Below are 100,967 nucleotides of genomic sequence, written 5' to 3'. Positions count from 1 at the left end.
TACTTTATTTTTACTAAAATAATTAAATGGCTTTATTTAATTAATGCCTTATTATATTTAATTGGATTCACCTATATTATACTAACATCAAAATTAAAAACAGTTATTCCAATAACTTACTATTTGAAATACATAACATCAAATTAAAAACCAAATAACAAAATTACAACAAATAAATTAGTTCTTATGCTAATACCTCTTTTTATAAATGTATTTCTATCTAATACCTCATTCAACTTAATTTTTGATTTCTCAACATTTATGGTTGCTTGTTTTCATATTTCAAACAAAATAGGGTATCATTTTCTTCTAAATTTGATTGCATATTATTTACAAATCTATCAGAATAATAAATCAAATTAAATAACTATAATATATATAATATTAAATATTAATAATTATTTCAGCACCGGCTAATTTGAATTTCTGGTTCCGCCCCTGCTTAGCAATATGAATGGTTCGATGGTATCAACATTCTTTCTGCAGCAAGAAGCAAAAATGAATAACAAAGATAAATTAAAAGCTTCATCTGTCGAATGAGAGTACTATAACATTTAGATTAAGTGAAACTGACCTAGAGTGCAATCTTTGATCTTCTAATGTACAGTAAAACCTTCAGCTGTCAAATGAGAGGTGGAGTGTATAACTAAACATTTAAGATTAGGAGTGTGATATGTGATTTTCTGATGTGCAGCTTTCCTACTGATGTAGATTTTGTTAGTTTCCTCATTCTTTTACTTCCAACTCAATATCCACAATGAGTTTTATTGTGCATATTTAGTCTTTTTTATCAAAACAACAAATCTACGTGACTAAATTTTGTAAAACAAAAAATTAATTTATTTGAAAAAAATAGGCTTATTTATGGATTTAATTAAAGTATATGAATGCATATATAGTACATAGAAAGTGTATAATATTGTGGTCATATATTTATGATTTGTGTATAATTTTTTTTATTTTTTTGGAATCATAAATGTAATTAGTGCATATTTTTTTTCAAATTTTAAAAAAATAGGAAGGAAATTCAAATATAAAAATAAAAAAATATGGTTAAAGACTAATAAGTCTTTTTAACTTGTCCACTTACTATATTTATTATTTTAATATATAATTAATACATCAAATTTTTAATATAGCCTTATTTTAGTTGTACAAAATTTAATTGTTTATCATCACTCTTTTAAAAAAGTGGAACCACCTTATATATAAAATGAAAACCAAAATTCAGTTGACATTGACAGTTCACTACGAAAAAAATAAATATGTTTATTATACCGAAAACTAACATGTAAAAAGACAATTCAAGTATGCTTAGCGTATGTAATGACTAATGACAACACCAAAATAATAAATAAAACCGTGCCTTCTTAAAGAATATAGTGATTGTACAGTGGACTAAGTCACTGACCGTTTCTCCACAAATACATCCGTAAACATAAAATACATAAATACTGTATATTATTACTCTAGTATTTGAAATATGTGATCCACCGCGAAATCCATAAATGGCCACAATAGAAAACTAATTTCCCTGAAAAACAGTAGAAAACAAATACTACTACTCCAGTACTATTAAACAGAAAATAGTACCATGTCCTATTTTGGGTGAAAAGTAAAATAAAAAAAAGGATATGTATTTAAAATGCGGTAAAAGTACTAAATTTTTTGTAAAATTTAAGCTTCATAACACATTTTTGACTTTGTTTCTTTTCCCATTGCAGCCCAGTGCCCACGGTGTTTACAACTTTAGTTTTTGCTAAAGCACTTTTATTTCATCTTTAAAATATACTTTTATAAGCAAAGAAAAGGAAATCAGGGGTTATAAATACGGATATCGTTTTAATCATAAATTAGCACAATGATCTGAATATCATAAATTTCCACCTAAAATGAAACTCGATTAGTCTTTGGTTACGCAAAAGGATAGACTGTAATGCGATGCTCATTCTCACATAACAAAGACTTCCCATTCAACTGATTATATCCACTTTTTATAATTATATAGTGGTAGTACTTATATAGTTATGTTCTTCATTTTCTTTTAGGAAGTTTAATTCTGGTTACCATTAATATATGTCATCGTCAGCTCATGTGGCTTTAATCCACCATTTTCCCAGATCTAGATTGGGTTTGGTCATCTTGAAATTGGATAGCTTGTGTTTTGAGATGCTATTTTTTCTTACTTCGTCCCTTTGTTCCTCATTATGTGTCATGGCGTATTTTTTTAGAGATTGTCTCAGTTTATTTTTACTAATTTCACTCACACTTTATTAATACTCCATGAAAGTTCATATAAAAATGGAATTTATATTTTTATTATTTCACCACCTATTACAGTCTTTAAAAATTCACGTCGAATGAAATTATGAAATGATTAAGGAAATATACGTGAAAACGAAGCAATTTCAAGTTGAAAGTTGAAACAGTCAATGAAAACTTAAAGAGTAAACATGTGCCAGGTCAAATGAGACATATAATAAGACTATTGACATTTTTGAAAGAAATTAAATTCAATTTTTGTACTATTGATTTTACTTTTTAAGTGAATGGAGTATTATAGAATATAGAGGAATGATCTCATTTGCAATAATTTGGTGAGGAAATAGGGATTAAATTTTACTTACTGTAGTGTGTAGTTGTTGCAGGACTCAGCGGTCCATCTCCAATCCATCCACACCAATTAGTCATACAGTAAAAGACTGAGCCCTGGTCTCTGTTTGGCATCATCCTTTTTCCATTCGCTGTTTCGCGATTCTCCTGTCTTATTTGACGCTCTCTCCATACATGACGCTATTCCTCCTCTATATTAATCACTTCCCCTCTCAACCGTTCGCCAATCCTATCCCATTCCACTTCATATTTCCAAATCACTCTCTGCAACACGCATATTTTCTTCCTATTTCTCACTCTCAAACTCTCCAATTCCAATGGAAGCGCTAAATCTTCTCAAGTTCTGGACCCGAGCTGACGTCACAGACGGCGAGGACTCCCTATTCGACTTAGATTTCAAGTCGCCGGACGGCGGTTCAGATTCGAGGAAGGATATTCAGTTCATTGAATCTCCGACCGATGTTCATCTTCCGCAAAGCAAAAACAATCCTTTCTCTAAATCGAAGCCGTTGTCACCTGTGACTATCCTCCGATCAGCTCCTAAGTTTCAGGTCTTCATGTTAGGTTTCAGGAAATCGTCGAGAAGCGATACCAAGGCGAAATCGTCGAAGCTCGACCGGAGCAACAGTTTGAGAAGCAAAATGATGAGACAAAACTTCGATTACGAGGAGAAGTCCGTACCTAAGTATCTCAAGTTGATTAGGCCGTTCTACGTGAAGATCTCAAATAAGGTGAAATCGACCGATTCCGCAACTCCGTCGTCTTCTCCGGTTAACTTGATCGGAAGCTTTAAGATTGTGACGCGGAATTTAGGAAAGAGTCGATCGGCTTCGGTTGGAGTTGCGCCGCCGTCGATCCGCCGGAGAGACGATTCCTTGCTGGAACAGAACGACGGAATCCAAGGCGCCATTCTCCATTAAAAAATTCTTCAATTCTTCATCCCAAGGTACCTTCTTTTTTCATTTCACTTCAATTTCCTCTTTTTCAAAAATAATCGGGTCGAATTCAAATTCTAATCATTATTCGATTAATTTTTTTAATTATTAGTTAAGACTACGAGCGATCCATCCCCCGAGACACTAAGAGCAGCGTCGAGAAATTCATTGAGGAGCAAAACGGTGCAGCATTTGAATCCGTTCAGTAGCGGAAAACAGAAGCAGGGGGAAAATAGTTTTTGAAAAGTGAAAAAGAAAAAAAATTTAAATCGGGGGGTCAATTAGTATAGCAATGCATAGTTGTTGTTCTGTAACAACTAGTAGTAAAACTAAAAAATAACTGATGGCCAAATATTAGAGATGCTTAGTGTGGGTAAACTTTTAAAAAAATTTTAAATGTCATGTCCTGCAATGTAATTTTATGGACTTTTCTACTTATAATGATCCGATGCTTCATCGTTTGTGTTTTTGGTTTCGTTTCAAAATGTCACTTTATTTTAGCGCATAAACTTCAACTTTTGGCGCTAGTTTTAACTCGTTTTTTGGGTGAATTCATAAAACGAAACCCATGGATTGAAAAACCGTTGTTAATGTCAAAAAGTAAAGGGGATTCATGGCTATCACTAGCAATGGACCGGGAATGGCGAAAAAAAATTTCCCAAACCCAAAATTGGAGAGAGTAGTGCCCGGGTTTTGTGGTCACACTGCTAAGGGGCAATTTAATCGTTTTACTTTCAATTGACATTGGATTAGGTTAGTTATTTTCAAGGCATCCCAAAACTTTTTTTGTGATTTTAGAATTTTATGAGAATGTTAAAATTAAATTATTAGTATCAATGAAGTACAAAATTTTAAATTTTTAAAGTTATGTGAATATTAAATATTGATAAAACGGGGATGTTGGTTCATGGATACCATAAGCAGTGTACAATTTTAATTTGTTGGTGCTCTATAAATTTAACAACTAGTCAACGACCCACATTAGTCCATTACTAAAAACAAGCAATTGATTTAAAAAATGTAGTAGCGTAGACTGAGGGTCGTTGAAAATGGGTTATCTTAGAGTCAAACAAAATGTATTAAAGGTCATATTAAATTATCACGTTCCTCGATGACTCTTTGTTATACAATATTTTTTTATTCATTTATTCAAATTTATAATAGGAGTATCAGCTAGTAGTACTATATTTCCCAACTAATCAGATTGTGTTAGTGGGCTTCTCAGATTGAAATTATTTGAGGGTTTCTTTTAGTTAATGAGGCCCAACAAACTATTTTGAACTATGTTACCACTTACCATCAATGTCTGTAATAACCAAATTGGTTAATCATCATCTCACCGAATTAGCGAAAGAATGAATATAAGAAAGCCTTCTCGACCCATGGCAATTAGCTCTGATGCATTGATGCTTAACTCGTAAAAAAACAAAGAAATCATGGGACTTAATTTAATACCTAAAAATAAAATTATTCATGAAATATGCTGAAATTTTCTACGAGGAATAATGAATTTTAAAAAGTACAATTTCTATCACCTAGGGTGTTGTTTCGAATTTCAAAATTAAATTTGTAGTATGTTTGGTTCATGAGATTACCGCTCAATCTAGATGAATAATTATGAGATTCAATCCCCGACTAAAAAAATATCATCTGATCTTGGTGTATCTTGATTATCTTGGTATTTTTTTATCTTAAAACCAAAGCTAGGAAAAGAATTAAACTGAAATGATGTCCAGTAACGGCCCAAAAACCATGCCATGCAACAGGCCCACTTGGGAGGGCCCACTACAGTCTGATAAGGCATGTGGTCGCCACCACTCACCTGCTTCCACGTCGTAAGCACGTTCAGTTCAAAGTTTGAACTGCGACGTGACGCCGTATCATATCAGCACTCAAGATTCCTATATACTCACCGCCCATATCTTATTACACAATATTTTAATCACTAAATTGGATTTTTCAGCCTAAACAAATCTAAAATTTTGGGGTTTTTTTTCCAGTCAAAAGTCTATATTGATTTAATTTTGGTTGATTTGTAAAAAAAAAAAAAATTATAAAATTTGGTCGAATTGATTAATTCTACTCTTACGTTCATAAGCAGATTTAATTGTGGAACACATATTCTAATGAGAAATGATATGGTAAGAGAGAACGATAAAGGGAAAGTACTAAAATAGGGGAGAGAGGAAAAAAAGTGGATAAAATATGAGAGATTTTTTTTTTTGCATTTTTAGACCCGGGTCTGTGAACATCTCGAATAGCAAAATGAGAGTATTTTTCAGTAGAAGGTGAGTATAATTTTAGAAAATTGTCGATTACTATATCATAACTTCAACATTTTTTTCAATTATCACATAATCTCATATTTTAAAGAAAAAATGAAATTATGAGAAATACACAGTAAAAAATACTACGTGCACAAAACGTTGTAATTGCGAGTCTTTATTTTTACACATATATATGTTAAGTCAATAGGTTTAGACACATTTAATATGCCGAACTTTTTGCCATTAGACTATTAGAAATATGATAAATTTATAATATGGAGTAAAGATATTATTTTAAAGTTATCAAATCGATGAGAATTTGACTGAACGTGAGTATTTTTTTTTTTTTACAATTTACTTTCTTTTTTTCATATATAACATTTTGTAGAGTAATTTATCAATGCAATGTTTGTGTGTATAATAACTTAATAATGGTCTTGAAATGTACTCCATATGATTAAAATTGTTTCAATATGATTAAATTAACGTGATTTAGAGCAATCACATAACACAATCTTATATATCCATCAAATCTTCTGTACATGTAAATATCTTGTCTATATTTTAAATGAGAGGAACGAAGTTTGTTCAAATATTCAATTCATGTCAATGTCAAATTAATGTATTTGCGGTTTGTATTTAACTAGAACTAGAATTCGCTACATTCTACGGATATACATGCCTTTTTCACTTTTCATTCTATTTAGTTGAAATTTCATTAATCTATTTTTACTTTAAAAAAAAAGGTAAATCGGTCGTGATCTACTATGAGGAAAAAACAATTGACTACAGCTGCATAAGAAAAAGAGGTTCGGAATGTAACGTCCGTTAAAGTCGTCGCAGATTTGGAATTTCTGTTCTCGATTTCCGTTACTCCGAAGCAAGCGGCTCGGATTAGCCTCAGCAATCCCAAATCCAATACCTTTCTTAAAACCCTTGCATTTCTCATTCTCCTCCTCTCTCACATTTGAAGTGAAAATAGTGGGAGCGCAGTGTATCTAGCGACTGAAGCCCTACTTTTCCGCGGCGGGGATTTGAGATCGAAGTTTGGAATCAATGGCCGATCACGACGCTGAGCACGAGAAGCACGTATCTGCTGCTGAATCACTGATCGACAAGATCACGGACAAATTTCACGGCAGCGGCTCGTCGTCATCTGACTCCGACGATGACGGTGACCTCAAATCCAAGGCATCTGCCATGAAGGCTAAGATCTACCGTTTGTTCGGCCGCGAGAAGCCAGTGCACAAGGTTTTGGGCGGCGGAAAGCGTATGTTGTTGCCTTTCCTTTTGTTATTTTTCATTGTCAAATGTTTCTATTGGTTGATGGATGCGCAATCTCGGTGTGTTCAGATTTGATGGCTCTGCTAATGTTGTTAAGTATGAGATTTGTGAATGTAATATATGTGCTTATATGAACCTGAAATTCAATTAGGGATGATGAAGATTTGCTTTGAACTTGTTATGAGTGGAATTTAGTTTATATTGATTTGTTAGATTGTGATCTCTTAGGTTATTTGATGATTTGGATTGTATTTTCGGTTAATCTGTTATATTGTGTTATGATCTTCAGAAAATGATCATGGATATCTGTCTGATCTGCTATAACATTTGTTTAAAAATTCAGGCGTTTGAGAATGTAGAAAATAAAGCATTGCTTGCATACTACAATTACTGATCTATTATTGATGCACCTATTTTTACTGGTGGCAGCTGCTGACATTTTCCTATGGAGGGACAAGAAAGTTACTGGTGGTGTGTTAGGTCTTGCTACTGCAATTTGGGTGCTTTTTGAATTGCTTGAGTATCACCTGCTCACGCTAGTTTGCCACATCCTGATTCTTGGTTTGGCAGTCGTTTTCTTGTGGTCAAATGCATCAACCTTCATCAACAAGTATGGTTATTTATGATCCCTGGTTAAAAGTTCTATTCATTTTAAGTGTTCTTATGTCTTACTTCCTATGTAACTTCTCAGGTCCCCGCCAAAGATCCCTGAAGTTGTTCTTCCTCAGGATGTTGTCCTCGGTGTAGCATCAGCCCTTAGGACAGAAATCAACTCACTTTTTGCCTTGCTTCGAGTTGTAGCATCTGGGAGAGATTTGAAGAAATTCCTTGCTGTATGTATCTGAACGCTCTTGCTATAGAGCATAAGTTTTCTGTTTTGGTTAATCACCTGTGTATTGGCCAGCTGTGACCAGAATATACCTCATGGCTTCTTAGTTTGTTATGATTGTGTTACTGGAGTAGTTTTAAGGCTAATTCTGTTTCTTTGTTTTGGTTTTTCTTCTAAAGTTCACAATTTTTACCATCAATCTCTTGCTGATTAGTGTATTGCATTCTGTCATAATAGGTGATTGCTGGCCTTTGGACTGTGTCAATTCTTGGATCCTGCTTCAACTCCCTTACCCTGTTCTACATATGTAAGTACCTGGCTGTCGTTTATCTCAGTTACTGATACTTTCCAAGTATAGTGATCCAGCCAACATCTGCACTACCTCATTTTGTTTTCTTCTCATACAGGTTTCGTTTTGCTGCACACGGTTCCAGTTCTTTATGAAAAGTACGAAGATCAGGTTGATGCTTTTGCTGAGAAGGCTGAGGCCGAGTTCAAAAAACAATATGCTGTGTTTGATGCCAAGGTTTTGAGTAAAATTCCAAAAGGCCCTCTTAAAGATAAAAGTTCGCTTAGAAGATTCCTTTGTGTGAGGTGGTGCTACTAGGTCTGTCTTGAAAGGCTTTGTATTTCCATTTCCTTTCTTGTTGTTGTGGCTAAGTTGTCTGATGCCTGATGGAACCCGTGTTTGGTCGTTTGCTTTTTTTTTTTTACATCCGGGTTCATAGTTTAAAATTTGATTTAGGCGGTTTTGAGCTTGTCTTGCTCCAGTGTTTGGAATTATATTACTTACAATTATGGATAGTCCAAATTTAATTGCCATGATGATTGATGAGTAGCAGAACTGTCTTTACTTAGAAAACCAAGAAATACTTTTACATCGCCTCTTTGCTAAATACAGTAGTACTACTATTTTGGTTACCAATATATAACTGTGTTGAATTCTCCAAGAAACTGAATTGGTTTTGTTCTAATATCATACTCGTGACTCGTGAGGAAAGGGCGTCGGTGTGCATTTTCCCCAAACACAAATTTCATATATATAATCAACAACATACGGAGCTTATGATAAAAGTATAAATGTATTCATTTAACAATGATAAATTAGTTTATTGAATTCGTCTGTGACTGTCAACTAACTACTTGTCTTCTACTATATTAACATAGCTGAGAGCTTAAGAGGAGACAATGGATGGCAGAAGCCTACTCTTTCACAACATAAAATCTCCTGTGATAAATTAACCCTTAACCCAGACAATGCGAAAAATACCATTGAATGAGATGCTGGCCTCTCCAAAAACCTAAAAACACAATTTACAACATTTCATAACATGGTGTTTATCAGCTAATATTGTCTAGGATAGGCCCATAGCCTCAAAGGCAAACTCATCATCGGTATCATGTCACTATCTGAGGAAGACTCAGATGACACAAAGCCATTTAAAATGAAGTCATCAATCTGAGATTCCCATAAAAACATTTAGTTAGATTTGGTTTTGTGACAAAAGTTGAAGTTAGAAGATGAAAGAGTGAAGCATGTGAAGAAACAAAATAGCTCAACTGAAGTTAGAATTTGGAATAGAGAGTGTTTTTGAGTCACCTTTTCTATAGATATAGGCATGATTTGGTGCTCTACTTCATTTCTTCTACCGGTCTGATTGGAACATCTGTTGCGATTAAGCCACACGATTGAATGGCAACTTGAACAGTATCCTGTACAACATCCCAGTTTTTCATCTGAAATAAATAAAAAAAAGTTCAGTATTAGAATGCGATATAAATGGATAAGACATCGTTACATTGAAATAGGACCACGAACAATCCATATAAACACACAGAGGCATGTGTGGGTTGGTGCACATACCAAACAACAAGACTGAAATTCCCATGAGGACAATTTCCACATGTACGAAAGGAAAAGAAAAACTTCTATTGATAGATACCGGTCATGTTCACGATTGAATCTCATGGAAATATATTCAATTCTTACAGTACTTGGAGTCGAATATTTAGTAGTAAAAGCATTTGAATTGGATCGACAATGTTCGTTTTCTGTCTAATTCATTGTTTTTTGTTAGATTAATCTTCTCAAGGACCTCTGGATATTTTTAAAATCTTCATCTAATCGGATACTTTTATCAGTAGAGTCAGTCACTATCGTTGGTTGCCACCCTTTGTAATTAATATTATGAACTTGCTTCCCATGCAACTATTGTCAAAAGGACCAAAACAGACCAAGGAATCACATACCTTTATAGGCCGCTTCAAATGCAAATCTATAGTTAACACCAAATGATGTAATGCTTTCAATCTGACGCATCTCATTTTTACTGTTCCAACTGTTTCAAGTCCCTTGTTCTTCACAATATTCTCACAATTGCTAAAGTAAGTGTCATACAACAATTTCCATAGACAGTTGTCACCAGCAGCACCATTCCATGACCTGTAAATTGACCCTCATATGAGAAGCCACTTCCAACATGCATGACCATCGTGATGAGGGTAAAAAGAGAACATAAAAAACACCTTGAGTGATGAGTAAAGGAAGTACCGGCAGACTGCAGAAGCAGAAAGTAGAGATTTCACATCTAAAAGCCAAATATGTGTACAAGAACATCCTGAGGAAGCTGATCTATAACTGGAACACAAGGAGACAACTCAAATACAATCTGGAAAACGGAAAACCATACAAACAAAGGACTGATAGTTGATGCCCATTATACCGTAACGCTACAATCAAGAATGTTGCACAGTAGCTACATTAAAGGTTAACTCTTCTCTTGGCCAAATACGTGAAACAAATCACAGGTTAATATTTTACGAGAAGGCCAAAACTAAGCTAGTGCATCAAGTGAGGAGGCCTTAGGATCAAATAAATGAATTTATGCCTTTCAGCTCGAAGTGCACACGATTACTGCATTCTAATGCCTAGAGAGGGATCAATGGATCAAACTCAACAGTGTATCTACACATACATCGATCAGTTCAACCTAAAGATTGAAGTAATTAATTCACAACCCTAGATCATTCTTTTAAAATCATTAACCAAAAAAAATTAATTTCCACACCAAAAACAAGATCACAATTTACAATACAGTGCAAACAGCAACAAAGCATTTATCCCAAATAAGTCGAAGTAAAGTGAAAAAGCACCTTCTTCTTTATTTGTCTTGGATTTTCTCTTACTTGCAACAACTGCATGCTTGTGTTCCGTGACAGCCAATGCTCTCTTTTGCCTCGGCAAAGCAAATTCCGCACTTTGCAGAAGAGAATTAGCAGCTGAAATTGCTGACTGCGTCTGCATCCTGGATTTTCAATCAATAAATAATCCAAATAAAACAAAAAAATGCACAATTCATAAACCTAAATATCACAAAATCTATTCCCCCCATATTTAAAGGGTTACTCGGGAGAAGGCGGAAAGCGAAAATTGTATCCTGAAAAATGAGCGATTGAAGATTTTTGGGAACTTAGAGTAGGCATTTTTAAGAAGGAAGCTCAATTGTTTAGATGCGAAGAAATATTGGGAGGGTTTGGAGAGGCATTCTTTGATTGATAAAGATTGGTATCGATCAATTGGGTTGTTGAATCTCCCAGCTGCACAAGCATTGATTTTTCGATTCCGGATAACCATCTCAAAACTGCAGATCTCCAGATTGGGAGAAATTGACAAAAACAAATAATTCACAGCCGTTTACTGAGGAATGGACGATTTAAATGGGCTTAATTTAGAAGATATATTATTTCTTCTTCATTTTCTCATACTCTGCTATTCATGGAAAATAAACCGATTTTTGAGTTTTTTTTATCATTTTTTAAAATATTGTTTCAAAATTTCTGCTATTTATGGAAAATAAACCGATTTTGAATTTTGCTTGGACTTGAACACATAATATCAACTCCTTTTCCACTTCACTCCTATTATTATTTTAAAATATTGTAAAGTTAATTATTATTATATTTAAATAAATTTTTTTTCCACCAAACTAATAATTCATTTTAAATTTATATTTCTTATATTTTAATTATACTTTTACAATCACTTTACAATATAGGAGTTTATAATTATGATTTTTTAATATTTTTTAATATTGACTGATAACTAATCATTTATAAATTTAATTTTATTTATCAAAAATTTTATTATTTATGAAATTCTAATATTTTTACTTACAACTAATTATATATAAGGTTAACGTTTTTTTAAAATACAAATTTGTCATATGTAAATTTAATATATTTTTATTTAAAATAGTAAACAAAATTTATTAACCGGGTTTGGGATTGAACCGTGAACAAAGGGCCCCCTTGTTCACCAATCCCATTTTTAAAACATTGGTTGGGTATTAATAATGTCTACTATTAATATTTTTTTATGTATGCTACAAATCGACGAAAGTTGAAACTAATACAGAGATGACATTTACTTGCAACTTTTCCTTAAAAGGAAAATATACAATTCTTCTAAAATTTCTCCATGACTCGAACTTTGATGCGAAAAAATGTTGTATGATCTAATTAGCTTTCGGTAGAAGAAACTTTATAATTAAATTATACTTTAAATTTGGGTTTAAAAAAGTGTAATTTTTGTTTGGTAATAAACATCAAAAATGGATTATTCACGTTTTTAAATTTGAAAATAGGATTTTCACATTGCAAAAGCAGAAAATATTATTCACATTCACATTGCTAAATAGCAGATAATATCATTCACATTCAGTTTACATCATGTTAATTGGGGTTCGATTCAAAAACTTTTATATAAATGTGATCTTGGGGCGGTTGGGGCTAAGTGTTGAGGGTTTTTGGGGTGACTGGGGAAAACGCTGAGCCATCGTTTTATAGCTGAAGTGTAAGGATTGTTTTCCCCTTAGATCCTTTAAGTAAGATGGATTAGATCTCGGCGTTCATTGTTTTTCCCTTTCGCTAAAGGTGATCTTTTGAACAAGGGTTTTCATTCCCAATTTTTTATTGTCTCGTATTCTCAATAAAACAAGATTCCTCTTCCTTCCATTTTAGATTTTGTTCTTGATTTCCTTGTTGCTCAATCGATTCCAAACGTTTCCCCAACAATAAATGTACTACTCCAAATTATTTAAGGAAGAAAGGGCTGAAAGATTTGGTAAGTACATGTTGTAAGCTACGCATGGAAGAAAAGGGGTGAAAGATGGAATTGCATGGCTTTGGATTTACACGTGCTTTACTAGGTGTATGTGAATTAGCCCTTTTACTAAGCAGGGCTACACCTTGTCTTATGATTTTCACACTAATAGTATTTTTTTTGTGTGTGTTGCAGAAAAATGATTTTGGTGACTAATAACGTAACTTCAGTAGATTACTCTGTTTTTACTCCAATTAGTAGTAGCACTCATACTTCATCTCATTAATTCCATGTGGCTATTAAAGACAATAAGAAAAAGAAAAAACTAAACACAACATTAATAAAAATAACTCTATTAAAAGTTAACAATTTTGATACAACAAATAAAAACAACTTAAATCAAAGAGTAAAATCAACGTAAATCAACAAAAGTAATGAAACCCTATACAATAATACATCTCAACGCGAATTCAAATTTATCAAAGGCGACCCAAGAATCTCTTAAATTTCTCAAACCAAGGCAAGAACTGTGGTTGCTCTAGTCCCGAAGTTGGAATGCGAAGAAGAGACATTGCACAATTATGCAAATTAATCAAGAATAGGACACTAAATAATTATGGAAATAAAAATCCTAAACAATTTTGCGAAATTTCTGGATCAGGAATACTTCCTCCGTCGCCATGCGAGTCCCGTTTTTCATTTTGGTCCATCCGCGAATAAGAGTCTCGGTTCATAATTACCATAAATGGTAAAGAGACCTACATTCCACCAACTCATTCTACTCACATATCATTTAAAACTAATATAAATAAGTGAGATCCATATTCCACTAACTTTTTCCACCCACTTTTTTCAACATTTATTAAAACTCGTCCCGGTTCCATAAATGGTAAAGCGAATGGGACGCTATTCATGACGGAGGAGTAACACGCTAATCCATTTTGGGCTTTTAGTATGTTGGGCTTCGAATGTAATAAAAATAGTAACATATAATTTGGGCTTTATTATGTGCAGTATATATTATTACCTTATCACACTCATACACATAATAATGTTTTTTTTAGTTAAAACATATGAAGGCCTGCTTTATTTTTATTATTTTTTTACATAATAGATAGTATATTTAATTGTCAAAATGAAATTTAGGCAAATTTTGGAATTGTATATATTGCGTAAAAAATCTATGGAAATATACAAGAGTAGTATAAAATGCTGATGTGTTTTTATTGCATCAAATGTGGAGTATCATTTTCAAAATAATAATTAGGAATAAATAATACTATAAATAATGCAATTAGGGTGTTTCCTTTTTTTGACAACGTTTAATTCAGGAGTGCTTTTGTAAATATCCCATAAAGATATGCACTTTCTAATTTTAGAAAGTATATAAGAGATGAGAATCATTCTCCACTAATAATATTTTAATTACTTTTTCTCTCTATCTCTCTTTTACTTTATCAATTTTGCATTAAAATCCGTGTCAAATCCAAAGTGCATATTTTTTGGGGACGGAAGGAGTATTACACAAATTGTTTGGATTGGATATAAACAAGCAATCAATTAACATAAGTATGTGTTTGAATTGAAGTTTACCTTTCATTTAGATAAGAACACAATCATTATGTAGAAATGCTTTTCTTATTTTTTGATTTCTACTTGTGGCGTTTGAATTAATGGTATGTTATATACGGTCCTTAATATCATATGTTTAGTTTGTTATTTAAAGTCACACTATAATAGAAAATTCCAAAACTATTCTCTGACTTTTCTATATTTCTAAGACTGAAGGCTGTATTAGTAAATTTCACATAAATTTAAGATTGATATAGTGTTGCTCATATTATTATCACTCAATTTTTCATGATAATAAAACACCCTTTTTCAGCGGAAGGGATCACCTCATACTTTGTATGCTACATTTCTTAATACACTGCTAATAACTTGACAAATGGATCTTATTTTATAGAAAGAAAAATGATTTCCAAGACATTACACATATTTCCTTCACGGTACTCCATCTCTATCTCTCTTCTATATTTAATTGAAATAATTGTCTTAACATTTGTTAACAAAAAAATATAAATTGAAATAATTATCTTTAACGTTTGTTAATAAAAAATGTAGTAATAGGTTAAATTTTACTTATTTCAAAAGATTATATAAAAGAGTTAAATTCTTTCAATATTTTTTTACTTTATTAAAATAACTTAGGAAAAATTAATATTTAAAAATAGACTAATCTTTATGATATAACTCTCTATTATCTTTCTCCTCTACTTTCTCTGATATTTTAAATCTAACTACTTATATTATCTTTTCTCAATAAAATAAAAATATAATAGAGTCAACTAATTATTTCAATTTTTTAACTAATTAAAGTTTTACAATACTTTTATGGAAATTTTATAAATATTTATAGTACTGTTTATTGAGATAATAGTTATTTAAATCTAAGAAGTTTTGTCAAATTCTAATTAATTGCAATCAAAGTTTTTTTAGTGATATTACAAACCAAATTATTTCAATAAAATAAAAAAAGAAAAAAGAAAAAATCATCTTTTTATAACTTTTTGAAATACGTAAAGATTTGACTCTTTTTATAATTTTTTTGAAATAAGTAAAATTTGACTATTTATATTTTTTGTTTACAAGAGTTAACATAATTAAATATAGTAGGGAGATAGTGCAGGAAATAAATTCTGAAAATAATTTTTCTTTCTATAAAATAAGATCCATTTGTCAAGTTATTAGCAGTGTATTAAGAAATGTAGCATACAAAGTATGAGGTGATCCCTTCCGCTTTTTCAGCCTTAGTTCAACGGACCCTTGCCCATTGAGCGGGCCTCACAGAAAATTTAACCAACATAGGGATGTCAATGTAGCCCGCAACCCGTGGGCCAGCCCGAATAACCCGCCAAATTTACAGGGTTAGGGCTGAAAATTTTTAGCCCGATAAAATTACAGCCCGATTAGCCCGCACCCGATTAACCCGCAACCCGTTAGGGCCAGACCCGAAAACCCGACGGGCTGGCCCGAAAACCCGATAAAATTTCTATCGTTCTATTTGTTTGAGTCTAATTCGAAATTCATTGGCTATTTTATAATATAAATTATTAAAAAAATAACTTTCAGTTTTATATATTAAATATATAAATTAAATATTAAATTTTTATTAACATATTAATAGATATATAAATTAGAAACTTTAAATTCACTGAAAAATATATTTAAATTTCTAAAACATGCTTTAAAATTTTTTGATGTTTACGTTTTATTTTGTATAAATCTCAAAATATTAGTATTTGATCATGTTTATTTTTGAATTTAAGTATATATCTCAAATTTATCATAATTAAATATTTTACATTTTATAAATATAACTAATTTTCACAATTGTTTATTGGATTGAACGCGTGCTAATTTGTCGGTAGCAACCCGATTAGCCCGTTGGGCTAGCCCGAAACCCGAGCTTTTAGGGTTAGGGTTCAACTTTTATAACCCGAAAAATCACAGCCCGATTAGCTCGCACCCGATTGATCCGCAACCCGAATAGGGCTGGCCCGAAACCCGGTGGGCTGGCCCGATTGACATCCCTAAACCAACATATCAAACACTAGATTGGACCATTATATGCACCTTAAATGTACCTCAATATGATTTATTGATTTATGTTTGGAGTTAAATTCTTTGAAAAATAATACTCTTTCCGTCCCACAATAATTGTCACTTTTATTGTGGGCACGAGTTTTAAGAAATGTAAAAAATTGATTAGAAAAGTTAAGTGGAACGTAATAATGTTTTTTATTTAATTTAGTGATTATATGAAATTAATAATGTGAACAACTTTTAATCGCGAGGACTAACAATAGTTGGGTGACAAATGAATCTTCACTAAAAACTGAGTCTTTTTTCAGGACGATTTAGAGTATCAAACATATTTACCAAATCTTTACCTACATTAATTGTCTTGACCAAATATTTAATCACGTTGTAATCGCGGTCACTATTTCTATTTGTGTCCATGTTTGAGGTCATGCATTGCTTATAATCCCAATCGCGACCATGTTTGGCAATTACTAAATGGACCATTAATATGGTCAACCCCATTAACTAAGAATGAATTCACACCTCATTTATCTATATCTCAAAATCTCTTTATGTTGTGTGTTTGTGTGTAGTTTATTCTTTAGCAGAAATTTATTTTGTTAATTCTATTGAGCGAGAAAGTCTATGGGGTCGCCTAATCTGGATAACAGATCGAGAAACCGTCTTTACATTGGATGGTTTGGTGTTTTGATGATCCCTACCTTATTGACCTAACTTTTGTATTTATTATTGCCTTCATTGCTGCTCCTCCGGTAGATATTTTTACAATAACAATTTTATCCATACGGAGTATAGATTTATTTTATGATCTGAACCGTTAGAAAATGTCCAACGAGATAACAAAATATATATAGAAAATGTCAACACAACATCAACCTTTGACATTTTTTGTTCTATTATTTTATCATCATTTTCTAATGATCCAAATCATAGATTGGAGTTTATATAAAAGTTTGCATATTTTATATATTCTATTATAATAAATAAATTTAATCTATTTTTTAATGAAATGTATAATTATTCTTATCAACCAGACATATAATCTAAGCAAACAAAGATCTGATTTTAATTGTATTACTATTATAAACACATTAATATTATTTGCATTGACAAAAATGCTAGTACACAAATAGAGTAGATAATCAAAACCGATAAATGCATGCGCCTATAAATTAGCGTCGACTTGTGAAAGACACACTCCCTCTATCTCTGATTCTCTGCAATAAAAGGGAAAACCAAATCCTTTTGTTAATGGAGCAAGAGCAAGTGATTATCGTAGGCGCCGGGCCGTCGGCCTCTCCGCCGCCGCGTGCCTCCACCAAAGCGGCATCCGCGTTCTCCTCCTGGAGCGCAGGGACTGCATCGCATCTCTGTGGCAGCAGCGCAGCTACGATCGTCTCAAGCTCCATCTTCCCCGCCAGTTCTGCCAGCTCCCATTCCTCAATTTCCCTAATCATTTCCCTAAATACCCTTCCAAACATCAATTCGTCTCCTACCTGGAGGACTACGCCCGCCATTTCTCAATCCACCCCAATTCAATCAGACCGTTCTCTCGGCCCGCTTTGATCCAGCGGTCGCCCTTTGGACCCTCCAAACAATGGGTTCAACCTACGTGTCGCGCTGGCTCATCGTGGCAACTGGGGAGAATGCGAGCCCGTGATTCCTGAGATCCACGGGCTGCACACGTTTCAAGGGCCCATCATACACTCGAGCGCGTATAGGTCGGGCTCTGAGTTTGCCAACCAGAAGGTGCTCGTTGTCGGCTGTGGAATTCCGGCATGGAAGTCAGCTTGGATCTCTGCCGCCACCACGCTCTCCCTCCATGGCCGTCAGAGATTCTGTCAGTAATTATTCCTACCAACTTATCATTACCTTTTATGGAGTATATTCACATTTTCTTTTATTTTTATTACTACTTGTTTAGGTTCACATTTTGCCGAGGGAAGTGTTGGGAGTTTCGACGTTTACAATGGCGATGGTGTTGCTGAAATGGCTGCCGTTGAAGCTTGTTGACAAGTTTCTCGTCCTCGTTGCAAATTTCACCATGGGAAGCACGCTAGTTGGGCCTCCGCCGTCCCAAAACCGGCCCTCTTGAGCTCAAGAACGCCACCAGAAAATCACCCGTGCTCGACGTTGGCGCCTTCTCTTTTATCAAATCCGGACATATTGAGGTATATACATATATATAGTCGAGTCGAGTGTCTAGAAATATCATTTACCTTCTATATCTCTCATAACTTTTTAATAGATAGTGGAAGGAGTGAAGGAGATTACAAAAAATGGTGCAAGATTTAACGAAGGCCAAGAACGTGAATTCAATTCTATCATTCTTGCAACGGGGTATAAGAGCAATGTGCCCACTTGGCTAAAGGTTGTTCTATTTATTTATTTCAAAACGTTTCGGCAAAATAGTTTTTTTGTCATGTCTTACTGTCACTACTAAATATACACATTTTTATTTTAATTTTAATTTTTATCCATATTCAATATGGAATTTTTTTGCGTATTTAAGAAACAATAATTGTTGCTACTTAATTTAATTGTTTTGGTGATAGGGTGAGGATTTCTTCACAAAGATGGAATGCCCAAGACACCATTCCCATATAGTTGGAAGGAGAGAACGGATTATATGCAGTCGGGTTCACGGGAAGGGGCTTTTCGGAATATCATCAGATGCCATTAAAGTTGCTAAAGATATAGCTGATACATATGATACCAAGAAATATTCAGCCAAAGAAATTAAGTTTGGATATGGAGTATTTTGATAAAATCTCTAGTGTGGAGAATTTTCTTTTATTCTTTTGTTTAGGTTTCGTATTTTGCCGACGGAAATGTTGGGAGTTTCGGCGTTTACAATGGCGATGGCGTTTCTAAATTTTAAATTCAATCAAAATAAATTATAAATCAATTTTATTTTATTAATTAAATTGTCGCAGAATGATATATTAGTATGCAATGTATTTTAAATTAACTATAAGTAGAATATTAATATGAAATATCGATAAAATTTAATCATGTATGTAGGAGTACACAGTTTCTAAACGTTTAACAATCTATAGATAATTGGTTTGCAAGGCGAAGGACAAGATGATATCCATATTTTGAATCTTAGGTCAGGTTGGTTGCAAAACAAAATAATATTGAGATTGAATATGATAGGTCAAGATTGAATATTAGATAAAAAAAGATGTTTGGTTGGCCCGACAATCTTTCTATGATTAAAAATATATTTAATTTATAATATTCTTAAGTATATACTAATAATACACTCTTAATATTTAATAAATCTTATTATACCCTCCGTCCGATTTTATCTTTTTTTCCAAAAAATTGTCCTTTTTGGAGAAATTTAGAATTTACCATATTTACACATAAAATTTTACCCATTATTATAAAATTACCCCAAACCCTTATCTTTTTAAAAAAAATAAAAAAAAAAAAAAAAAACCAAAAAAGTAAAAAGGGACCCCCCTTAAAAACTATTCATTTATTCACAATACCACCATTTATTACAATTCCATTCCCCTTTTTTCTCATTTCATTTTTAAAATCTACCTCTCACTTCTTAACACCCCCCCCCCAAATTTAAAACCCCAAACTAAATTTACTAAAAATTTGGGGACGGAGGGAGTATTATTTAATTTAATTTAAGATATTGACAAAGTGAGGGGTTAGGTGTAATTTAGATAAAATATAGAGGTATGATTAAAAAGTAAAAAAATTTAGGGGGTGAAAATTTTTTTTGGGGTTTTTTTGGAAAGGTTGGAGCATTCAATATTTAGTGGAGATTTAATAAAATATTTTTGAGTTTAGTGGAATGGTTGAGATTGATATTAAGTATATGGTAGATCTAGATAGAAAGTTGAGGGATATCGAACGGAAAAGTTTGAACGTCAATAACTAAAGTCATATACTATTTAAACCGGATTTTCATTGGATTATTTAAACTGGAAAAATAAATAAAAAGTAAAAGCCTAAAACAAATATAATAAAAAAAAATTAAGGAATCAATTTTGGGAACCACAATCAAAAGCTAATATCCAAAGGATTCCAATTCGGCCCTGAGATAAGCTATCACGTATGTAAAACTATATTTTCTTTAATCAAATTTTTAATTTTCCAGAAAAAAGTGTCCTTCCAGAATAAGGGAACAACTCCTAAAATCCCAAGATAAATTTGCTTCATTAAAGGCTCAAATCTCTTAAGGCAAAGACATCAATTTCTCCCAAATTAGACTCTCCTTCCATTTTTTTTAAAATCCATCATTCTAAGATCCCCTCCAAATGTTAAAACAAAGAGAAAAGAAATAACTACAAAATAAAAGGAAAAAAAATTGAATAAATAACTTATAATCATAGATGTTACCAAAAAAATTTACAAAATATGTTTAAACTCTGCAAGAAAAAAACAAAAAAATGCATGAAGTCTCGCCGAAGCTTTCCCCGGTTCCCTTTAAAGGAAGAATAATATGTGGAATAGGGATGGAAGAAGATAGGGATGGAGGGATTGGGCCGAGATAATATTAGAATTAGGTTATGTGGTATATATTTAAAAGGATTTATAATTGGTAAAAGTATCCTCCCAAATAATAGAAAAAAATAGTAATTTCAATCCTACAAAGGGGAGATTTGATATCACAAGGCAACAATTTCTTTCCTTTCCAATTTTCCTAATTTTGACCGCACGAAACGTTCGTAAAAAGGCCATAACTTTCTCCACGAACCGATTTAGATGTTCAAGGTACCCCCGAAATTTTGAAGATGAAGAGAAACCCCTCCGTCCCAGAGAAGATGTCACACTTGGGAAATAAAATGGGATTTTAGGAGATATTATTTTGTGTGTTAAGTGGTGAGAGAAAATATAATTTTATAATTGATGTGAGAAGGAACTTTTTCCAAAAGAGGAAATGTGACATCTTTTGTGGGACAAACTAAAAAGGAAAGTGTGACATCTTTTGTGGGACGGAGGGAGTATGTATTAAGAACTGATTGGACTTCAAACTCGTTGCGATGGGCTCGAAGAGGTCGCCGAACCTTGACACCTTTTTTTGCACATTTTTCTATCTTTTTCTATCATTTATCAACAAACACATCAAAATACCAAAATATATAATATGTGCAATTTAAGAACATAATTTGCAAGATTAACATTTAAAATGACTCAAATCTAGGCCTTAAAAACATGCAAATCCCATGTTTATTAGAGATGGTCTTAGGCCCTCTCGTAACAAATTTTCAGTGTTTGGTTTTCCTTTGTGGGGCTTATGTCGGCCTCAGACAAAACAAATTCAAACATCGCGGTACATTATTAATTAGTGTCTTGGTATTAATCTAAAGAACTCAATAAATCTTTCAATCAATTGCGAGACACACATTTATGATTAATTTAGTCAACTTCATAATATTTTTAGTCAAATTCTCCTATACATTAGATGCATATTTATTTCAAATAAATCGTTTATATGATCTATTTATGATTAAAACTATTAAATATTGATTAAATCTAAGGTGTCGTCGTCTTATTGATTAAATATTAGACACTATCAAATATTGATTAAAACTATTAAGTTGTTATTTAATAGTAATTTTAATAATAAAAAAATATTGATATTTAAAAATTAAATTTTAAAATTTAATTTTATAAATTAAATCTAATATTGAAATAAAGAAACAAAGTGAAGGATGACAAAAGGGAAGAAGAATGATAATTTTGAAATAATATCAAATTTAGTACATTACTGAAATAATATCGATTTAAAATGTAAAAAGACCAAACCCTCCAAACCCTCCAAAACCCCCTAAAAGAGTATTTTCATCACGAAACAATGAAAAAAGACCATTTTCGAGATAAACGCTTAATCCAGAAAGTTGTCGGGGATATTTTAAAAGTCCAAGGTTTATTGGCAAGATAAACGCATAGTCGAGACTATTTTTGTAGTTCACTCTAAAATTCCTAGCCAGAACCATTTAAAAAGATCTTTTAGAAAAAAGTGTCATCAGGTCAGCTGATTTCTTTTTTCCCTTGCATTTCAAGATAAAAAAATTCCAAGTTTCTATTAAGCTTCACGTGATTGAATACCTTGGGGAATTGTAGGCAAGAAATACATGGCACCGACAAAAATTGTTTGGAATACTAGTGGAGTACTATTTTTCATAATCAACTAGAACTGTCTTTTATGTGTCTATACCTTGTCTCTTTTATTCGGTGGGTGATTGGTTCGCCACCATAACATCACTCATTATTTTCCAAAAATGTAGTAATATATAAAGATCCGATTGGGAGTGCGGAGAGAGCGTGTCATGCATATTCCAGAATCCTGTGATTGCGATTACTAAAAAGCGTTGTGTACCTTTTAATGTGGGTCACCTATATATCTTGATATTATATATTTTTAAAATGTTATACCTAAAGCTAGTCATTTTTATTTCTGTCAATCTTTTTTCTTTATTATTTAAAGTTACTGTAATTTTTAACTATTTAATTTTCTTTATATATTTAAAACTTATAATTTTATAGTAGAAACTTTTATTAAGTTAATAGAATTCGAACTCTGATGCATCCGTCAAAAATATTCATGATTCTAATTGGAAACAATTTTCATTCTTATTTTTAAGGAGTTCTGATAATAGCAGTTCAAGATGATCATGAACAAAGTGGAAAAAGGTGGGAATCGAAGCATGTGTTGGCTCTAGAGAGTTCAAGTCCATAGTGTAGTGATGGTTTGGAGTGGTTAGGGGTCAATCAACAATTAAATGCTAATCGAGTTTAGTTATATATATAACACTTGGTGGCCCATTCGTTCCCACAAGCTCAAACCATGCTACCCTACTAATCACTTATCACGGTGCTCAACATCCCACTTCAATCACACTATTTATATAATGGGAATTGGACATCCAAAGTTGATGCATTGCTCATCGACACAATGTTGTGCCTAAAGAGTGAAACGCTGTCGCACTACGACGACTTTCCTACGTATTTCATATCATGCGCATCAAGGGAGATACATGATAGGTGAGGCTTGACATTCACCGAGTCGGCGATCTCCATTGCTGCGTCTCATAAATATCGACGACAAACCTTCAACGAGATCATTACGTCAAAGGGGACATATTGGGATAGGGTAGACAACTTTGTGCACGCCACCTACTCGGTATGGGCATCGATCATGAAGGTGAGAATACATCCATAAACCCTATGTTTGAGACTCGTGTTTCTTCGTTATTAGAATAATACTATTGATACTAAACAATGGTTGTCGTTGACATGCAGAACAACCCGTAGAATACATAGAGAGTTAACCCTCCTCTAATAGAGCCAGAAGGTAGCCAAGTCGAGCGGGTGCCGACATTCCCATGAAAACCTCAAGCTTCTGTGGTTTATCTCTCAATATGTTGCACAGCCGGTACCTCTGGGCTATGGTGATTCCCTCTACATCACCAAGCTTCTCAAACACAGCTTGTCGGGCCTGACCAAGATAAACTCGTACCCGATTCTTCAGGAAATAACTTCCAACCTTGAGTTAGTCTCTGCATGCAAATTGGCCAAAAAGTCCATAAGTTATTCGTCTCAATGGGCTGCCTTGCGCTTTTCTCCGATGGATTTGGCATTCGCAGTTTGATTGCCGCTATTCCCAGAGCTAATCTGATCTGCAGTAGGTTCCTCCTCCGGCTGTTCAGAATCATTAGTTGGGACTGCACCGAATGGGCTGGGAGTCACTCTCATCACAATGACTGTCTCCACCACCCGCATCGCGTAGTCTAGCAGCAGCTACGGATATATTCTCAGCTCCGGCGCCAGTTGCGCGGTCTTTGCCGAATATGAGTTTCCAAGTCTCCCATTGTGTGTATATAAATATGTAATGTTATTTGGAAGTTATTGATTAATGAATGTACTGTTTTATCCCCATCTATTTTGAGCAATCGAGCCATTCTACTTTCTTGAATATGAGTTCTTGTGTTTCTTTTCACTCGACACCAGCCTCCTTGAACGTCTTCCTGTGCTTCAATGCTTGGTATTTTAGTATAGTACTTCCTCCGTTTCATAGTAGATGTTACTTTGGAATTATGAGATTTTAGGAGCATATTGTTTTGTATGTTAAGTGGAAAGAGAAAATAATATATTTATATTAATGAGAGAAAACTTTTTCCAAAAAAGAAAATGTGACATTTTTTGCTATGGCCCGAAAAGGAAAGTGTGCATCATTATGGGACATAGGGAATAGTTTATTAGTAGGAATTTGATCATGTAGTAGTGGAAGTCGGTTACTTTTATAACGAAGAACATAGAGAGTCAAAAGATTTATAATGAAAAGTTTATACAAGTATTTTGGTGCATGTGATAATAAATAGGAGAGATAGCAAGGTTTGTGTTAAAATGACAACCCCTCTTAAAAAATGCAATGACTCATTAAAATATTATAAGCTACACAACAATATTATAAACACTACCAACAATTTATAGATTGTTGTATGGTGTGTCGATTTTTTTGTTGAAAAAAATGTTGTTTAAAGACCGGCACATTCTCCTTGATCTTTCAGTTTTTTGCTGTGACTTATTATTGCCCACTGTATAAATGATTGACTAGAAATTGTGGTATGGTGTTATTTTAAGGGATGGTGGCCACTAACATGCCGTGATACAATGACAATTAAGTCGTAATTAAGTTTTATATTTGAAGTTGAAACTACCGGATGGAAAATTTCCCTTTTATATAATTACATATAGATTATTATTATTGGATCAAGAAAAATTGAATTGACACTACATGTATATAAAATTATTTTATATTTAGATGGAAATGGTGTAATCAAGCACCAAAGTTTACGAGACTCTTAAACTGCACCAAAGTTTATTTTATATATATAGGATTGTGATCGATTGAAATATTTTTATCTTTAAATTTAGAAATGAGATGCAATTTTTCTCCCTTTTTATTAAATGAGTGGTCGGTTTTCCATGGAAATATCTTTAGATTAATTAATTATGAAAGGATAGAATGGTAATATCATGATACATTTTATTCAATAAATATATTTTTTAATTTTTAATTTATTTTATTAATTTTTTTTTTAAATTTTTAAAAAAAAATTTTTATTTTTTAATTTTTTTTTTTTTTCAACTCATATCAATTCATTTCAACTATGTTCAATCATGTCAAAATTTAAAGCATATAATGTCACTACTATACAATTATGTCAACTACACTATAATGTCAACTATGTGTACAATCCATGTAAACCCACACCGATTCATGTCAACTACACTATAATGTAATATGTTGCAATTATGTCAACTACAATAATTCATGTCAACTACACAATATAATGTCAATCATGTACAATTAAGTTCAAAAAGTATTTATTGAATAAAGTTGTTGACATTTGATGTGTAGTTGGCTAATTATATATGTAGTTGGCATGGTTGTACATGTAGTTGACAAAAAAAAATGGAATTTATTTTAAAAATAAAAATAAAATAAAATAAATTTTAAAAAAATTTTAAAAAAATTAAAATAAATTAAAATAAAAAATTATTTATTGAATAAAGTTGTTGACATTTGATGTGCAGGCTATTCGATAATATCTAGTTGCATAAACTAAATCTTATTGACTTTATAAATATTGAATGATGGGGGAAAAATGCATCCGATTTCGATTAGGTTCAAAAATCTCAACCTAATAAGACCCATATATATATATATATAGGGTCTATTTTTCTTAATCTCATCCATTAAATTAGAGTAGTAATGCATCCGTTTTGCATTATTAGAACTATTTTGTGCATTATAAGGCATAATAGTAATCATATAATGGGTGACGTTTTAAAATGGAAGGTCCAAAAATTAAGCGGGATTTTCTTAGTCCTTCCATCTTCTCACCCCTCTCTCACTCCTCCCATCAAACCACGATCAAACAATCTCTCCCCCATTCAAACGCTTAAAACCCTAGCCGCCTCCCAAAAGCGATAGAAACCACCGCGACAAGAATTAATCTCCGTCGAAAGAGGCTCGGTTCGGCAATTCGGAGTCAATCATCTCTCTTGCCTAAAATGGCAAGAATATTATGTCTCGTCGCTTAAAAGACATGAGCCGTCGTTAGATAGCGTGTATGATGTGATGTGATTTCGTCGATCGTCTTGTTTTGATTTAACATGCTTCTTATCCTTTCGTGTAGGTATCGGTGTCCAAAAGTGACTATGGAGCAAGATCCGGAGGGCATGGAGAGTATATTTTTTAGTTTTACTCTAATGTTGAACTTGATGTAGAACGTGTACGAACTTTTATTTGAAGCTCGGTCTTCACAAACGGACTTTTATTGGGGAAACTACGTCTATTTTAATAATACTATTTTCATTCACTTAATCAAAATTTATTTCGCTATGATTAACTCATAACAAAAGTAAAAGAAATTAGGCGCCAAATCTATATATGTATGCCCTCCGTCCAAGGAAGATGACCCATTCCTTAGGCAATATGAGATTTTATGCAATTTTATTTTTTGTGTTAAGTGGAGAGAGTAAAGTAAGAAAGAGAATAAAGTAGAGATAAAGGGATTTCCATTTTAAGTAATGAGTCACTTGATTGGAAACAAAAAGAAAAGTGGGTCATTTTCAATGAGACGGAGGGAGTATATAATAATAGGTTGATTTCTTAAAGTCTTAAAATAAAAGGGCGGAGTGTTACAATTATATTGACGTATGATTGCCAGTGTTAAATGTCGAGAAAGTAATAAAATTATGATGGATTCATTGAATTGTAATTGTACCATGATTGATGGACTAATGATAGACACTATTGAATTAAAAATCTCATTTCTTCATTTTTATTATCTAGGTATATTAGATACTCACTGTTCCCATTGTTGAACTTCTGCATACATTATTATTTTTCTAAATTTAAATTATAAATATTCTTGATCATTATTTTGCGTTTTTTAAAAATCTAACCTTATGTTTTTTAGATAATCAAGGGTGGACTTATAGGAGCATATTAGTAATTTAACATATCTATTAGTTAAAAAAATATTTTAAAAATATATTATACAGTTTATAAACATTTAAATATTGCTCCAACCAAAGTGAAGAATGTATGAATAGACAACGAAACATTGGAGATGAGTGTGCGAATTTGTGGAGAAAAAGATGAATATTTATGGAGTTTTTGAACTTGGGGGTCAAAAGTGAGGAAAAACGGAGCTCAAATTGCGTCTTTCGGCATTTTCAGCAGACCGCTAACTCCATTGGTGTGGAGTAATGGGGATCCTTGGAACCTCAACTATTTTCCATTTTATGTATACTAAATACTAATATTATTTGTTGATTATCATTAGCTGACCAGTAATTTATTAGTTAATTTATTTATGAATAGTTAGTTTATACTATATTTTCACTTTACTAATTTTTATTTACTTCTCCGTCTATACAATATATAAAAGGGGAGTTTTGGGGTATCTAGGGAAATAAGAAGAGTTTTGGGGTATTTAGAGAAATGCCCTTTTGATATAGATATTACTATTATTTAAATATAACTGGCTTTTTTGTTGACGTATTAAATCGGAGAGTGGAGTGGTGGGAGGCTATTCCTGATGTTAATGTTGAACATCTTTAAGTGAGAATGAGGATGGATTCGTATTGGGAGGTGGTTAATAGGAGGATGGTGGAAAGTCTGGTGTTTGCACTTGCTGTTTAGTGTACAGAGGATCGTGGACAAGGAGATCATCGATGAGGTGATGGGGCCGCAAGGGAATAGGCTCGAGAGGAGGCGCCATCGCTGTCAGAGAAGAGGAGCAAGTTAGTTGCATAGCAGCATTGCCTTGCTCAAGCAGTCAAAGGATATCGTTGCTACGATGATGGATAACATTTCTGCCTAACTTCACTACCTCTGCTTATTTAGCCTCATTTCAGCTCTAAGTTTGTTTTGAATCATGCATCTAATATGTTACATACGTCTTTTTATTTAGCAGTCACTTTCTTTTCTCTCTTTTGTAATTGTGGCTTTATATATGGAGTTTGTTTTCTAGATATTTAAATCATTCAAATTATTAAATTCATGGTTTTAGCTAGAGTAAATAGTGCAATACAAATAAAAGTGAAAACAATCAGCACAAGCACAATACATAAAAAGAAGTACCTGTATATACTTTCATGGGTCTCATCTTATCTTTTCTATAGATTTGTGCATTGCAAATCTATTTTATTTCTTATTTTATTGTATTTTTAGGTAAGACGGATGTCTTTAAAGATGACAAATTAGCTTCCTACTCCATGATTTAATGTTCAAATATTATATTATGTGATTTGTTTCAAATTTATTACACTAATTGCTCATGTTTAAATTTACGCTGTCAAATTTATTAATCTGATATTAAGCTGTGCATAGCACATGCGTGATACTAGTTTGTATAAATATTAAGTAACGATGTTCATAATTTAAAATAAAAATAATAGTAATATTTTAGCTCAATTAAGTAAGGAACAGAAATGATGAATTGAGTGCTATTTTCATTAAATATTTAATTTACAACATCATAATTCATAGGCAATTAAACAAACACAGCGTTTGATTGCTACAGATTGGAGTGGAAAACACTTGTATATCCATCCGGTTCTAACAGAACGTCCAATTCCCCTGCTTAAATAATGCATGTACAAAATGCATCCATCTTGAACTACTTACAGGCTAACATTCAAGCTTTTAAAAAATTGAAATGGATGATGAATTTGATACGAGAAGAAGATGGACGAGCTTTCCATCGCGTCCCAAGATTCCGCCCAACTATCTTTCTTGTCTCAAGAAATCTAATGGTGCGTGTCTAAAGGAAGTAAGATAACTGCTTCTTCTTCCTTGAGCCCCCTTCTCCGTATAGCTCGTTCCATTGCTTTAGCTCGCCCATTATGGCTCCCTCCGAGGCAAAACTTGCAGCAACCTACATTGCCCACCAAAATATGTTCTGTAAGAATAAGTGGTACAGTGCAGCTACAATCGAACTTAAACATCTTTCGTCGATGTATGACCTACTGACCTACATTCAAGAGTTACGAAGGATGTTAGAAAAGGAATACCTGATTCTTTGCTTGCCTCAAGTCTTCCATGTTTAAGGCCCTTAAAGAAATTACTTTTTCTTCTTTACTTTCATCTGATGTTGAAGATGCATCTTCAGAGCTTTCACCTTCTTTCTCTGTCTGTTTCTTTGCCTGAAATAGGAAAAGTGATCAACACCGCAAGTTATATCTTGTGAAAGAATGTAAAAGATAGTAACCAAAATCCAAGTTTTAGTATTACCATATCCTTCTCTCTCTCTTGTTGTATGAGTTCTCTCACGGGCGGTAAGCTGCTGTCACACACAGATTCTGCTTGCCATAGTGATTACACAAGTCAGAGTCAGATTAATCATAATCAAAGTTGACCGACGTTGTAAATAAACCATTCAAACCTTGAGATCACTTCCACTATATCCTTCTGTCATTGTTGCAAGTTCTTTAAAGTCTAGAGCTTCCGCCTTTTCTTTTGACAGCAGTGTTTTCAAGATCTTTTCTCTGTTCTCGGTAGAAGGCAGATCAACCATGATTCTGTTTGAAATAAACCAAAAACAAGCATTATGTGTGGAGATCTTTCAAACAAACAGTAGACTTCTGCGAGTGCCTATTACCACGGAACTAGAATGATAAATATTATGTACCTGCGCTCAAAACGCCTAATGATGGCTTCATCTAGGTCGAAGGTCTGTTTGTTGCTGCAAGAACAAGAATCCGCTCTCCAGGTTTTGTTAATAGCCCGTCCCAGTGTGTCATGAACTCATTTTTAATTTTTCGCATTGCCTCATGCTCGCCTACTCTTGTCCGCTGCCCAAGCATACTATCGACCTCATCTACAAAAATGATTGTGGGAGAAACCTTTGCTGCAAGTGTGAAAAGAGCTCGGACATTCTTCTCATCTTCTCCGAACCATTTTGAAGTGATGGTTGACATTGATACATTTATGAAGCTAGCCCCGGCCTCATTGGCAATGGCCTTGGCAAGCATTGTTTTTCCAGTACCAGGAGGACCAAAGAGTAATATGCCTCGGCAAGGCTTCAGAAGCCCACCGTTAAAGAGGTCTGGCCTTCTGAGAGGAAGCATAACCAGCTCCTGAAGTGATTCTTTAGTCTCGTCTAGAGCCCCAATATCTGCAAATGTCACTCCAATCTCACTCGCGGGGATGACTTCTGGCCTGATGCGTTTCTCAAATTCATTGTCCGGAGGAATTTCCTGGATTATATAGAGAGAGTCAATCAAGACTGAAAGAAAAGTGTGTAGCTATATCATCGGAACAGAAGGTAGCACAAGAAAGGGCCTTTTCGACCATTTTATATGAAGAATCCAGGCATCAACGTTTCAATCCAAGTATAGTTCTGGATTGGATTGGTAAATGCAGGACTTACTGGCTTTGATGTTGATGCATTATCGCCATCTGCCTTTGTTGAAGTCGGCTTTTCTGTCTCGTTCTTGTTCCCGGATTTTGTTTCAAACTTTGACCCAGGTTTTGATACACCACTCTCTTTTGCTTTGGGATCCTAGTATTGATTCAAACAAGAAAATTAAGTAGAACAGCGGTGGTGTGCCAGGAAAGGAAAGAAAAAATTAAAGCTAGATTGTTGGAACTTGAAACAAACCTTGCAACCTTCAGCATTAGTCTCCATCTTAAGGGTATCTTTGCTACCACTTTTACCCTCTTGGAATATGCTTAATCCGTGGCACAAACTTCACCAAAATACATTCAAGTTTAGAGATTAACAGTTGCACCGTGAGTGCGATATATGAAAATAAGAAGAAACAATATTAAACGAAAGAAAGAATGACTTGGTATGTACCTCTTAGATGATATGACAAGCTTCCCGTTACGATACTCTGGATCCTTATTATTCATCAAATGATATGATAGAGCAGAAACGACAATTTCCTCGATGAAGTGACTCAGGATCATTGTGTCAGCATGGCATATTGCTGCGAGATCATCACACTCGATATCATTTGCTGCAAGTACCTCAGCAATGTGATTCTTGTTGTCCTGAAACTGCATCTTTCTCATATCCTCTTCCAGTTGACTATTCCAGCTGACAAGAGTATTTTCATCTTCCGGTGGACTGATGTCAATGTTGTAAGGAAATAAAATACTTAGTTTCTCATCTACTTCACCCGAAGTGTCATCAAGACCCAACATCCGAGAACCAAGAACTAAAATGGATCCTGTTAATTTCTTCAACATCCTGTCGAATAATTTGTATAGTCTTGGGGATTGTAAAAAGTCTCTCAACATCCCGGATGTAAAGAATGATGCTATTTGTTTGAGAAACCGAAACCAACACCTGAAAGCCACAATTTACTTTATTAATATCATAGAGAATCTACAAGGCCTGACCATCAGCACAATTAAGGACACTATAGTAAGAAAATCAAAATAAATCTGCACTTATGTGATGAACATTCATATGAATCGTCATAATGATGCCATTACCTTATACAGCGACTGCAGGAGAACTTTCTCATCAAAAGGCCAGCTGCTAACGCGCTTGGAACGAGCTGAAAAAGTGAAAAAATTCAATAGATGCATATTATTTCTTTCTCCAAGGATATACACGGTGCAAACTTTGTCCCAAAACAAAAGCACGTTTACAGTAGGTCACACTGGGTAGTGGAAACCTTGACTATCAGGATATGGAGCATTAACTTTATCTCATTCATGATTAAAAGTAGGAAGGCAATCAGATACAATTGAAGAAAACATATGCAAAACCTGGATTTGAAGAGGATGAGAGGGTGCTTATGCTACTCATATCTGAAGAGACCGAAGAACTTCTGCAAGGCCTTAGGGAGTTGCTGACTCCTTCAGAATTCCTAAATGAAGCAGTCTTAACACATAAAGCCTTTCAATGCATATTGGCACTTTAAACTTATGAAAAGAAACTAGCTAAGCATACTTTAATGTAAATTATGAGAAATGTCAATTCAACATTGAGAACAAGTTTGATTTCCAGCTTATCAAAAAACGATGTGAAATGTGTTTCTCTCTCTATGAAAATTTCTGGCTTGTTGATTGATAAGGGGAGCCAGTGTTTCAAATGCCCAAATGGCTATGAAACTTATTTTTTCAACTCTTGTGTATAAAAACAACTATTAAGTGAAATGGATAGAGAACATGCTATCTCCATACCTTGTTGTGGCATCCAGCACACTTCTTTGCCCAGATGATGTGCCTTCATTAAAATTTTATAAAAGCCTCATTAAAAATTGGCTTAAATAGATTGAGAGAAATTGAACATATACTATACCCATATAATTTTATAATAACACTCTCTGGATTGACAGCCAAGCATAAAGTGAGAGAGAAAGCTCAAACATTCTTTTCTGATATCAGGCAGGTTTAAATTATGTCGTTTCTTTAAATTCTAAAAGGTAGAGTATCCTACTACATGTTGTCAAAACATAATCGAGAGTTCCAACAAAGGATGGCCAGTTATTTGGTTACAAGAATATCCCATTCAGTTCGAACTTTCTCCCTTTGCACTCACTTTAGATCTCTTGGAAAAAAAGCATGCTGGGAGATGCATTTTGAGTGGGGTTGGCCAATGAGTGGTCGATTAAAATGGAATTACACTTAGATGAGGTGTCAGAAAACACAAATGTGATGCCCCTTTGTTATAACAACACATTTTGTTATACTACCATTTTTGAACTGTAGATGTCTTTTTCATATAGAAAGTGCCTAGTTAGTGATGTCCAATCAAGTTTCTTTTGCTGTACAATTTCTAAACTTCAAAAAGCTATTCAAGCATAGCCTATAATATCAAACTTTGAGCTTGTAAACAGTTAAATTCACCTCCATAGGTGCACAATTCTGGCTTAAGAGATGCCGGGGAGGAAAGGAGGTTTGTTAGACTAAATTTTCAAATCCCTAATATATTCAGTAGATAACACAAGTTAAGCATCAAATTTATGTAAGGTGGCATACACAGAAGTGGAGAAATATGATGCGGTTTATGTAACTATACCTCTGTCTTTCGGGGAAGAGCAGAGAAGGAACCTAGAAAACTGGACATTCTTTCCAAAGTCGTTTCTGAGATAGACCTTGGTAGAGACTACAGCATAAAGAAAAGGAAAATTAATGTACTCTTCATTGTATGCAAGTTGGTTTATTTTAAGTCGCAAAAAACGATATCATGATTCATGAAGTGAAAATAGCGCTTACAGAGTCTTTCTTTATGATGTTATACTTGCCCTGCATCTGTAACCATGAACACCATGTAAATGAAACAAATAAGCACGGAACTACATAGTTTTATAAAAAGAGATGATGACAACAAAGGCACCAACCTTCAATGAAAACTCATGTAAATCCAGTAATAGCAACTTTGCCTCAAAATGCTGCGCCAGAGCCCTGGCAAGTGCTTGCTGGTATGACTCTAACAGAATGGAACAAATATGATAAGAGTAATCAGAAAGAAATTGTAAATGAACAATTAGCTATGTGTTCGGTTATGTAATGAAAAATACCTGCTGGCCCAGAAAGCAATATAGCCCTGCTGACTGGCGAAAGAGTACGAGCGTGCTTAGATACATCTAAGTGTTTTAGATGAACATACGCTGCACTTGTCAACGCTATACGTGTCGGCTCACTGGGAAAGCAATAAAAAAGTAGAGAAAGTATGTTAATCCTTAGATAAATCTCATTCAACTTAGTATCTAAGTGTTGAATCTGTCTATGAGAACAGTAGTTTTACACATTGAGGCATTTTGCATGGAATCAATGGAATAAGCTGTAAAGATACTAAACCTTACACATCAATTTACTAAACACAAACAATTATCACAATTCCCAGCAAAAACAACAATAAGGCACAATATGAATCTCACATTTTTCGCTCAAAAACAAAATAATCAGATCAATATGGTTGCAATTAATCATTGGTAGCCATTAACAAAAAAATCACACAAAAAGAAGAAGACGAAATCCGCTTACTCCCCCTTTCTGCCTCAAATAATCACCTGACATAATACGGAAATTCCTCAAAGGAAACCCCGCTCTCCTTGCCATCAACAACTACTCTAAGAAGCTCCGTCTCAATCTGCTGAGCGGAGACGCCGTCCGCCGCGGCGCAGGTGGCATTCGCCGTCCATCTCCCGACGGTCGAGCCGGACACCAATCCCAGCCCCACACCTACCCCAACCCCCACTCCCAATGCCGACAGAATCACGTGCTTCTGCTCCATCACCTCATCACCGCGCGACGCACAACGAAAAATCCTCCCCGCGAAGATCTGCTGGTGAAAATAGGGGCGGATTCTCGTTGATATTTGCAATTGATGATTTATCGAGATGGTGAAATGTGAATTCGTTGATTCTGTTTGGTTTTGTTTTTAGTTAAGAGGAAATGATGAGCAGGAGAGAGCTGGTGGGGGCTGTATATATTGGCGTGCAAAGCCTCACTGTGAGAAAATGGAGTAGTGAAGGAGAGAGAGAGAGGACTGGCTTGACTTGTATTTTACCTACAATTTTGGAAAGAGGTTTAATCACACTTCTAAAATTGAGTCTACATATCTAATTAATATCAAATCCACATCTGTACATAATGTGAAAGTACATTATTGATTTCAGTGAAAAATCTGTTGAATTACATCAAAATCATCTTCTTTCTTCATAAAGAAGATTTTTATGTACAATTCTAGACTGTGATTAATGAGATATGTGAAAAAGTAGGGATGATAACCATTTAAATCATGGATTTTAGTCAAATTATGGTAATTTTAAAATTGAATTATTAAATCATGATGTTTCAAGTTTTTTCTATTATCTCATCCATATACAAATTTGACATCTTTTTTTTGGTTAAAAATGATAATATTTTAATAAAATAAGTAGAAAATGAGGAAATAAAGGAATATAAAAGAAAAAAATATTTATTTTAATGAAACACGCAGTTTTTTAATATCATTAAAAGACGACATTTTGTGCATGGATATGGATGAATATTGAATTTTTTTTTTAAACTTAATGATTTAATATTCCAATTTTTAAGTTAATAGGACGTACTCAAAATTTGATCAAACCTCATGATTTAAATGGCTATTAACTCCAAAATATAAAAAATATATATATAATAAAATAATATTTCTTTTATAATATTATGGTAAAATGTTTTTTAACCCAAAAAACATTTATATTCTGATTCCTACACTAAAAAAAGGATTAAATAATCTATTTGTTGTTGAAAATGCATACACAATCAAGTGAATTACCTCCGTTTTTGTCAGTTGCCCAACAATCTGAATTCATTGGCTGGCATCTTCTTTATATTATTATTTTATTGCTTTTGTCGTTATTACTTTTTCATTTCCATTTTTTCTCTATAATGTTGCTTTGTGTTCAAGTATTTTGGGACTTCGGTTAAGATTGAAATAACTTTATTTTTTTGTTGTAAGTTAGAAAAGTCTCTTGAAAGAGATCTTTAGATATCGTTATATAACTATATAGGCCGTGTTTGAGACTTCATTGTTTCTATTTCTATTCATACGATTAATATTTACTATAAAAAAATGTTTCTACTATGGTATTGACTCATTGATTGAAACTTTGAAATAAATATCAAATTATTAGAAACTGAACAAAACTGGCATGTTCACCAATCAATAATTTACACAATCTCATGAATGAGTAGTTGTAAAGGTGCTATTAAAATAATTGCAACTTGCTGGACTGTCGACAAAAACATTTTATAATGCAATTCGTCTTTATATGCCATTAAATATGGAATTTAATAAAATATTATTTATTTTGTAAAGTTAAAAAATTAATTAAACTCTACATGTTGCTGCCCACTTCTATTGCAGTACAAGAAATCCAAAGGCGGCTGTAGTAAAAACATTACTTGTACAAAATTATTATTTTCTCACCTTTTTCCTTTTTTAAAAAAAGTTAATGCAATATTTTTGCAATCATCATTGCAAATTTAGATCAAATATTCAATTTCATCGTTTCCTGGATTGTGTTAAACCTTATATGGTAGAATATGATTGCAACATGAAATTGTAAATGCAACAATTAATTAAACATTTGATCCTTTTATCCTTTTATTTATTTTTATCTCTACTGATGAACCTGACCTAACATATGCATGTGAAAACATTCTTTTTATATTTATATGATCACATGCAATGAAATAGTAATGTGTAGTATATAAACATATATTATACTCCATAACTAAGCAACTTGGAAGTTAAGAAAGAAGAGAACCAATGAAACAGACATTCATTCTCACTTATGCTAAAGTTGAATAATCAAAAAATTTAGAGCAGCCAAAGCAAAATAAAGTCCCTTTCTATGTAATTAATTAGGTCCACCAACTTGGGTATATTGTGTGTGTATGTGCATGCACAAATTGTTTGTTGTTTTCACTCAAACTTTCCCCATAACCAAAAGCACAAAATTTAAAAAATGAAAGAAAATAATGATGGGGTTTTTTAATTTATTGAAAAGACCACAAGACTGTATGTGCCTGGGGTAGCAAATTAAAGGACGGTTGTTATTTCATACAACCCCTCACATTTTTAACTTTTAGTAACTTTATAAAAACAAAGACCTTCTTCACAATTTTAATCATTTTATCTATTACTCCATTTATATCAAGAATGAATACCCTCATTTAATTTGAGCTTTTTAAGTCAAATACTTAGGAAAATGAGTCTCACTTACTAAAAATAGTAAAAATAAAATATAACGGGGACCAAAGCGCCCAAAGTCATATAAGTCTACGATGAGCCAAATGTCCAACAGTAAAAAATACTGAACTAGATGATGCTGGAAAGCGCACGCAGAGAGAAAACAACAAAGAAACGACAAGAGGAAGCACTCTGCTGCGCCTAGAAAGAATTTGTGTGTATCCATTTCAAAGTGTATCGAATTAACAGAAGCTTAGGAACGGTACATGTTTCAACTTATTGGGAGAATTGTAACATCCAATTACTTGGATTGATTTCAACGCCATAACTCATTGCCATTTTGAGACAGAATTTCATTGGAGGGGTGAATAATGTGTTTGGGAGAATGCATAGTATTTTGTCATTTGTGGGAATATATATTCCATTGAATCTTGGTTGTGATGGGTGAGTGGGGGTCTATGCGTTGCCTCTGTGTTCGTTAGCATGTGGATATCTCTTTGAGAAAAGGAAATTTCACTACACTTTAGACTTTTATGCCTTTTGGTCTTTCCTTAATTGATCACCTTTGGAAATTATGTAAAAAGCTTTTCAACAATCAACTTTTATGTCCTCTCCACTCCACCATTTCCACCTAAGGGTCAAAATGCAAAAATAACTTTTCTATTCTACCAAAATGATAGCTTCAAAATTCCCATGCATATTAATAGAATTGATCTAGATCTAGTGATGAAGTGTGTATTCTTGACTCCAAATGTCCCGGTTAGGATTCCATGATCGTTCTTCTAGCTTGGTCGGGCATATAGCACCCTTGGTTTTGCAAGTACAGTTTTTCTCGTCAGATATGATTCGTATGCTATTGCACATAAGTCGATCGATTGCAAAAAATTTCATAATTTAAAATGCTAAATGGTTGATACCTAGTAATTTGTTAAGACATTCATGTATGAGTACATGTGCAATGGGCTTAGTTTAAGGGACAAAGTTGAGAAAAAATTCTAAGTAGTTGGTTTAATGTCTTGGTTCAATTCCACTAGGATGCAGGTGAATTGTTTTTTTGTTTTTTTTTGTTTTTTTTAATATGATACTTTATAGAGTACTAGTTTGGTCATTGATTTGGATACGAATTTATAGAAATTTGATTAATTTTTGTGGTATAGTATATCAGAAAAAGAAATATTCTATTTGTATTTTTATGGGGTTGGCATGTAGGCGTGCCCATGGAAGGGACGCATGGACATTTATTTGGATGTTGAAAAGACTAAATATATATCTCTATCAAATAGTTCATTAATTTCTCCACTTGACCTAATTCCAAATTCTCTGAGTGTGGACTGTGGAGTGAATAGTAATAATAGTTGATGGCCTCGATTAATGAGAAAGCTATGTAAAACCAATATAAAAGGGTTGAGGAATTAGTATGGAATAATAGAGCATATACTTGTTATTAAGTAGCCTAGCTAGTTTGGACAATTAATAGAATGTGACAAAAGTCATTTAAAAATATCTTTCAAGGTTGTGATCCATATTTCATTCAGTTTAAACATACCATATTGTAATGTCTCTTAATTACAATATGGTTTATCTTATGTACTAACTTTGATATTATTTCAAATTTATCATCCTTTTTCCCTTTTGTCATCTTTCACTTTGTTTCTTTATTTCAATATTAGATTTAATTTTACAAAATTTTAAATTTTAATTTTTAAATATCAATAAAAAAATTTAATTATAAAAATTATTAAATAGCAAAAATTAATAGTTATAATCAATATTTGATAGTGTATAGTACTATGTAATCAATAAGGTATGACAACGTCTTAGTTTTAATCAATATTTAATAGTAGCTTTAATCATAAATAGATTATATAACACAATTTATTCAAATAAATATGCATCTAATGTAAGACTAATATAATTTTCGTTTATTAATTTGAAAACAATCAAAATTTACTAGAAAATTTCAACAAAAATACTCCTATATAAAATTTTAAGTAGGATCAAATTTTTATTCAACTTCATAATATTTAATCACAAGAAATTATAACAACCGAACGAAGGCTAAATAGAATAACTCTTATTTTTCCATCACGATTAATATTATTTTTCGTACTCTTCAATTCAATTGAATATTATATTAAATAACAAAAATTAATAGTTTTAATCAATATTTATAGTGTCCATGAATTAATAGTTTTCATTAAAAAATTTTATTGATATTTAAAAATCTAAATATTAAATTTAATTTTATAAAATTAAATCTAATATTGAAATTAAAAAAAACAAATTCAGTGAAGGATAACAAAATGGAAGAAGAATGATAATTTTGAAATAATATCAAAGTTAGTACATAACTAAAATAATATCAGATTTAAAATGTTAAAAGTGTAAAAAGACCAAATTGCCAAACCCCCCAAAATAATATCAAAGGGTATTTTCAATCAAAAAATCAAAAGGACCAATTTCGAGATAAACCCTTACCGCGACTACTCGATATTTTAAAGTCCGGACTACGCTAAATAAACCCATACCGGACCATTTTTAGCTTCACTTCTTTAAAATAAGAAAACAAACGGCTTAGTAAAGGGGAAAAGAAAGAAACAAACTTATGCAAATTGTTAAAGAAAAAAGAAGGTAATGACACATGAATTGAATTTTTCCACATCAGATGTTCACTATGATTTGTGGGATTACACGCAAAACACCACTTTCCTTTTGCCGACTTCTTACACGTGTCATTCTTCCAACTAACCCAAACGGCCAAACGTGACTAAAATAAAAGTTCCAAAATATAGTACTCCACATAAACTTTACTGCCTACACCAGAATTTTATAAAATAAGAATACTTTGGGTGGTCATTTATTTGTTAATGTTAGATTATTATTATTATTATTATTATTATTATTATTATTATTATTATTATTATTATTATTAAATACAAGGGTAATAATGATCACAATAAAGGGATTTTTAAAAATATTTTTTAAAAATAAAATGATTACCATCTATTTTTTAGATGTTCCAACTTACTAATTGGATGTTAAGGGATATATTTACACGCATGATAAAAGTGAAATATTTTGTAGAGGCAAAAACCTCGTTTCTCTTTCATTCCTTTTAGGACTAGTGACACTAGATTTATTTTTACAATGGAGGATTAAATTAATAAAATGTGTGGATCTCCAAGGATATGACATGAACAGAGTTTTTCCACTACATCTCCATTTAATTACTGCTCTAGATTTGGGAAATCCAAGCTTCCACTACGTTTTTGAAGACCGATAAAGCATCACTGCTTGAAAATAAAAATAATGTCAAGTTAGTGTGTTGGCGTTAACGTCTGATATCAAAGATCTTGGATTCGAGATCACCGTAACGCGCCTTTTAATTTTCTGTTCATTTATTGATAAGAAAATGTCTAATTATCTTTTTGGCATGGTTTCAAAATTATTTATCTATAGTATATAAATCTCCATGTGCAATCACTTGCAAATCACACGTGTTAGATGGAGCATAACAGAGAAATTGAAAAATAATCATGGTTGGAATATGAACTAAAATATTTAACCTTAGAAATAACACATGTAATCCCTAGTGCATTAGCACTCTTATTTTAACATAGCCACCCTACACAAACAATGATGAATTCAGGTATTCAGAGGAGGTCATCAACACTGACCCATGAAAAAAGTAGCAATGCTTCCCAACCCTTCAGGATTGGGTTTATTCTCGTACTTCATTCATCATCTACCGTAATAACGACCTTCTTCACTTTGTCCAACTCTACGAGTTCGATTCCGCATCCGTTATCGTACACATATAAGCGGCTCTCAACACATTATTGAACATGAAATTTAGGTCCAGCAGAATGGTCCATTAAATAAGTAGGTGCCAAGCTTGGCAAAGCATATAAAAAAACAACATTGGTTAATGCTTTAGACCGAATAGTGCTCCAAAAAAGTAGTATTACAAATAACGAAAAGGTATAAAGGCCACATGAAATTTATAATTTTGAATGAAAATGACAGCTATCTTTGGGCCAAGTTTTCTTAATCGTAATTATGCATCTTAAACTGTGCTAAGTTTGACTTGTTAATTAATTATGTGCAAATCTGATAAGGACTCGTCATTCTTGAAAACTCAATGTCACTTTACTTTTCTTTCATGGTTAGTTGGGGTTTTGTTGGCATTCAAATATAAGTGACATTTCCTGTCTAGTTTCAATTTCTGTCAAGGAAAATGAATTTAATATCACTAGGACCTGCTCCCTGGCCAACCCTCACTTTTGAAAAATCGACTTTTGCAAAATCAAATTTGGTCGGATTATGGACCCAAATTTATACAAAAATTATGTAAGATACTTGCAAATTCAATAATATGTGTAATGCATGACCCCCAGAAATCTTGGACTGTTAACAATGTCCATGACGAGCTATGTAACGATATATGTTTGTATTCCATCATTGAATTATTCAATGATCCGGGATATTCCATTTGAGCGATGGGTCAATTTTCCCCTTTTCCGTTCAAATTCATCACAACATTACTAGAGGTACTGAAGTTAATTTTTCAATGTTTTCCATCCTAGAAACAAATGCATGAATTAAAAATGTGATTATAAAGCAAATATTATGTGGTATAAATATTTGCTTTATATTCTTATCCATAATATTCTTATGACAAATTTGCAACCAAAGAAAACACTTACTCAAATTACAAAAGTATATTCTCCGCTGTAAATTTATCATGAGAAGTGCTATACAACCATTCACACTAGTAACGTTATCCCTTCTTGAATAACTTCTCCAATTTTTTTCCTTGGGGTAACGTTATCCCTTCTTGAATTGAATACGGATGAATATGAAATAGTGAAATCCCTTTTTATAGATAATAATGTAAAAGAAATAAGGAATTTAAAGGATGAGAATTTCCATATTTTTATGATAAATTCACACTCGAAAAACACACCCCAATTCAATTGATTCTATTTCTTTGGGTAACATTTTTTACTTAGAGCGCCTCCAATGGTGGACGTCAGCTGTAGGACGCGCGCGCCCGACCGACGTCCCCGTAGTGGCGATGAGAGGCGACACGCCCGTCCCATATGCCCGTCGGATGAGCTCGGACGCTCGGACCACAGTGCGGGACGGCGTCCGCCACTGTGGCGACAGTCGACGTCCGAGTTTTAAATTTATTTTAAAAAAAAACTCTATAAATAGGGCTCGTGAACTTCATTTCATTCACACCACTGTGTTGACAAATTTTCTCTCTAAACTCTATTTTCAAGTATATCTAGAATGGAGGGTGGTCGAAGTGGTGGTAGTGGCGGAGCGCTAGTGATAGTGATAGTGATAGTGATAGTGATAGTGATAATAAATTGGATCTCTAGTGGAAGAGACGATTGATCGATCAAGCCGTAGAGGTGCAGGCCGGGCGGCAGAAGAAGGCGGCGCGGTACCTTGGCCGATCCATCGCCGACGTCATGTACCCCGACCACATTGCCGCACATATTCAGCTGTATGAAAACTACTTTGCTCCGCAACCGCGTTTGGGGATGTCTTATTCGGCGACGTTTAGAATGCATCGTCCGCGTTTATGCATATCGTGAGTGCTTTAGAGAGAGATATGAGTTTTTCAGATCGGGAGGATGCGGCCGACAAACTCGACACACGCCTACGGTGCACTACCGCAATCGCAACGGCGAGATGAGGTCCAGGCCGACATGTTCGACGAGTACCTCCACATTGGCGAGTCTTCGCCGCAGTGTCTCGAATTTTTGTGCGGGCAGGATCGATATTCGGGATCGATCTTCGGCGCCGAGCTCAAGACGCAGCGGCCGATAAATATGCACGGGTCGGTGCACGGGTTCCCTGGATGTCTGAGCAGATAAATTGTAGATGGGGGGAGGAATTGCCCGTCGCTGGAAGGGATACACACTTCCTTCAAAGCCAAGCATCCCACGATGATCCTTGAAGCCAGCCGACTACCAGACTGTGATAGGCATGCTTATTTTGGAGTCGCGGTCGAACAACGACCTCAACGTCCCGCTCGCCCTGTTCAACGATCGTGCAATGGCGTTGGTCCCGCCATCGTTGCCCAACGCAACCAGAAGACAATATGGATACTATTTGGCGGATGGGATATACCCAAATTGACCGTCTTTGTGAAGACGATCAACATGCGATCGGACCAAGAAGTCCTACTGTACGTAGCCGTCGAGGAGCGCACAAGGATGTTGGTCGCGCATTTGGTGTGCTCCAGTCAATGGGGATGGTGAAGGGTCCAACACGGCTGTGGTATATTCCCAACATCGGCGACATCATGTACGCATGTATCATTTTGCACAACATGATTGTCGAAAGTGAAGGGGACGAACCGACTCATGGACCAACGAAGATGATACGGGTGCCGGCCCACGGCTGCCATGGAATATGAACATGGGGGTACCTCATGGAGAGGTTGAGCGGTTGCAGACGCATTTGCCGACATGCGGCAAAGAGATTCTCATATTCGACTTCGGAGGATATCATCGAAGAGGCTTTGGACGCGGAGGGGTGACATTGATGTGGTTGCTTTTTTTATCTACTGTATACTACTTTTTTTCTTTTATGATGTATGTTTTTTTTTTAACGAAATATTCGCATTTCCCCGTTCGTATTCGTGTCGAATTTTAATTCCGTAAATTTTAATTTTAATTGCTGAATTTAATTTTATTGGGAAGTCCTAGTGCAATTGGAAGTCCTAGGATGACGTCGGGAAGTTTTGTGGGAAGTCCTAGTGGGAGGGGTGCCACCGAGACGCTCTTAGATGAGCTCTTAGACCAAGTTTATTGGTGTGCGTCGACCGCCACATCATTATTACATTTAAAAAATAAATAAAAATTAATCCATGAAGCTCTCTCTCTCCTTGACAGGTCGATAAATGCATGAAACCAACTGGCGGTCGCGCTCTCATCTCATCACTCGGCCTAATGAGATTGTGCCAAATGGCACAATTTCATCAGCTGATATTATTTTTTTAAATAATTTATATATCTTTAATATATTATATTAAAAAACTATAAAAATTATACCAAAATTCATAATTATTTATCCTCTATAAATAGAGACCATATTTAGTATCCATTATGGCAAAATGTTCTTAAACTATATGAGCAAACAAGAAAAGAAAACCCAGAATGGGCCAACAAAAAGAAGTTTGGAGTCATTGAAGGGGCCCTAAAAACGGCTCAACGCAATGTCACAAAGTGGATTGGTGATACAAACATCGCATGATCGAGCTACAGTGGCCGGTGTAAAGAGGACATTGAAAACCGCTGCAACGTATGGTAAAAGCAAGTTTACTCACCATAAGGTTTGGGGGGTGATGGACTCAATCCCAAATGGGAATTGAAATGAATAGCACCGGTTCAACGCGTTTCCGCGATGAAGAAGTCTTGAAGAAAGTGGGAGCTCAAAAGGTCGAGGACTAGTGAGGAAGGAGGACCTCAAAACGGCCCCACTCAGAGTCATTCTTCAATTACGCGTCCTATTGGAAGAGATCAAGCTAAGGCTAAGGCTAAAAGAAAAGGCAAAGAATCGCAACACCATCATATATAATTCCCAATGATTTCACGCAAACCTGCGTGAAATGAGAGTCCGTGAAAGGGAATGTGATATTCGAACGGAAGATCAAGGGGGTAGTGATATTCGGGAGAGCGGAACATCAAGGCACTAGTGGAAGATGAAAGAAGCACGTATTCAAACTATTGTGATCCGCGAATTTATTCAAGATCGACTTGGGCCAAGTATCGTGAGAATGAAGGTGGAGATGCGAATAATGATTTCTATATTCTACGAATAGGATCGCAGTCTAGCCTTAATGAAAAAAAAAGCCCAACTTCAAAACGAGAAGCTCACAAAGCTACGCTAACGATTTGGTTGAGCATATACGCAATTCGATTCAATTGAATGTCTAGTTTTATCTTATGTATGAATCTTTAAATTTTGTATTTTCAATTTCGTATTTCAATTATTGTAATTTATGTTTTTTTTAAATTTGTCTCTATAATTTTTTTGTTTGTCATTTATTGCATTTTTTTGTAAATTTTATTATGCAATAATAACTATTCATAATATTATTATTTAAAAATAATATAAAAATAAATGTATAATAGTGTGGTTGGGTGGTCATTGATAAACCATGAAAATAGATGTGGTTGGGTTGGGTGAATATTGATGATGTGGAAGATGATGTGGAGGAGATGAAATGAATTAAATATTGAAAAAATGGAGGTTGGGTTGAGTTGGAGGGTTCTGATAAACATGGTCTTAGCATTGAAAAATCCCTATCATTTCCACGGCATTATAGCAATATAAATGGGCATGAAGATTGAGTTATAAGTAGTAGTTGGGCTTAAGCCCACCAAGATACGGCTTTCAGAATGCAATAAATAGGCTCTTACATTTCCCTACAAAAAGTATTTGGGTCTATAGTGATCGTCTCCGTACTCTCATTTAGGCCCACGATGAATGTAAAAGTATACTTAATTATAATACAGCTTACATTTTTCTCTTTATAGCTCCCTAATTTTATAAAATACCAACGAGTATTTTTTAAACGAAACATCATGCTAATTGGTAATTGGTGTTTCAACGAAGTTGATGATTTTGGTTGTTGTGTCCCTAAATTGGCTGCATATTCATCTAATATTACCTCATAAATTATTTAGTGGAGGCTATGCAGATGGTGTTATAATTAGCTAGGGAATATACACATGATCATTCTTTTAAATTTATTTGGATAAATTTATTAATTAATTTCAACTTTAAACGAGGGGTGTAGGGGTGAAATATTACAATCATAATTATTTTGATTATTCTTGCAATGGAATTTCTGTACTTATTGTTTGATTTCTTTTTATCATTTCGGAAAAAGGCTAATAATTCATTTTCTCTTACCCTTTCCATTTAACTCGAAATTCATTCTTTGAATAAGAGAAATTGTGGCCACTATTATAACTTAATTTATTTTCCTTTTTTTAAAAAAACAGGCAGCATTGGAATGTTTGACTAGTCTGGAAGAATAAAATCCTTAGGCTGCTGGATCTAACCTTTTTTTGGCATCAAACCACATTAAACCCTAAATACCAAAATACACAAAAAATTTAGCGGTGCAGTACGGACTCAGCCGACATTTTCCTCCACCAATTACCAATTAAATTTAGCTGGTCAAAGATAAGACAAGAATCACCAAACTTGTCTCCTAAAACTCACTACTATAACTAAAATATATAGTAGAACAGTATTATATTAGTAATAGTAGGCACTAAGCAACACTTTTAGATGCAACTTGCAAAGTGATCAACCAAATTCTGAAAATTCAATAAATTCTTAAAGCATCCTTTATCGATTCCTTTTCACACATATATATACTAGTAATAAAATAATGTTTTATAATGTACCATGTAATATTTTCATGACTTCATCATCCTTTATAAATGGAAATCCAGTTCACATTAGATTTGGTTACCTTTTTGGCATATACGCATGCGAGTTGCGTTATTTCTTTAGGTGTTAATTCGTTCATGATATAAAAAGAGTGCACTTTTGCATCACTCACACACCACAAGGCCAATTTTTGTGTTTATTACTACAATCTCACTTTTCTTTTCCATTTCTTTTCGTTTTTGTTTTGGTACATATGCTCGAGTCAAGAAAATGGCAAGCAACAATAGTAGCAATATAGAATAAAACACTGGCGAATTTTTGTGTTTTATCAAAATGCCAAACGAGATTTAGTTTACGTAGCTCTCAACGACGATGCTTGATCTGAATAAAAACATCAACAAATTTTTGTATAAGTATTAAAATTCTAAGGGGATTTAGTTTCGTGGCTAGCAATGACAGTAGCATTAACAGTACATAATAAAAACATTTACAAATTTTTGTGTTGTCATATATAATTAAAATTCCAAACCAGATTTAGTCTAATGAAGTGAACTTTGATAAGGCCCATTTTTATGTAAGTCATGAAGAAGAAAAAACAAAATTCTCTTTGTATTGCTGAGCTGAACTTCATCTATTACAGTTGTAATGTGGTAAGGACAGTACAATTGGTCCCAAATGATGACTGCCTTCATTGAATCATCAATTGGTTCATTTTATTAATTCAAAACACAATTTTTGGAATAAAATATCAAGAATTATAATAGTGGACGTGTAAAAGGAGATAATATGTACCACGATGTTGAGTTCTTTTTGTTAGTTTAGAAATCTAGATAGGATATCATTTTGTGGGTGCGGAAGCGACTAGATTTGCTAAACATAGGAGTGTCTATTTTAACCTTTCAAAATTTTTCTAAAGTTTATCCAAAGTTTTCGAAATATTAATTTTATTCATCTTTAAAATAGTATCAATCTATCCCCGAATTAAATTTTTGTGCTATATTATTGACTTGACATGCCCAATGTATATGTAAAAGTTATTCTTTTAAATGAAATAGTAGTAGTATGAATCTGGATTTATTATTATGTCAACATGTTTTTCAAGTCTCATATGTGGCTATTCGGGTTAGTTAACTTAATTTTGTATATGTATGTTACTTCAAGTGTAGCTTTCATAGGATTTACTATTAAATGATCTTAGATACGATGAGATTTTATCATTTATATATTTCTTAATAGTCCTACTTGTTACGCGGAAAATAATTTCTTTTTGTCGATATCAAAGGGAATTAAAGAATATTATAGAGAATATAGAATTTGGTTTGGTATCATCCCCATGTGTATTTGCATGGATTCACACACTTAAATCATGTTTTATCGATACTCTTAATCAATCATAAAATTGTTTTATACTACGCATAATTTGCTAGGAAAACTGTTTGATACTATAATTTTTGTTGTTATGAGTTGAAAGGGAATTACTACTAATTAATAGCCTAGATCCTTTTCCCTTCATTGCAATTGCACTAGAATACGGGATATTACAAAAGTGAAAAATGTTTCAAATTTCATCTAAAAATAAATAAATTACAACTGTATTTGTATGTAATCTGTCTAACCTTTTTCTTCATAATTATTGTGGTGTTTATTACAATTCAAATGTAATCTGTCTCTCGTTTCTTCATAATTATGGTGCTTATCATAAGTCAAATGGTTCGGCGCGGACTGATAATGAATTGGGACCTTATCACGCCGTACATATCATTAGTTTGGTTCTCTCATTTACTTTTGACTCTTGATGAACTATTTTTTGAAATTAATTTCTACAACAATTCTTCTGCATTCTACTTATAAATTTGTAGGTTTTCAAATTTAGAGATGTTAAAGAATGATGCAAGCTAATACTATGTCACTAAAAAATATACTCCCTCCTTTCCCACGCTAAAATTATACTCCTACTACTCTACTTTCACTTTGACTATAAATAGTATAGAAATTATAATTTCCATAACTCATTTCTCACATATCATTATAAAACTAATTATATATAAAAGTGAGACATATTCCATTAATTTTTCCAAGCTCCACTTTCCTCATGTCGAGTCGAACGTAGACTCTTATTGCAGGATGGAGGGAATAGTATATACCATAATGTCCCTTTTTTGTGGGATAGAAATAGAGTTGTGGGGCAATTATTTGAATATCTTGAGGGACAGCAGCTTCCAAGAAGATTGCCTCTCAATCTAAAAATTCTATAAATACGGCCTCATTTCTTTACGGCTTCACTACAACATTTGCTTCCTTGTCTGCGACTGCTTTTCAGTATTCGCCGCGTATATATGCTTTCTTGTCTGCAAAAGAGATCAAAGGTAAGCTTCTAACATTTTGCAGATATCGTAGATGTTTAACTGATTTAATTTGTTAATATAAGCCTTGCATTAATGTGATATTGTATATTGTAAATCAAGGGCTTTAAATGTCTGCGAAGGAAGATTGCCGTCACCACACACTACCACCGTTGATCAAAGCCATCGCTGCAAATGAAGTGGACGGTTTTGATGAACCCAAACCATCAGTTTTCGTAAGTAGTAAATGCTTCACATTGGTATGTGTTGAGTCAAGTGGGAACTCTTTATAAGTGAGATTAATTTTCCGTTAATTTTTAATCTCAGATGATCGAAGCAGCAAACATGAATACTGGAGATCGTTCGATCTCCATCAGTATCCGCCTTCTCCACTAGGTGAGGCCAAAGGGGCTAAATTTCATTCTCAGCCGATGCCCAAACCTTCGGCAGTGCATCCGGTTTATGACAAAAGATTTAACTCTTTCAAGACATGGTCTGGCAAACTCGAAAGACAAATCTCAAATCTACGTGGCGTTCACCTAGAAACCGAGCCATCGCCACCACAAGAGTGCTTTGAAAATGTTCCCGTACACAGATATTTCGACGCTTTGGAGGGCCCAGAATTGGACACTTTACGGGTATATCTTCCTCAAATAGTAGGAGTGCTAATTAATTAAGAATGTTTAATGATAAATTCAATATGAGATATTCACACGTGAGTTGCATCTATTGATAAATTCAATATGATATTTACGTGTGAATAGTCTCACTTAAAATGTGAAGTGAAAAGAAATCTTGAATTCTTTTATGGTTACAAATTAATGTTACGATGAAATCTCATGGGGTGATTGGTATCTCACTTTAAAACAAATGAGATCGTACTTGCTCCCGTAAAATAACAAGTAATGTTGACTATTGCAGGCCTCCGAGGAAATCATTCTACCAGAAGACAAGCAATGGCCATTCCTCCTCCGCTTCCCCATCTCCACCTTCGGTATCTGCCTCGGCCTCGGGAGCCAAGCCATAATGTGGAAGAGCCTCTCGTCCTCCCCGCCACCGCCTTCCTCGACATCACACCTCACATCAACCTAACAATATGGCTCATCACCGCAGCCCTAACCCTCGGCATCGCCATCATCTACGCCCTAAAACTCATCTTCTACTTCGAGGCCGTCCACCGCAGTACTGCCACCCGGTCCGTGTCAACTTCTTCTTCGCACCGTGGATCACCCTCCTCTTCTTAGCCCTCGGAGTTCCGCCCTCAATTGCCCAAACGCTTCCCGCGCATTTGTGGTACATCCTCATGACCCCGATCTTGTGCCTCGAGCTCAAGATCTACGGCCAGTGGATGTCCGGCGGCCAGAGGCGGCTGTCCAAGGTGGCCAACCCGACCAACCATCTCTCCGTCGTCGGGAACTTCGTCGGGGCTTTTCTTGGAGCGTCGATGGGGCTCACCGAAGGGCCTATTTTCTTCTTCGCGGTCGGAATGGCGCATTACATGGTGCTGTTTGTGACGCTTACCAGCGGCTTCCGACGAATCAGACGCTCCCGAAAGAGCTACACCCTGTTTTCTTCCTCTTCGTCCGCCCCCAGCGTCGCCTCCTTAGCTTGGGCTAAGATTCAGGGCTCTTTCGACTCTGGCTCGCGCATAGCCTACTTCATTGCCTTGTTCCTCTATGCTTCGCTGGTGAGTGTTGGCAATTGAAACTAAAATAAATTTAAGTAAGAGAACTTAAATCACTATATAATATAAAAATAATATTTAATAAATACAGATAACTGAAATCACTATATAAGTCTGATTAACTTTTTATTATTGGTTTGTTTTAAGCGGTTCGAGTGAACTTTTTCCGAGGGTTCAAATTCTCGATGGCGTGGTGGGCCTACACGTTTCCGATGACGGCGGCGGCGCTAGCGGCGATCAAGTACTCGGGCGCGGTGACGTGCAGAGCGACGCAGATCAAGGCGGTGATGCTCTGTCTGGTGGCGACGGTGGCGTGGCGGCGTTGCTTGTGAACACGGTGGTGCACGCGGTAGTGCACGGGGACCTCTTCCCGAACGACATGGCGATCGCGATCAGCAAGAGGCGGCCGAGGCGGCGATGGTACCACAAGAGATCGGGCAGCTCCGACAGCAACATCGAGAAGTACCTTAAGTTTATCGAAGATGGGAAAGATGTTGAGGCGTCTCTTCATTCTTCTAGCTCAACTACTAGCCAAGATTGAGATTTGAGCATGCTCTGTTTTTGCTAATCAAGTGAGGACATCTCTGCGATTCGGAGAGATCAATTTCCGGTGATCTTGATTTTTCGTCGCTTCGTTTCAATCTCATTACTTAATTTTTGTTCATTGTTTATTCTGCTTGTGTATATTTTTTCATTTGCAAATGCAAATTTCTGAGTGGTTTGTTCAACTCATTGACTAGTCGTTTAGGATTATGTTCAATTTTGAGAGCAGCCACTTTATTTAATAAAATTGAAATTTAATATGCATAAAGCCCAATTCAATGAAAATATAAATTAGAAACAACAGAAACCTGGCCCAAATTTGACATAAACCCAACCCATAATCCACTTAATCGAAGTAACGCGCTTTATATATGAAACTGATAGTACAATTTTTTTTAATTTGTGGTTAATTAATTTTATAACTTTTGAAATTGAAATACAAATTTATAAATTTTCAATTTTTGCAATTATTCAACAATGATCAAAAATCGAAATTAATTATGACAATAAAATCACGGTGTTTCATACTACTAGTAATCGGCATTATTTTATTTAACATTGAAAATGAACGGTGTCTATAATGAGCAAAAGGAAATTTATATTTAGAATACCCTTTAGAATTATGTCTGAGGGACCTAATCATTTGGTTTCGGGCTATCTGAGTGGTTAAAGTTTATATACACATCTATGTCAAGATCTACCATGAAACCTTAAACAATTTCCAAACTTATTTTCAAACCAACTGATTATTGTTATGGACCCTTTAAAACAAAAGGTGTTTGATTAATCGGATGGTCTGAACTATGTAAAACAAGAAAACATTTTCCACATATATGCTGTCTCGAAAAGCATAATGATAAAAACTTTAGCCAGCTATTTCTGCGACACGAGGTACAAAACAATGTTTCCATTTTGGTACAAATGTGTCTGATTGAATATGGCCTGAGCCCTGATGCATTTCATATATTCTCCTTTTTAATCATAGGATTTTATTTCATTTTAATTTATATATGGGGCCAATAAGGTAATCCTACATGAAGTTTTAAAAGATTTTTGGATAATATTCATTATAAATCAGGCATGTATTTTTTGGAAATGCTGGTGATCCATCAAGATGGATTGAAAATGCATTATGTTTTACATATATGCATCAAATTGTCTGAGGATAGAAATACATGGTTAAATCGAATTGTTAGTTCCAAAATCTTTCCCCCGTTGGTTTAAGCTTTGGAACCATGATCGTCTATTAGGGGTGAAACGGGACCGAACCAATAGACAACATGCATGTTCTACGATTTGGTAAAATGTTTGGAATCGCAATATGCATTTAACTGCATTTGATCTAAAAATTAGAAGAAAAAAATACGTAGGAAACAAAAAGATTAGAGAGGTAAAGTTACTATTCCTCCGTCCCTTTGAGTTTGATCATTTGAAAGCGCTTTGGAGTCCTTGAGATAAATTAAAAAAAAAGCCTACAAATATTAAAAGTGGCCCAACTCCCCAAAACTTTATTTATTGGTCACTTTCGATTAAAGTGGCCCAAATACTCAAAATTTATTTATTACACACTTAAACTTTTTTTTTTAAAACTAATTCGACTCAAAGATTCCAAAGCGGGCAGAGGTATTACATAATTATTTTAATTAATTGTATGGAATTTGGAAATAGCGTATCCAATTCGCAATTTTAGGTAAGGTAGTATTTGCCATCCTCACTATTCCCCCCCCCCAACCAAAATAAACAAATCAAATCAAACTACTTGCAAAAAAAAAAATTTAGTGCTAGCAGGTATTTCTATCTAGTACTCCACATATTGTTTTTTTATGTAATTTATAAATTATTTACGCAGAAATGACGTTTACCTAAAACACTACATCATCCACAAATATTGTGAAAGAGAAATTGGGAAGATTGTCCATCTCCAGAAAGAGAGATAAAGACATCTAGTTTAGACGTGTAGACTCATTAAATCCACAAAAATAAGTAGAAAAAAGGTACATAAACACAGAATTAAAAGTACCAATGATTTTGACATTAACCCTTGATTATAGTTTCGAGAATGGATAATGGGTGTTGATTTTTGTCATAAATATATGAATGCACTTTATTCAAAAAGTAAAGAGCGAAAATGACAGATAGTAATATTATGCGGCAGAAAAGCAATTTCATATACATTCTCAAATTTATTTTCCGCAATTCTTTTATTAGATACTTTAATCATGCTATCATCGTCATGCCACAAAAAGCTAATATTTCTTTAATAATTTAATTCAAAGAGAAAATATGTAAAGATAAATACAGGTTTTGGCGTTATTATAGGCCTACGACGTAATACTATTTTATAGATAAAGGTGGGATTAATAAGTTTTATTTATACATATTTAATATTTGTTTTTATCATCAAATTAATATTGTTTATTATGTTGATGTTGTTAGGAGATGGACGAGACTGATATTGTTATGAAATTGTTGTTTGTTAGTTGATTTTTGTTATTTGTTATTTTTTTTTTGTGTATGTTTAGGATTAATTAATGTTTGGACTATTTTTTGGTGGAGTATAGTGATCAGATTTTAACAGCGTTACAGTAATGAAAAATTAATAAAGGAATTTAATGATACAGTATTTAAGTATAATTTGTAAATCTCGGTTTTGGATTTTAAAATTAATTGGGCTCAGCTGTGTTGCTCAACACACGGCCCAAAGGGCCACAAATCAATATCAATGTTTATACACTCATATAACTATAGCATTATAGATGAATTGCTAACTCATCATTTAATTCTACTATAACTAATTTAAGGCCACTGATTTTTAAAAACGGTATTCTACGATTTATCGCGTGTAATTTTCATTTTTATTAATTAAATCGAAAAGATAAAAAAAAGCGCAAATTAGGGTTTTGGATGAAAATGTCAATATAGTGTTTAAAAATATCAGCAATGCTTTGAGAATGTCAACACAAATTTAGGATTGACATTGTATATGCTTTATATTGCATATTATCTTAGTTGCATTAACTTAACGTAGCGAAAAATAGAAAATTCTAGATCTTTTTTCAAATTTTGACGCTGGTAACATATCGCTGTAGTATTTGTTGGAATCCTTATAAAATTATCTTTAATTTGATATATGTTATATGAATTTAAAGTTTTGGGATTTCTTTTAAAAGTTAGTTATAACTAACTTGACATTAATACCCTATTGATTTTTATTGTAATTAATCGTATACTTATTGACGTTTTTGATCGTATTGACTATTTTTGGTTGATGATCTAGCTGTCTGAATATTTAATGACTATTATTAATTGTAGTTAGCGATTAAGTATTGAGTTTGATATACATTCGACATTATATTACTCCCAGTACATTAGTTCGTGATAGTTGTTGATCATTTTAATAAAATAAAGAAAATAATTTAGGTCTTGGATAATGATGGCGTGAGGAGGCAAAATCAGAATTTATAATTGTAAGAAGGGAAAGTATAAAAATGAGATTAGCAGCGTATTGAGGGCACGCGAAGCAAAAAGTTAAAGATTAATTTTTAGGAATTCCTGCCGGCCATGGCCATGCTCTGCACTCTGCAGCTTTAGCGTTGATTTTCATGTTTTATTTCCTAAATTCTTCAACAAAATTAAAAAACCAGATTAACTAACTTGTTACTCCTACTTTGGTTAAATAACACAATTTGTCTTATAATAATAATAATAATAATAATAATAATACTAGGTATAAATTCAATGTTATAGTAAAACTCTATAGTAATAAATTATATTTTTGAATCTTTAATGATGGTTGATACTTCTAAAATATCTCAAAAACCAATAAATTATTGACTTTTTCTTGTTTAGTAGTACCCCTTTGTTAAAGATATGGTAGTATTTTAAACCTCAATTTCCTTTGTTTCCTAATCTGTTGGGTGGCGACACAAGCATACAAACTTTCTTATATGACTAATCTTGCTAGTTGCTACTGAATATGCAATTAGTAGTACAATACAACTGAAAAAAGCTAGTTTGAGAAATTACAGACATATAATCCCTAAATTTATATGTACAGTTAGCTATAAAATAAAATAGAAACATCAGGACCTTTGAGTAATAAAGTAGGTATTATTCAGGCCAGATATATCTTAAGTTGAAATATCACTAATGTCTCTATAAATTTTAATTCGACATGCCTGATTTTTCAAGTGTACTTTGACTGAAAAATTTCATTGACATGTAATTAAGCTTAATATACAATTAAGTCAGTCAAACATCAAATTTCTCATAGTACTATTATTTGATCCCCAATTTATTAATTTAAAATTGTTTATTATATTGTTTTCCGAGGATTGGTCAAACTGACAAGACAAGATGATGATTCGTACTGGTACATTGTATGAGTAGAAAAGAGAGTAGATAAAGTAGTATAGTAGTACAGTTTTCATTCAAAAATAATTCTAAAAGGTCAATTTGATAAACATTTATAGTGATTTTATTTTATCTTATTTATATCCGGGAAACTTTTGCACACTTTAACTTGTGAAACAACCAGTGTATTCAATTGAGGTAGGAACAAGAAAGTAACTATTCTTTATCTAATTCATTTATCAAAGTAGCACTCAACTTTAGTTATATGTTTCAATATGCAAATATAGACAATAAAAGGATGGTCAATTTGAGAGTACATAAGTATTTTTTTTTCATTAATTTAAAACGGGACGTTGATGATCGATCACCTTTGTCTATATATATCGTTTAAAGATGATGACATTGAAATTATTACAGAAACCAGCCTTAATAAAGTGATGTTATTCTCAAGAAATATACTCAAGAATTAATTATGGCCCCCACATTTTTTTAGTTTTTCTCGTATATGATTACAGCTAATAATTTATTTAAAGGCCCACCCTCTAGAATATATACCTATATACAAATATTACAAATATATAGATATAGATATATAATTTATATTAATAAAAATTATTTAAATGAGTATAAAATTGAGAAAGAATTCAAAAATGAAGAAGGCCCCAGTGATTATCCCTACCTCATGTACATATCACATGCAAGTTGTTGGAACTCAATTCAAAGATTTTAGTATTCCAAATAATTTGTCTCAGACTGTATTTAATTCGAGGGAGTTTGGTGAAGAATTTTTAAGATTTAAATGAGTTTTGGAAAAATTATTTAAATGAGTTTTGGAATTTGAAGATTTAATTTTTGGATGAACTGTGTAACGTTGAATAGTCGGAAAGTCGGTGCTCACAAATCACAATAATAATATGAAAAATGGAGTATTTGAATTACAAATTTGAGAAATAGTGAATTAGTATCTATATATTTGGATTTGTATTGGAAATAACCTACTCTCTCCATCCCTATCTAGTAGGGACATTTCATTTTGAGCACTAAGAGAGAGAATAAAAGAAGAGTTCTTTTATATTATTTTCTCTATTTTTTTATATTTTCTCTACTTTAATTTTTACAAAATGAAAGCTGAAATGAAACACCTCTACTATAGAGGGACGAAGGGAATAAATTTTTGCAAAATATACATCCCCAATTATAACTAACGTTTGTTTTAATTAATAAATGGTAATAGTATTTGAAACAATTTTGCAAGTTAAAGTATTATCCAACTATTCATGAAACTGAAAGGCAGTATTTTCTTTCTTTATTTTTCATAATTTGTATAAAATCTACTGTTGTATTCAAATGATATGTAATCCATGGACTCTTTGGCTTGAGTAATAAGATACTAGTATAAATTATACTCATCTAAATGCTCCCAACAATATGTCCCCCTCCAAAATCATCATTCATAATTTTATTGAATGGCTACACAGCTTGAGTTTTACACTTAATTAAATATATGTCGCAGCTATAATTATGCAGAACCAGTAATCACAACCATCTTAAAATTTAGAATTTACTTATTCTGCCTTAAAACTTCACAAAGAAGAAAAACTCCCATCTTTTCTGAGTTGGAAAAGGAGAAAATAAATAATAAACAACCCAAATATAATGGAAACACACACAGTGCCTTGAAACTGTGTGAACTACTACTACTACTACTAGTTTCCAAGGCTTACAATCTTTGACAGAAACTACTTCCTCAAAAGACAGATTTCTGCATTATATTTTGTCATGATAATACAAAACAGAAAAAAAAAAAAAAAAAAAAGATGAACCACCACCATTCCATTTATCATGTCTTTCCTTTTTTTTGTTGTTGCTTCAATCCTTGTTCATTACATACCTGAAAATTTTCAAATAAAGCATTGGACTCCAAAACAAGATTTCATCAACATTGATTGAAACACAGAATTTAGTGAAGTTTTCAGTTACCCTGAGTTCTTTTGCAGTGGAGCACTGCTTCATAGATTGAGCTCTCCGAATCGCAAGACCTGCGCCAGTTATCATCAGCGGAGTAGGCCAAGCTCGTCCGTGGTGAGGTCGCAGCCGACAGCTCCCAGTTCCGGTTGCTGCTCATTGCGATGCTACTACTGCTATCCCGCCTCTTCCTATAAAGAAGAGGCCTCAACAAGAACTTCACATACTTCTGGAAGAATCTCTTCGACAATCTGTGGCATCTCCTCAACGAGGCGCAGCGCACGCGCCTTGTTGAATGCACCGTTATCTCAGAAGTGGAAGCAGTAGTTGTTGGCATGTAGCAGCCCTCGTCGTCAAACCTGACCATCTTCACTTCCTTGACAAAAGGGGGACGAGGAAGCCGTTGGAAATGAGCTCATCCGCGTGAACAAGGCCTAATGGGGAGTCCGAGACGGGGAAATCGAAACCAAAATCAGAAGAAACTCGGATGAACCTCTTTGAGGGGGCAGCCTTGGATCCATCTCGATGAAGGAGGCTCCTTCATCATGATCGGATGAGATCAATGAGTCCTCGAACGATGACGGCTTCAAGTTAGCCAGCCAACTGTAGGAGAAACTCTCAATGGAGGGAGTCTGTAAGCTAGCTTCCATAGAGAGAAAAAAGGAGGAAAAAGGCTCAATTTTTTTGAAGTGTGTTTAAGGTCTATGAGGCTTATAAGAAGCCTTGCTCTTACATAATGCAAATGTACATGTATTATCAAGTACATATTGTGTTTCTCTCACTATGCTGACAATAATATTTGTGGTGGTCTGACTTGATGACAAGTGTAATTAATAATTGACAAGGAAAGGAAATGGGAGAAAGGGAATAAAAGTATTAGCCCCACAAAGTACTCATTTTGGGTCTAGATTTCTTCATTACACATTAAATACAAGATAGTGTTGCAAATACACACTGATAAATGCATTTGAAACTAGTGCAGTCACTGATTAATGCTGTAATAGACATCCAATATGCATCAAAGGTTCTACTTGACAGTCTATACTAGTAACTTTTTCAGTCTATTCATTCACTTATTCTAAGGTTGTTTTCTCTTGTCCTTTAACATTTTGTTGTTTATCATTCTCTCTTTCTACGTGACCATAAAAGTCGCAAGCAACTGTGGAATTTTTGAATTCAACATTCGACATATTTGGCTACTACAGATTCATGAGGTAACAGCATGGATGGAGGAGGGCTTGGCCTTATTTGAGGAAATTTAACTAAGTAATTCCACTAATAGAAGTCTAGTTTGGGCTAAGTATGCTATCATCATATATAGTTCAGCCACTCTGCATAATAAATTCAAGATTGCTTATTTAGTTTGACAGTTACAGAGTACCATTAAAAAAGCTAAATAAACCAGAGCAAGGAAGCAATAATTCGAGGATGGATAAGATTCGAGTGAAGCCAAATATTCAATCAGTCATGCTGTGGAACATGTTGCCTAGAAGTGGCAGATAAATATAAAAATCAGGCTTTCAACAATACAGAGAGTTATATAGAAACAGCAATAAATAACCAAAACTCGGACTTATAGTAGTGGAGGAGTACTAAATAAGTGAACTGACTTCGTTCTAAATATCCATCACACATGTTAGGAAATCTAGATATTTGAGTAATATGTTTCATGATGAGAGCTTTGAAATCTAAGGAGAGCCGGCAAAGAGGATAACCATATCGCGCTCATCTTTATCAGCTAGCGGGACACTTGATCGTACTAGGGAAGGAAATATCAGGACGTTCTCATGGTAAGGAGGTCTCGGGCATGACATCCACCAACAACCTGAGTGGTGGTGATTCCTACAATAGTAGTAGCTTTTTTGATGATAATGCTAAAACAGTTGTCTCTTTCGGGCAAAGTCCAGCTATTATTAGAGCGCTCGCAAACAAGTTAGAGAAACAAAAATACCAGACAAAGGTCCCCCCTTGTTGTCTGAGAAAAGGGTAGCTGTTAGGAAGCAAAAACCACAACTCAAAGTGACTCGAGGCACCATTGGTCCCCTTTGACGTTGCTCCCTATAAAATAAAGGTGTAACTTTGAGGAGAATTATTCTAAGTTAAACCACAACTAGACTAGGCCTAGTGTTGTCCAAGGATTGTGAGGAATTTTATCAGGCAGACATGATCTAACTGCAGAAATAATGAAGATACTCTTCAATAATGAAGTAGCAACGAGATCAAGAATAAACATAGACGCCCACAAAGCAGATTCTTGATCTCAAATACAGAATAATTCACAAACCAATGATCAAACACATGGGGGGCATTCATGAATTGGAGTATTATTTTTTCTTCTTTTTCTTAGTCGAAATTAGTGGAGTTGTATTTACTCATCTAAGAGAAACAAGCACAGAAATAATCTTTGATGCAGTAAATACTATCACAAGAAGAAGAGCTGAAATAAGACGAGTCACGATATTGATGGATACGAAAAAACCAAAAACGTTGTTCACAACAAATTGGACAGGAATATATGTGACCACATAATATATTAATTTCAAATAATTGGAGACATTATTATATGGTCAAATAATAATACTATGAGATGTTAAGAAAATTGATTGGTTTTACTGTAGATTAACACATATTCTACCTGAAATGATTAATAAGTTCAAAATCTCAGTGCATCTAATCAACTCATTTCTCAGAATGAAAAACTTCTTGAATGTGACTTAAAATAAAATCAAGTGAATGCCTCTTAAGAGACTTTTTTTTTAATCTTTTTTTTTTCAAATGCAATTTATTTTACGATTGTTATGGTGTGTATGCATTATTTTTACTTAAAAAAATATTCTTACGTTAAAATGAGTTTTTATTAGATCACTGTTATATGGAGTACTTAGTAAAATTATGGGCTTGCACTTTTCCTATTTCATACTAGTACAGCTATTACTATTAGCCTATAAGTAAATGCAGACATGTAGTGCACATAATTCGTGGTTTCTTAATCAGAATCACATATATAATCAAAATTGGTTACATGGATACCTTATATCTTGAATTTTACATTATGTAATGCATTGTTAATTGTTAACTAACATGTTTGAATTGAAACATTTTAACGAAAAAATTGAACAACAAATCGGAACAGGAAAATACGGACTAAATGAAATTTTAAAGGGCAATTAACAATGTTTAATTTAAACATGTTCCGATTTGGTGTTTAATTTAACTTCGGCGTTCACTATTGATTGCCGAAAACGGGCTTTCCAGTTGGGCTTATAAAGAGTTAAATTGGGCCTATAATCTCATCCAGACCTTGATTTAGATTTATTATTTTCGTTCATTTAGTTAATATACAGTACTATATTCTAGTACTAATATGTTTCATGGCTTTTCTGTTCGTCGTTATACCCATTGTTAGTCGACTTTACTCAGTCTTAAACTCTCAATTAAAGAATGATAAAAGAAAATGAACGATAAATTAAAATACTAGTAATAAGGATGAATATCCATTAGAATCCTAAACCATACGTATTGTTGAATATTGTATGGACTATTTGCTCGTTGGACCTGTATATTAATTTATTGGGCTTGTCTCAATTAATTAATGTGTGGCCCAATACCTATAATAAGTTGAGCCCGTTCTGTGCAGGCCCAGTACTTATTTGATGGTGCCGATGCGTGCCACGTAGCAGCCTTCACATGGATCATGCTCCGTGACCGTTGGATTAATGTGTGTGTTTGTTATGAGTCTCTAGACTCATCCGATTCTCATTCATTCCAATCCAGACGTTTTCTCTCTCTTGTAAACTCCGACTTCTCTCTAACCTCTCTCTAAGATTCCTTGGTTTCAGTTGGTCAAGAGTCGGAAAGAGTTAGGATTCAATTAGGGTTACAATCGTAATAGCTAGACTCCTAGTGTTGTAGATTCTTGTAATCTTGTAACAACTCTTGTACTTGGCTTGTAACTCGAGATTAGCCATCTCGAGAGATCAATCAATAAAATAGGTCTCGGTAATTAGTGAAACCCAAGTGATCGATCCTATCGTATATTTCAAAAATATCCTAAAAGTATGAGAAATATTTAGTTATACTCTAACGGGAAGTGATCAATTGGTAACTCATCATTTAATTGCTAACTACAACTAATTTAAGGCCATAGGATTTTAGAAAATGTGTGGTCTACAATTTGCCACGTGTAATTTTCATTTTTATTAATAAAATAAAAAAAGATAAAAAAACTCAAATTAGGGTTTTGGATGAAAATGTCAATATAGTGTTTGAAAATATCAACACAATGCTTTGAGAATGTCAACACCATGCTTTAAGAATGTTAACACATTGCTTATATTGACATTCTACATGTATTATATTGACATATATTATATAGTATGTTGACATTTACATTGTCGAAAAAATTAAAAAATTTCAATTTTTTTCAAATTTGACGTCGGAACATATAGGATATTGTTGGAATCCTTATGAAATTATCTTTAATTTAATATATGTTATATGAATTTAAAGTTTTGGGATTTCTTTTAAAAGTTAGTTATAATTAAACATGTAATTAATTGACATTAATAATCCTATGGCCTTATTAACGTTTTTCGTTGATCGTATTGACATTTAGGGATTGATGATCTACTCATCTAAGCCCTTAATTTGAATATCTAATGACTATTATTTAATTATATTTAACAATTAAGTTATGAGTTAGCAATATAAGAGTATCCACAATAGGGTGGACACTTTAGTTTGGACACTTTTACGTTTTTGTCCATAGCCACTTTTTATTTGCCCACGGCACAAAAAAAGTTTCAGCACAATAGTGGACACTTTTTTTAGCCACATTTCACTTTATTTTATTTGTTGTATATTTTAATTCAATTACAATTAAAATTATCGGACTAAAAATAATTAGATAAAACGGCTAATAAAACAAATTAAAATTGAAAACTAAATTTTCGTCGGATTAAAGTAAGGGAAAATTACAACGAAAATTGATCTACGGAAAATCACACATGTTCTTCACGCTACGCCGCCTCCCCTACGTGCACGGACCTCTTGAATCAAATCGACTTGGAGTTGGTCATGTTTTGTGCTCCTGCATATATCGCGAAACGTTGGATCGGATATTCATTACTACGTGGTACCCATCGATCGGCGCGGAGGCAACGGTGACTTGTACTTGCACCATCTTCCGGTGCCCAACGTTCTGTGAGCAAATCCCCATCTTCTATTATCATATTGTGCAATATGATACATCTTAACATAATATTCACGACATCATCTTCGTGCCAAACTCGTGTCGGGCGCGTATAATGGCCCATCGCGCTTGGAGCACACCAAAGCTCGCTCAACATCTTTCCTAGCGCCTCTGGTTTTCGCGCAAAATATTGTCTCCTCGCTCGCCGGTTGGCGAAGTGTCTTGACGAATCGGGCAGACGAGGGTATATTCCATCTGCAAATAGTATCCCCTGCGATACTGCGTGTCGTTGCTTGAGCCGATCTCTGGACCCTCTCCCGGCACTCATCATTGAAGAGAGGCGAGCCATACGTTGATGTCGTTGTTCGGGAAATTCAACACCGAAATACGCATGCCGGATCCGCAAACGGTAGTCGCGCGGCTTCCGGGATCGTCGAAGGATGTTTGCTTTTGAAACCGGTAGTGAAGCGGCCTTTCCACGCCACCGGCGGTTTTCCACTCCCAATGCATGCAATCAATGCGCCCATCATCCGTGGGGAAACTATGCAGCACCGTGCACTATCTAACTAGATCTCGGCACTCATCGAGGTTGGCTTCCGTAGGAACTCCGGACAGGCTTTCCCGCATACTTACAAAACTATATAGGGGAAACAACCGTGCAGTCGCCAATGTCGTCAACTATATGGGTGAGAAGAAGCGGTCGCGTATTCTGACTTCGACGGAAAATCTCTCGGCTAGGTAACGTCGGTTCGCCCAAAGTAGTCTGCACATCGCCGCTCGACGCCGACATGGTCTGCGGGGGCGGATTGTCCCAGCGATGACGAATCTCACTGAGGATACCGCCCGTGCCAATTCCGCCGCCCATTTTGCCTCATCCTCCTCGTCGGCTTCCCTCTGCACCTCTTGAATCAAATAATCTCATGCTTCATTCCACAAATAATCCATAAATAGCAATGGAAATCCACAAATTTTTAGAGATAGAAAAATTGGATAGAAAGTAAAATGGGTGTGAAGATGTGTGTGAAGAGAAGATGAAAATGGGAGGAATATTTATAATAAAAACAATTAAAAATTTAAAATTCAAAAAGAAAAAAATATTGGAAATCGGCGACCGCCACGGCGGTTTCGCCGTGTAATAGATAGCCGCGGCGGGCCGCTTTTCTCTCTCCTCCCGGCTTGTCCTCGACGCTTTCGGGGCGAAAGCCCTTCCGCCCCACAAAAGCCGTCCCCCTCCGGGGCGGCCGCTTCCACCACAATAGACAGCCGCGATCGGAGTGGCCGCCGCGCCGTCCCTATTGTGGATGCTCTAATACTCCCCATACTCTAAACTATCTACTTTGTATAAAAATATTATCATGTTTCCATGATTACAGACGCTTTTGTGCCATATCATGTAGACATATTTTAATAAAAATTGCACAATGACATCCAGATGGCAGAAAAACGGATGCAAAATATTTTGGAAAATTGGTCTCTAAAATTATGAAGCTGCTTGAAAATTTGGTGTTAAATGAAGCTTTTAATTGGTATATAATATCACAGAGGCACACTTGTATTTTGTTTGGTATTTCCCAAATTCAACTCCAAATAAGATATTTTCCTTAAAGAAATCTTAGTCAACATAGCAGTAATAGTGATATGTTTTATAATGTTTTGAAGCAAATTTTTGAATTCGCGTAGCATTAGCAGCATAAAAAGCCGCGTTGAAAACCACGTTGATTTAATTGTGTCGAAGTAAAAAAACGCCCAGTAAAAATAGCGTAAGTTAGTCAAAATATAGTAATAAGCGTCCGTAATGGGAAATCTAGCAAGCGAAAATCACAGCGTTAGTGATATTATATCTGCGATTTCAAAGTTAAATGGGGAAATATCTGCAAATTTTGAAATGCAAAGTTAAATTGATTTTAGAACTAATTTCCCAAATATTTTTGATACAAAGTCGTTAATTTAAGGCTTGGTAAATATTTCTCATAGTTTGGAATATGTCGATAAAATTGGTTACTCTATTATTAATTTTAAACTACGTATCAGTCGAAACTTGACAGCATACATTATTTACAAAAAGGACAGTTCTGAAAAATAAACAATAAAATTTGGCCTGTAAGTTAGTCCAAGTAGTGAGGTCAGTTAAGACTAAATTGCGCAAATTCAATCATTGATATTGTGATGAGGAACGTTGACCCACTCAACAATTAAGCCTCGAATTAAATTCTATTTTCTTCGAAAATACAGTTTATATGCAATGCAATTCTATAAAATATGTGACACATTATCTTATGGATGTTCCACGTATGAATATAAATCAAATAGTGAAAAGAGTGTGGATTACATAGCTGACTAAATTATGAAATAGACTTAAAGGGAGTGTGCAATTAGTCGCGTTACATTTAACTACCACTCCCTTTTCAGTGATGTGGATTTTGTGGGATAGACAAGTCACTAGAGGATGGGGACTTTTAATTTTTTCATATACTCCTAATAAAAAGAAGAAAGTTAGATTTTCACGCAATTTTTTTGCGTATCATATTATATTCATCGAAAATTTGTAGTATCAGGTAATGAAATAAAAAAATTATACATTCAATGTGGTACCAGAATAGAGTATTACGAGAATTTTTTTTTTCAAAAAGTATTGCGACATATACACTTCAAAGAAATAGACTAATACATACAGCTAAACTAAGAACATCCACAATGTCGGCTAGCCGATTCACGTCGCTAGCTGATCGCTAGCCGAACCATTGCAACCGGCCAGCCGAGAATCGGCGTGTGCTAGCCGATTGGAGGGCGCTGGCCGCCATTGCGTCTTGCCGATCGAGCCGTAGCGCGAATTTTCGTTTTTTTTTTTAAATTTTTTTTAAAAACCTATATATACGTGATTTTAGTTTTCATTTCATTTGCACTGCTTGTTTTAACGAGTTTTCTCTCTCTCTAAATTTTTGTACAAGAGCAGCAACGGGATGAGTAACGCCGGTGGTAGCGGTGGTGGTAGTGGTTGGGATGCGCGAGAATGCAGACGAGCGAGATGAACGCGAGGGAGCATGGAGGCTACATGAGCCGCGAGATGGAGCGGTACATGCGAAGGGTGGAACAGCAGGCGATACCTCGCCCTCCACCGGTTGTCCACCGCCGAGCAGTGATTGATCGGGATCACGTATGCACATCAGCGCCTATATAACGACTACTTCGCTCCGGACCGCGGTTTCAGCAACCATGTTTAGGCGTCGTTTTAGAATGCGGGAGTTGTTTATGCGCATCGTTGCGCATTAGAGCGTCGATATTTGTGTTTCCGCTTTAGGCACGATGCGGTGGTGACCGGCCACACCCCATTCAAAAGTGCACGGGGGCAATCGGGCGTTAGCCTCTGGAGGCGCGGCAGACATGTGGGATGAGTACCTCCACATCGGTGAGTCGGCTGACACGGAATGTCGAAGGATTTACGTGGGGCGTGATTCAAATTTTATGAGGAGTACCTTCGAAGCCCTACCCCAAGATTGTCGGAATCGATGCGAGTGACTGGGAGCGGGATGGGTTCCCGGGATGTTAAGCAAACATAGATTGTATGCATTGGGAGTGGAAGAAGCTGTCCATGCCCGGAAGAGGGCCTACATGACCTACAAGTCAAAGAATCCACGATGATCTCGAGGCCGTAGCGATTCACGGTGTGGATCGGCATGGTATTTTGGGGAGCCGGGTCGAACAACGACCTCAACGTCCTCAACTTGTCGCCTCTTCAACGAAGTGTTAAGGCATCGGTCCAGCTGTCTCATTTGTGGCCAACGCAACCGGCATGATATGTGCTACTACTTGGCGGATGGGATATACCCTAGGTGGCCCGTCTTTGTGAAGACGACCGGCACGCTGGCATGACAAGAAGGCCTACTTTGCGGAACGACGGAGTCGGCGCGCAAGGACGTGGAGCACGCATTTGGTGTGCTCCAGTCTCGATGGACTGGCAATTAAGGGTCCAACGCTTTGTGGGATGTCAAATGCGTTTCACAAATAATGTACGTCGCATTATCATGCACAACATGATCGTCGAAGACGAAGGCGTCAACCGACTAGTTGGGGCAATGACGATGAAGCCGGTCCAAGCCACTAACGGCCACCCCTAGCGTACGACATGGGGTACCTCTCGATGAAGTCGGCCGCTCCAGAATATGCGACATCGCTAAGTGGATGCTCATATTCAACTCCAAAATGATAGAATTGAAGAGTTGTGGGCACGAAGACGCCGGCGATAGTTTTTTCTTTATTATGTAATTTATTTTTTAAATGAATGTAATTTTTTTAATGCAATTAATGAATTTTTCCATATATGTCTTGTAAATTTAATTCCGCAATTTAATCGTAAATTTAATTCCGTAAATGTAGTTGTTTTTAAATTATTTTTGTTGCGGTGCCCTATGTTGGCTCTAAATCGATGTGGCAGTGGATTTTTAGTGTCTGACGATGCGGAGAGTAGGAGCTATGCTCGACCTAATAGAGTATTTTATGAGAAACGGCTACGGTTGTGAACATATGACTTTTGATAACATAATGAGAAATTGAAACTGCCCATTCAATTCTAAGCTAACTTCTCTCTTTAGATGTTGAAAAATTAATACACGCTTTAATGTAGAATTTGGTACACATTGATTGGACTGTAGATCACCAAAATCCCTTTATTTTAAGTGATACACTAGAAATAGATAGACTGATTAAAATAGAAATGAGTAATTGAAGAATGTAAATTAGTCTAAATCATGTCTCAAGCATCATGTTTTCAATATACATAATGCAGTTCGACCTATATTTTAAATCGCTCATATTGGCATATATAAAATGAAACTCTACAATTTTGATTGCACTGATAGAAAGTGAAATAATATTGTAAAAAACTGAGTATCCCCCACCTCATTAAAACTACAAGTGTGAAAATCAGAAAACAAAAGCATCACATTGCTTCCACTAGAATTTGAAATTTTTTCAAAATCAACCTAACTAAAAATACATAGAATTAGACACGTGTCGTACATTATCCAGCCGACCATACTTCAATTTTCAACATTGTAGCTCAACCACCGTTGCCCACGTGTCACCTTACAACACTTTTACTCTCTCCACACAACTCTACTTCCACTTATACATCCTCCCTCCAAATCTTTCTCATAAATAATGCAACCCTCAACTTAAACCTTGAACCAAGGCTTCGTCAAAATTGAAATGAACCATATATTTTCAGTCATTCCTCTCTTCTAATAATATGGTCCGGTTCTATTATTTGCCCGTGTGTTGGGCAGTCCTATCTCTCTTCGGATGCATTGTGTCGGTCGAGTCACGCCCGGCTCACGATTGGTTGCGCGGAGAAGCAAGCATGGATTTCAGACAACGGGACTTTTGCCTTGGATTTGCCGAGGCAAACTCAGAAAGCGATCAATTTCAGCTCGGAATATGGTTTTATCAACTTCCTAGTGATCGCACGTTTGTTTGGTCTCCGACGTAGTAATGCTATTTCGAATGACTCAAATCTATCATTTTTTTCACTCTATTTATCTACTACTCCATAAAAGTCTCGATTTTCTCATTTTGGTATGTCTTACTCTCATTTTATCACTACATAAAATTAATGGAGTATACAAAAAGTGAAATATTTTATCGAAATAACGATTAAATTTGTTGGGCAAACCATTCATTTTATCTAAATAATCTAAATATAGAAATTCTCCAGTCAGCAAAGACGCAATCCTTGAGTTCCAACCCAGCGGCAACCTCGTCCTCACCGACGGCCGCGCCACCGTCTGGACCTCCAACTCCACCACCAGCGGCTCCCCCACCGCCGCCATGTCCGACAACGGCAACTTCATCATCTACGGCCCCAACCAAACCGTGGCGTGGCAGAGCTTCTCCCACCCCTCCGACACCCTCCTCCCCGGCCAACCCCTCACCGCCGCCCTCGAGCTCACCTCCTCCAAATCCTCCTCCCGCGACGGCTACTACACCCTCAAAATGCAGCAGCAGCCCACCTCCCTCAGCCTCTCCCTCACCTACAACCTCCCCGAATCCCCCGATTCCCCGCCGGAGCCGCTCTCAAACTTCTCCTACTGGTCCAGTCCCGACATATCCAACGTCACCGGCGACGTCGTCGCCGTCATGGACGACGGCGGCAGCTTCGGCATCGTCTACGGCTCATCCGCCGACGGCGCCGTCTACGTCTACAAGAACGACAACGACAGCGGCGGCCTATCCGTGGCGATGAACGGGACGGGCAGCCCGCTGGTTATCCGGAGACTGATCCTGGAAGCTAACGGCAACCTGAGGATGTACCGGTGGGACAACGACGTCAACGGATCGAGGCAGTGGGTGGCGGAGTGGGCCGCCGAGTCCAATCCATGCAAAATCGCCGGGATATGCGGCAACGGGATATGTAACCTCGACAGGAGCAAGACGAACGCGTCTTGCTCCTGTCTCGGACAGCTGATTCCGAAGAGGGAATCAGCTGTCACGGGAATTCGTCCGCAATTAAGTGCGGGGCGAATCATGAGAATGTGACGCCTAATTTGAAGATGTCTGTGCTCAAGGATACGAATTACTACTTCTCTGATTCGTCGGTGATTGCGAATTATAGCGACGAGGGGACGGTGTCGAAATGTGGAGACGCTTGCTTGTCGGATTGTGATTGTGTTGCTTCGGTTTATGGTTTGAATGAGGAGAAGCCGTACTGTTGGCTTTTGAGGAGGTTGGATTTCGGAGGTACGAGGATCTCGGCTCGACTGTGTTCGTGAAGGTGGATTCGGATGGGGACGGGTTAACCAGTGAGGAAACAGGGAAGGTTGTGGTGCTGCCTATTGTTTTGAGCATCACTGTGCTGATAGGCCTTCTTGTTTGCTTGTTGTATATCAACGTACGTCGGAAGAGGAAGCTGAGACGAGCTCTTGAGAGTTCACTCATCGTGTCGGGCCAGCCCATCAGTTTCAGCTACCGCGATTTGCAGTTCAAGACTAGTAACTTTTCACAGCTATTGGGAACAGGTAATGAGACTTATATAGTGATTTCAGTTCTTTCTTTACGCTGATTGTTTTATATGGCAATAATATATAGATATGAAGATGTGTTGCTGATTTGTTTGTTTTAATGTAGGTGGATTCGGGAGCGTGTACAAGGGAAGCCTAAGTGACGGAACATTGATCGCGGTGAAGAAGCTGGACAGAATCCTGCCTCATGGGGAGAAGGAGTTCATTACAGAAGTGAACACTATTAGCTCGATGCATCATATGAATTTGGTGAGATTGTGGGGATATTGCTCGGAGGGGATCCAGAGGCTTTTGGTTTACGAGTTCATGAAGAATGGATCATTGGATAAGTGGATCTTCTCGTCGAGTTGCACCAGCAGTAGTAGTTGTAGTAGTAGTAGCAGCAGGATTCTAGACTGGGAAACTCGGTTTCAAGTGGCGGTAGGTACTGCACAAGGAATCGCGTACTTCCACGAACAGTGTCGGGACAGGATAATCCACTGCGACATAAAGCCAGAAAACATTCTCCTCGACGACAACTTCAACCCCAAGGTGTCGGACTTTGGCCTAGCCAAGATGATGGGGAGGAGGCGTCGCGGGTGGTGACCATGATACGCGGGACGAGAGGGTACTTGGCTCCGGAGTGGGTAAGCAACCGCCCCATCACTGTAAAGGCAGATGTGTATAGTTACGGGATGCTGTTGTTGGAGATCATAGGTGGGAGAAGGAATTTAGATATGAGCTATGATACAGAGGACTTCTTCTACCCTGGGTGGGCTTTCAAGGAGATGAAGATGGGGAGGGCCGCCAAGGCAGCCGACAGACGGCTGGAAGGGGCCGTGGAGGAGGAGGAGGTGGCGAGGGCGTTGGGGGTGGCGTTTTGGTGCATCCAGGATGAGATTGCGGTGAGGCCAACGATGGGGGACGTGGTGAAGATGCTGGAAGGGTCGGTGGAGATAAACGATCCGCCGATGCCTCAGGCTGTGGTGGAGCTGATTGAGGAAGGATTGGATAATGTGTACAAGGCTATGAAGAGGGAATTCAATCACTATAGCTCATTTACTATCACTACTCATCCTTCTTCTCATGCAACATGTAGCTATTCCACCATGTCTCCTAGATGAATATCTATATCTACATTTGATTGAGATTAGAACAAGAGTTAGTACTGCTATACACAATTTTAATAGGACTAATAGTACTTAGTCACTTGAGCAAATCATTTGTTCTAAAATGACCTCTTTTTTAAAAATCACATTTTCTTGCATACAACTTTATAGCTTCCCCATAAAAATTTACTAGCTAAATAATTTTACAAAGTCCCACTCTAAAAATATGTGAATCTTCTAATACTGTTTAATGCATGATCTCTACCAAATACTACTATATATCAAATTCCAACAAAAATCATCATGAATATCTGTTTTGTTTTCTTCCAAAATATAGAACCTTTTTTGTTCTGGATTTCCAAATATTTAGCAGCTGATATCCAACAAACCTATATATATCTAAGCCAAGATTCTTTGCGGATGAGAAAAAGCAGATTCAAGAAAGAAGGAATGGATCAAGTGCAATTGCGGATGGATTAGTGAAAGAATTCCTGGTGTACAGAGGATTCACCAGCACGCTGCAAGCCTTCGAGAAAGACTTAGCAACTGATATTGTTGGCAAAGGATTTCAAGTCGACGACATTATGAACCTAATTTTCGGCGTCTACGTCCCCAATACGAGGCTGCCAAGTTGATCGATCTGCTAATCTTTTTCAGCTCTTTCACAAATTCGGATCAGAAATGGATTGATATGGCTGCGAAATTGCAGCAGTCAGTCTTGCGTATTACGTTGTTTATTGCTTAAAACATGAGAAGAGAGACGCAGTGCTGGAGCTGTTCGAAATTCATGGGAAAGGTCTCGTCGGATTGATCCGAGTTGGTGTAATTGGTTCTGTGAGTGTCGCTTTCGATTAATTCAATTCTCTGCACTGTTGGTATGGCTCTGATCTTGTTGATCTTTGGTCGTTGCAGCGCTTCCGTATTTGCCAAATCCGCATTTGGATTCACGGTTTAACAACTTCTTTTCGGATGAGTGGTTCCAAACGTTGTACATTTCTCTTAGGACTTTCTTGAGTATAATGCTCACTGGACCTCATATCCTTAATCAATAGATTGAATGCAGCTAGTGTTTCTTGACTTTCAATGTAGCAATGCCGTGTAAATAACTGCTTCTGTGTTGTAATTGTAAACAATAGGCATACCAGCTTTGAAAAAGATTGATGTGTATATGCATATATTCAAGTTATTTGTTATGTTTCCTTTCTTTTCTTGTCTTTGTCATTGATTTGGGGGGTAAATTATTTGAATTGGTAGTGTCTACAACTAATTAATATATGTGTTTTTTCTGAGCTTATCCACGTACCCCTGCCTTATTGAAGATAGTTTCTGAAAGGGACACTGTGAAGCAGCTGCAACAAGAGATACACCAGCTTTCTCTCAAGTTATCTCAAGCTCAGATTTCGTTGAAGGAAAAGGAGGCACAATCCAGTGTGAGTCCTTTATTACATACCAAATAAAGCAGACATTTTCTTATTGGATACAATACTCAAATGGTGGAATGATTTGTTTCTCAGTCTGGTTCGAACGACCCTGCTGTTGACAGTAGAAGTAATGATGATAGCCAAAGCTGTAAAGAAGTCTCTGTTACAGGTTAGTCATTCCTAGTTGTTTGGGTCTTTGTTCATGTAGGAGGAGATATAGCCAACACATAATACTATATGCATAATGCATGTTATGAACAAATCATGAATGGTCTATAGAAATTCACGGTGTGCCTGCTGCCATCATAGACTGCAGCCTTATTGCTGATGTTAAATGTGTTTTTCCATCACAGGAAGTAATTCTGATCAGATTAGTGAAGAAGATTTTCCTGAAGTGAAAACAATGTTTCAGGTTAATGCTTTTGACAGAAATTACTAGTTGTTTTCTGATATATGAATCTTTTCTTTATCTTCAAATTGATGGTCCTCAACTCCTCATGTACTTGTTCTGTAGTGTACGTTCGAGGCCACACAAGTCCAATCACTTGTAGCCGCTTTTCTGCTTCTGGTGACAATATAGCGAGTGCTTCTGTGGATGGCACAGTCAGGTCAATTTTGTCAACTTCTAACTCTTTGAGGAAGGAGCATGGATCTCTTATACAACCAATTAAATGATGAATTTATAGGCAGAATAAAAATGCATAGAACTGCTACAGACAGAGGGCTGTCTTTCTTATTTGCTTTGTTCTCATACTGGAGGAAGGAAGGGGGAATAAAATACCATTTTTAATAGATTTGTTAAAATTTCCCTAAGGTTATTACTACTCCATTTGTTATGGCCATGGTAATCTTGTCCTGTTCAAATAATATTTTCAGATTTAATTTATGCCTCGATTCTATTGACATACTTGTTGTGCTATCCTTTCTCATATTGCTGTGGTGTAGTATATGGACCTTTGATTCACCAGCACCGACATCAAGAAATGCAACCATCAACTGTGGAACTGAGATCATGTCTCTTGAGTGGGATTGCAGGTCCAATAATTTGGTATGTTTCTGAGTGTTTTTATATTTAAATTGAAGTTCTTTTGGTCTAATCTTGTGAAATACTGTACTACTTACCAAGTAATAAAGACTGATTTTGATTTTATTGTCTGTTTGACTAAAGCTATTCATGGGCACTTCTGATGGATGCATAAAAGCATGGAATGCAGATGCTAAGCGGTTTGTTTGTGATCTAAAGTCTTCAAAAGCATATCCGAGGTGCTCTTCTTCTGTCCTTTGGATATTCATCTATAACCCTTGTGTCAATTATATTTGCTTCTTTTGCTTTCCACCTATCCTGATCATCACCATACTTCAGTATTTTGGACCTGAAATGCAGTCCCGTGGAGCCTATTTTGGTTTCTGCAGCAGCATCTGGGAGGTACTTTTGAACTTGCCATGTATCATTCACTTTGCCCCGAAGGCATGCAATTCTCTTCTGAGAGATGATAGTTTTAGGCCCTGCCATTATAACAAAGAAGAATCAAAAGAATTTGTAAATCGTAGCATCCAATACCCTTTGCCTCATTGACTGTATGGAACTTGAAGTCTTGGAAAGCTGTGGTATGTAATCATTCCTCATGGCGTTGTATGTGAATCAAGAAACATTAATGCATGCTCTTACCTTTCCCTTCTGAATAAAGAATCATAAATCCTCACTTCTTCAACTTTTCTTGAAGGCTGTCCTTCCTCTAGGAAAAGATCCACCAGCAATAACCTCTTTGAGCTTCAATCGCAGTGGAAGGCTTTTAGCAGCAGCTGGAACAGGTGGATCGATTCATCTGTTTGGTATCCTTACTCTATATCTTGTAAAGAATTTTGTTTCTCGGTCTTTTACATGTATAATAGCAAGTTTATAACATGTAGTACCAGATACATTCTTTAACTGAGAGAAGATATGTCTTCTTGCAAACAACTTGTTCGATGGACTGCACATGATTGTGCGATTACGTCAATTCTTTTTGGGCCCAATGAGTCCAGTATCTTTAGCTTGGGAACTGCGAAATGCAAGTACCGATGATCGTGTTTGCTTGCACTAGTAGTATTATATGTGTGGTCCCTTCAAATAAATAGATATTGAGTAACAAATCTAACCAGAAAATTTTGTGCACTCAGATATGTGAGTGGAGCTTGAGGAATCTAGGCAAAGTACTTTCGTCAAGAAATTGCAGCAGGTATATTACTTACGTTCTGGTATTATTCATGTTTTTCATATAGAATTAGCATGAAAGTCTAATCTCTGTTCTTGGTTGATTTTACTCTAGAAAAGTGTTATTACCTTTCAAACTGTTACTATGATATAGGTTTTGTGAAAATTCTTCTCAATGGAGACATGAAATGGCTTTCGATGCAGAAAGGAGTAGACTTCTAGTGACATCTGGTTTAGAAATGGCACCAATATACCAGGTAAGCAGAATAGCATTCTCGACTCTCTAATATTTGGATGCTGGTTTGCTGATGAATGTCTTGTTATTCTTCGTCTGCTGCGGACAGCTTCATGGTAATATTGGCATGAGAACTCTTCGTCAAAAGGGGATCGATCACAACAGTAGATTGGCATCACGCTTGCCCATCCTCTTGACAGGGTCATCTGATCATTCTGTGATGGTCACATCAATATCATCAAAGTGATAATTCCTTTTTTATTTGGTTCCGGCGTAGATATGTTTGATTAGTTCTTGATGTATACTACTACTATCTGAGGTTTTTCAGTGACATAGTCGGACTCGGAGTAGGTAATATTCAAGGTTGCCTTGCTTTGTAAAACAATTTGGTTATTGAAATGTATATGACCATTGCCTAAGTTTTGTTGCGTTGGCTCATTTGTTGGTTTTTTATTACTATAATACTTTGATTCTAAATCCTTGTTTGCAAATGTTATAGCAATATCATAAGATTCATAACTAACATGAGATACAAGTGTTATACATAGCATACAACATGAAATCATGTTCTTGGCACAATCTGATCTTTTTGTTATTTAACCGCAAGATCGTGTTTGTCCATGGCTTCGATACTTGCAGGCATGACGTCTCTGCTATAACTGCAGGGCTCTCCCCGGTAATGCTTCTTTCTGTATTTGCCTGATGGTTATGAAAAGCAGTGTATGAGCTGAACTCTTTTTTGCCCCACCGTGGATTCTCGGCAAAATAATGTGCGAGACAGACGTTCGTGAGCTACGTTGTGCTCGTGCGAGACATCGTCCGACATCGTATCGGCCGAGGACCCGCGCCACCGCCTCCTCCGCCGCTGCCTGCTCCCGCTGCATGTGTGCCAAGCATTCCGCCGCGGCTTCGAAATTTTTTCAAATTTTGACGTCGGAACATATGTATGTATGATATCGTTGGAACCCTTATGAAATTAAAATTAGGTCATATTAAATCTGACATAATTTAATGCTGAACTCACAACGAAATCTAATTAATTATCAATTCTTGGTAAAATAAAGCTTTACAAATATTTTGCCGTAACATGCTCCTTAATTTTAGGTAATTTCGTGCATTTTTTTTGTCTTTTAACATGCCACTCCTAAATTAGGCCATTGTTTATTGCTCATCATAAATTTTGTTATGGGGCTTTTGATTCATGAGAGCCCATTTCTCCCACAGATGTAGAATAAAAAAAAATGGAAAGCTAAATAAAAATTAATTTATATTTTATGTGTAATATTTTTTGAAATATTTCAGTTCACTTTTTCCATATATGGTTGGGGGATGCACTTAATTTTTGTTGCGAATCAAAGGCAATCATGTTTTTCAGGCATGAATGATTTTAAATCCTTGTAAATCTCATCTAATTGCCTGTTGTTTGCAGCTAGTATCGGCTAAGGTGATTCGCAACAAGCAAACAGGGCAATCTGAGGGGTATGGCTTCCTGGACTATAGTCGAGCATAATATAAGCTCATTTCTATATTTTCTTTGTTGGTTCTTTCCGGATCACAAATAGAGTCGGACAGCATAGAGTTGCTAGATATAAATTTTCATAACTAAACATGAAGGAGTATCTTTATGTTCCTAATTTCTATTTCACTAAAGCATTTATTTCAATTTTACGTGTCAATCACACTTCGCTAAGGATAGCAACGACCGGAAAAACATGACTATGGATATGGATTAAGAAGATGGGATAGAAAGGGGAAAGGATTCATGGATCAATCATCCACTAAAAAGATATTAATTCGTACTGTTGATTATGGTGTGTTGGCTGTGCAAATGCTAGGTTGGTGATCGGCCTTTCACGGACATTGTTTATGGGAACAGAAATGGTTTTTTCACAGTTTGGATAAGCCAATTCACGCGATGAATCGTAGCAGAAAGAAAGCAAACATGATGGAACAGAGAACACATGCCAAAGCATAACCATTGGAAACAAAGCCATATCTTGACATGGCTTGCGTTATAGTTGAATAAAGAAGGCTCTACATTTTGAATTCTACCTATTTGCAGCATTTGATAATTAGCTATACACAGTTCAGATATGGTCACTGAGGAGGTTATTCCTCATCATCCTCAAAGTCGATCACCATCCTCCGCTGCCTTCTCGATGCACTACTTTCCTGTGTGATGCTTACAGGCTGCGTGTTTTCATCAAAATCCGCCAGTTCATTACCGAGAGCTTCTTCGTAAGTTCCCTCTCCAATTGTTTCAGTTGCCAAGTCATGAGAGTCATTAGCAACTGAAACATCAATCTCTTCGGAACCCGTCTGCTTGGATTGTACTATATCATCCCTGAAACTGAAGAGATTGTAATTTTTAGGCACTACAAGAAACAAATGCAGACATATACCGCAACCCAAGACTTGAAACCACTTTTGCGACTTTCTGAGTACCTCTCTGAGATTTGGGTATCCTTGCCAGCTAAGTTGGTATCGGATAAATTCTCCCCGAATGCATCATCCAGAACCATATCGTCATCAACACTGATACGGGGTTTTTCTTTGTTTTCCTGAGTAAAATAACAGAGTACTTAGCAACATATAACAAAGAATTAGATCGGAAAGAAGCTTTGCATGGTAAAACCAGCTTCTTTATGGTAACTGTATATAGTTGTAATTTTCACCCTACAGCCTTTTTCTCAAATAGTACCAATTAATCCTAGCATAGGGCAGAACTATATAAAGCCTGCGAAGGTAACAAAATGTACCACAGCAGTTTTCATTATTGTGATTATTAAAAAGTTATGTTCCAATCAAAATGAAGAACAAAACTGAAAGAGAACAACATCCTTGGCTAAATAAGGCACTGACTATATAATGTAGAACAGAAGTTAAAAACATATATCATACAAGGAGATCCTTAGATATTCCGAAAATGATTTCTGAGCTCAACCGTGCTTTCATGCTAAATATGACAAAACAGAACATACATATTAACACGTCCTATGTATGGCTTTTTTCATACTGACACAAGTACCACTAGTTAACACTCTGTAATCCATGATGTACATGTGCATACGGAGAGAGAGAGAGAGAGAGAGAGAGAGAGAGAGAGAGAGGGAGAGAGAGAGACTTACGCCAACACAGAGCTAAGTAATTCATCATCAGAGATGTCTCCTAGAGATTCCCGTGCTACCTTCTTAATTTTACTCTTATCAGTATTCTTTCCATTTCGATTATGTTTGCCCCAAAAAGAAAGACAACAGGAGTTAAATATGTGCCATTTGTGAAGGAAAACTGACTGAAGTAACATATGATCATTAATTAGGGTGCATGAGATGCCGGGTCAGATCTTGCAGACTTCAATGAACTCTATTGCTCACCATTACTAATTATGGAAATCTCACTAATGCAACTGAGAGTTTGTAGCCTCAGAAGAGAGTTTAAGATGTGAAACAATTACCATGAATAAAACTACCTTTCCTATAATCAGATATTAGGCTCTTCATGGTTGGAAAATAAAGTACTAGGTCTTTTTGTTCAACTATTAGTTAGGGCTTGAGATATGCAATGACACACAAGAATACTGTAGATGCAATTGCATGCAAAGAGCGGTGTGGTTTGAGGTTACCTAATCTTCAGAGACGATAATGTTTCACTATCAGAGTTGCCTGCACCTTCTGAAGGAAATTCGCTTACAATCTCATCCCTCAAATGCATGCTAGCCTGAGGCTTCTGTTTTGGCCTAACAAGGCCAAGTTGCTTAAGTTTTCTAGAAACCTGAGAGGTGGAAATACTGCCACTGCTATCAAGTGCATTAGCAATCATGTAGCTGCACCTCTTGTGATCTTTGAACCTTAAAGCAAGTTAAATATAACAAAAAATATCTTAATTATTTGAGTAAAGGTCATATAAGTAAACTACGCATGACATAGTTCGAGAACTCTTACTGTTCAAATAAATCTTTGATCTCCTGTTCCTGACTAACACTAAATGCATCTACTCTTTTCTAGAGTTCCTGACAAGGAAAGAGTAAGAAGGCGCATCAATCAACTTAAACAGAAGACAGATAATCTTGTTATTCAAAAATTTTCCATTTCAATTAAACCAACCTATGTGATAAATCAGAATTTAATAAGCATGAAGTAGGGCATATAAGCTAGCGATAAACACAGATCATGCATAATGCTCAAAGCACTTACAGTGGTCTCTTTGGTGATGAACTTTTCTCTGTTGGAGTTAAATTGGGATGAGTCTTATTTTTGAAGCATCCCTCTTGTTTCCCTGAAGTTGATTGGAGGTTTTAGAGCTCTGCTTCTTTTCTTTAGCTGGCAGTTTAAGTCCAAGCTGTCTAAGAAACTTAGAAATTTGTGGTTTTGAAATATCTCCATCTGGATCAAGCTCTCCAGCAATGAGCGTACTACATTCTGGGTTATCCTTATACCTAACATACCAGGATCTTAGTAAATTGTGGCGATTTGGAATGTCAAAGCAAAATAGAAGTCTCAAAGTAGCAGGCAAACAAAACCACTAGTGATGAAAAGAATACATTCCGATGATTATTAAAAGCAGAGTTCATGCTAGAGGACTAGTGTCTTATAATGGTCCAAAAGGCTTTGTCAAATTTAGGAAGAACTAACTTCTCATAGAGATCCTTAAGCTTTCCAGTAATTTCATCAGTAAGTATCAGGCCATTTCCTCTCCTTGATGATAGCTCGCCAGATTCCTCTTCAGAACTCTCCCTGAATTAAGGGAAGCAACAAAAGATGAGAACAATTAAAAAGAAACCAGAAAAGAGCTACAATTGTAAAGAGACCATACTTGTCAGATATTGCAATCTCTTCAATCATTTCTTCCGCTGGATTTTGCCTGAACTTCTGAAAGTTTTCTTTGAAAGGATCATCTTCCCTGTACAACATTCATCAGAACCTCATCAGAGAAAATATCAACATTCTGATCTAGAAAAATGGAAATCATGCCAGTCATTATGCATTGGGTCATATCAGTAAATCCAAAATAAATTATTTGTGGAATTAGCTCTTATTCTAATTCAAATGACAAATTAGTTTAAGTTCTTAGCTCCCTCTGGAAAGCTGCAAGAAGAAATATGAACTAATGTTGAAGATATCTTACTCTTGGTTGTCATAATCATCATCACCTAGGGCATCAGCCAAATTCCTGCGAACCCATTTTTGATCATCAAAAAAGCCACTTCCACTCTTTTTGGTTCCATTTCGGCCTTCCCCAGATTCATTTTTTATACTGTTTAGCTCATTAAGCATAGATCCACAATTTATATAATGGCTTTCTTTTCGTGTCTTCACAAATAGAACTTCAACCAAAAGAAGGGGATAATTCTTCATTTTCCGCAGCATTCTCCGTGTCAAACTTTTCAAAAAGTCGACAATGTTTTCATATTCTTTTTGTGGCCTTGATTTCTGCTCTTCCAGGATATCATAGAATATTGTGAGGAGTGATAGCTGTAGAATTGATTGAGATATCATCATGAGACACTTACATCTAAAATTATCTTTTCCAAATGAAACAAGGTATATAATGCAATATAACTGCTCATATATATACCTGATACAGCATCGGGGACAGTTCAAGATCATCACAAATACGTCGGAGCACAGTTATTATATAATGATTCGTCATGATGGAATTGGTCTTATAGAACTTCAGCAACCAGCACAACTTCTGAATAATAGTGTTGCTAGCAAGAGCAGATACCAAAGTAGATACCTTAAAATCAACTTCATCTGCCAATATTGGCTGCTCATCAGAAGAATCATCAGTATGCAGACCATCATTTTCAGTGATATTTCTGTCATCCACCTCCGCATTGTTGCATGTCAGGTTGGCTGGATTTGTTTCAGGTTCATCAACCTTAATGGCATCCCTGATGCTTTCATCAGCCTCAGCATTAAATTCGTCATTTATTAATGTCTCCGTTTCCAACATGTTGACATCATTTGGTTCTTCACAAGTGGAGCTGCCTATCTCATTCTGGATACTAACATCACCCACACTTGGTTCACAAACATTTTCATTCTTGGTCTCTGCCTTCTTTTTTCTCTTTCTCAACTTTTTGAGACCTTAATTTAAGAAAAAAAATCTTAAATATACAGAATGTACAAGTTACAATATATATTGAATCTGAAGACATATAAGAAATGATGAACATTTGAACTTTAATGGAAGAATATGTGTGTTGTTTTATTCAAACATTTATAGAAAATAGTAAGATAAAGCATTCAAATGCTACTACAGCCCGAGTCTTGGCAAAATGATAACTCAAAGAAATGGATAAAATTATACCTTCAGAAATTTATGCTGAAGGGATAAAATCATCCCTTCAGACATCATTTTTTTCTTCTCCAGACAATTTTCTATTGTGTAATTGACCTTTCTACAGAACATATACTGAGCCCTTGCTTTCGATCAAGAAAGCAAAAAATCCAGAAACCCACTATGATTAGAATCAAGTTGGACAATATGTAGCAGCGTAAAAGGCATCTAATAAAAATTGGGACAAAGATTATTGATAAAAATCTAATCACCTAAAAGAATGACTATTCGAATTATGCAGTACAGCCGTACAAGAAACTCCAGGAAATAAGTCGAATTACTTATAGCTCTAAATACAATTTAAAATCTAAAGATTTTTAGGCACTTCTGTGTGCAGCTTGATGAGCAGAAAACCATGAAAGTTAACCAAGTCTACAGAAAGCAAGTAGCTATAGATAAAAAGTTAATTGCAAATTAAATGTACCCTCAGAGTGCCTCGTGCTTGGAGGTTTTCCAGCAATCGCAGCACCACATGCACAGTTTCCACCAAGTTGGCAAGATCACTAGAAAAATCATTAAAGCATGATTAACAAAGCAATACAAAAGACAAATGAACTAAAACTTATTTTCGGAGAATAAAATTACTGAAGCCAATGCATGATGCATCCCAAGTTTAATTCTAGCATGTGCATGTTGTGTATTCAAGTTGCGCATTTAGTTTCTAAGTTATAGCATAACATGATGCTGCTATAGGATTACCAGTACTTAAGAATTTGAAGCTTAAAAGTTAATAAGTTAAAATAATTGAATCCTCTCTGCAACAAACAAGCTAAACTGGCACAGAGTTGCAGCTGAATCTAACAAAATATTGTATGGTGATTAGCAACATAATTTAGAGGTCCAAATTAACATACTTTGCCTTCATAATATAAAAATCAATCCCAGACTTACAAAATTAGACTATTTTAAGGAATCGTGACTTGATACAATACCAACAAGAGTAAACAACTATCAGCCATATTAAAACAAATACTAATAATTTTTTCATTATGGGAGAAGTGCTACTAAACACAAAAAAGTATGATAGTTGAAACCCCCAATGCCTCGACATAAATGATGAACCTCACCATCAGTGTTAAAACTAAGACCAAGGAGCTACAAATCAAACTAGATGAATAATTAATTTGTTGATGCAAGAGATTTCAAAGACAAAATCATATAGTATGATATATATTTTATGTTTATATGTGCATGGGTGTTCAAGTCAAAATGAGTTGCATTTTTTAGGTGAGCACAGTTTTTGTTAAGGTGAACACTTTAATGATTTTTGAAGCACGGTGTTAAAGGAAATAAGTGGGAAACCTTTTAGATTGTTTATGAGTGTCAAAGGATTTAATCAGATTCAAGAGAAACCGAGTCAGCCCTTCCTCAGTTTGATCATAGAATAACTTGTATAGAAGAATGCGAGCTGTCTGAGGTTCCTTTGAATCTTCTAGGGATTGCTTTAGCACCAAATCCAGCATTCGTATCTTCAAAGGAAATAACTGTATATGTCAGAAACAGCAACACATAGCATGCTTGTAGAAACTCATGGAAAAAATCTATTAGAGAGAGATGCACATACTTCTCGAGTAAAGTAAAAGGCCATGCAAATTAGGAAATTGATATGGCAATAGGTGTTATTAAAATTTTGAAGATGAATGAGGTAGAACTTGAGCTTGAAGATTAGTTACCATAACTTTTGCAAGGGACCCTGCTGCTGAAAGAAACTTATAATCATTTGTTTGTTTCAAGGCTTCAAATGCATATCGCCATTTGAAATGACCAGTAGAAACATCGACTCAGTCAATGTTTCAGCAATTGGGCCACATATACTACCTTTAAACAGGGCATCGTCATCAAGAGAATTTGCTGTCTCCTCATTGTTAGCATCAATACTAGGCTGTCGATGCATACAGAAGCCGATGTAAGCTTTGAAACATGAAGCAAGAACCAGAAGATTTACACAAGGAAAGTATGATATATTTTAGTTCACCAGTTGGTTCATACCTTAGAAGCTACACACTTGTGATACTGAAAAGATGTGACAAACTCAGCAACCTTAAAAAACATGATAACATCAGTGCTCTGAATCTCAAGATGCTCTTTATCAATATCTTCACGGATTGACTGCATCAGAACTGGAGGAAACATAATGTATATGAGATCAAATATCAGAGAAATCACAGAGAGAAGAAAAAACATGGAAAAATATCCATGTTAGTAGCTAAAAATTAATACCATTGTATCCTCCCATCAGAAATTGGCTTATAAAAGCATCAAGTAATTGCAGAGTTTTATTTTTGTTGACGGTAGTTCTCTATGTTCCCACTTCTCTCGTTTGGATGGACCTCGGATAACTTTAGGACCTTTTAACAAAGCATCATCAGAAGGAGAAGGGTTTCCCTTCAGAAGTGCTTTAGAACCATCCTGTTGTAGATTTACAGTTAACCCCACAAAATATAAATGTTCAATATTTTTGCCAGAACTATAAGGCTGGAACATCAAGAGTGATTGTATGCCATACCAAGGTGACTCTCGTATATGTTCCAGTAAACTTCGAATAGCAACTTAGATTGTGAAATCTGGTAAGCCTTCTTTTCTCTTGTTCCTCTTTCATGATGGACTGGAGACTGCTAACTAAATTTTCGGAATCATATTCAACCTAAACAACATATCATAAGTTGTAATGAAGATGAAGCATGAACAATCAGATATAAAGAAGCCAGGAAAGGTTCAATGGACACAAAAACATACAGAAGGACATTTGATTAATATCTTGGAAAAACAACAATCCACAAACCTCATAGCTCTTCGAGTATGCTTTTGCAATCAACTCAGGATTTTGACCTTTAAATATGTGATAGTAAGTCTCTAGTAAAAGCAAGTTATCTTGGAAGGTAGCCCTGAGAACCACCAGTGTGTTGTGATAATACCAAAATCAGGTCCATAACATTCTCCTGGAACAATAATTCTAAAAAGCTGTCTCGAATAAATAGAAACCTAGTGGCTGATCCTTCAGCTTTCTGTGGGTTGAAATATCTTGAATAGCAAGGACATTTCGAAATAAAGTGAGGACCAGCTGAACAAGTTTCCAGTCATCCTCCGTAAAAGATGCACTGCAAAACAAGTAAATTGTCATGTAGGATTCAATGGTGAAATTTAAGACCAAGAAAAATTAGGATGAAGTATATTGCTATTGATCAACTTAAACACACAAGTTACAATCTTTTATACTATAACAAGCAATCACTATCATTCACCCTGTACCTTCTTGCTCTCAGAACAAATCATTTTAAGAAATCATGTTGCTACTAATTCTAACTTTAATGTTTATCTCCCTTTCATCTTTGCCACAACCAAAAGTGGATTTTCTTTAATTTTCAGAATGATACACTCATCCTCCAAAAGTGTTAACTGTTTAGTATCTAAGTTCATAAAGTAGCACACAAAATGAATACATTGGTCCATCCGACAAAAAATTTTGGAACATGCTTCAGTACTCTGAAAAATTTTCTGGCCAACTACCGAAAAACATAATCCCCTCATTAAAGTTTCCCGACGTAGGATATAAAACCCAAAATGTGACAGTCTCTACTCTCCGGGCCCAGAGCACCACTACAACTTCCATTTCCATGATAAAAAATCAATTGACCTAATCTCTGATAGTCACCAAAAACAAGTAAATTAGTTGTTTCTGCAGGTAAAAACAACAAGCACAGCTGACCTTTCAAGATTTTCTAATGGGCTTTCGAGAAGGGACACTATTACTGGAACAATATCACTGAATGTAATAGCGGACTTCAGTCCCCAAAGATACTCGATTTGTTGCAATATGTCAACCGATGTAGGCTCAATGGGCATAGTAAGAAATACCAGCACTTTCACTACAAGAAGACAAGAACTTGAATCGTCATTATTTCATCTAAAATGTTACTAGCATATTACACTCGTAAAATCCCAATTCAGTCTCACCTGCATTCAACACCAAATTACGGTCTTCCTGGAAATACTCAATAATCGGTATCAAATCCTTCCCCACAGTATTCCATTTACAGATTTGCTTGAACATCCCTTTTCTCCGGATCGTCCCGCCTTAGAAACCTTAATAGATCCTTCAAGTTATCTGCCAAATATTTTGAGCAAAATCGAATTAAAAACATTTCAATAAACATCTCCGTTATCTCAGTTTCTAAAAGAAAGAAGAAGAAGAAGTGGCACCTAAACAATACTCTCCCTTATCATATCCAATGCGCTTCCCATTGTCATCTTCTTCGACTATACCTAGCCCAGCGCAAATGGTTGATAATCCATCCATGTTCCTCGAATTAAACCCTTAATTTTGGGGAAACTGTAATGGTGGTGGAAGGGGTGTAGGAGGTGTGGATCTGAGAATATTTGGTATTAGGGATTAGAGTTTTGAGTGATGGTAGTAGACTAGCCAGAGGTAATTTTCCCGCCTTATTTCAAGAATTGGCGCGATTCAGAGCATTGTTTTTAACGTTTAGTATTATTCATTTTCTTTCTCGGATTAACTGAAAGCACACTAATTTATTTTTTCTTTTTTGTTTTATCAAATTACGGGGATGAAGGATATGATATGAAGGATATAGTATTATACTTTTCTGATGCACGTTAATATTGTTTATTTTATGTACTTATATATTTAATTTATTTCTAATATATTAAAATGTTATTGACATATTCATATTTTTTAGTGGATTTTGTGCAATTCAACCCGATCCTAAATTTTATAAAAAATGAATTTCATCTAATCTAAATTTTGTAAATTCGAACTATAAAATCCAAGTTGGTATGATTCAAACCATTTGAACTTGAATAAAAAATTATAAAAATCCTAAATCTAATATAAAAAATCTAAAAGTTTGAAAATTCAATAGCAAGATCCGAAAAATCTAATGTCAAATACCATTAGAATTAAAAATTTTTTTATTAAGTTTATTTTAGAAAAATTTTATTACTACGATTTTTTCGTCTCTTGAATATCAAATAATTGCACAAACAATATTAATGAATTAAAACTAAACTAATGGAGTAGTAATGAACTTCATGTTCTCTAAACAATGATGTGCTGATCAAACTCCTATAAATACATTTTGGATTTCAAATTATTTTAGATTATAAATATTCGATTCAATCAAAACATCTGATAAGTTTAATTGGTTCAATTCAACCGGATCAAAAAATCAAACTGAAGTAAAAAAATTTGGTTTGATCACATGGGAACCGAACATGTCTGTGGCGAATGTTTAAATTCGATTTGATTCTGATCGAAATTATAGATTTCGGGTATTAGTGAATTGAATGGTTGGGCCCCAGTTTGAGAGCACAGGAGGAAATGCGTTGGGCCCCAATCTGAATTTGGAAACCCTATTTTAGCCCTTAAACCCCTACGGCTGTCAAACCTTGTGTGCTCAGCTGAGCTACTGTTAGGGAGATCACCAGCCTCCATTTTTTCGATACAAACAAGAAACCGATCATCCTACTAAATCATCGACCATTTCTCCCATCTCTCTCACAACTTTTAAATTACTCGCCTCTCTCTCTCTCTCTCCATCTCTTTTCGTCCGAGGTTAGCTATTGTTGCAATGGCTCAGGCGACGGCGGCGGGGTTGACTCATGGCGCTGTTGCGGCTAATCCGGCCTCAGGATCACAGAAGATCCGTGTCGACAAGCTGAGTCCGGCTCGCGGCTTTGAAGCCAAGGTTTTGGGACCAACTGAGAAGAAGAAGGGTCGCCGCGGAGTCACCGCCGTGCGCTCTGAACTGCAAGTGATTCCGGTGTGTTATTTGAGGATCAAGTTTCCATCTTTATGAATGTTGTTACTGTGGGGAAGAGTTTGTTATTTCGATATGATTTATGCTTTGGGACACTGGTGTGATTTGCTTACTATATACGATCATTATTCATATGATTAATATTGCCATCTAATGCTAAAAGTTTCTTCCTTTTTTAGTAATTTGTATGAAGCCTGATTTCCTAGGACATTGTTTCCAATTTGACCCAATCAAGTTAAGCGAGATATCTTGATAATATCTAATTTAATACTAATGGTTAGATATTCTTATGCGGCATCTGAATGTGTACAATGTAATGCAAATGTCTTGAGCAGATAAGTCCATGGATATACTCCTACTAAATTAGTTTTCTTCAAACTATCTTGACCAGGCAGAAGAGCAGAATCAATATGTACAAGGGATTCCACAACCTGGCGGAACACCAGCGGCTATATGGTCTAAGCCGACTGTCGGCCGGAAGACAAAGATTGTTTGCACGATCGGTCCCTCCACTAACACCAGGGAAATGATATGGAAGCTTGCAGAGGCTGGAATGAATGTTGCCCGTCTCAATATGTCCCATGGAGACCATGCATCTCACCAGAAAGTCATTGATTTGGTCAAGGAATATAATGCGTCAATCCAAAGACAACGTCATTGCCATCATGCTTGATACCAAGGTGACTCCTTTTTTAAGCCGGGAAGAGAGCAGAGCGGTTCTGCTTAGTTTGTCAATTACATTTGAGTTCGGCTAACATTTCACAAGAATGAGCGTTATGTTGCCTCCTGATATTTTCAGCATTTCAAATGAATTTGCTTCTAATGCTGTGTGATGTCTAATGGCAGGGTCCTGAGGTTAGGAGTGGGGATCTACCTCAACCCATTCCACTTAAACCTGGTCAGGAATTTGCTTTCACAATTCAAAGAGGAGTTGGCACGGCAGATTGCGTCAGTGTGAACTATGATGATTTTGTTAATGATGTCGAAGCAGGGGACATGCTTCTTGTTGATGGTATGATACTACTAATACTACTAACTTAACTGTGATTAAGATTGGCCAATAATCAGATTCTACAAAAACTGTTGAGTTGTTGACAGTTGTTGCTATAGGGATACCTCTTACGTCCTATGTGTCCTTTGTATTAGATGGGGAAGATGAGTTGTTGATTTACTGGTTAGGAAGGTGATAATTGCAGCTTACTAGTTGGCAATGATCAATGATATAGAATTCCCCATTACCGAATTTGTATTGCAATTTTTTTTTTATGCATTATTGGATAAAGTACATTTGCTTAAATGGTAAACAAGGGCAGGATGGCCTATGTCAAACACATAAGAAAGAAGTTTCCCTTGTACATAATTATACTTAAACCGTCGTTACAAAATTCAAAGGGAAGTTGAGTATGATATAGTACTATGGATTTTTTCCAAAATGTATTACTATTAGGATTAGAGATAAAATGATCTTCATGTGTGTGGGTGCATTTCCTTTTACCTATGCAATCTATCTTTAGAGGTTAGCGGACAGAGGCAGGAGGACTGGGCGGGGACACAATATTATGGTTCACACCAATTGAATTTCACAACTTGGAGACCATTTGAAGAAACTTTGTGAAGATGTCTCTGTATTTTTGCCTGTTTAATGTCTACAGTTGGATGATGCAGGTGGTATGATGTCATTCTTGGTGAAATCAAAGACTAAAGATTCAGTGAAGTGTGAAGTTGTTGATGGTGGAGAGCTTATGTCCCGAAGGCATCTCAATGTTCGAGGAAAAAGTGCAACACTGCCGTCAATTACTGGTTAGATCAACAATTATACTTTCTGACATCTGTGATGCTTCTATTACTTTCTAGTACCTTTTCTATCAAATGTTGACATTCCCAATTGTCTTTAACAGAGAAGGATTGGGATGATATCAAATTTGGAGTGGACAACGAAATCGACTTCTATGCTGTTTCCTTTGTCAAGGATGCATCTGTGGTCCATGAACTGAAGAATTATCTTAAAGGTACAAACAGCATTCGTGCTTCAGCTTACGAGTATCGACTGTATGTTTGACGTAATTAATGCCTAATCTTTAACTGAATGTTTATCCCTGTAGATGCTGGTGCGGATATCCATGTCATTGTAAAAATTGAAAGTGCAGATTCGATACCAAATTTGCATTCGATTATAACAGCATCTGATGGGGTAAGTTGATCAATAGTAATCACTTTTTGGAAAATGATTTGCTGTTATTTGCACTAGCCACTAACGATTGCATTTTCTTCTTAAATATATTTCTGTTTAAGAAATTGTGTTTATAGACGTTCAAGTTGATTAGGGTATCACTCATAAGTTGTCAATCACCAAGTGTTTTTGTAGTCTGTTATTGAGGTATAAAATATTACTCCCTCCGTCCCACTTAAGATGACACATTTCCTTTTTTATAACTTTCTCTCTCCAATTAATACACTCAACCACTTTTTCTCACTCCTATTTAAATATTCATCTTTCTTTCTCTCTCTATTTTAATACTTACACCCATCTTTTTCTCTCTCCAATTAAATACATTAATCAATAACTCCTAAAATCCCGTGCTGGCTAAGAAATGTGTCATCTTAGCCGGGACAGAGGGAGTACTTATTTTCCAAAATAATTGGATCACTCACCACTCCTAGAAAAAGAAACCTTAGATAACATTAGCTTCTGGCACATAGTGTCAGTCGCTTGCTTGATTTGCTACTGCTTTTTTTCCTTTCATAGTATCATCTATATTGATGTTAGATGGCAGTTTTAGCTGAAATTTGATTTTTTCAGGCTATGGTTGCCAGGGAGATCTTGGTGCAGAGTTGCCGATTGAAGAGGTCCCTTTATTGCAGGTAACATTATTAGTGTGGTGTTAAAGGAAGACATATCCTTGCTATTTGCCTATGATTCTTGACTAGATTGCTGGAAAGATGGATCACTGGATTTATCCATGCTAGTGACATCACTCAAGTCCATTCATCATGCTTTTAACACAAATATGCCATTTTTTTGCATTTACAGGAAGAAATTATTGGACTATGCCGTAGTATGGGCAAGACGGTCATAGTGGCCACAAATATGCTGGAAAGCATGATTGTGCATCCACTCCTACCCGAGCAGAGGTATCAGACATTGCTATAGCAGTTAAAGAAGGGGCTGATGCTATTATGCTCTCTGGAGAAACTGCTCACGGGAAGTGAGTTAACTTTCCATTGTAACTAGGCCAATACTCCAGATATCTTTGCATTGTAATTGATTGGGTTAAAATTGCTCATTAGGTTCCCACTGAAGGCAGTTAACGTCATGCACACAGTGTCATTGCGGATGGAAGCTACGATAACCGCACCACCAACTCCAGCAAATCTGGGCCAAGCCTTCAAGGTAGGGCTAGTGTTTTCTTCCATACTTATCTGATACTCCGCTCGTGCTGCATGTTCTTTACTTCTTATTTTTGTCATTTGCAGAACCATATGAGCGAAATGTTTGCATACCATGCAACAAAGGTGTCTAACAACCTTGGAACTTCAATTGTTGTCTTCACTAGAACTGGCTTCATGGCTATTCTGCTGAGCCATTACAGACCGCGGCACAATCTTCGCTTTCACAAATGAGTGAGTTGCCTAATCTACATTATATTGACCATATAAGCTTATTGATGATCCTTTTATGGCTCTCTCTTTATATTGAGATAATAGTAAATCTTTAAGAACAATTTGATGTGCAAAACTTGAGGAGCTGATTCACTGGCATCACGAATTATGTGTCTTTATAGCAAGTATGGTATGGTTTCTCCATCTAATAGATTTTATGCTTTACTTGTCTAACAGGAAGAAGATACAGCAGAGATTAGCTCTATACCAAGGCGTTTGCCCCATACACATGGAGTTTTCTGCAGATGCTGAGGAAACTTTTAACAACGCTTGACTTTGTTACAGGTGAACATTTTTTTATTGACTACCTATTTCTGATATCATGGGAAATGATTGTAATACAATATTTATTTTCAATCTTACAGAAGCAAGGACTAGCGAAAGAAGGTGAGCATGTTGCAGTTGTTCAAAGCGGTAAACAACCCATTTGGCGCTCGGAATCCACACATAATATTCAACTGAGGAAAATATAGTTGGCAAAGGGGAATCATTCCTATTGTTCACAGCCCCGCAGATTAGACGACAAGTTAACAGATTGTCAACAATGTTCAATGCTTGTTGGATTGTATTGTAATCTTAAAATTTGATTTCATTTCATTTAACATTGGGGAATTCATTTGTTCGAATAATGTATTGCATCCTTTTGATCTTCAATTTTACTTGGACTCATGTAATGATATTTCTAGTTGAATGAAAGCAAGTTGAGAATTATACAAATGTTTTTTAAGCATGTATCTTTTCCTCTATCTTCTTGGATCATATCAATGTATGGCTATAAATGGTATTCGATTTTGAGGGATATATGTTTAATCATAGTTTTGAACAATATTTTTTTGTCTCAGCGATTGCTAATTCAAAATGATCAAGGTAAATCTGTGAACTCAGACAATACACTTAAAACTTAAGTCACGTGAAGTAAAAAACATGAGACAGATGATAAAAAAATTGAAAACCAAAGCAAAACAAGCTAAACATCAACAAAGCATTTGTTGAGCTCCACTTTATCAATATCCAAAGTATCAGTTGGGAAGGGGCAGTCCACCGCCTTCTCTGCCAGCTGCGGACAAGCCTTGGGCGTCACATTACTCGACACCCCTCCAACGTCCTCGCACTTCCACGGCTCCTTCTTCTCCTTGTTCTCCGTGGCCAACTCCATCGTCACATTCGATATACAAATACTCGTAAAATCATCCCCCTTTATCCCCGCCAAACCCCCACAACCGTCACATTCTTCCCCTTCATATCCCTATAGTTAATATTAGTGATCACGGGCAGCGCCTTTTCGGGTCCCACCCGGATCCGGGTGGGAGCCGTGTCGCCGTTCATCCAGAAAAAGTACTCCATATTCTCCATTTCTACGTTTCTGACGTAGATGTCTTTGACATAGCCACCCCTCCCGACTCCGGTCTTGATCCGGATGCCGGACTGGGAGTTGAGGGCGTGGATGTCCTCGGCGCGGAGGTCGCGGATGCCGCCGGACATCTCGCTGCCGAGGGCGATGACGGCGCTGTCGGGGGAGATGCAGGTGAAGGAGCGGATGGAGAGGCGCTGGGTGGGGACGGCGTAGGAGATGCCGTACTGGTCCCAGCCGCTCTTGACGGCGATGCAGTCGTCGCCGGAGACGACGTAGGAGTCGCGGATGCGGGTGTCGGTGCAGGAGTCGGGGTCGATGCCGTCGGTGTTGGGGACGGTGACGGGGGCGAGGATGGTGAGGCGCTCGATGATGACGTTGGTGCAGTAGGTGGGGTGGACGTGCCACGAGGGGGAGTTGGTCAGGGTCAGGTCGGAGATTTGGAGGTTGGTGGAGTGGAGGATCTCGATCATGTATGGTCTTGTGTTCTTCAGCTGTTTCGCCTTGAATTTCTTCCACCAGATTTCGCCCTGACCGTCGATCGTTCCATTCCCTCCTGCGTTCCATTCCAAATTTGTTTAGACCTCATATTCCCTAATTTATTTCACTCATATTTTATTATAAAATTAATATATAAAAGTAGGATTACGTTTAATAACTTTTTCAACTCTTTTTATTACATTTCTTAAAATCCTTGTTAGATCAAAGTGGACAATATTTGGAGATGAAGGGAGTATAAAATTAAATTTAAATTTATAATATAAAATTATCAAAATGCCTCTAAATTTTGTAATTTGTGGTATTACGTATAAATCAACGATGGCAAAGTGTGCAGGGTCCAATAACTGCCCTATCTAATAGGGCATAAAAAGATATGTTAAGGAAATTCTCTATTCCAACACAAACTTGCTACCCTCCTATTCAAAGATAACAGATATTCCTATAATGACATGAACTTGATTTACATGATTATATAACCTAAATACATACACCATTAAACCTAATTTTTAAAACCGCGACCTTCAAACTCGAAGATAACGACATGAACCCAATTTACACGATTAAAACATATTATTAAAGAATAAACCTAATTTACACGATAAAAAACCCGATTTACACGAAAAGTATAATATAAAAATGATTAAATAGAATTAAAATAATGTTAGTGATAGTTTTTATCAGGTTATCCAACCATTTATTTCAAAAATTGCTAGTTCTAACATATATATGATATATATATTGTAAATCAACAAAATACCCGTTATTACGACATCGGTAAGATTGGTGCCAACAATTAGATCGGAGAACCTTTTCCCGGAGCTTCTCTTCCGCTTCCATACGACGGCAACGAATCGATCAGAGGATAATCCGACTCTTCCGTAGTTAATAAACGCATCACACATAACAATAACGTTTACATAATTACATAAACTAAAGTTATAACTTATAACTATATTAATAATGCAAGAGGGTGCAACTTATAATTACCTGCGATCCAAGAATAACAGCCTTTTGGTGTACATACAAAGTGAAATGGCTAGCCAGACCGAACGATCCGGTCAGCCATTTCCCCGGCGGACGACCAGCAGCGCCCGCCATCAGATGCAACTTGGCTCAGGTTAGCAACGGCCGCCTTAAACGCGCCGTGTTTGATGTGACTCCATCGCCTTTGCCTCCGAAATCTGTCAAATGTGCAACGTGCTTGCGGCAGTTTATTGCCGAATATGGGATTTGCTCTGCTGTGCTCACAAACACCAATCCTAATAGAATGAAGGTCAGTAGCTTCTTCATGAATATCTGTTCAAAATTAGAACAAAAAAAATTAAATTAAATCAATTGGTTTTGAAATGAAAGAAGGGAATATGATCATGAAGACATGGCATTCATATGAGTGTGAGATCCGATTTATATGTGAGAAAGTAGTGGTAATATTGCAATTATTGATTTTAACTAATATTATCATGTGGTAAAGAGAAAATTCGGAATCGCGTGAAATTAAGATGGTAGAAATAAAGTCGAATGAAACTGACAAGATCTTTTTTTGGTAAGAAAAGGGGCAGAGCCCGATGACACACTAACGAACATAACAAACACCTAATCTATCATACATCAACCAAATACTAAAACCCAGGAAGGGGACTCTAAAACATGAACACCTTTATAAAAGTTAAATGCATAATGTGAGAAAGTCGGCAGGAAATTTCCTTCCCCAGTGCACGTGATCGGAGCACCACTAAGTCAAACTCATGTAACGACTCGCACTTTTCGTACTATATATCTGCAATTGATGGTCACTTCAAAGTTCCCCACAATCATGGACACACCAGTGAAACTATCACTCTCCACCTCCAACTTTGAATACCCATATTCTTTGCCAATTGTAGCCCATGAAGTAAGCACCAAATTTCAAGTCAAAATAGAACACACTCCAATATTAGCAACAAAACCACACCTCCAAGATCCCGTAGTATCACGGATGAGACCACCACCAAAAGCATGTCCTGATCCTCCTTCTAGCGATGCGTCCGTATTGAGCTTAAGGATATCCGCGAGAGGGCCCAATGACAAAAGTGGGTAGTCGAGCTACTCCGAGACGTATTGTTTGTCATTTTAGCCTCTTCTACCGTCTTTGCTATACTAACAATATGAGTCATGCTCTCTATCGGGCTAATTCTCTCTCTTTGATTATGTATTTATGTCATCACTCATCTTGAAGAGGATTTTTACAAAACAAATTTAATAGAGTGTGCAAAAGAGGTCAGATTTTTATTTTGTAAAAGGGTAATGAATAACTGTTTATTTCCATAAATTAGCGATTATTAATGTTCAATTCTAATGAGAGATTGAATGAGCCGGATGCATAATTCAATACTTGAAAATTATAGTATAGAACTTATCCGAATAAAATAGTCTTTTCTTTAGATAAATAAGAAAAAATTAAATGCTGTTATTTCTAGCAAGTGGTATTTATATATTTTCACGTTATTATAAGTAGGAAATAAAATTAATGAGCTTTTGATTGTCTAGATTTTGAGATGTGATGGTCATAAATTAATTATTGAGTGTATTGGTGTTTAGGATATTGAAATAATATATACCCTCCCGCCATTTTTTTCATTTTATGTTTATTTCAATTAAAATGACACATTTTTTCATTTTATTTTAATAGTTAATATATTCAACCATTTTTTTCCTTATCCTATTAAATATTCAACTCTCTAATTTCTCTATTTATTGAATACTTACACTTACTATTTCTCTCTCCACTTAATCATATTAACCAACCTCTCCTACAAAACGTGTCATTTACCATTGGGGAATTCATTTGTTCGAATAATGTATTGCATCCTTTTGATCTTCAATTTTACTTGGACTAATGTAATGATACTTCTAGTTGAATGAAAGCAAGTTGAGAATTATACAAATGTTTTTTAAGCATGTATCTTTTCCTCTATCTTCTTGGATCATTTATATAGATGGCTATAAATGGTAGCAGTTGATTTTGAGGGATAAATGTTTAATCATATAGTTTTGAACAATATCTTTTGTCTCAACGATTGCTAATTCGAAATGATCAAGGTAAAAATGGCATTGAACACCGAATGATTCTACACGTTTTTATCTTACTATTATGTTTCTCCCATGACTATTTGTATATGCAATAGAGGGTTTTATCATCATAATGATGTGCTCACATGTAGTAGTAACTATAAGAAGTGTATATATTCTCTCTCATTCCTCAAATTCAAACTAGCTAGAAACAAGATTGGGAGACAAAACACTTTAATTAACTTAGTCACATGAAGTAAAAGAACATGAGACAGATGATGAAAACCAAAGCAAAGCAAAGCAAAACAAGCTAAACCTCAACAGAGCATTTGTTGAGCTCCACTTTATCAATATCCAAAGTATCAGTCGGGAAGGCGCAGTCCACCTCCGTCTCCACCAGCTCCGGACAAGCCTTGGGCGTCACATTGCTCGACACCCCTCCAACATCCACGCACTTCCACGCCTCCTTCTTCTTCTCCTTCGCCAACTCCACCGTCACATTCGATATACAAATATTCGTAAAATCATCCCCCTTTATCCCCGACAAAGACCCCACAACCGTCACATTCTTCGCCTTCATATCCTTATAGTTAATGTTACTGATCTCGGCAGCGCCTTCGGGTCGAACCCCGGATCCGGATGGGACCCGTAGTCGCCGTTCATCCAGAAAACATACTTCATATTCTCCATTTCTACGCCTCTGACGTAGATGTCTTTGACGTAGCCACCCCTCCCGGCCCGGTCTTGATCCGGATGCCGGACTGGGAGTTGAGGGCGTGGACGTCCTCAGCGCGGACGTCGCGGACGCCGCCGGACATCTCGCTGCCGAGGGCGATGACGGCGCTGTCGGGGGAGATGCAGGTGAAGGAGCGGATGGAGAGGCGCTGGGTGGGGACGTTGTAGGCGATGCCATACTGGTCCCAGCCGCTCTTGACGGCGATGCAGTCGTCGCCGGAGACGACGAAGGAGTCGCGGATGCGGGTGTCGGAGCAGGAGTCAGGGTTGATGCCGTCGGTGTTGGGGACGGTGACGGGGGCGAGGATGGTGAGGCGCTCGATGATGACGTTGGTGCAGTAGGTGGGGTGGACGTGCCACGAGGGGGAGTTGGTCAGGGTCAGGTCGGAGATTTGGAGGTTGGTGGAGTGGAGGATCTCGATCAGGTATGGTCTTGTGTGGTTCAGCTGTTTGGCCTTGAATTTCTTCCACCAGATTTCACCCTGGCCGTCGATCGTTCCATTCCCTCCTGCGTTCCATTCAGAATTAACCAAGTTTGTTCAAATTCTGGTGTCTCACAACATAAATCAACTAGACTACACTATACTGATTTAGATTTTAAGGAATTGTTTATGGACCTTAATATATAAGTAAGTAAAACTATTATTTTACAAAGAAAATGTTAATGAAATAAATTACTAATAAAATATGACATCCACTTATTAAAAATAATAAAAGTGAGACAAATTCTCAGATAGTATAGCTTTTTCAGTAATATTAATTGTGAAAAAATATTTATAACACAAAATTATCAAAATGCCTCTAAAATTTTGTAATTTGTGGTGTTACGATATACTCCTCCGTCCTAGATAATTGTCCCAGTTTTCCATTTCGATCCGTCCCATATAATTTGTCCCATTTCACTTTTATCATTTTTAATATGGACCACATATTCCACTAACTCATTCATACTCACATTTTATTATAAAACTAATATATAAAGATAGGACCAACATTCCATAACTTTTTCAACTCACTTTTCATTACAATTCTTAAAACCCTGCTCACAAAGTGACTGAATTATCCGGACTGAGAGAGTAAGTCTAAGGATGGCAAATTGTGCAGGTCCAATCTAATAGGACATAATCTGATATATTTAATATATTCTCTATTCCAACACGTAATCTGCTACCATCCTATCCGAAGATAACAAGACGATAACAACATAAACCTGATTTACATGATTACATCTGGATAATTACATGATTAAACATAAATTTAAAATCCAGCACCTTCGAACCCAAAGATAACAACACGATAACGATATGAACCCAATTTACATGATTAAAACTTGTTATTAACGAATAAATCTAATTTACATGATAAAATCAGATTTAACCAAAAAGTATAACATAAAAAATATATAAATAGAATTACAATAATAATATTAATACTATTTTTTATCAAGTTATCCAAATCCATTAATTTTGTGTCCAATTTATTACGCAAATTAGTTAGCCCTAATATAAACATATTGTAAATGAACAAAATACCTGTTATCAGATATCGCAAGATTGGTGCCAACAATTAGACTCGGAGAACCTTTTCCCGAGCTTCTCTTCCAGTCATACGATGGCAACGGATCGATCGAGGATAATCCGACTCTTCCTATAATTAATAAACGCATCACACATAACAATAACGTTTACATAATTACATAAACTAAAGTTATAACTTATAACTATATTAATAATGCAAGAGGGTGCAACTTATAATTACCTGCGATCCAAGAATAACAGCCTTTTGGTGTACATACAAAGTGAAATGGCTAGCCAGACCGAACGATCCGGTCAGCCATTTCCCGGCGGGACGCCAGCAGCCCGCCATCGGATGCAACCGTGCTCAGGTTAGCAAGGCCGCCTTAAACGCGCCGTGTTGATGTGACTCCATCGCCTTTGCCTCCGAAATCAGTCAGATATGCAACGTGTTTGCGGCAGTTTATCGCCGAATATGGGATTTGCTCTTTTTTAGATTTGAAATCTCTTGATTCTGCCGTGCTCACAAACACCAATCCTAGTAGAGTGAAGGTCAGCAGCTTCTCCATGATCTGTTCAAAATTAGAACAAAAACGAAAAGAAATTAAATCAATTGGTTTTGAAATGAAAGAAGGGAAAATCATGAAGTGTGTGTGATGAGACTAACTTGAGGTTTTGTGTAACTCATTGTTTTGGACATGGCATTCATATGAGTGTGAGAGCCTATTTATATGTGAGAAGTAGTAATATTGCAATTAATGATTTTAACTAATATTATCATGTGGTAAAGAGAATATTCGAAATCGTGTGAAATTAAGATGGTAGAAATAAAGTCAATGAAATTGACAAGATCTTTGATTATGTATTTATGTCATCCCTCATCTTGAAGAGGATTTTACAAAATAAATTTAATAGAGTGCAAAAGAGGTCAGATTTTTTTAAAAAAGGGTAATGAATAACTGTTTATTTCCATAATTTAGCGATTATTAATGTTCAATTATAATGAGAGATTGAATGAGCCGGATACATAATTCAATACTTGAAAATTGTAGAACTTATCCTAATAAAGTAGTCTCTTCTTTAGATAAAGAAGTAAATAAAATTACTGTCATTTCTAGCCAGTGGTATTTATTTTCTGAGTAGTGATAAATTAACAAACATTGTATATAAAAAATTGGATATTTTAGATATTTTATATTCACAATGATTAACATTACATATTTACCCTTTTATAACTATTTAGGGAAGATTAAGTTTCTAAGTATAATAACTGCATATTTAGGAAAGATAATTCATTCTATCATAAAGCTACATAATTATAGCTAAATTAGAACTAAAAAGATAAATTTATCACATTCTTCATCATACATTTTTATAAATATTGGGTAAGCATTTGAAGAATATTAAATTACTTCTATTTTCTCAACACTCAAATACCTTTATGCAATAAAATCTAATAATAAATTGACATATAAAATGTTAGTAGTCATTAAAAAAAGTCACATAATGCATTTAAAATTTTATTATTGTCATCCAACTAATTAAATATTACTATTATTTTAATTTTTAGCATTACATCCAACTAGTTGAAAATTATTATTTTGATTAATCGTAATAAAATACTCCTCCGTCCCCATTAGCGAGCGCGCTTTGACTGAACGTTTTAAGAAATGTAAAGAAAGTTGGGAAAAAGTTAGTAGAATGTGGACCACTTTTTATATTGGTTTTATAATAAAATGTGAGTGAAATGAGTTAGTGGAATATGAGACCTCTTACTATTTATGGTAAAAATGAAGTGTGACTTTAATTGGGACTGATCGAAATGGAAAAATGTGACTTTTAAATGGACGGAGGGAGTAAATAATAGTTATTCAAAACAAACTATTTCATTGTGTAATAAAAAAAATAAATTATAAAAATAGCTATTTGTAAGTATACTTAATTAATTAGTATCTCATCCAACTAATTAAATATCATCACATCGATTTCTTTGAGTCTTGTATATCTTTACTCGAAATTATGAAATGAATATAAAATAGTAAAAACTAAATATTAACAAATAACAACCGTAGATCCAACTATATTAATACTCTATTAATAAATTTTAAAGTTGTAAATTATAAAAAAACCACATGTATATTTACCTAATTTCTTAATATTATCATAAAACTACTTATGATGATTAAATCAATTTTTTTGTATATTTAATATCTTAACTCAAAAACCATGAAACAAAATTAAATTTGTTATAAAATAATAACAATAGTCATTCACATCCAACTATTTTATTGTTCAACTATTTTAAAACTGTAAATTATAAAAATGACTATATATGTAATACTGGGAGTGTTATATTGCTAACTCAATATCTAATTGCTAACTACAACTAAATAATAATCATTAAATATTCAAATTAAGCTAGATCATCAAATCATTGAAATGTCAATACGATCAACAAAAACGCAATAAAGCCATAGGATTAATTCCATAAAATATCAATAGGGGTATTAATGTCAATTAACTACAGTTTAGTTATAACTAACTTTAAAAGAAATCCCAAAACGTTAAATTCATATAACATATATCAAATTAAAGATAATTTTATAAGGATTCCAACGATATCATACATGCATATGTTCACGTCAAAATTTGAAAAAATTCAAAAATTTTTCAATTTTTTCAGAAAAGATAAATGTCAACATCTATATAAAATACGTCAATATAATACATGTTAATGTCAATATAAGCAATGGGTTAACATTCTTAAAGCATTGTGTTGACATTCTCAAAGCATTGTGTTGATATTTCCGAAACACTATATTGACATTTCCATCTAAACCCTATAATTTGACGTTTTTTTTTCTTTTTTTATTTTATTAATAAAAATGAAAATTACACGACAAATTGTAATACACGTTTTCTAAAATTCTATGGCCTTAAATTAGTTGTAGTTAGCAATTAAGTGATGAGTTAGCAATTGATCACTCCCCTATGTAATATATATTTAATTTCTTAGTACTCCCATCCAACTAATTAATGGTGATTATGTCGATTTTTTGTGTACTATAAAATTGATTAAACGATAATATCCATTCACATTCAACTATATTAGTATTAAATAATTTGAATAATTATAAATTATAAAAATGACTACAGTTATATTTGATTTAGTATTGTCATCCAACTAATTGACATGTAACAAAATTTAAAAAAATTTAAAAAGATAAAATATTAAATGAATAACTCTTAAAAGTAAATT

At 35.4% G+C, this 100,967-nt stretch overlaps 6 protein-coding genes, 1 long non-coding RNA gene and 9 pseudogenes across 7 annotated transcripts; 8 read left to right on the top strand and 8 right to left on the bottom strand.

The window, feature by feature from the left end:
• The first annotated feature begins 2,930 nt into the window (after positions 1-2,930).
• Positions 2,931-3,791, top strand: LOC125199340 (annotated as a pseudogene).
• A 2,955-nt stretch (positions 3,792-6,746) lies between these two features.
• Positions 6,747-8,766, top strand: LOC125199330 (reticulon-like protein B5). Its single transcript, XM_048097384.1, has 5 exons — positions 6,747-7,085; positions 7,529-7,709; positions 7,791-7,932; positions 8,166-8,235; positions 8,336-8,766. Exons 1-5 carry the CDS (start codon positions 6,872-6,874, stop codon positions 8,533-8,535), a joined length of 807 nt encoding a protein of 268 aa, XP_047953341.1. The 5' UTR covers positions 6,747-6,871; the 3' UTR covers positions 8,536-8,766.
• Positions 8,767-10,259: 1,493 nt separating this feature from the next.
• Positions 10,260-11,244, bottom strand: LOC125199339 (F-box protein At5g52880-like; the record flags this gene model as incomplete). Its single annotated transcript, XM_048097387.1, is given in 4 exon segments — positions 10,260-10,371; positions 10,480-10,519; positions 10,522-10,560; positions 11,082-11,244. Coding segments are annotated over 4 exon segments (342 nt in total), but the record flags the coding sequence as incomplete, so codon positions are not given.
• Positions 11,245-17,886: 6,642 nt separating this feature from the next.
• On the top strand, positions 17,887-19,400 carry LOC125199338 (annotated as a pseudogene).
• A 9,859-nt stretch (positions 19,401-29,259) lies between these two features.
• Positions 29,260-35,159, bottom strand: LOC125199334 (annotated as a pseudogene).
• A 13,882-nt stretch (positions 35,160-49,041) lies between these two features.
• Positions 49,042-49,473, top strand: LOC125199332. The gene is made up of 3 exons (XR_007172574.1): positions 49,042-49,117; positions 49,217-49,329; positions 49,421-49,473. It is a non-coding gene; the product is annotated as an uncharacterized LOC125199332 (long non-coding RNA).
• Positions 49,474-49,486: 13 nt separating this feature from the next.
• LOC125199331 lies at positions 49,487-51,505 on the top strand (annotated as a pseudogene).
• A 6,032-nt stretch (positions 51,506-57,537) lies between these two features.
• LOC125199333 lies at positions 57,538-58,524 on the bottom strand (annotated as a pseudogene).
• Positions 58,525-65,839: 7,315 nt separating this feature from the next.
• LOC125199337 (G-type lectin S-receptor-like serine/threonine-protein kinase At5g24080) lies at positions 65,840-71,093 on the top strand. Its single transcript, XM_048097386.1, is given in 6 exon segments — positions 65,840-65,901; positions 68,529-69,277; positions 69,280-69,561; positions 69,564-69,839; positions 69,949-70,410; positions 70,413-71,093. Coding segments are annotated over 6 exon segments (2,364 nt in total). The 3' UTR covers positions 70,946-71,093.
• Positions 71,094-71,233: 140 nt separating this feature from the next.
• On the top strand, positions 71,234-75,189 carry LOC125199336 (annotated as a pseudogene).
• Positions 75,190-76,726: 1,537 nt separating this feature from the next.
• Positions 76,727-77,554, bottom strand: LOC125199335. Its single transcript, XM_048097385.1, has 3 exons — positions 77,540-77,554; positions 77,226-77,341; positions 76,727-77,130 (listed from the first exon to the last, which is right to left on the bottom strand). The coding sequence occupies exons 1-3, from the start codon at positions 77,552-77,554 to the stop codon at positions 76,890-76,892; spliced, it is 372 nt and encodes a 123-aa protein (XP_047953342.1). The 3' UTR covers positions 76,727-76,889.
• Positions 77,555-77,904: 350 nt separating this feature from the next.
• On the bottom strand, positions 77,905-78,774 carry LOC125199327. The gene is made up of 3 exons (XM_048097382.1): positions 78,722-78,774; positions 78,403-78,627; positions 77,905-78,019 (listed from the first exon to the last, which is right to left on the bottom strand). Exons 2-3 carry the CDS (start codon positions 78,597-78,599, stop codon positions 77,905-77,907), a joined length of 312 nt encoding a protein of 103 aa, XP_047953339.1. The 5' UTR covers positions 78,600-78,627; positions 78,722-78,774.
• A 236-nt stretch (positions 78,775-79,010) lies between these two features.
• LOC125199328 (protein timeless homolog) lies at positions 79,011-85,553 on the bottom strand. The gene is given in 20 exon segments (XM_048097383.1): positions 79,011-79,215; positions 79,412-79,513; positions 79,593-79,679; positions 79,905-80,251; positions 80,355-80,858; positions 81,547-81,625; positions 82,425-82,591; positions 82,796-82,881; positions 82,884-83,004; positions 83,112-83,242; positions 83,343-83,408; positions 83,411-83,531; positions 83,629-83,766; positions 83,905-83,998; positions 84,000-84,132; positions 84,135-84,220; positions 84,829-84,988; positions 85,077-85,171; positions 85,173-85,227; positions 85,323-85,553. Coding segments are annotated over 20 exon segments (2,874 nt in total). The 5' UTR covers positions 85,420-85,553.
• A 1,021-nt stretch (positions 85,554-86,574) lies between these two features.
• On the top strand, positions 86,575-91,250 carry LOC125199326 (annotated as a pseudogene).
• Positions 91,251-91,508: 258 nt separating this feature from the next.
• Positions 91,509-93,726, bottom strand: LOC125199325 (annotated as a pseudogene).
• A 1,962-nt stretch (positions 93,727-95,688) lies between these two features.
• LOC125199324 lies at positions 95,689-98,391 on the bottom strand (annotated as a pseudogene).
• Positions 98,392-100,967: the final 2,576 nt, after the last annotated feature.

This window comes from Salvia hispanica, unplaced genomic scaffold, assembly GCF_023119035.1.
Source record: "Salvia hispanica cultivar TCC Black 2014 unplaced genomic scaffold, UniMelb_Shisp_WGS_1.0 HiC_scaffold_469, whole genome shotgun sequence".
Taxonomy (NCBI): Eukaryota; Viridiplantae; Streptophyta; class Magnoliopsida; order Lamiales; family Lamiaceae; genus Salvia; species Salvia hispanica.
This window is presented reverse-complemented; position numbering and strand designations above follow the sequence as displayed.

Coding starts and splice junctions, on each gene's coding strand:
- LOC125199330 (XM_048097384.1), top strand. CDS start 6,872: ATGGCCGATCACGACGCTGAGCACGAGAAGCACGTATCTGCTGCTGAA. Junction 7,710..7,790: donor GCATCAACCTTCATCAACAA/GTATGGTTATTT, acceptor GTAACTTCTCAG/GTCCCCGCCAAAGATCCCTG. Junction 7,933..8,165: donor ATTTGAAGAAATTCCTTGCT/GTATGTATCTGA, acceptor CTGTCATAATAG/GTGATTGCTGGCCTTTGGAC.
- LOC125199335 (XM_048097385.1), bottom strand. Junction 77,131..77,225: donor GATACCCAAATCTCAGAGAG/GTACTCAGAAAG, acceptor CAATCTCTTCAG/TTTCAGGGATGATATAGTAC.
- LOC125199327 (XM_048097382.1), bottom strand. CDS start 78,599: ATGATTGCTAATGCACTTGATAGCAGTGGCAGTATTTCCACCTCTCAG. Junction 78,020..78,402: donor TTATCGTCTCTGAAGATTAG/GTAACCTCAAAC, acceptor TCTTTCTTTTTG/GGGCAAACATAATCGAAATG.